General features: G+C 43.8%; 1 protein-coding gene across 1 annotated transcript; it reads left to right on the top strand.

The window, feature by feature from the left end:
- The first annotated feature begins 4,634 nt into the window (after positions 1-4,634).
- Positions 4,635-89,322, top strand: LOC143986454 (vomeronasal type-2 receptor 26-like). The gene is made up of 6 exons (XM_077484800.1): positions 4,635-4,950; positions 41,549-41,840; positions 50,888-51,670; positions 60,505-60,738; positions 77,869-77,992; positions 88,382-89,322. Exons 1-6 carry the CDS (start codon positions 4,640-4,642, stop codon positions 89,272-89,274), a joined length of 2,637 nt encoding a protein of 878 aa, XP_077340926.1. The 5' UTR covers positions 4,635-4,639; the 3' UTR covers positions 89,275-89,322.
- Positions 89,323-144,179: the final 54,857 nt, after the last annotated feature.

A 144,179-nucleotide genomic window follows, 5' to 3' on the forward strand; every position in this document is an offset into this window, starting at 1 on the left:
AGAAAAAATTTCTAATCTGCTAAATTTTCTAACAGAAACAAAGAAAAATTCGTTTTTTTACAGAATTTTCGGTATTTTTTCTTTTATAGCACAAAAAAAAAAAAACCCAGCGGTGATTAAATACCACCAAAAGAAAGCTCTATTTGTGTGAAAAAAAGGACAAAAATTTCATATAGGTCCAGTGTTGCATGACTGAGTAATTGTCATTCAAAATGCGAGAGCACCGAAAGCTGAAAATTGGTCTGGTTATTAAGGGTGTTTAAGTGCCCAGTGGTCAAGTGGTTAATGCTACGTTTCTGCTGTTTTGTGCTGTTTAAATTTCCGTTCTATCTTTTATCGTTTTTGCATTATTAATGATCTATTAAAGGTCACCAAAGGTCACTCAGCCCCCCTACAACACCCAAAAGACACACAACTGGTTGCATTGGTTAATGCTATGTTTGTGCTGGTTTGTGCTGTTTAAATTTCAGTTCTATCTTTTATTGTTTTGTGTTATTAATGATTTATTCATAAAAACTCAAGTGTGTTTCTTTAATGCTATGTTTGTGCTGGTTTGTGCTGTTTAAATTTCTGTTCTATCTTTTATCATTTTTGCATTATTAATGATCTATTAAAGGTCCCCAATAGTCACTCAGCCCCCCTACAACACCCAAATGACACAAAACTGGTCTCGTTGGTTAGTGCTATGTTTGTGCTGGTTTGTTCTGTTTAAATTTCCATTCTATCTTTTATAATTTTTACATTATTAATGATTTATCAAAGGTCACCAAAGGTCACTCAGCCCCCCTACAACAGCCAAAATACACAAAACTGATCTCGTTGGTTAGTGCTACATTTGTGCTGGTTTGTGCTGTTAAAATTTTTATTTGTGCTGTTATGGATTTTAAGTTAAAACATTTTTTTTTATCAAACCCCACCCACTTTGCCCCCCTACAAACAGCACAAATAAAAAATCAAGTGTGTTTCTTTAGTGCCGCATTTGTGCTGGTTTGTGCCGCTTAAATTCCCATTCTATTTGTTATTGTTTTTGCATTATTAATGATCTATTAAAGGTCAGCAAAGGTCACTCAGCCCCCCTACATCACCCAAAAAATGTGAAACCGGGCTCGTTGGTTAGTGATACGTTTGTGCTATTTAAATTTCTGTTCTATCTTTTATCATTTTTGTGTTATTAATGATTTATTCAAGGTCACTCAGCCCCTCTACAACAGCCAAAATACACAGAACTGGTCTTATTACTTAGTACTAAGTTTGTGCTGCTAAATTTTTTATTTGTGCTGTTATGGTTTTTAGTGGTTGTATCCAAAAAAAAAAAACCTGCAAGACAAAGGCATGATTAGCTAGTGTGGATCGCATACTAGCTCATTATGAAATACTTACCTTAGATCGAAGCTGTTGCAGCGGTCTCCTCACACCGTTGTGACCGGCGACATGTCTCCCGGAGTTATTTCCAGGTTTGCGGGCTCCGGCGTTGTGATTGGCACTGTAAATTTACGAATTTCCGAATTACGCTGTGATTGGACGAAGCCACAATGACGTCACTCCCGTGCATGTGCGTGGGAGCTGCCGTTCACTGCACAGCTTCTGAAGAAACAGCATGAGCGGGCCGTTTCCTCAGTGCGTATGTGCCGATGACGTCTGCACATGTGCATACAGTGAATATCTCCTAAACTGTGCCAGCTCACACGGATCACGTCGGCTGCTGGGCCTCCTAGGCACTCACTAAGCCATTGTCATTTCACAGCCTCTGAAACACTCCATCTTCTATAGCCTGTAAAGCTTAACTCATCCATGTTTCAAACTTGTCTTCCCCCACAGGTGTCGGTAGCTGCACCGAGAAAAATCAAAGTCTTCGATAACTCTGATTAGGCCCATTCAACACCAGCTATTGACCAGGCAACTCATGTCTGTGTAGACAGAGTGGAGGGGCGCTAGCCCCTTGGATGTTGTTCCCCATAGGCACATGACTTTTCTCTTGCACTCTTGTCGGAGGTGGCTTCTCAGTCCTTCCTCTCTAGATTTTGAGGGAGAATACCCTTGCAGTCAATTCCTCAGTTAAACTGACCTCTTTCTCCTGAAAGCACACTGGCACCTCTTCCTGCCATTCTATCAGTGCCCTGACTTGATCCATCTCTGCTGAGGCTTCAGTCTCCACTGGGTAGGCCCGGTGTCCCAGCACTAAAACTCTCAGCCACCTTCTGATCTCCCTCTCAGTATGTTCACTCCCCGAGATCTCCAGGACGCTGCTTCTGTCAGTTGGGGCTCCATAACTTCAACCCCCAAGTGACCACGACCAAGGTTGTGGCTTCCCTCGCAGACTGCAGCTCCGATGTAGATTTGCTGGGGCCTGAAGCAGATAGCATTCAAATGTAGCACTGCCCCCTTGAGGAGGAGTGCTGAGAATTACCTGCTCATCTGCATGGCTATGACCAATTGAACCTACCAACCCACCTGACACTCTGGGTTCAGACGTCCTTGTAACACTGTGCAGCAAGAATCAAACAACTCGGTAAGATTACGTTCTGAAATATTTCATAAGTTATTTCACAGAAAGAGGTAATAAATCTGCTGAGCAGGGATAACAGCACCAACTCCGCAAACAAATTCCTCCCAAAGACTTAAACAATGGTTCAACCACAAACAAGATTATATACATATATGTACACTACACTTAGATACAAAGTCACCTCCTAGCGGATGTTTCAGTTAACTACTTATGTGGTTACTTTGAGAAAGATGTAATCTAGCCAGCCTATGCTATCCTAAGGAAAGAACAGATCTACTGAAATAAAAAAAATATATATATTTGGTGGTAGATAAAGCAATAGGTTCCTAGTGGTGAAGATCTAATGCCACTAACACATGACTGGTCATCTGTGTGCTAGTCCGACGGACTAAAATCATGCTAGGGCAGCTATTGGCTACTGGCTATGAACTTCCTTATTCTACATCATCACGTTCGAATCCGTCGGACTTTCGGAGTGATCGTGTGTGGCCAAGTCCGTTCGTTTGAAAGTCCGCCAGACCTCAGCTGCAAAGTCTGTCAGATTGTCCGCCGAAAAGTCGGGGCGTGTGTACCTGAGCACAGTGTTGCAATGCAGTAAACAACCAAATCTATCAAAGATCTTCTGGATAGGAACACGTGTAGCACCTCTCGGGTAGCGGGTCCACTGTCTCGATCTTTGAAAGTGAAACTTGCCCCAGGCACCCACACTAGCCGGCAGGTGATCCAAGTGATGTTAGCGACAGGATGTCCAACAGCGGATAACAGAGGTAGGCCCCTTAGGCTTTAGGGTGGAAGTAAAGCTCTGCGTGGCAGGCCAGGACCTCTCTCTATCTGTTACACAGAGAGGTCCATCTTGCGTCAGGCCCAGGAGGAAGAGACTTCTACCCGGGATTCTCGCTCCTTTTATGGTCACTCCCAGCAACCTTCATGTCACCGCGAAGATCCCTGGGATGTGTAGACTTAGGGTACATGGTTGCATAGTAACAGTCTGAAGGAGAACTCTAGGTCCCGTAATTCACTTTGATGGGCGCATAGATATGTGGTCACTGATTGCACTAAGTACCAAAGGGACAGCCAGAAACACTGAAAGGTATGGTGCTTTCTGCTGACAGTCCATATCGCTACATATTGAAGGGAAAAATTCTGGTGGATCTACAGCCACAATTCCAGAGGGAGCCCAAGTAGAAAAATATCTGTAGGAAAATAAAAAATACAGTGTAAATGCAGAAGGCCGGTGTCTTGATGAATACTGTCCCCCGTCGGATAGTGTCCACCCTGTACTGCGCTTGCGCAGTACGGAGGACACGGAGACGCCGAAAGTCTCCAAAGATGGATGGCGTCCAGGTTCAAGCCCCAACATCCAAGTGGACATAGAGTCAGAATAAAAAATTGCCAAGCGCAGCGAGGCCATGCCCGAAGCTTAGGGAGCGAAGCGAGCCCACGAAGGGCCCTGTTACTAAGTGCATACCATATGTCCACTTTCGTGGTGGGGCTTGAACCTGGATTCAGGGCAGAAGGTACTATTAAGTGCGCAGGTGCCATTCATCTTCAGAAACTTTCATCATCTCCTTGTCCTCCGTACTGTGCAAGAGCTACGCCTGCGCAGTATGAGGAGGACACCATCCGATGGGGGGACAGTTCTCAGCAGAACACCAGAAGAAGCAGATATTCACACAACAGGATGCATTTGAAGGAAAGGGCCAACTGCAAATAAATTTAAGTAAAGATGTTCTTCTTCTACAGGCCATGCTTAGATTACAGGGTCACTTTAAGATAATAAAACAGCCATATAGAACATCGTTGTGCATTCTTATGGAAGAATCATTGTGATATTTTCTGGTCCTACCTGTGTATTTCCATTGTATGCTTTATTCAGCATACAGAATATTTTGCATAAATCCTTGTAGAATAAGTTTAATTTAAATCAATTCTGTGTCTTGGTTTAGAGTTGCTAAAATGAATGATACGAATATAATTAGAGGTCTATACTGTAAATAAAATTACCTGCAAAACAACTAAAAGTAGATAGAAGATGATGTCAGTGTGTTGAGAACAATGAGAGATGTATGGTACTGAACTGTATAAAAAGAGAGGGGAGAGGAGCCAGCTCCTTGTATTGTCATTGCGATCTCCATGCTGCAGAGGTCTGTAGAGGTCATTGTGATATCCATGCTGCAGAGGTCGGTGTTACGATGGAGAATTAAGAAGAATGCAGTGATCAAAGCTATGGTCATATTATATCTCTACGTCTTCCAGCTCTGTTTCATGCCGCAATGTATGAGTCTCTGGAGTTGGGGGATACAAAGTCCAGCCTGCTCCCTCAGTCTTACTGACGTCATTGATGAATTCCAATATTTTCAGGATGGAGATTTGATCATTGGAGGAGTGCTCACTCTCAGGTCAAAAAGCGAATATCTAGGACTGCCTGAAGAAAAGATATACAGGTATGTAACTTACTTGCATGGAAGAGGATGCAAAAAAAAGTGATCAGGGTTGCAAAGAATAGCCAATAGGATTTTACACAATGATTAGAAGAAATACATGTGATAGAAATATTTTAAGAATGTATATTATTTATAGAAAATGTCTTCTTATTTATTAGACATGTGCAGTCATTTTCATCTGAATACATTTTCGTCCGAATTTCAGGTATTTTTGTTATCGAAGATAACGAACGTGCAGAATCCGAAAACCGAAAGATCTGACATAAACAAATGTTTTATTTTCATTTTTGTTGCGACAACATTTCAATATAGATAGGAGATTTGACATGATTCTGAGGCCGCGTACACACGGGCGGACTGTTCGCCCAACTTTGTCCGTCTAAGGCCGCGTACACACGCGCGGACTGTTCGCCCAACTTTGTCCGTCCAACAGTTTCGGCAAACAGTCCGCTCAAACTTAGCATGGACGGACATGGCCACACACGACGGACGAACAGTTTGCTGAAACCGTGCGCGATGACGTGAACGGCACGTACGACGGGACGAAAAATACGACGTCCTATACACTGCATTATAGCTTTCGGCGTGAAAATCCTTTCTGAGCATGCGCGCAACTTTGTTTGACGAACAAGCCTACACACGAGTGGGCTGTTCGCTGAAACAAGGTTTCAGCGGACAGTTTTTCGGAAATTCCGAAAAACCTTGTCCGTCCAACTGTCCGCTGAAACTGTCCGCTGAAAGCCCACACACGAGCGGACTGTCCGCCCAAACACTGTTCAGCGGACAAAGTTGGGCGAACAGTCCGCCCGTGTGTACGCGGCCCAACAGTTTCGGCAAACAGTCCGCTCAAAATTAGCATGGACGGACATGGCCACACACGACGAACGAACAGTTTGCTGAAACCGTGCGCGATGACGTGAACGGCACGTACGACGGGACGCAAAATACGACGTCCTATACACTGCATTATAGCTTTCGGCGTGAAAATCCTTTCTGAGCATGCGCACAACTTTGTTTGACGAACAAGCCTACACACGAGCGGGCTGTTCGCTGAAACAAGGTTTCAGCGGACAGTTTTTCGGAAATTCCGAAAAACCTTGTCCGTCCAACTGTCCGCTGAAACTGTCCGCTGAAAGCCCACACACGAGCGGACTGTCCGCCCAAACACTGTTCAGCGGACAAAGTTGGGCGAACAGTCCGCCCGTGTGTACGCGGCCTAACAATAGCGATCTGTCCATCGAACCTGTGGTCTAATGTGCCTAACCTTAGCTCTATTAGTCCAAGATTATTCTATATAGAGAGAAAAGATTCTACATTATAGAGACAATAGCAAAACAGGTTGAATGTACCTAACCTAACTCTATTAGTCCAAGATTATTCGACATAGAGAGAAAAGATTCGGCATGAAGATTCGACGAAGCAGTCGCCGCGAGTGGACATTTATGGTCAAATGCTCCACACATTGGCTATAGAAGAATTCTAATGTTGGTTGACTAGTAATAATAATTAATAAATATAATTATTACTAGTATCATACAACATTAGAATTCTTCATCGTCGTACAGTTTAGCTGCTCCATCGAACCTTCTTAGAACCTTCGACAGACACCATAAGCCTTCAATGACAAATTCCACCTTAATTATTTGGGATTTTCGGATGAATGCATTTTTTAACGAAACAAAATAAATAAAAACGAATTTCGGGAGTAACTAAATAATTGTATTTGTAGGACGAAAACGAAATTCAGAAACAAAATATTTCAGTGTGCATATGTCTATTATTTACATGCAAACCAAGCTGGCCAGAAAGTGACAGACAAACGAGAAGACTGTCAGGGTGTTGGAGAAACTGCTGGAAGAGTATTTTCCTTATGGGGGGGGGGGGGGGATTTCTCCATCAGCTCTGTTTGTGTGGATGGAGCCATCTGTTACTTTTTTTTTTTGTTTCATATATTTTTATTGAGTGAACATAAGAAAATCATAGAACATTCCATTGTAACATTTGAATGCATTATGGTACAGTTGGTAAGAAAAACATTCTGTTTCTGCAAAATAGATTCTAGTAATAATTAAGAGTCAATTAATTCTTTACAAGGATATACATACTGTATTGTTGATCAATATACTGATTTTGTACTCTTATGCCGCATAAACACAATCAGACTTTTCTTTTTTTTTTAACCAAAGATTTTTATTAGATTTTGTATGAAACAAGTATGCATCATTTGACAAAGAAATATTTAGCATTATCATACACATTTAAGGCAGTGTTCCACATACTCACAGAGAAAAGAAAATATAAACAATAGTATCCTATTAGAACTATTATAGGTTGAAAACCTCAAATGGCCTACTAGTAGACCTAGCCTGTCACCCCATACGGGTACACACTGTGAGCAGGCTTAGCGCTGGAGTAGGATTACCTGAGTATTAGTATCCTTTGACCTTACCGAGGGTCAAGGGCGATAGCACATGTAAGTACGCAGCTCAGTTGTTTTAATACTTAGTACAGCAAAACTTGTTCATAAGGCATAGGGAAAACAGTAACCAAGAAACTTCAACACAAACATAGATATAGATTCCTCTTTGGGCACTACTCCTGGGCTAAAATGGGTGATATTACCTCTACTTACACTGTAGTTGGATGCAACGCATTTTGAGTTCAGGCAACTTAATTTCAAGATATAATTCAACATGAAAATCTATGAATTAGATCACAGATGTGGAGAGGCGTGTTTGGAGGAATCCCAGGTCCCCCAGTATTTATGGAAACCCGGGATTGCCCCTTCTTTGTATGCTAACATCTTTTCCATAAGGTATATGTTGTTTACTCTGGTAATAACCTCCTCTAGAGAAGGGGGTGTGGGGGTCTTCCAATGTCTTGTCAACGAAATTCTGGCAGCAAAGAGGACATTAATCACTATTTTTCGCATCACTGGGGGGAATTGCTCTATCGAGAGGCTAAGAAGAGCCAAACCTGGGTCAAGCTTACACTTAGACTTTGTGATGTCTCTGATCAGGGATTATACTTTCTTCCAATATGGGGTGATAATTTCACAACTCCATAATATATGAAGAAGATTCCCCATGTGCTGGCAGTTCCTCCAGCACAGAGGGGCTGTGTCTGTATGCATTTTTTGGATGCGTAGCGGAGTTAGGTACCATCAGTGTAGTATCTTCTGGGCATTATCCCAGTGATCTATACAAGCAGAGGATTTCCCACTATATTTTAGTGCCGTATGCCACTGCGAGAATGAGTATTCCTTCCTCAGTTCTCTTTCCCAGTGTAACATGCAGGGCAGTTTAGAGTTCAGATACAGAGGGTTTGCTAGTCTATAGAAAAGTGAGATCCCCTTTCTACAGTTAGAGCTTTTGTTTAGAAGGAAGTCCCATAGTGCTTGTGGAATTTCTACCGGATTAGAAGTATTGGACACATTGTGGTGCTGAATTTGGTATAGCCTATAACGGTCAGCTAAGTCTCTTTGTTCATCAAGGGGCGCAAAAAAGTGATTGCCTGATTGTTTCCATCTCTGTGTGGAGAAGTTGGGTATTAGGTATTGGTAGGTTGCTAATGGAATTTGTAGTCTGCTCATCGGTACGTCAGTAATTTTACTTTGAGTCAGGCCCGACCATGCCTTAATCGTGGCTTGTATAGTAGGGTAGTTGGGGATAGTTGGTTTGTGGTGAATGCTAGCCGCCATAGCTAGAGCAGGGAGGTCATGCCCAGGGGTGACAGTACGTTCTATGTTCGACCATTTATTGTCGGATTGACAGGAGAACCAGTATTTCATTTGGTCCAATATGGCTGCATGATAGTAAGCCTGGGCGTTAGGGAGACCCATTCCACCAAGGTACTTTGGCTTATAGAGTTTCGCTAAGGCTAGTCTAGGTTTTTTACCTGCCCATATGAATTTGTTTAGATGTTTGGATAGTTGAGCAAAGAACTTGCAGGGTATAGGGATTGGTAACGTCCTGAAATGGTACAGTAGTTTAGGCAGTACTTGCATTTGATAAGCCGCTATTCTTCCCACCCAGGAGAGATGTAATTTAGCTATGTGGTTCAGTTCTTCAGCCAGTTTATCCAACAGGGGAGGATAGTTATGCAAGTATGTGTCAGAAGCGGAGGGGGAAAGTTGTACTCCTAAGTATGTGATCGAGGGAGTATTCCAGTTACACTGGAAGACATTTTGTAGTGTGCTTAGGGTACCCGATGACAAGTGCAACCCCAGAGCATAGCATTTATTAGTATTAACCTTATAAAAGGATACCCTCCCAAAGCTACTAATCAGCTCTTGAATTTTAGCAAGGGATGTGACAGGGTCAGTAACTGTGAGAATGACGTCATCAGCAAATAGCCCTATTTTATGGGTTTCTGCACCTATCTGAATACCTTTCACAGCTGTCGCGTTCCTGATACTTTCTGCTAGTGGTTCTATGACAAGTGAGAAAATTATGGGAGACAGTGGGCACCCTTGTCTTGTGCCATTAGTTAGATTAAAGGGGTCGGAGAGAAGGCCTGAGTTATAGACTCTTGCTGATGGATGAGAGTACAAGGACATGATAGCTGTGTGAATTTGGCCCGACAGTCCGAATTTTTGAAGGGTCTTAGATAGGTATGGCCAGTGCACCCTATCAAAGGCCTTTTCTGCATCTAAGGCTAAAAATACGCTAGGAAGTTTGTTAATTTCAGAATATCGTAGAAGATTGATCATGCGTCTTGTTCCATCAGGTGCTTGCCTACCCTTAACAAAGCCTACTTGATCTAAACCTAGCAGGGTAGGGGTAACATTCATCAGTCTATTTGCTAGTACTTTAGCATATATTTTTAAATCGGAGTTCAAGAGTGAGATCGGCCTAAAGTTCTGGGGGAGGGAGTTGTCTTTTCCTGGTTTCGGGATCGTGACTATGATAGCTTGTAGCATTTCTTTGGGAAAGGAGCCTGTGGATATAGCAGAATTGAAGACAGTCGCAAGTTTGGGGGTCAGAATAGTCGTAAGTGCTTTATAGTATTCGGCCGAGAAGCCGTCCGCCCCTGGGGATTTATGCATGGGCAACGTCTTAATAACTGCGGCCACTTCCTCACAAGTGATGGGGGAGTTTAAAGCAGTCAGTGTAGGGATATCTATTTTGGGCAACTTCAAAGTGCCAAGGAAACGATCAATTTCCGTGTCAGAGGGCTGGTGAGTGTCAGGGTCCTGGTTAAGATTATACAAGGAGGGGGGCGTGGCCAACTTCCGAGCGGCATGGACGTCTTTCACTGAGGGCTGAGAGACACCCGGGATTAGCGACTTACCACAGCGCATTGAGACCCGTTTTCACACGAAAACTTCACAGGGGAACTCTTGGGATATCCCTGCAGCGTGGCAGTATGTCCTCTAAACGGAAAGGATACCGCCATCCACAAAAAATAACGGCCTATTTACACCAGCCGGCCGCCGGAAAAATCCAAGATGGCGCCGCGGCTGCAGCGTCTGCAGGTCTCCCCTCACAGCTTTCAGCGTTACAGAGCCATCAGACCAGTGAGCTAGAGGAGGGTCTCATGGAGCTCACTAGCACTGCACAGAGCCTCCCTGCCTCTTATCCAGGCACTCCATTGACCGGTAGCCCTGCAAAGGCTAGAATGAGGCTGGACTCAGAGGACCCAGTAGCACCTGAGGTGAGCCTGAACACTATACAGTCTATTAACCCCTGCAATGCCATTGATCCTTTTGCTAGCTTCCCTACCAACAACCAGCCTATTCTTGATACCACACTTAAGGATATGTTATCCACCCTCAGAAATTCTATGCAAACGGATATGGTATCAATTATGCAACGCCTGCATGCTGATATAGCCTCCGTATCTACTAGAGTATCACATATTGAAAACGGATTGGGGGGATTCGCATCGGCCGTGAATGATCTTGTTGACGCACATGAGGTTAACCTAGAAGATCACGCTTGGATTAAACGCAAATTGGCAGATCTCGAAGATAGATCTCGTCGCAACAATCTAAAAATTAGAGGAATAGCGGAAACGGTGCAACCCCAAGATCTATCAGCCTATGCTAAAGGGCTTTTCAAAACACTACTACCCAATTTGAAAAATATGGAAATGGTGATAGACCGTATCCACCGTTTGCCGAAACCGCCATCCCTACCTGACTCCGTTCCACGTGACGTGATCTTACGTATTCATTTTTACCATGTCAAGGAGCAGATAGTGCAAATTGCTAGAAACGAGAAATCTTTACCCGATCCGTATTCGCACCTACAAATATTTGCTGACCTGTCACAATATACGCTTCAGCTGCGTAGAGAGCTGAATACGGTTACAAAAGCTCTGAGGAACCATAATCTTCCTTACAAATGGATAAATCCTGCTAAGCTCTTGATAACCTACAATGGGGCTAAAGTTACAGCCTCCAACCTGACGGAAGGACTAAACTATCTGCGCTCATGGGGCATAATCCCTGATACCGCAACCACACCGATGGAAACTCACAGGCATTCTATCCCACACTCGGAGGCTCACCCAACTCAGCGCCCTCACCACCCATCCAGTCGCTGAACGAGGTCCAATCAATGCATCATTTATATCCCGGATTCTCACATGGCTCTATTCAGGCCACTTGAACTTTTTCCCCACGTTATTGCCAAGTAAGTGCAAGTCACTTTCCAACGAGGCCATCGGTTCGGCCACTTGGCACAAAGTTCCGTTACGCTTATTCTGGCGTTGATTGATTGACTCTTTTTTATATATTTTTTTTCTTTTTTTTTTTCTCTTGTTACCTAATTTTGGCACTGTTTTTAGTTTGTGTCATCACTGTCGCATATACTTATTGGTTTGATCTAGTGTACAACTTCCGCTGGATTAGTTCTCTGCTCTACAGCTTCTATAGAGGTTTTTACTGATCTCTATCTCGTCCAATAAAGTAACTAGCTGTCTCTGGGGCCTTCGCAGAATAGACAATCAAAATGTCTATCAAATTTCTATCCATCAACGCGAACGGTCTTAATTACCCGGTAAAACGGTCGTCTCTTTGGAAATTGGCTAAAGAATCTCACTGTGACATCTTATGCGTACAGGAGACGCACTTCTCCAAGGCTGCACCACCGAAATGCTCCAATAATCAATACCCGCATATCTTTACAGCAAGTACCAACTCGAAAAAAAGAGGGGTACTAACGGCAATTAATTCGTCCTTAACCTTTGAACTGCACCATCAAGTACTAGATGACAACGGTCGCTACATCATCTTAGTATGTTCTCTGAACAAGGCCTTGTTTACTATTGTGAACGTCTATGCACCCAACGTCCACCAAATCAAATTTCTGAGGAAGCTCAAAAGGAAAATAGACAACGTGCAAAAGGGCACTCTCCTCTGATGTGGCGATTTTAACTTAATTCCAGACTCAGATTTGGACTCTTCTGTCCCCTCTAGACGCCGTAATCTTTCCCTGGGCCCTCTCTTACAAGAATTTCAGTTACAAGACATCTGGAGATGCCAACATGCATCAGAGCGAGATTTCACTTACTTCTCACCGTGTCATAATTCATACTCCAGAATAGACCTATTCCTAACCGACCAATGGACTCTTCAAAAAATCTCTGCCTCAGATATCCATCCGATCACGTGGTCAGACCATTCACCAGTGAGTATCACCCTGACAAACTCACCACATCTATCTCCGACCTTCCTCTGGAGGATGAACACCAATGTGCTTCAGAAAGATCCCTACGGTACAATTATAAAGGACCATCTAGAACTATTCTTTGCAACTAACAAGGACTCTGTTTCTCACCCAGCGACGCTTTGGGAAGCCCACAAGGCTTATATGCGGGGGATTTTTATCCAACAAAGTTCTAGGGCTAAGAAGGAGAGATCGCACCGCATTGATAACCTCCTAAAAGAAATCAAAGAGCTGGATACTTTAAATAAACAAAAAGCATCCGACTGCTTTAAAACTAAATTGGGCCAACTCCGTTTAGAACTTCGTTCCATGTTATTGGAACAATTCGAAATCTCCCACAAACGTTTTCAATCTACCCTTTATGCCACTGGCAATAAAGCTGGGAAACTTCTTGCTAAACAAATTAAAGGGGCGCGTTCTAAAACGTCCATCCCTTTCCTGTACCACCCGGTCACTAAAGAAAAATTAATAAACCACCGTGAGATTGCTAATGCATTCAGTGAATACTACGGTTCTTTGTATAACCTAAAAAATGACCCACATACCAAGCATCCCTCGACCTCTGATATAACAACCTTCCTACAATCCATCAACCTCCCTACAATATCCTCTTCTCAACTTGACACTTTAAACTCCCCATTCACCGCCCAAGAAATTGCTAGAGCTATTAAATTGCTTCCCAACAACAAGGCTCCGGGTCCTGACGGTTTTGTTGCCGAATACTTCAAACAATTCAAAACCATTTTAACGGATCCTTTGACATCGGTGTTCAATGCGGCTGCACTCTCTTCTTCTTTCCCTGATGATATGTTGAAAGCCTTAATTATCACATTACCTAAACCAGGTAAAGAAGCCTCTTCACCCCAAAATTTCCGCCCCATATCTCTGCTAAATCATGATTTGAAACTTTATGCCAAAATAATAGCGAACAGAATTATTGATATACTTCCAACTTTAATTCACCCGGACCAATCAGGGTTCACAAAGGGGAGGCAAACAGCGGACGCCACCAGACGTTTAATTAATATCATTCACCACACTAACAAACATCGAGTGCCTTCTCTGCTTCTAGCGCTGGATGCAGAGAAGGCATTTGATAGAATTCATTGGTCATATGTCCATCTGACATTGCAAAAATTTGGTTTTCAAGGTCATATTCTCTCCGCTATAATGGCTCTCTACTCCAAACCCTCAGCCCAAGTCTATAGCTCTGCAATGCTCTCCTCCACTTTTCTTATAACTAATGGGACCCGACAAGGCTGCCCCCTTTCCCCGTTAATATTCAACCTCCTTATGGAACCGTTAGCCCAGAAGATTCGATCCCAATCCAACATAGTAGGAATAAAAATTGGCACAGACGAACATAAAATTAACCTGTTTGCGGATGACGTGATTCTCATGTTATCAGATCCACAAGCTTCTTTAACAGCGGTAAGCGATACCCTACAAGAGTTTAGTTCTATCTCATATTACAAAATGAACGAATCCAAGTCACACATCCTGGGTCTTCATATTCCCACAGCGACTCAAAAGGCCATCTCTGAACGTTTCCCTTTTCTATGGGCTGAGAAATCTATAAAATACCTTGGTATACAACTCACGGCTAACCCTAATTCTTTGTTTCAGGAAAATTTTGTTCCCTATCTCCAATCCCTTCCTCTAGAATTATCTCGATTTGCCAAACTAACACTCTCCTGGATGGGTAGGTTGGCATCTTTCAAGATGATGAAGCTACCACAGCTACTGTATCTTTTCCGCACTATTCCTATTCCCATACCCAATTATTATTTTCGAAAACTACAAAGGGTTGTAAACCACTTTGTTTGGCAGGGGAAGAAAGCGCGATGCTCCCACGACAAATTGATCAAACATAAAACAGCTGGAGGACTTGGCCTCCCCGACTTAAGAGATTATTACACAGCCACACTCCTCACACAGTTGAAAGCATGGTTTAAACCACATCCTCATAATATATGGAGTCGTTTAGAGAACCTACAAGTCCCCGGTGGGAATCTACATGGATGGATTCTCAGCACACTTCACCAACGCCAGGTAGATCCCTACCTATCACCTACCATTTTGGCCTCTAGGAAGGCCTTCCATCATTTGATCTTTAAAACATCGTGCCATGGCTCCTTGACCCCAATTCCCATCCCTATAACTGTGATTCCTCTACTGACCCCTGATATTAATATCTCAACATGGATACAACACGAGATAACTCTAATCTCTGATCTATATGCAGACGAAGCATTGAAACCTTTTCCTACGCTTCAAAAGGAGTTCAATCTCCCAAAAAAGGAATACTACCAATACCTTAGAATAACACATTGCCTACTTCACTCGCCTAATATCTTTCAAGTGGTGCCTTCCCATCTCTCAAAATTTTGGTTCAGTGACACCCTCCATGTTCATGGTATATCAATCTTTTACCAAGCGCTTCAAAATAAGACAATTTTTAATAAGACCCGTCCCCAGATTAAATGGGAAACGGAAATAGGGACTCAATTCTCAGAAGAGCAGTGGGTAGAGGCCTTAAATGCTACTTACAAGGTTACTAAAGCAGCCAACTTGTGGGAATTGTCCTTCAAGATTGCCTTTAGATGGTACGTGACCCCACATGTCCTACATATAATTGACTCCACTAAGTCCCCTTTATGTTGGAGGGATTGTGGAACCCATGGCTCACTCCTACACATCCTTTGGTCGTGTAGATTGCTAAATCAATTTTGGTCGGCAGTTTTCAACCTCATCCAAGAAGTAACTCATGTTAAGATTACTCCCTCTCCGGAACTTGCGTTATTGAATATAGGTATTGATAAATTCCCCTATCCGCTCAGAGGCATACTCACACATATCCTTCTAGCGGCTAAACTAACTCTAACACGCAGTTGGCGCTCCAAACAGAGCCCTTCCTGTTCAGAAGTCATAGCTACTACCCAATTACATAGCATATATGAATGTATATATGCATCCAGCATAGGCTATCTTAGATCAAAACAAAAATAGTGGTCTCTTTGGTCCATTTGGTATAATAAAGTCTTTAAAAAGTCTACCACATATTGATACAACTGTTTACACAATGCGCATGCAGTTATAACCACTTTTTTTCTTTCTTTTAGTACATTCTCCACACTATTGATAGGCATGACTTGACTAGTTCGGAGCTCACATTAATGTGAGAATAATACTGGCCCTTTACTTTTTGTCTAAAGGATTTCATTGGTTACCATAAAAGTTGACCTCAGCTGGCACTACATTCTCTTATGTTGAATCGCTTGACACAATCCTGTTCCTCCCCCCCCCCCCGGCTACAGCTTGTTCCCAGATGGGGTGGCCGCGGGGCAGAGGAATAGTTGACGTATATATCCAGGCTCTATTTTGTCCATCGATTCACCACTGGATAGTTTTCTAATTTACATGTATTGTTAATGATATGTTTGCTTCTATTACACAGTGTATGACACGGTAGTTTTGTCTGTATTGTTTTGTTTTATTCTATGTCTTGCTTTATGTAAGATTTCTTGGAAATTTTCAATAAAAATTTATTATACAAAAAAAAAAAAAAAAAAAGATTATACAAGGAGTGGTAGTAATCTTTAAAGGTGTTCGCTATGTCTTTAGGATTATGAAAAGTCTGATGTGAATGATGGTGCTTGATGAAAGGTAGGTTAGCTTTAGCCTGTCTTTTTTTAAGTTGGGATGCTAGCAGCTTACTAGCCTTATTGCTTTGTGAGTAGTATGATAGTTTCAGTCTTTTGAAGTACAGGTCATGGTCAGTTTTGATCTCCTGTCGTAGATCTTACCGACATTGAGTGAGCTGTTGGAGTATGGTGGGAGAAGCGAGGGTCGGGGTTTTATGCAGACCCTCCAATTCAATAATTTTATTTTGGAGTTGTGTTATGCGACGGGCTTTATTTTTGCGTTCCCTCGAAGCTATCTGTATGAGGACACCTCGAGTAAAGGCCTTGTGAACGCACCATACCATTTCAGGGGAGGACTCTCCATTATCATTTAATCGGAAAAATTCCTTGACCTTCACTTCTATCTCGTCCCTAACGGTGGGGCGAGACAGGAGGAAGGTATTGTTGCGCCAAAGTGGCCTACTATTAGCCTTGTTTAAGTCCACAACTTCCAGTGTTATAGGCGCATGATCTGACCAAGTGATACTGTGGACCTCCGATTTAATCACATTTTGTAGTACTTGCAAATCTGTGAGGAAATAATCAATCCTCGAGTAACTGTTATGCATTGCAGAGTAATATGTATAGTCCCTCTCCGTAGCCCTGGTGCAGCGCCAAGGGTCAAAAAGCCTTTCTTCATGGCAGAAGCTGTCTAGACAGGGGCGCTGCCTGAGGGCTACAGAGGAGGAATCAAGATCAGCATTCAGTACTATATTAAAATCACCACACAAGATTAGGCTACCCTTTTGCATAGATTTTGCTTTGTGTACAACTTTGCGGACAAAGCGTGCAGGTCTAACATTTGGGGCATATAAATTCACTAACGTATATATTGAGTGATTAATTTCAGCAATTAGTATAATATACCGACCACGAGGGTCAATGTAATCTTGCAACAAAGAAAAGGTGACAGTGTCTTTTACAGCTATTAATACCCCATTCTTTTTCTTCTTATCGTTGGCAGTAAATATATGGGGGAATTTTCCATGTGTGCATCTAGATGGATTAGCACTGGGGAAGTGAGTTTCTTGTATACACAGAATGTCACAGTGCATATCGATAGCAGACTTCCAGAGTGTTCTACGCTTGTAGGGGCTGTTAAGGCCTCTCACATTGTGAGACATAACTTTAATGTTCATTCTGAAACAGTACAGCTGTCCGTTGCCATCCAAATGTAAATGGTAGGAGTAGAGCCAGAGATGTGATCATAACGCTCAGGAGGGTGTTACGTGTCAATGACACCGATAGTCGTGGTTTGGAAGTCATAAACAGGGGAATGGGCCTCCAACGGCCAACATTGAACTTGGGGAGAATAGTCATAGGAAGGTCCAATGAACTGTGTGCAGGATTCATCCTGCAAAACTTTGTGGGGGAAAGAAACGTACAACAGTGGCCGTTCAGCGGGTGCTCAGTTGAACCGATGCCCGAGTAGTCAACTACATCAGCTAAGGCACTTGGGCGATGGCCAGTATGAGGGGTAATAGAATGGTGTAATCCGGAGACTCACACAATCAGACTTTTCAACGGACTTGGTCCGGCGGGCTATCCGACAGACTTTGCAGCTGAGGTCCGCCGGACTTTCAAATGAACAGACTTGGCCACACACGATCACTCCGATGGATTAGAACGTGATGACGTAGAATAAGGAAGTTCCTAGCCAGTAGCCAATAGCTGCCCTAGCGTCAGCTTTAGTCCGATTGGAAACATGTTTTATTTTTTAGGTCCGCCAGACTTTTGGGAAAGAAAAGTCTGCTGGAGCCCACACACGATCGAATTGTCCGATGGATTCCAGTCTGCCGAAAAGTCTGATCGTGTGTATGCAGCATAACTTGTAGATGTGAGATTTAAATTGTATTGACATTAGTAATATGACTTTAGAAAATGTCAGCTTATGACTGTCTTTAAATAATAATACAATAAAATAATAGAAAAGGAAAAAAAAAGGGGGGGGGACTTTTTTTATGTTGTAAAAGTGATCATTTTAAATCTGTCAATAGATTTGTTCTTTTTATTCAGCCAGGTAGATTGAGGAATCCTTCCCCCTGAGACGTTGTATTCTGACAGCGGGATTCTCCACTAGAGAATACACTTCTTTTTGTTCTGCTTTCAGAAAATTAAATGATTTTCTTGGGGAGGCATTAGGTAATTCTATAACCAATAGTGCAGATTTCATCATGTGTGCAAAAAATGCTATAGAGAGGGACTGTCTTTAAATAATAATAATACAATAAAATAATAGAAAAGAAAAAGAAAAAAAAAGGGGGAGGTAATTTTTTTTTTAATGTTGTAAAAATGATCATTTTAAATCTGTCAATGGATTACTTGTTCTTTTTATTCAGCCAGGTAGATTGAGGAATCCTTCCCACTGAGACATTGTATTCTGACAACGGGATTCTCCACTAGAGAATATACTTCTTTTTGTTCTGCTTTCAGAAAATTCAATGATTTTCTTGGGGGGGGGGGGGGGATGCATTAGGTAATTCTATAATCAATAGTGCAGATTTTATCATGATTGCAAAAAATGCTGTAGAGAGGGGCTGTCTTTAAATAATAATACAATACAATAATAGAAAAGAAAAAAAGGGGGGGGGGACTTTTTTTTTTTTGATGTTGTAAAGACAATCATTTTAAATAATGCAGATTTTTATCATGTGTGCAATAAAATGCTGTAGAGAGGGACTGTCTTTAAATAATAATACAATAAAATAATAGAAAAGGAAAAGAAAAAGAAAAAAAAAGGGGGGGGACTTTTTTGATGTTGTAAAGGCAATCATTTTAAATAGTGCAGATTTTATAATGTGTGCAAAAAAATGCTGTAGAGAGGGATTGTTTTTAAATAATAATACAATAAAATAATAGAAAAGGAAAAGAAAAAGAGAAAAAAAAAGGGGGGGAGATTTTTTTGATTTTGTAAAGGTAATCATTTTAAATAGTGCAGATTTTATCATGTGTGCAAACAAATGCTGTAGAGAGGGACTGTCTTTAAATAATAATACAATAAAATAATAGAAAAGAAAAGGAGGGGGGGGACTTTCAAAAAATTTAATGATTTTCTTGGGGGGGGGGGGGGGGGTGGTTGTGTTAGGTCATTCTATAACCAATAATGCAGATTTTATCATGTGTGCAAAAAAATGCTGTAGAGAGGGACTGTCTTTAAATAATAATACAATAAATAATAGAAAAGAGAAAGAAAAAAAAAGGGGGGGACTTTTTTTTTTTTGATGTTAAAAAAGTGATAATTTTATATCATTTTACATAGCAGGAGATATTTACCAAGCATGCTGAATTGAACATCGTAAACAACTAAGAACCTTAAAATGGAGTTCCACTCCTAAAATAATTTTAGCATTTTTCAGCTGCAATAAAAATGATGAATAAAATTTGGGGAAAAAAAATGTTTTACTCACCTCTTAATATCTGTTGTTAGGGGGTCCCTCGTAATCTGCCTCCTTATTCACCTCGGCTCCTTGCGTCACTTCATTCGGAGCCGGAAGGAATATCACCTCTCCCCCTCCCTCTAGGCAATCATCTGGGACATGTCACAGGTCCAAGATGATTGTGCTGGCAGTAACGCCGAGCCACAGCTGGGCGCCCACAGTTACAATGCCGCCAACTCTGAGCGGAGGGGGAGATGAGCGGGGCTTCAATCCCCCGCATTGCTGGACCCTGGGACAGGTAAGGGTCCAATTATTAAAAGTCAGCTGTGGCAGTATTTGTAGCTGCTGACTTTTATTTTATTTATTTTTTACGCGGAACTCCGCTTTATTGTTTAGGCTCCATGCATGCTGGACGTTAAAATAATGTTATAAAAACACCAGTAGCTTTGCAGTGAGTCTTTGAATGTTTTTTGACATTTTTGCAATAGGGTTTTTTAGTGTTTTTCCACATTAGTGTTTTTTAGCGTTTTTTTTAATTATTATTTTTTATTTTTATTTTTTTCAATGGATCAAAAACGTTAAAAAAAATGCTGGTGGGCCACGTTTTTGAACGTTTATCAACGCTTATCAGCGTTTATGAGCGTTTGGCATTTTTTGTGGTCAGAAAAATTACTCCTAAATGCGATTTTATGGTTTAATGTACACGGGACATTTTTACAACCTCTCCTGAACGATTTAACTTGACAGATAGTAGCCGTCATTTAAAACGTCAGTTTTGGCATGTTCACATGTTGCGTTCAGCAGTGTTTTGCTGCGTTTTTCCGCATTTGCGTTTAAAAAAACATATTTTTTTTTCAAAATAGGAAAAAATGAAAAACATCTCTAAACGAAACGCGGCTAAATGCAAGTTACAGCGCTGAGCCATGTTTAGCTCTTGAAATGCCTCTAAACTTGGCATATGAACTAATTTGTTTGGGTTCCAAAAAAGGCCTCTAAACTCAACTGCCTAGAAATGACTATAAACGAACCTGCGTACATGTACTGATAAGATAACATAGAGGAGAGTTCAGGAGCAGTTGAAAAAAATTCCCAACTGCTTCTAAACTTCGGTTTACAAGCAGCAGTGTGCATGAGGACTTGGGTGTTCAGAAAACGGCCCATAAACTCCACTGCTGATAAATGTCCAAAAACGTCCATGTGTGCATGGACACATAGGATAACATAGAGGGGAGTTTATGGGCTGTTAAAAAAAAAAATGCCCAAACTCCCAAAAACAGCTGTTTATGAGCTTCAGTGGGCATGGAGCCTTAAACTGGACTTCTTCAAGACAACTGATAAAGGGGCCACCTTGTGGTAGGGCCCATTGTGTTGTGAAGAAAGAAGCAATATCTAATTCCACGTACACATGATTGGACTTTGATGGACTTGGTCTGGCAACTTGCAGTTGAGGTTCACCGGACTTTCAAATAAACGGACTTGGCCACACGCGATCACTCCAAAAGTCAGACGGATTCGAACGTGATGACGTAGAATAAGGAAGTAGCCAGTAGCCAATAGCTGCCCTAGCGTCGGTTTTAGTCCATAAGACTAGCACACAGACGACAGGATTTTTCGACCGGACTCAAGTCCGTCGGAAAATTTTATTTCTAGGTCCGCTGGACTTTTGGGAAGAAAAATTCCGCTGGAGCCCACGCATGATCAAATTGTCCGCTGGATTCCAGACCGCCGAACCAAGTCCGTCAAAGTCCGGTCGTGTGTACGCGGCATTACTCATGCCGAAATGGATCATTCTGGGGTACTGGGTCTGTTTTATTCTAGGGTTGTTATATATAAGCTGGATCTCATATAGGAAGTCCAACCATATTACGAATGTCTCATTAGAAGCTAACCAGTAGCGGTATTTAGTTTAGTTATTGAGTTACAGGAAAAAAACAGTACAATACAAAACATTAGGAATTATTGAAGAGTTTGTAAATTCATACATTTGTAAATTTGCACATTCGTAAATTCATACATTCACACATTCGTAAATTCATACATACGCACAATCATAAATTCGTACATTAGTAAATTTGTAAATCAGAAATAATAATTAACTAATAATAACTTAACTATTACTAACTATTAAATTCTAGGTATTGTAATTTCCTTTCAAATTTGTCTGTAAGTGAATGTAACAAATACAAATTTTTTTTGTTTACAAAAGTTTTATTTGAAAAATCCAAAGTTACGAATTATCCGAAATAACGAATGCCGTATAGAAATGAATGGAACGTAATGAATAATAATAAATAACAATAATAAAAACTTTTTATTATTATTATTTATTATTAATTTGTTCAGTTCCATTTGTTTTGTATTTGTTACATTCACTAACAGCCGAATTTGAAAGGAAATTACAATATCTAGAATTTAATAGTTAGTTACTATTTCAGATTTTCGAATTTTCGGGTTTTTTGATTTTCGAATTTCCAAATTTCCGAAATTTCTAATTTATGAATGTACGAATATACACATTTTCGAATTTGCAAATGTACAAATTTCTGAATGTACGAATTTACGAATATACACATTTTCGAATTTCCGAATGTACAAATTTACGAATGTACGAATTTACAAAATTTTCTAATTTACGAATGTACAAATTTACAAATGTACGAATTTATGAATTTACAATTTTTTTAATTTTATGAATGTACGAATGTATGAATTTACGAATGTACGGATTTACAAATTGTGATCATAACAAATGACCCGAAAAACGAAAAAAAAACAAAAATGAATGTAACATAGTTACATAGTTACATAGTTAGTAACGTTAAATAAAGACACCAGTCCATCCAGTTCAACCTGAGTGAGTGTCTATAATTGTCCCTATCCCTGTACATTGTGTCGCATTATGATGCTCCTCTATTATATTATTATTTATTTAATGGACCCATATAGCGCCATCAGTTTATGCAGCGCTCCACACATACATCGCACACTCACATCAGTCCCTACCCTCAAGGAGCCCACAATCCAAGGTCCCCAATTCACATTCATATACTAGGGCCTATTTTGGGCAGAAGCCAATTAACCTACCAGCTTGTCTTTGGAGTGTGGGAGGGAACTGGAATGCCTGGAGGAAACCCACGCAGGCACAGGGAGAACATGCAAACTCCAGGCAGGCAGCATCGAGGTTGTGATTTGAACCAGCGACTAGACAAGTGCGATTAGTTTTGTACTAATCAAAAATTTGTATGAATTTCCGGAAATCCATACATTCCTGAGGATCCGAAATACAAATTTTTATTCATACAAATTTTGTACGAAATTTAATTTACGAACTTCGGATACAAATTCTGTTACAACAGAATTACAGACAAATTAAGAATGTTCGTTAATTACTATTATTCATTAAGATGAAGTTAAAAAAAAAACAGGAAGTAATCAGCACAGCACAGGGCTGGTGGGAGTCCCTCATAATGATAAATTCATCATAACAATCATTCGTAATTGTTACGAAAAGTTAACAAACCTAAAAGCTAATGAACCGAAAATTGTTAGGAAAAGTTAACGAACCTAAAAGTTAACAATCTTAAAATTGTTAGGAAAAGTTAACGAACCTAAAAGCTAATGAACCTAAAATTGTTACAAAAAGTTAATGAACCTAAAAGTTAACAAACTGAAATTTGTTACGAAAAGTTAAGGAACCTAAAAGTTAAAAACTCAGGAAGTCAGCACAGCACAGGGATGGTGGGAGCCCCTCATAATAATATATTAATCATAATAATCATTCGTAATTGTTACGAAAAGTTAACAAACCTAAAAGTTAATGAACGCAGACATCATGGCTCTTTCCTGAGTGGCTCTGTCACGAGTGATGCGCAGTTTCAGCGACGCAGTTTAACGAAAGCAGGATAACTAGAACTGGATGAAGACACAACAAGAACTCTGCAAGACAACAAGCAAACCAGCAATTCTCATTTATTTTGTATCAAGTCAGATTCCCACTCTATCTAGTACGATGCTCCTCATTCTCTTCCTTCTCACATCAGTGTCTTCTATCCTCAAATTCTCCTTACTCTATCCCTCCCCTCTACCCTGCAGCATGCACATATCACCCTCACTCCTACCCTCTCCCTACTACTGCACCCATCATCTCCTGCATTTGCTGCATCCATATGCTGGCATAAACTCCAAAGCCACGAGACACATGCACTCATGCTCATCTCACTCCCATCTTGTGTTCCTCACCCTCCTCCTTCTCCTAGTCTCAGGTGACATTTCTCCTAATCCTGGGCCGCCACTCTCAAACTGCAAGCCACATCTTCAAAACCCCTCCCCCTCTGGCAACCACCGCAATCCACTTAATTTAGTTTCTATCCCCCTGCTTCCTCAAAGCAGCCCCCCTATCTCATGCGCCCTTTGGAATGCCCACTCCATCTGTAACAAGCTAACATCTGTACATGACCTCTTCATCTCTCATGGCTTCAGCATACTTGCCATAACTGAAACCTGGCTCCAAAATTTGGACTCAGCTTCTCCTGCTGCCCTCTCCCATGGTGGTTTCCATTGGACTCACTCCCCCAGACCCAATGGACAGAAAGGAGGTGGAGTTGGATTGCTCCTATCCCCACAATACACCTTCGAAGTCCTTCCCATCCCTCCCTCTCTTTCCCTTTCTTCTTTCGAGATGCACTGTATTCGCCTGTTTTCTCCTATTTCTCTGAGAATTGCAGCAATTTATCGGCCTCCTGGACCGGTGTCACGCTTTCTTGATGACTTTGCTGCCTGGCTACCCTACTTTCTCTCCTCTGAAATACCCACCATCATTCTTGGTGACGTTAACATTCCTATCAACGTTAACAACCCAACTACAGCTAAACTTCTTGACTTAACCTCATCTTTTGACCTAACCCAATGGACACATACTTCCACTCACTTTAATGGTAATACCCTTGACCTTGTATTCTCTCATCTCTGCAACCCTAGCAATCTCACAAACACCCCTTTTCCTCTCTCTGATCACAACCTCATTAGTTTCACTGTATCTTTGTCTCCAACCACCCATTCTTCCAAGCAGCAAACTATCACTTGTAGAAACCTTCGCCACCTTAAGCCTTCTCTTCTCCATTCTGCTACTGACCACCTATATGATATAATCTCTCCCCTGTCCTGTCCTGACCTTGCCATCTCTGTCTACAACAGTTCACTCTCTTCATCACTAGATGCACTTGCTCCTCTAACCACACGCAGAATCAGGCCCCGACCATTACAACCCTGGCAAACTGACAACACTAGAAATCTCAAGAGACGTTGCCGTGCTCTTGAACGGCTGTGGTGTAAAACCAAATGCCTCCAAGACTTCACCATATATAAATCTGCCCTTCTAAAATACAATTCCTGCCTCCATGCTGCCAAACAAGCCTACTTTGTATCTCTTATTAATACTTTGTCATCCAATCCTCGTCGGCTCTTCTCAACTTTTAACTCTCTGCTTCGTCCCCCACCCCCTCTACCCACCAACTCACTCACTGCCCAAGAGATTGCCAATCACTTCAAAGACAAGATTGATGCAATTCGCGAGGACACCTCCGCTGTGCGTACATCTTCCCCACCCAACATACCTGGCCCAATAGCACATTCAACACTCTCCTCTTTTGAATTGACTACTACTGAAGAGGTTGCAAAACTTTTCTCAGATGCTCACCTAACCAATTGTCCCTTGGACCCTGTTCCCTCACAACTATTAAGGTTACCCTCTAATTCTATCCTATGCTCCCTCACTCACATCTACAATCTCTCCCTCTCAAGTGGCACCTTCCCCTCCCCTCTAAAACATGCGCAGATCACCCCCATACTTAAAAAACCCTCTCTGGACCCCACCAACCTGAACAACTTAAGACCTATCTCATTGCTCCCATTTACCTCTAAACTTCTAGAACGCTTAGTCTACAACTGCCTTAGCTCCTACCTCAGTGAAAATAACCTTCTTGACCCATTACAGTCTGGCTTTCGCTCTCAGCACTCCACAGAAACTGCCTTACTAAAACTCACTAACGATCTACTAACTGCTAAAACCAACAGCCAGTACTCCATACTCCTACTACTTGACCTCTTTGCTGCCTTTGATACTGTTGACCACCCACTCCTCCTCAATCAACTACATTCCCTTGGCCTCCGAGATTCTGCGCTTTCCTGGTTCTCTGCCTATCTATCACAGCGCTCCTTCAGTGTCACCTACAACTCTGTATCCTCCTCTCCATTGCCCCTTTCTGTGGGGGTCCCCCAAGGCTCTGTTCTTGGACCCCTTCTCTTCTCTATTTATACCTCCTCCCTTGGTCACCTGATAACCGCCCACGGCTTTCAATACCACTTATACGCCGATGACACCCAAATCTATCTGTCTACTTCTCACCTCACTCCTTCAGTCTCCTCTCGCATTACTAACCTGTTAACTGACATATCAGCGTGGATGTCACACCATTTCCTTAAACTAAACCTCTCTAAAACTGAGCTATTAATAATCCCCCCTGCACATGCCCCCCTCCATGACTTTTCCATCAAAATCAACAATGCAACCATCAGGCCCTCCCCTCACGCCAGGGTACTAGGTGTAACCCTAGACTCTGACTTGTCATTTCAGCCCCAAGTCCAATCGTTGTCAAAAGTTTGTAGATTTCACCTCCGTAACATCTCTAAAATTCGCCCCTTTTTAACAATTAAAACTACCAAGATCCTCATTCACTCCCTTGTTAACTCTCGCCTTGACTATTTCAACTCCCTTCTCATTGGCCTGCCTCTCCATAGGCTATCTCCTCTTCAGTCTATCATGAATGCTGCTGCCAGACTTATCCACCTTACCAACCGCTCAGTGTCTGCCAACCCTCTCCTCCAATCCCTACACTGGCTCCCAATCACCCAGCGAATTAAATTCAAAATACTAACCACCACATACAAAGCCATTCACAACTCTGCCCCGAGCTACATCACCAATCTTGTCTCCAAATATCACCCAAACCGTCCCCTCCGTTCTTCTCAAGACCTCCTACTCTCAAGCTCTCTTGTCTCCTCCTCCCACACTCGTCTCCAGGATTTCTCCAGAGCCTCTCCAATCCTCTGGAACTCGCTACCTCCACCGGTCCGGCTATCCCCTACTCTTGCTACCTTCAGACGATCCCTGAAAACTCATCTATTCAGGGAAGCCTATCACGTCTCAAACTAATCTCCTACCACTTCCATAAACTCATTCCCAACAATTATAACCTTCTGTACCACCTGCCCCACCCTTTTAGATTGTAAGCTCTTCTGAGCAGGGTCCTCTTAATCCTCTTGTATTTAATTGTATTGTAACTGTATTGTCTCCCTTTTATATTGTAAAGCGCTGCGTAAATTGCTGGCGCTATATAAATCCTGAATAATAATAATAATAATAATAATAATGAACCTAAAATTGTTACAAAAAGTTAACAAACCTAAAAGTTTCACGAACCTAAAATTGTTACGAAAAGTTAAAGAACCTAAAAGTTAATGAACTGAAAATTGTTACGAAAAGTTAACGAACCTAAAAGTTAAAAACCCAGGAAGTCAGCACAGCACAGGGATGGTGGGAGCCTCTCATAATGATACATTCATCATAACAAACATTCGTAATTATTATGAAAAGTTAACGAACCTAAAAGTTAACAAACCTAAAATTGTTGTGAAAAGTTAATGAACCTAAAATTGTTATGAAAAGTTAATGAACCTAAAAGCTAATGAACCTAAAATTGTTATGAAAAGTTAACAAACCTAAAAGTTAATGAACCGAAAATTGTTAGGAAAAGTTAGGAAAAGTTAACAAACCTAAAAGTTAACGAACCTAAAAGTTTACAAACCTAAAATTGTTACGAAAAGTTAATGAACCTAAAAGTTAAAAACCCAGGAAGTCAGCACAACACAGGGATGGTGGGGGCCCCTCATAATGATAAATTCATCATAACAAACACTCGCAATTGTTATGAAAAGTTTACAAACGTAATGAAAAGTTGTATTTCATGCAAATCCGATTTGAATTTCGGACACGTATTATGATATAAGAATTAATTTTAATATGAAACGGAAGGGAACGAAACAAAACAAATTTATTGATGGAGCACATGTCTACCAGCGACCCTTTTTACTACTAGGCGAGAGTGCTAAAGACTACACCACTGTGCTGTAACGAAAATTAAAAGATTTTTTGGCAGTGCACATGTTTACACTTTATATCAGAAAATTACAATCTACTGTGCTAAGGCCTCCCTCTACTCATACCTTGTTTGGGGGGGGGGGGGGGGGGGGTCCAAGTTAACAAACCTAAAATTGTTACAAAAAGTTAACAAACCTAAAAGTTAACAAACCTAAAATTGTTACGAAAAGTTAACAAACCTAAAAGTTAACGGACTTAATATTGTTACGAAAAGTTAACAAACCTAAAAGTTAAAAACCCAGGAAGTCAGCACAGCACAGGGATGGTGGGAGCCCCTCATAATGATAAATTCATCATAACCAACATTCGCAATTGTTACGAAAAGTTTGCGAACGTAGCGAAAAATTCATATTTTGTACGAATCCGAATTGAATTTTGGACACGAATTACGAAATACGAATTCATTTTAATATGGAACAGAATGAAACAAAACAAATTTATTGATGAAGCACATGTCTACCAGTGACCCTTTTTACTGCTATTCGAGAGAATTACAATCTACTGTAGGGCTGTCCCCTAGTCATCCCTTGTTTGAGGGGGGGGGAACCATTGTCACAGGTTGCAAGCAAAATGTGGATATACACTGAGAAGGGCCTGGGTTTAATTTGTATGGTTTATCTGGTTTAGTTCCAGCAGATTCATCTGTCTGTGGTTCTAAAATGGGTCCAGCACGTCCACACTCATGAGAATTTAGAAGGTGAATCTCATGCTATACAAACAAGTTCCTTCATTTCTGCAATTTTTTCAATGCATTTGAGCCATTCGGGAATGGACAGTATCTTAACTGAGCCCCGATGTATTGGGATGCACAGTTTGGCTGCATTTATCATGTGAATAACCAAGTATTTCCGGTAGGCTTGTGTAGACATGGAGGAGTGGTGGAGAATAAATTGTGCTGGTGTGTGCTCTAATGGATATATAGAAATTTGTGTCGTTATTTCATGTAAGTGAATCCAGAATGGTTGTATTAATGGGCATGACCACCATATATGCAACAGTGTACCCTGTTCTCCGCATTCTCGCTAACACATGGTTGGAAATTTCCAACGGAAAAAGTACGATCGGATTATGTTGTTGGAAAATCCGATCGTGTGTAGGCTCTATCGGACTTTTTCTGTTGGACTTTCCGGCGGAAAAATTTTGAGAGCTGGATTTAATATTTTCCGACAACAAAATCCGTTTGGACTTTTTCCATTTGTGTGTGTAGAGAATTCTGATACACAAAGTGCCACACATGCTCAGAAAAAAATTAGAGATGAAAGCTATTTACTACTGGCCTCTATGTAGTCCCGTCGTACGTATATAACATCACCTCGTTCAGAACGATCGGATTTTCAGACAACTTTGTGTGACTGTGTGTATGCAAGACTAGTTTCGGCCAAAATCCGTCGAAAAAAATCTGATGGATTTTGTGGTCAGAATGTTTGACTGTGTGTATGGGGCATAACAGTTACTAGAAATATCAGGGTTATATTTGTTGAGTAGGGAATGACATTCGATACCAACGAGTTAAAGTTTTATAATTGTTTTCTTGGGTCAAGACATTTATTGAGCCTTTATGGGCTATAGTAAAGATCCTTTCCCATTTTTTTTTTCTGTAGTTCTGTAGTTCCCTGTAATGCCCTGTAATTCCCTATAATGCCCCATACACACGGTCGGATTTTCCAATGGGAAATGTTGGATGTGAGCTTGCTGGTGGAAAGTCCGACCGTGTGTACACTCCATCGAACATTTGTTGTCGGACTTTCTGTCAACAAATGTTGGCTAGCATGTTCTCAAATTTTCCACCAACAAATGATTGTTGTCGGAAAGTCCGATCGTGTGTTGAAGTAGAATTGTAAAGTATCGAACCGGGCAGAACTTAACCACTTCCCGACCGGCGCACGCCGATGTACGTTGGCAGAATGGCATGGGCAGGCATATTGGCATACAGGTACGTCCAGTTTTAAATGCCGCCCTGCCATCGTGTGTGCGCGTGCCAGTAGGGACCCCCGTGAGTCCAGTTGCGGGTTCCGCGGACTTGATCGCCGCAGGCATACCCGCGATCATCTCACGGGGCGGCTGAATGAGGAGATGCCATCTCCCCGTTCTGCCTAGCAACAAGTGACGCTGATCTCTGCTCCATGTAATTGGAGCAAAGATCAGTGTTCACTAAAACAAAGCCCAGTCCCCCCCCCACAGTTAGTAACACACCCCTAGGAACACTTAACCCCTACACTGCCACCCAATGGTTAACCCCTTCACTGCCAGTGTCATTTACACAGGAATCACTGCATTTGTATAGCAGTGATTGCTGTATAAATGACAATGGTCTCAAAAATGTGTCAAAAATGTCCGATGTGTCCGCCATAATGTCGCAGTCACAATAAAAATCTCTGATCTCCGCCATTTCCAGTAAAAAAAAAAAAATATTAATTAAAATGCCATAAAACTATCCCCTATTTTGTAAACACTATAACTTTTGCGCAAACCAATCAATAATCACTTCTTGTGATTTTTTTTACAAAAAATATGTAGAAGAATATGTATCAGCCTAAACTGAGGGAAATTTTTTTTTATATATTTTTGGGGGATATTTATTATAACAAAAAGTAAAAAATAATGCATTTTTTTCAAAATTGTCACTCTATTTTTGTTTATAGTGCAAAAAATAAAAAAACGCAGGGGTGATCAAATACCACCAAAACAGAGCTCTATTTGTGGGAAAAAAAGGACGTCAATTTTGTTTGGGAGCCACGTCGCACGACCACGCAATTGTCAGTTAAAGCGACGCAGTGCTGAATCGTGGTGGTCTGGTCTTAAGCCAGCAAAATGGTCCGGGGCTGAAAGTGGTTAAGCAATGCAGGTTTATTAACAGCTGATAACATACAGGTTTATGTTCAAAGTATTACAAGATACAGGCCTAATTTATACAGTTTCTTACAATGCAAGCATATTAGATATAGGTATTCTTATTCCCTAACTTGGACTAAGCTTGGACCTCGAAGAAGGGGACATACCCCGAAAGCTTGTCCTGAAAAATTGTATGTTAGTGCAAATAAAAAAAGTATCACGGACAGTACTCAATTTTCTCTGTCACAATTGCACTAATACGGCTACAATCACATTAAGTATTTTATTCCCTAACCAAATTAAACCAATTGTGAATTGTTCTCAACTTGAAACAGAATGGGTCTTTTCTGCCAATTCTTGGGAACCCGTCACCTGAGAGGGACCAGTCCATCGACCAGTGGTCCAGTCTCCTCAGAGTTCTGGGTTCCAGCTCGAACAAGTTCATGAGGTAAATTCACCTGAAACCACACTCTGGAACAAGTTAAGAAGTCTTCTCTGACTTGTACAAGGAGACAAGTTTCAGACAGATATTTGCCCATTGGTTCTGACTTCTATGACCCTTGTAATAGGGCTGCATACACAGAGTGCAGCCTTATGAGCTCCTATCTGACTTGTCTGACTAACAATTGTAGAGCTTGCATTTATATACCAATTTAGAAGCCTTTTCAGCCATCTGTCCTAAATAGTATTGGTCGCTAAGATCTATGTCAATGTAAACAACCATAAATCTGACACCTGTTCTACAACCAGATAAACTTAATTATTCCCAGATGGACTATATGTTCATTAAAAATTATTTAAAACTACTTTTGTCCAATTAAAGACAATTAAAGGCACCCAGCTGTGTTAAATGCAACCATCCTCATCTTGATAAGGTTTAACTATATTCAAGAATAACAGATTTACGACTCTGGAAGAATGAACTTCCAATAACCCCACCAGATGTATCATGTTTTTCACTATACAATCCTGTGTGTATACATAAGGTACTGTATTACTTACTATATACTGTATATATATATATATATATATATATATATATATATATATATATATATACTTTTACACAAGCCAATTACTTATTCATATTCAATGTTATTATTAATATTATATATACATACACATGAGTGTACTTCATATTCAATGGCTTTTAACAGTTTTAATGAGGGCTCAAGCAGACCTTTGTTTGACCCTGTCAAACTTAATTTAATGTTCTGTACATAACTTTCCCATATTCCACCTAATTATTTTAACCACCTGTTTTCTTATCTTTGACAGTGCTTATCTTATCAGCTATATTTCACTTCTGTCAAAAGTTCTCTCTTCTTCTAATTAGTAACTAGTAACTAAACATGAACTTTCCTATCTCTGTGATTTATATGCATTTCAAGACTTTAAACAATTCTATATAACTTGAATGTGTTCTAATAAACTTTCACCCAGTAAACTATCTTATAAAAAATATCAGAAAGAAGCAGAGAGGTCATCTAAAGTTCAACATTTAAAAATGGGTGGGGGCGTGGCGAACGAGCTCCAAGATGGACGCTTGATTCCGGAGCTCCGTTCGTCCTCCAGAGAGACCTCGCCGCATCAGAGCGCACCGGCCGACAAAACACCTCCGAACCTACGGAACGATCGGCGGAACGGCGGAGATATGTCTAGGCGACGGAAGAACGTGATCCAACCGCAGAAGATGGCTCAGTTCTTCGTGGCGAAAGCCCGCGGATCTCCACAAAATGGCGGCGGACAGAGCCCTCACGACGCGGAGCCACAGGCCGCACACAGCAGCAACACGATCGGAGGAGGCTCCCTCCTGTCTAAAGGACACGCCGATATCCGAAGCGATCCATCTTCAGAAACGCCGAGTCCCACGACAAGGAGCCCGGCCAAATCTAAGCCTAGACTGCTCTCCCCTGACAGACAACAAGACATGGAGGTAAGCGCTACCTCAGGCATGCAGGCTACACAGGCCTCACACACGCAGGCCCCAGATCCCATAGCTAACTTTCCCACAACTGACCAGCCAATTTCTGACACAGTACTGAAAGAAATGTTGATTTCCCTTCGGTCAGCTCTTCACAGTGATTTGATACAAGGCATTAATCAATGTCACAGGGAAGTGCAAGCTATGGGAGTCAGGGTGGACAGAGCTGAGAGCAGGATGGAGGATTTCTCCACAACCTATAACGTAATGGTGGACACACATTCAGCACAGGGAGAGGACATAGCTTGGTTAAAGGATAAGGTCGCTGACCTTGAAGACCGCAGTAGACGCAACAATATTAAATTGCGTGGTATACCTGAATCGGTCCCTGCACAGCAACTTTTACAATACGCTCAAACGCTATTTTCCTCTCTACTGCCTAACCTGACTGCACAAGACTTAATAGTGGACCGCATACACAGGATCCCTAAACCCTCCTTTTTACCAGAAGGTACGCCTAGAGACACTCTCCTGCGGATTCACTTTTACCACGTTAAGGAACAGATCTTTCAAGCAGCTCGCAACCCTGACAATATACCTCCTCAGTATGCTGACTTGATAATCCTTCCGGATCTCTCAAGACACACTCTGCAGAGAAGGCGTAATCTAGCTACCATCACCAAAGCTTTAAGGAACCACAAAATTCCACATAAGTGGAAATATCCTGCTACACTGGTAATCACGTACAATGGGGTTACAAGATCCGTCAACACCTTGGAAGATGGCATAGCAACCCTGACACAATGGGGAATCCTGCATGACCCACACCCAGTCTCAATCCACCCACCACAACCTTCCCACCTCAGGGAGGAACGGCAGTTAGTCACACGCAGACGTCACAGCAAACATCAGGCCGGGAGCGGCTCCTGAACAATTTCTGACTTTCACGTTATGTCTCTCTGGCTGACGGAGTCTTTTATCAGTCTCCGATCACCCTAATGTTCAGTTCAGCAGACATGTCTGCACGCGGATCAGTTGTAAGATCCTTTTTTACTATGCTACAGTTACTTGTTTTTACCTCATGTGTTTGTTTTTTCTTTTCGTTTTCCCTATCTGGACACGGTGGACCACATGCCTGGAACTTGACTACACATAAGAATGAACTGCTGGCACCCTTTCTTGCTTTGACAAACGGAAGACGCAGTGAGTACCCTGCATCTGTTACATTACAAACTTTTCCCGCACCGCCCCAATGAACATTAAGTGTCTATCCCTTAACGTGCGCGGTCTGAACCACCCTGCCAAACGCTTTTCATTATGGCGGGAGGCTCAAACCCAGAAGGCAGATATTCTCCTCATTCAAGAGACTCATTTCCAACTAATGAAAACACCCACTTGTACGCATAAGGATTTCCGGCACATCTTTCTAGCATGTACTCCTAACAAAAAAACTGGCGGGGTCATGATAGCCATCAAAAACACTGTGTCTTTCCTTCCTAAAGAATCATTCATCGAGGCCAAAGGCAGATTTATCATTCTTACAGGTGACTTTGATTCCCAGCCCCTCACCTTAGTGACGTTATACGCTCCTAACCTCCACCAACTGAGATTTATTAAGAGGGTTCTCAAAAAGGCTGATTCCATGTTATATGGAAACCTCCTCATTGGAGGGGACTTTAACCTCATTGCGGATCACAATCTGGACACCACAGCAACTCACCAACGCGGGGCTTCACCTCTACCTAATCTTTTTCACACCAAAGACCTTTTCGATGTCTGGAGATGTCATCACGCTATGGAACGGGACTACACTTTTTTTTCTACAAGACATTGCTCATATTCACGTATTGATATGTTCCTGACTGACAAATGGCTTTTGCAGAGGGTTAGATCCACTCAGATACATGATATTTCATGGTCAGACCATGCTGCAATTTCCTTGTCCCTTGCCACCCATGGTGCCGCCTCCTCACCACCTATCTGGCGTTGCAATACTCGGCTCCTTCAGGAACCTAAGCTTGCACCACTTATCTCTCAGCATCTCAGGGATTTCTTCCAAACCAATTCTACCCCTGATATTGATCCATTTCTTCTTTGGAAAACTCACAAAGCTTTCATGCGAGGTATTCTTATACAATTAGGGGCCAGGGAAAAGAAAAAATACAATGCATTACTTCAGGGAGTCCTGAAAGAGATACACGAGTTAGAATTACGTAATAAAGCCTCCCCTTCACCCGCTACAACGACTATGCTCGCTGATCTTCGGAATACATTAAAAAATATACTAACTCAAAAATTTGACAGACACCTCCGTAAGTTACAACTTAATTCCTATGCAAACGCTAATCGTGCGGGAAAATACCTAGCACATAGAATCAAAGCGGCGCGCACCCGTTCCAAAATCGCTCACCTACTACATCCTCTCACCAGCTACAAAATAGTAAACCCCCAAGAGATAGCAGACCAATTTGCAGAATACTATGGGGCCCTCTACAACCTCCGCGATGACATGAACACTCCCCAACCGTCCATGCAGAGCATTCAATCCTTCTTACAGCATATTAATCTCCCTTCTCTATCCGCAGATCATATCACTTACTTAAATGCTCCATTTACGTGTCGGGAGATACAGAAAATAATCAGTTCAATGCCTTCTGGCAAATCCCCAGGTCCAGACGGCCTTGGGAATGAATATTATAAAATCTTCCAAAATTTGCTATCTCCATACCTTCTAGAAGTTTTCACAAAAGCTGAACAGACTTCCTCTTTCCCCCCTGAGATGCTGAGAGCCCACATAGTGACTCTACCAAAACCGGGCAAAGATCCTACCACTCCCTCCAATTTTCGGCCGATTTCTCTCCTAAACTCTCACACGAAAATTTATGCAAAAGTATTAGCCAATAGGCTGATGACTATCATACCACATCTCATTTCTAAAGACCAGATGGGCTTTGTGAGGGGGCGGCAAACTTCGGATGCCACCAGACGAATTGTTAATGTTATTCACCATGCGAGGTCCTCGCGAACGCCTTCTCTGCTCCTCTCTGTGGATGCGGAGAAGGCGTTCGATAGGATGCATTGGACATATATGAAGGCTGTGTTAGACAAGTTTGGTTTCCAGGGTCCAATCCTTAATGCCATCCTGGCACTTTATTCCTGCCCACCTGCACAGGTGTACACAGCAGGTCTATTGTCCAAATCATTTACCATTACCAACGGCACTCGCCAAGGGTGCCCTCTTTCCCCCACCATATTCAACCTTATTATAGAACCATTGGGAGAATCTATACGGGCAAACAACCTCATCAAGGGATTTACGTTTAACAAATCCAAACATGTTATAAACCTGTTTGCTGACGACATTATACTATTACTAACAGACCCCTTACACTCCCTCCCCCAAGCCCACAGAGTTTTATCAGATTTCGGGGACATATCCTATTATAAAGTCAACCACTCCAAATCATTGATCTTAGACCTGGGAGTTCACCCATCCACTAAACTAGTCCTGCAATCTACTCTTCCTTACTCCTGGTCTGCCAACGGCATCACCTACTTAGGCCTGACGTTGACGGACTCAACATCTACTCTTGTAGAGAAGAATTTTACACCGCTATTGACTAGCATAGACAGACAACTCGCGGACATTGGGAAAAAAGAAATCTCATGGCTGGGTAGAATAGCAGCTTATAAAATGTCAATACTACCACAAATACTCTACATCTTCCGCTCCTTACCACTCCCGATACCCGCTCAATACCTTAGAGCATTGTCCAAAAGTATGTGGAAATTCACATGGGGGGGCAGGAGAGCCAGATGTCCTCGTCGGGTTCTTCTGCCCCACAAAGCGTTCGGGGGGGCTGGATATGTAGATCTTACAGATTATATGTGGGCCACTAGACTTGATCAACTCAAATACTGGTTCCGTTCTGCAGAAAGTCCGCAATGGGTGGACATCGAATCTTCTTTGCTTCCTGTAGACAGGCCTGCGGACTTTCTGCTCAGCGATGCCTGGGACCCCTGGGTGACCAGTCATATGTCCCCGACTATACAAGTGTCATTACAAGCATGGCGATATCTCTTCAAATGTAAGAATGTGGTAGCGACTAAGTTACAATACCACTTACCTATAGAACTGCTGTCCGCCAAACTCCCCTCGATACAGATGTCGCGCCTTAAAGCGAAAAATATATGCTATGTCCAGGACTTGTTCCAGGGCACAGTGCCTATGTCGGTAGACCACATTATCTCAAAATTCGAACTATCGAAATCCCTGTGGTTCTCATGCGCTTGTGCGCATCACTTCTTGACTTCACGCCCAATACCCCTCATTTCAATACCCACAAAAGCCTGGGATTTCTACTCAAATTTGAAACCTAATGCCAAGGGTATCTCCCTGTTTTACAACATTTTCCAGGACAAAAGACAGTTTCACAAACACTCTACCTTTAGCAAATGGGAAAAGGACTTAGCAACTAACTTTACTGAAGACCAATGGCTTTTAGCTCTTAGAACCATCCAAAAATACTCCCATTGCGTAAGTCATTGGGAAATGACCCTGAAAATACTACATAGGTGGCATTACACTCCCTACAGACTGTCGGTCATGTTCCCGACCTCCTCACCTCAATGCTGGCGGCAATGCGGTCATGTAGGAAACTTAATACATGTTTTGTGGGAATGCAAATGTCTGAGAGGCCTATGGAACAAGACATTCCGAACGATATCTGATCTTACAGGTATCTTGACGCCTCCAAACCCCAACTTGGCTATCTTACACATCGGTATAGATAAGTTTCCATATGGTGATAGGGCCATGGTAACACATATTCTCCTGGCTACACGTAACCTAATTTTACGTAATTGGAAGAGCTCTCTAGCCCTTAACTTTTCTGAGGTGATTGCTATTGTGAATAGGAATTACTCCTTTGAAAGACTGCTGGCACTTAACTCCTTTTCTTGCAAAACCTTTGATAGTAATTGGAAATTGTGGACCACCAGGTTTAAGCCTTGTGAATGAAGTTATTTCATATTTCAATAATTGCATGGTATATGTTGCAGATACTTTGTGATTGTATGTACCTTGATATTTTCTTGTTTTACTGTGTCCGATAACATAACCTACCTTACCTTTCTGTATTCCTTTATCCTCTGTTTTGTTTTATCTGTATGTGATAAAATCCAATAAAAATCTATTGAAATAAAAAAAAAACACATTTAAAAATGAAGACATTTTCTATATTTTAGAATAACATAGTGTACATTAATGAAAATGTAGAACAATATGGTAACCGGGGTAATTGGCGCTACCTACAAATAAAACTCCTTACAAATAGAGTGAAGAAAAATCCTTCTACCGGGATTCCTCAAATCCTATAAGGTCCTAATTGTTTCTATTAGGATCAGGAAAAACGGCAACAGAAACAGTTCCTACTAGAATCTATTACAATCATAAAGATGGTCTAATGTGTATCAGCCACACCCTACAGAGTAAGGTTGGTATATATAAAATATATAATCCCGAATAGATCATGTGTTCATCCTAAAAAATATATATATAATAAAAAAGGGGTATATGCCAAAAAAATGCTGCTATTATGCGATTTTCCAAGTTACAAGCTACTCAAATGTCCCAAAAAGCAGCAATATTCCTACTGGAAATTAATTCCTGAGATTGACAGGTAGATCCAATAAATGAAGGAGAAAGGAGAGAACCAAAAACCAAACAACAACAAACAAAAGACAAAAAATTGTATATGTGTATCTGTTGCTAAGTGCAATATTGCCTAAAATCGCATTAACGCCAAGATATATTTAAATAGGCAAATTCCCAGTAAGAGGCGTATATAAATGTGCTTGTGAAATTATAGTTCAAATCTTAAATATACAAGCTATAAGTGCAACATGCTAGTATAAACATATATATAAAAAATATATTATATATATATAAAAAGTGCATCAAAAAAGTGCGGGTGAAAAAGCCAAAAAATCTATTAGCCAACAAATTAAATAAACAATCCATAATGAAAAAATATAAATAAAAGATAAAAATAAAAAATATATAAAAAGCAAACAAAAATAAAAATAAATATAAAAATAAAAATACAAATAAAAATAAAAATGCAAAAATAGTGTCCAATTATCCAAAAAAATCTTCAATAGTGCAAAAAAAAGTTCAAAAGTGACTTTAGTGCTTCTTGTGCAATCTTCAACGTGACTTCTGTGTTCCCCCACAAGGTACCCCACTCACCAGAAGAATGCACCCCTGCAGGGGTAATTCGCCTTGAGATCAAAGTCTGCCGATATCCAGCTCCTCAATCGCATCCAGAGAGAGATTTCTCAATCCCTGCCGATATCCAGCTCCTCAATCGCAACCAAGGGGAGATTTCATATGTCCTCATAAGAAAAAAATTGTAGCCTCCATAGTGTGATTTGTATAAAAAATCTATTTATTGCCACAAAAATATAAAACAATAAAAACATAAAAATAAAAATAAAAAATGGAAAAAACAAATCTCATATGTTGAGACAAGATATGGAAACACAGTCCACTAAAAAATCACTCAGCCCCCATATATAAATAAATGGTAACGCTCCAGGAAAACAGATAGTTAATCCTAGAACCAAGCTGAGAGAAAGATAATGAACCATACGCTAATGGCACTATATCCCAAAAAAACAAAGGACTAAGAGTGCAAAAAAACACTTAAAAACAATGTACCAGGATATACCCTGTTGCATATGGTCACTCCAGTTTATGTAAGTCCCCAAGGGATAGAGCCCTTCTAGCGTAAAAATCAATCCGAACGTGGAAGCCGCTCGGTAGATACGCAGCTGCGGCTTGCACTCCAACTGCGTTCCAACTAACGGAACTGACGTAATAGGTGTAACTCCGTCGAACGCGTTTCGTCATTGACGTCTTCAGCGATAGGCTCTTGTTCTGATCTGGACAGCCTATCCTTTTATGAAAATATCTGTAACTCAGACCCTCATGCCCCAGGTATTATATCACGCATATATAACCATTTTATTTCCCCACCAGCTGACCTTCCCCTTTATGCTGTACAGTGGTCCAAAGATCTGCAACTAACACTTGATACAGAGGACTGGTCTAATATCTGGGCCAACACAAATTTCTCCACCCAAAACGTAGTGGCGCTGGAGGCTAACTATAAGGTGCTCATGTGGTGGTACCTTGTCCCCGCAAGGATCTCAAAATTTCTACCAACCTATCCATCAGTATGTTTCCGAGGCTGTGGGGAGAGGGGTACCCATACCCACATTTGGTGGTCATGCCTGATTGCACAACAATTCTGGATGGCAGTATTCCAAATAGCTTCCACTTTACTTCATGATACTCTAATCCCTGCTCCTGCCCTGCCTCTTCTAAGTCATATACAAAGAGATTATACTAAAGACCAAACTCACCTTCTTCTCCAATTAACTACGGCTGCTAAGTAGACAATGGCCAGAGCCTGGAAAACCCCAAAACTTCACATAGCGGAAATGAAAAATAGAGTAACCCAAGCCATAATTCACAGCAAAATTGAGGCGACGATCCTAGATTGTACCCCCCAGCATTCTAAAATTTGGACACCCTGGGCAGATAACTTTCTTCCTGAAGACTTCGACACTAGTCTGCTTACGCCATGATTTTCAGTGATTTGGTGATCTTCTGGGGGACAGTGCGGTCCCACCGACACTGCTATACTCTTTCTTGTATTACTCTTTTACCTTCTATACACTTTTCTCCACCTCTTCTTCTTTTTACTTTTCCTCTTTCTTCTCTTTACCCTCTGACCAAAATCCTATATACATATCCCTTACAACAAGAACAAGACTGAAATAAATATCCTTTTTGACCGTTTTTCCCCTGACCTGATATTGATCGGTTTATGTTACATATGGTTACTGATTCAGAGTAACTCCCCAGTGACTCTTGATATTGTCTATACAGTCGTTAAAACTACTCTACCTTGCTTCGTAATAACGAGCACTGATAGCACCCGACAGGATGTTACACTGTTATTACTGTACAAGTTATAAGTTATTTGTACTGTGAGATGTCCACTGTATCTTTGAATCAGATTACTTCTTGTTGTATTCTGTGATTTTCTACCAATAATAATAAGTTTGAAACCAAAATATATGCAAATCAATATGAATAATGTGAACTACATTGGCTAATATGAGATTCTACAACAGTGTACACAAGTCTGTCGCACAAAAGTCCACGTATGCTCGGAATCAAGTACAAGCGCTCTGAAGCGATCGGTCTTGTAAAACTAACATTCATAATGGAGATATCATGTACATCTTGTACGTAACCACGTTTGTAATTGTTGGCCAGCATTTGTGTGACTGTGTGTATGCAAGGCAAGCTGGAGCCAACAACCTTCGAACAAAATTCCATGGTTTTGTTGTCGAAAAGTCCAGCCGTGTGTATGCTCCATTGAACATTTGTTGTCGGACTTTTTGCCAACAAATGTTGGCTAGCATGTTCTCAAATTTTCTGCCAACAAATCTTGTGTACACAAGTCCGTCGCACAAAAGTCCACGCATGCTCGGAATCAAGTACAAGCCGGAAGCGCTCGGTCTTGTAAAAATAGCGTTCATAAAAAAAAAGTGTGGATCAGAAAAGACAGGATCAAGCAGCCTTTTTACACACTGCAAAGGATTAACCCCTTAGGTTTCACAGTGTGTATAACAAGCATGCTTTACTGCATATACAGACTGATTTTACTGGTGTGGGTTTAGTAACACTTTAAGCTGATCACATGTATGAATATTTGAAAAATATTATATATATATATATATATATATATATATATATATATATATATATATATACACACAAATTGTTAACTCACTGTTTTGGGGCGATCTTTTTATAGCTCATCTTTTCGGTATTACGTGAACCTCCTAGCTTTCCTCTACGCAATTGATAACATCAACCAGGATCCAGACATCTTACCCAATATCACTCTCGGCTTCCATCTATATGACTCATGGCTGGAACCCAGGAAGGGTGTACAGAGTGTTCTGCAGATCTTATCTGGACCAAATGGGACCGTTCCTAATTATTCATGTAAAGGACATGGCAAGCTGGCCGGTGTTATTGGAGATCACTATTCATCCACTACAATCCCAATCGCCCAAATCCTCGGACTGTACAGATACACACAGGTGAGTGGAAATGGCTTGTATATTTGTAACACTATTCTGGGTCAACAGAGACAACAATATACATTTTACAAAAACATGGCAGTCTGTGAACGTTAAAGTGTGTGTAAATGCAAACGCCAGTCAAAGAAATGAAAACACACCTGGCACCATCACTAATGATTTTTCCCCATTTTATATCTAGAAAATCCATTGTAATTAACTATTTTTGGGCTTTTATCTATAGCCATGTGAATACTTGGCCCGCTCTTCTCCTGTTGCTTGGAGGACTGGGGGCAGAGACTGTAGAAGACTTCTGAGGGTGGCTCAAAAACATCAACAAAAATTGTTGACCATACTGGACTTTTTAGGCATTTATATATATATATATATATATATATATATATATATATATATATATATATATATATATATATATATATATATATATAAAAAAGGAGGGGAGGGAAAAAGAGTAATAATTTAAAACAATTTTTATTCTTCTAAAAAGAGAAAAAAAACTCACCAAATCTCAATATTTCTTATCCTGTCTAGTATGTTAGAGGTATATCATAATCTGTATATATTCCTACACATATTTAACCATAGGAACAATAAGGAAAATTGACACTTAGTACATAAAACAGTTTGTATAGACAGGATAGCAATTAAGGAACAGCTCAAAGATATTTTGATGCTCTACATGTTTCGCGTTCATCATAACGCTTCCTCAGGAGCTTAACATTTTTATTCCTTTGGATAGCCCAAAAGAGAAAAAAAGGAGGAAAAGGTGTCTCTACAGGGTTAGAGTGGTATATGGTATTATAGTCAAACTATTGTATATAGAGGAGCCCACAGGTGAGCAAGGAACTCCAGACATATACATACAAAGCGACAGAAGAAGGTGGTGTAAGCCGTAAACTTCTATTAGTCCAGTCAGAGATCCCAAAGTGCCTTTACACTAAGTCTAATCCAGACTTTAAGATATCATTGAGGGAGAGGGGGAACAGCAGGCCGAGCAGGCCGAGCAGCCCGACGGTCGAGGTGAGAAGGTGATTGAGGGGTCTTGCTGTTCCCCCTCTCCCTCAATGATACCTTAAAGTCTGGATTAGATTTAGTGGAAAGGCACTTTGGGATCTCTGACTGGACTAATAGAAGATTACGGCGTACACCACCTTCTTCTGTCGCTTTATATGTATATGTCTGCAGTTCCTTGGTCACCTGTGGGCTCCTCTATATACAATAGTTTGACTACAATACCATATACCACTCTACCCCTGTAGAGACACCTTTTCCTCCTTTTTTTCTCTTTTGGCTATCCAAAGGAATAAAAATGTTAAGCTCCTGAGGAAGCGTTATGATGAACGCGAAACATGTAGAGCATCAGAATATCTTTGAGCTGTTCCTCAATTGCTATCCTGTCTATACAAACTGTTTTCTGTACTAAGTGTCAATTTTTCCTTAATGTTCCTATGATTGAATATGTATAGGAATATATACAGATTATGACATACCTCTAACTAGACAGGATAAGAAATATTGCGATTTGGTGTGTTTTTTTTTTCTCTTTTTAGAAGAATACATTTTTTTTTAATTATTACTCTTTTTCCCTCCCCTCTTTTTTATTTATTTATATATATATCTATATATATATATATATATATATATATATATATATATATATATATATATATATATATATATATATATCTATATATATCTATATATATATATATATATATATATATATATATATATATATATATATATATATATATATATATATATATATATATATGTATGCCTAAAAAGTCCAGTATGGTCAACAATTTTTGTTGAGGTTTTGGTGTTTTTCTTTTCTTGTTTTTTTTTTAAAAAAAGAATAGTATCGGGACGTGGCATGTGGATTTTTCTGTAGTGTATCCCCAGGACCACCCTGTGGCAGATACACACCACATTTAATTTAATTCTGAGGGTGGCTGCCAATTTCAGTGGTGAGGGCTGGGTTATGGGATAGGAGGAGCCACTGTTAATACTACATATTTTCCCCAGGTTCGGTTCGCACCAGACCTAAACTTTGTGTGAACTTTAGAACCCTAATAAGGTCTATGGGACTCGAACGTTCAAAATCCAAAGTGCTAATTTTAAAGGCTAATATGCAAGTTACTGTCCTAAAAAGTGTTTGGGGACCCGGGTCCTACCCCAGGGGACATGGATCAATGCAAAAAAAAGTTTTAAAAGTTTTTTCAACAAAAGTGTAATATTCCTTTAAATTTCGTACCTGGGGGTGTGTATAGTATGCCTGTGAAGGGGCGCATGTTTCCCGTGCTTAGAACTGTCCCTGCACAAAGTGTCATTTCTGCAGAAAAAAAAGTCCTTTAAAATCACTCGCGGCTATAATGAATTGTCGGCTCCCCATAATACAGAGAAAACTCATTGAAAGTCAGTGATTAAAAAAAAAAAGCGTGGGGGTTCCCACAAAATTAATTACCAGGCCCGTCAGGTCTGGTATGGATATTAAGGGGAACCCCGCATCAAAAAAAATAAAAAATGACGTGGGCTTCCCCCTAAATACCCATACCAAGGGTCTGGCATGGATTTTAAGGAGACCTCCACTTCAAATAAAAAAAAAATGGCGTGGAGTTCCCCCTAAAAATCCATACCAGACCCTTTATCCGAGCACGCAACCTGGCAGGCTGCAGAAAAAGAGGGGGGGATGAGAGAGTGTGTCCCCCCTGAACCGTACCAGGCCACATGCCCTCAACATTGGGGGGATGCTTTGGGGGTCTGTGACCCCTCAAAGCACCTTGTTCCCATGTTGATGGGGACAATAGCCTCATCCCCACAACCGTGGCCGGTGGTTGTGAGGGTCTGCGGGCGGGTGGATTATCAGAATCAGTTCACTGAACAGGCAAACAGGCAATGTTCGAGTCGAACATGAGTTCGACTCGAACTTGAAGCTCATCCCTATTAGGCTCCAATTTTCCTACTTCACCAACAGCAGTGTTTGACAGGGTGGGCAGGGGTATTTGATTGACAGTGGCTCCTCCTATCATTACTATTCACAGCAGGGCAGTAGTCCTGTCATGCTCGCAAGTGGTAGACGCACTGCAGAGGGTAAAAAAGCCATCAGATCTTTGCCACTGGCACCAAGTAGGAAAAAGTGACTAGCGGGATCAAAGGATATTTTGTATTAAATGTATTAAATGAAATAGAAGGCCCTCAATGTCTTGATCCATACACCACTTAGCTAGTACTACCAGATTCCTGCCGGTCGGTCGCTTATTGTCCTCTCCCAATTTTCCTAGTTTAGTTTCTTCCCTTTTGAAGCATATCTTGGAGAGGTCAATGTGCCTCATTCGGACAAACCTCTTGGGTATTGGGCAGTCAATAAACTGCGATCTTCCACTCTTGGCCAAATGGCACAACGATATCTTTCAGCTCCTTGCAGTAGTGTGGAAAGTGAGAGATTGTTCAGTGCAGCGTCACACATTCTGACTGTCACCAGAAACCGACTTCTAACTGAACATGCAGAGATTTTTCGGTTTCTTAAAAAAAAAACTTGCCACTTGTGTTTGAATTGGAAAAGTAATCTACCGCCTGTTACTGTCCAACTGTAATGCCCCGTACACACGGTCAGATGGAAAATGTGCGATCGGATCGTGTTGTCGGAAAATCCGATCGTGCGTGGGCTCCAAGGGGAGTTTTTACGTTGGTATTTTCGTCACACAAAGTTTGAGAGCTGGATCAAAAATTTTCCGAGCACAAAATCCGATCGTTTAAATTCCGATCATGTGTAGACAATTCCGACGGACAAAGTGCCACGCACACTCAGCATAAATTAAGAGACCACAGCTATTGGCTACTGATCACTAGGAACAGATGATCTTTCTCTACCAGGGGCGGACTGACAACTTATGGGGCCCCCGGGCAATAGGAGATTATGGGCTCCCCAGGCAATAGGAGATTATGGGGCCACACAGTATACACACACAGTATACAATCACACAGTATACACATACATGTACAAACAGTATACACAGACATGTTTATATTGGCTGAGAAGGTACTGGAGAGGTGGGGCAGCTATAATCTCAGGATTTTTAGACCAAAAGAATGTCGGTAAGGGACATTTCAGAGACAGATGTAAAAAGAAAAAAAACACAGATTTTAACATACTGTCCCTGGTTTTACTGAGGCTGGCAACCCTGATGGGGCCCCCCAGTGGCCCGGGGCCTCGGGCAGTACACGAGTAGCCAAATGGTCAGTCCGCCCCTGCTCTCTACTCCCCTGTCAGAATGGGGGTTTGTTTATTTACATTGACAGATTCCCATTCTGGCTCTCTGTGGAGCGATCACGGGTCCGGTGCCGTGCCATGGCCACGCCCCCCCCCCGTGCAAAGCGTCTGCTATAGCCATAAAAGGCGGCGATTTGTGCAGTATAACTGCAGCGGCTGGTCGGCAAGCGGTTAATGGTTAAAGGGTAACTCCACTTTCCTAGGAGAAAAAAAATAGCAAATAAAGAAAAAATAATATAGCTGGTACAAGTGCGACATGAATCATATTGTAATTGAATGCTGTTAAAAATCACCTTTCCTTTTCAATCTGCAGCCACGGTAATTTCCTAAAAAAAGGAATGAAATATGGCTACCTGGAGATGTTCTGTACACAGAATGTGTACTGACCACTCCCCAGAAATATCATTTCCTGCTTGTGTGATTGGCTCCCCAATTTTCCCAGAAGTCTGCCTAAGATACAAGTCATATTTCAGGCATCCCCTGCAACAAAAATTTCATTTTTGGTGAGATATTTCTAATAGGAACACGTCTAAAGGTATGCAGGCCCCACAGATTTCCTCATTAGTGCCCTGCAGCTGCCACAGCTGACTGATAGTTATGAAAGCCCTCCCATTAGACCCACTGAGCACAGAGGCACAGACAAACACACAGGGTGTACTTCAGAATAACAGAAGGTAGGAATCTGTAACAAAGGTTGTTATAATCCTTGTAATGTACATCGATCACCCGGAGGGGAATGTTTTTTTCTCAGCAAAAGTTGAGTTACGCTTTAACCACTTGCCGACCACCGAACGCAATATACATCTTCACTTTGAGGACAGATATCGTTGTTATGGCAGCAACTAGCTGCCATAACCCCGGTATCCCAGTGTTCGGCTACAAGATAAAAGTGGTCTCTGGGTCAGATTCACCACAAGATCACTTTTATCGGCAGCAGAAGAGGGGCCCCTCCCTCCCACCGCTCTCGGGTGCCCTCCGCCGCTTACCGGAGCTATCGGCAGCGACTGAAGAGATCCGGTCCTGTCACTGGCTGTGCACGAAGACGAGTTATGGGAAGATGGCCCCCACCCATCTCCATGATACTGCATGGTGGAAGTGACGTCAAAACGTCACTTCCGCCCATAAATCATAAAGGGACATTTTTTTTAACAATTTTTTTTTAAATTACAATTTTTTTTTATTGCATTTGCAACTGCAGCATATGCAGTGTAAATATGAGACGTGAGGTCTTTTTGACCCCCAGAGTTCATATTTAAGAGGTCCTGTCATGCTTTTTTTTCTATTACAAGGGATGTTTACATTCTTTGTATCATGGAACCTCGCTTTACGAGCATAATCTGTTCCAGGTGAATGCTCGTAATCCAAAGTACTCAGTTATCAAATCGAGTTTCCCCATTGAAGTCAATGGAAATTAAAATAATTTGTTCCGCATTGACTTCAATAGCATGCAATACCGCATGCGACCATAGGTGGGGGGGCACCGGAGAGGCTCGGAAACGGGCGGAAAGGCCTGAGGACACTTCGGTTGACCTCGGCAAACCTCAGAAAGCCTAGGAAACTGAGTATTTCCTTGTCTTTCTGTGTATTGCTGAATAGCGCCGAACGGCTGTAATCTGCTTCATTCGGCTCGTCTTGGCTCTAGCGCCCCACACCTCAGGCCAAATGCGGTACTGCAGGCCCTATTAGCTTGAATCCTGCTCATCTTGTGAGACAACACTTGCAAACCGAGTCAGAATAAAAAATAAAAAGTTGCTCGTCTTTCAAAATGCTCGTTAACCACGTTACTCGTAAACCGAGGTTCCACTGTAATAGGAATAAAAGTGACACTTTTTTTTTAAAAGGTAAAATAAAAAAAATAAAAAATGTTTTAAACATGCCCCGTCCCGCCCAGCTCGCACGCAGAACTGAACGCATATGTGAGTAGCTCCCCCATATGAAAACTGTGTTCAAACCACCCATGTGAGGTATCACCACGATCGATAGAGTGAGAGGAATAATTCTAGCTCTAGAACTTCTCTGCAGCTTAAAACATGCAACCCATAGAATTTTTTAAATGTCGCCTATGGAGACTTTTAAGGGTAAACGTTTGTTGCCATTCCACGAGCGGGCGCAATTTTGAAGCGTGACATATTGGCTATCAATTTACTCGGCGTAACATTATCTTTCACAATATAAAAAAATTGGGCTAACTTTAATGTCTTATTTTTTAATTCAAAAAAGTGTATTTTTTCCAACAAAAAAAAGTGTGCTTGTAAGACCGCTGCACACATACGGTGTGACAGAAAGTATTGCAATGACCGCTATTATTTTTATTTTTATTTTTTTTATATTTATTATTCTTTATATTTTATTCTTCATTATTTTTTATTAAAAAAATCATATTGTTAGGGGGTTCTAAGTAATTTTCTAGCAAAAAACAAAACAAAACTGTTTTTAACTTGTAAACAACACATCTAAAAAAAGAGGCCTGGTCCTTAAAGCGGTGTTCCAGCCGCAATTTAAAAAAAAAAAAAGGCCGCAGCTACAAACACTGTAGCTGCTGACTTTAAATAAAGACACTTACCTGTCCAGGGAGCCTGCGATGTCGCCCAATCCCCCCCCCCCCCGAGGCTGATCCGTCCATCAGATCGGGTGCTGGTGCTGCCACCTTAATGAAGGAAAAAGGGCACTGGAGACTTGCGATTTCACTGCCCCATTTCCTACTGCGCATTCCTAGTCACGCGACACTTTGCGAATGGCCCTGTTGTTTTCTGGCACACACACATGTCCCAGAAGACAATGGGGCAGCTCGCCGAAGAGGAGGAAGCGCCGTGGAATAGGAGGAGGCAGATTAGGAACATTGCCTAGCAGCAGGGGTTTCTGGTAAGTACATTTTTTTTCTACAATGCTTTATTTATTTATTTTTAGATGGGAAGGAGTGGACAGTGTCAGTGTTTTTTTTTTTTTTTTTTACAATTTTACCTTTTTAAAGATGTATTACATTTTTTTATTATTATTATTTCTTTTATTTATTTTTTCAGCCCTGTTGGGGGAGGTCTTTTGTGAGTTATCAGGGGGTTAACAGACCCCTGACATCTCCCCCTTGAGACACAGAAAGGGATTGAGGGCACAGATTTGCCAGTCCCTTTCTCTGCAGTCTCTGCTGCACTGAAAATGAGACATCGTAAATACAGATTGCTCAGTTATTTGAATGGACAGTCAGTGATCACTGACTCAGTTCATTCAGAAAAAGAAGGAGCCGGTAACTTACAGATTTATTGGCACCTTCCTCCATTCTCCATCCTAACAAATCTGTGACCGGGGAGGACCGGAGGAGGACAGAGGGGGACCGGACAAGGTGCTTTGGAGGTGACCCCAAAGCACCCACCTATGTTGAGGGCATGTGGCCTGGTATGGTTTATGAGGGGGGGCTCTCTCTACTCCCCCTGTGGCCTGCCGTGTTCTGTGCTCAGATAAGGGTCTGGTATGGATTTTGGGGGCCCTACGGCATTTTTTTTAATTTGGCACAGGGTTCCACTTAATATCCATACTAGATCTGAAGGGCCTGGTATGGATTTTTGAGGGACCCACACGCAATTTTATTTTTAAATATTGGTTCGGGGCTCCCCTTAATATTTATACCAGACCCAAACGATCTGGTAATGGACTGGGGGGGGGACCCATGCCATTTTTTTCAATAATTTTTATCTATATTGCCGAGACCCGACAATTCATTACAGCCGCAATCTGTTTTAAATTACTTTTTTACCTTACTCTGTTCATTCAGAAAAAGAAGGAGCCAGTAAATTACAGATTTAATGGCTCCTTCTTCCGTTCTCCATCCTGACAGATCCAGGACAGGGGAGGACCGGAGGAGGACAGAGGGGGACCAGACAAGGTTCTTTGGGGTTGACTCCAAAGCACTCCCCTATGTTGAGGGCATGTGGCCTGGAATGGTTCAGGAGGGGGGGCTCTCTCTCCTCCCCCCTGCAGATGGCCATGTTGCGTGCTCGGATAAGGGTCTGGTATGGATTTGGGGGTGGGCCCTACACCTGTTTTTAAAATTTGGCACAGGGTTTCCCTTAATATCCATACCAGACCTGAAGGGCCTAGTATGGATTTTGGGGGGACCCCCACGCAATATTGGCTCTGGGTTCCCCTTAATATTTATACCAGACCCAAAGGATCTAGTAATGGACTGGGGGGGGGGGGCCCATGCCATTTTTTTTATTGATTTTTATCTATATTGCCGAGACCCGACAATTCATTACAGCCGCAAACTGTTTTAAATGACCTTTTTTCCTTTAGAAATGTAATTTTGCTGTGGTACTGTTCTAAACACAGGAAACATGCGCCACTTTACAGGCATACTATATACACACCCCAGGCATGAAATTTAAAGGAATATTACGCTTTTATTGTTTCACTTTAAGCATTATTAAAAATACTACTCCTGAAACGTCCGTTTTTAAAACTTTTTTTGCATTGATACAAAGGGCCTGGTAATGGACTGGGGGGGAACCCAGTCCATGACCAGGCCCTGGTAATCAATGCGAGTCACACGGCACTTTGTGAATGGCCCCGTTGTTCTCTGGGACACACACGTGTCCCAGAAGACAAGGGGGCAGCTCGCCGAAGAGGAGGAAAGCACCACGGAATAGGAATAAGCAGATTAGGAAGACTGCCTAGCAGCAGGGCTTTCTGGTAAGTAAAAAAACATTTTTGTGAATGTTAATGTAATTTTTTATTTTAGGGTGGACCTCCGCTTTAAGTGGTTAATATTCTTCTTTTTTAGATTAGCTATGGAGCCACGGATTACTCATTAAGTGCCAGACACTTTTACCCACATGTATTCAGAACCGTTCAGAACGACCACGTCTATTATTTGGGGATTGCCAAACTAGTGAAATATTTTGGCTGGAATTGGGTTGGAATGCTTTTATCAGACGATGATACGGGAGAGACGGAGGCCCAAATTCTGAAGAGGCATTTGGCTTCCCAGGAGATTTGTGTGGCTTTTGAAAATAGAATAACTGCGAATTCTGCTGCAATGGATCAGTGGGCAGACACCCTTCATAAAGTCAATTGTAAAGTTTTAATACTTTGCGGTTCCTTTACAAGCAATGCCCAAAACTACATAATTGAATACACTCGGATCAACCGAAACAATATGATTATCCTTCCTCCAGCCTGGGCTTCAGATAAAATCAAGACAATAGCTTTTTACCTAGGTTTTATAACATGTTTGAATTTCGAGTTTTTTGATCCGCCAATCCGTAGAAATACAAGTCTATTTGATGACAATCTATTGTCAGGAAGTTCACAAGTTAAGCTTTTGTTGGATGATTTGATCGTTACGTTATACAATATAACATCAGCTCAAAATGGAAAAAATATTTATTTACAAAATGTTACCATTTTCACTCACAGTAAATTAAGATTCATGCTTTCATACAATACAAATATAATGCTCTGCAAAGAATCTGTACGAGTGTATTTTGCGGTAGAAGCGATGGCTGAAGCTATAAATCTTTTCACCAAGTTCAATCGCAGTTTTAACATTAACAGATTTAAGCAGGTAAAACAGTAGAGCGCAACCGCCTGTCAATTATTTTTAGATGACTTTTTGTGTTTAAATGTAAGAAGGTTTTTTTAAGGAGTATTTTGACCAAAAAGTTGGGAGCTTTAATAAAATGTTACACAGGATTCATATAGCGCCAACTGTTTGCGCAGTACTTTACAAGCAAAAAAAAGGAAAATAGTACAGTTACAATTAGGGTTGCACCATTACCACTTTACAAGTACCGATACTTTTTTTCTATACTGATTTACCAATACAACTCAACAACTTAACATTACCTTGTGAGCACTATAATGGCATTTAATCATTAGCAAAATATGTGAGAATTATACAGTGGAACCTCGGATTGCGAGTAACGCAGTTAACGAGCGTTTCGCAATATGAGCACTGTATTTTTAAAAATCGTAACTCGGTTTGCAAGTGTTGTCGCACAAATCGAGCACGAATCAGGCTAAAGTGGTGTGTAGTACCTCTTTTGGCCTGAGTTGGGGGGGGCACCAGAGCTGAGCAGAGCCGAACGTCACGTTCAGAAATGCACGGAAAGGCCTGAGTACAGCACGGCTGACCTCGGCAAATCTCGGGTAGTAGTGATGGACGAACTTCCGACGGGACGTTTCGCGAAAGCGAAATGCGAACGGACCCAAACGTTCGCGAAACCGAACGTTCGCCGCGGGCCCCATTGACTTCAATGGGAGGCGAACTTTGCAAACCTTCATGTCGAATTTGCGGCCACGTGGTAATTATTAGGGGGTAAAACGTAGTCCCACCATCTGGACAATGACATAATACATGTATGAGGTGAATTTGGGATCGATAACTACAAGCATTTTTATTTTATTTGGGAAATTGTTCTAACAATTCAGGACTATGGAGCTAATGAAGGCAATGGAGGAGAGGGAAGGTCAGGGACCAGGGTAGGCAAAGAAGAGGGTGCAGGAGATGATCACCAGCAGCGTGACATACCGGAATGACACATGCACCGTGATAGAGGCATCTGACAGCAGCACCGTAATACAGAGCACTGACAGCAGCACCGTGACATACAGCGCTGACAGCAGCACCGTGACATACAGCGCTGACAGCAGCACCGTGACATACAGCGCTGACAGCAGCACCGTGACATACAGCGCTGACAGCAGCACCGTGACATACAGCGCTGACAGCAGCACCGTGACATACAGCGCTGACAGCAGCACCGTGACATACAGCGCTGACAGCAGCACCGTGACATACAGCACTGACAGCAGCACCGTAAGCAGCCCCAGGAGGAAGTCAGCACAGCACAGGGATGGTGTGATCCCCTCATAATAAGAACCCCCAGGAGGAAGTCAGCACAGCACAGGGATAGTGTGATCCCTTCATAATAAGAACCCCCAGGAGGAAGTCAGCACAGCACAGGGATATCATAAGCAGCCCCAGTAGAAATATGACACCGCTCAACCTCTTCAAAGAGGAGGGTAGGGGCATATAGTACGGTGTGCTTTTTTGGGTCAAGGAAGTGAGCAGACTGTACGTCAGTCCCTATACCGCTGAAGGACTGCTGCAGTATAGGGCAGCGGTCAGCAGTGGTGCACGTCAACCCTATCTATTGTGGACCTATAGCGGTCCTTACAGAACAGCAGACTGTACCGCACTCAAGCCTATGTACCGTAGCACCCTATACCAAGTTACCAGTCCTTATAAGAACTTTTGTGGACCAAGCAGGTTGTGTATTAGTGTTTAGCAGACTGTACGTCAGTCCCTATACCGCTGAAGGACTGCTGCAGTATAGGGCAGCGGTCAGCAGTGGTGCACGTCAACCCTATCTATTGTGGACCGATAGCGGTCCTTACAGAACAGCAGACTGTACCGCACTCAAGCCTATGTACCGTAGCACCCTATACCAAGTTACCAGTCCTTATAAGAACTTTTGTGGACCAAGCAGGTTGTGTATTAGTGTTTAGCAGACTGTACGTCAGTCCCTATACCGCTGAAGGACTGCTGCAGTATAGGGCAGCGGTCAGCAGTGGTGCACGTCAACCCTATCTATTGTGGACCGATAGCGGTCCTTACAGAACAGCAGACTGTACCGCACTCAAGCCTATGTACCGTAGCACCCTATACCAAGTTACCAGTCCTTATAAGAACTTTTGTGGACCAAGCAGGTTGTGTATTAGTGTTTAGCAGACTGTACGTCAGTCCCTATACCGCTGAAGGACTGCTGCAGTATAGGGCAGCGGTCAGCAGTGGTGCACGTCAACCCTATCTATTGTGGACCGATAGCGGTCCTTACAGAACAGCAGACTGTACCGCACTCAAGCCTATGTACCGTAGCACCCTATACCAAGTTACCAGTCCTTATAAGAACTTTTGTGGACCAAGCAGGTTGTGTATTAGTGTTTAGCAGACTGTACGTCAGTCCCTATACCGCTGAAGGACTGCTGCAGTATAGGGCAGCGGTCAGCAGTGGTGCACGTCAACCCTATCTATTGTGGACCGATAGCGGTCCTTACAGAACAGCAGACTGTACCGCACTCAAGCCTATGTACCGTAGCACCCTATACCAAGTTACCAGTCCTTATAAGAACTTTTGTGGACCAAGCAGGTTGTGTATTAGTGTTTAGCAGACTGTACGTCAGTCCCTATACCGCTGAAGGACTGCTGCAGTATAGGGCAGCGGTCAGCAGTGGTGCACGTCAACCCTATCTATTGTGGACCGATAGCGGTCCTTACAGAACAGCAGACTGTACCGCACTCAAGCCTATGTACCGTAGCACCCTATACCAAGTTACCAGTCCTTATAAGAACTTTTGTGGACCAAGCAGGTTGTGTATTAGTGTTTAGCAGACTGTACGTCAGTCCCTATACCGCTGAAGGACTGCTGCAGTATAGGGCAGCGGTCAGCAGTGGTGCACGTCAACCCTATCTATTGTGGACCGATAGCGGTCCTTACAGAACAGCAGACTGTACCGCACTCAAGCCTATGTACCGTAGCACCCTATACCAAGTTACCAGTCCTTATAAGAACTTTTGTGGAACAAGCAGGTTGTGTGTTAGTGATTAGCAGACTGTACGTCAGTCCCTATACCGCTGAAGGACTGCTGCAGTATAGGGCAGCGGTCAGCAGTGGTGCACGTCAACCCTATCTATTGTGGACCGATAGCGGTCCTTACAGAACAGCAGACTGTACCGCACTCAAGCCTATGTACCGTAGCACCCTATACCAAGTTACCAGTCCTTATAAGAACTTTTGTGGAACAAGCAGGTTGTGTGTTAGTGATTAGCAGACTGTACGTCAGTCCCTATACCGCTGAAGGACTGCTGCAGTATAGGGCAGCGGTCAGCAGTGGTGCACGTCAACCCTATCTATTGTGGACCGATAGCGGTCCTTACAGAACAGCAGACTGTACCGCACTCAAGCCTATGTACCGTAGCACCCTATACCAAGTTACCAGTCCTTATAAGAACTTTTGTGGAACAAGTGAGTTGTGAATGTTTAGCAGACTGCAGCAGAAGGGCAGCAGTCAAGTATAATATCCTTTCTATATTTGGAAGAAAGAATATTATACATGTACAAGCCTATTACTGTACCACTGATACCAGTCCTGAAAAGAACCTTTGTGGAACTAATAATAACAGCAAGTCTTTAAAATTACCCTCACTGCCTGACAACACTGCTTCCTTCCTGTCCCTATACAAATTGGCAAAAAAAGAGAACGATTAGTGGTTACTGGAACAGCTCTTTTGTGGACCTTGATAGTAACAGCTAATGATGATGATGATGATGATGATGATGATGATGAAAGACTAATCTGGCTGTCCCTGTAGCATACACCGTCCTTTCCCTTTCTCTAAACTAACAAAAGACACTCAGGCTGCTGCAAGAATCAGCAGCACAGCAAACCTATCAACACCTAACACCTATACCAGTCCTGAAAAGAACTTTTGTGTACCAAATAGCTAGTGGTTTATCTCTCCCTACTCCACACAGGAACCTGTCCCTATCGTAACAGAAGAAAGAATGTAAAATGGCCACCGGATCGGGTGTATTTATAGGTTAGGGGGAATGTCCAAGTGTCCATGTGCTGTCATGTCTCAATTGGCTGTCCTGTATCACATGATAAACGTGTCACCAAAGGTTAAAGTTCTTGTATACATTAAACACGTAAGTCCGCCGCGGCGAACGACGGAAAAAGGCGTTCGAACGTGCGGACCGCGAATGTCGGAAATTCGCCGCGAAACGACCGCCGGGCGAAACGTTCGTCCATCACTATCGGGTAGTCTTTCCGAGGTTTGCTGAGGTCAGCCATAGTGTCCCTGGGCCTTTTCGGACGTTTCCGAGGCTCTCAGGCACCCCCCACCTCTGGCCGCATGCGGTATTGCATCCCATTGAAGTCAATACGGAACAAATTATTTTCATTTCCATTGACTTCAATGGGAAAACTCGCTTTGATATGCGAGTGCTTTGGATTACGAGCATTCTCCTGGAGCGGATTATGCTCGTAATCCGAGGTTCCAGTGTACTTCTTTTTCAGAACTTTTGAGGTACATTTGTAGAATAATCTGCTCATATATTCACACATATCAGATGTTTATGTCTATATTTTAATATTTTACATAGAAATCAATGTTTAAGAATCATTTACCAAGTAGTCAATAAATCACATATTCTTACTATTCATATTGCACAGGGTTACCAGAGTAAGCAGGGTAACTGTGCTTCAATGCCATGCATAATTTGTGTAGAAATCAGGGTAATATGGCTAATACTTGGCCAATTCTATTTAACTATTAAAACCCACCAAGCTGGCATCATATGAAACATGGCAATCCAGACCAATGTCAGAAACCATGAAACAGACTGAGGCAGAAGTACAATCAAATCACACTTGTTTATTAATAAAAATAAAAGGTAAATAGAAAAAAGCGTAGTCAAGCATAGCCAGAGTCCTGTAGCCAGATCGGGTAGTCAGCCAGTCCAAAGTTCATTAACCAGATCTGGTAATCAGCCAGGCCAGAAGTCAGGGATCCAAGGATAGCTACCGCAAGCAGGATAAGAAGCCAGGAGGGATGTCAGTAAGCTAGTCTTTGAAACAAACAGCAGGAGATTGTTCCTTGTGATGTGACCAACGCGAAGGCAAAGGGAAAAGTGAACTGGAAAGCTTTAAATAGGCAGGTCAGACGAGCATCATCGGGAACAGCTGGTAAATGCGGAAAGAGAAGAGAGATGGCAATTAGCCGACAGCTGAGCGGCCAGCCCAGATGAGGAAGGGCTAAGCCAGCCCTGACAACCAACTTCTGTCCAATATGATGCACTAATATTTATTTACAATATTTTTTTTAAATAAAAATATTCATTTAAATAGAAATCAGAGTATTAAAATCACCTCAAAGAGGAGTACAAAACACAGCGAACAGGATCATTTAAACACACTATAAATGGTGAAGAAGAAAGGTAACGACGCTCTCTGTTGGGACAACTCAATCCATACACCGGGTCCACTCACAGGTGCCGAGGCTCGATATTCCACAACACACTCCAATGCAACCGTAATAAGAAGAGCCGGCAAAACTGTAATCCTTGAAGTGTTGTTTATTGGAACATTAGAGTGACAATAACTCCAATGGAGCTTCTCACGGTCATTGAAGTAAAAGTCCCGGCACGCAATCCATTCTGTGACTCCGATGGCCGGGTGTGGAATATTTTGGACAAATTACACCTTAGTTGCGAGTGAGGGGTTCTTGTTGGGTGGAATCAGACAATATTTCCCATGGTTAGCATAAAGAACAGCTAAGGGCTAAAGAAAATCCCAAGGTCAGCAGAGCTCCTTGATCAAGTGGCCATCTTGTTTTCACACCAAACCACATCCCTTGTTTACCTTTTTAGCAACTGACATGGAAGACATTGAGCACATGTTCACAATAATAAGATATGTGTAGACCTCTTTTGTATTGGGTGGGTTATGACAAATGACCCCCTCCCCCATAACAGAATATTGCATTAAACTTGTAGGTAAGAGCGGCAGAACCTTTGCTAGGTGGAAGAGTGGGTTTGATAGTAAAGTTGGCAATGCCTCCACCTAGAACAGGACCTCTGTAAACAGAGGGGATTCCCTTCCTGGAAGATCAGGTAGTAATCTAAACATGGTAAGTGGGAGCAGAAATACTACTGCAACCAGCTAATAACATTAACCATAAATTTATAGATGCACACCAGTCTAAAACAATGCAAGCCTTATATAAGAAAAGAATAGTACATACATCCAATGTAAAAACAGGTCTTATCAGCAAAGGGTCCAACAAGAGTCCTGGGGGAATTGCGTACATATACCCAGGCATATATAGTTATTAATAGAGATACCTCCAGATGAATGTTGCAGCAAAGTCCAGTTTAAGGGGCCTCTGAGGATGAGGCAGCGATGCAGCGTCCATCTTTGTGTCTGAGACCTAAAGACAAGATTTGTGGTTAGATTAAATAAAACAACCACGGCTGTATATAAACTATATTGCAATAAACAGGTTCATCTAATAACATACGGCAAGGTGACCACTACACACCCGCACAGTATACACACACACACACACACATACACACACACACACACACACACACACACACACACACACACACACACACACACACACACACACACAGTATACAGTATATACTGTAAGCTAAGGTGTATAGATTAATAGTACATTATTAGACATAGGAGCACTTGCCTATCAATTCCTTTTGGTCTGGATTTAGCAGCATGGACAGGACATGTGGCTGAGACTTTCTCTCCCTCTCTCTCTCATCATCTCCTCCTTCTGGGTTTTTTCAAAGCCAATCTTTCATAGACAGGAATACATAGTTATATATATAACACTGACATTAGCAGCTAACAGTGGAAGGCAGCAAATCCCTGCATATGTATGAAATACCTATGATCATTTGCAAATGTTAAAGCAGTATTAGGTTGGGTTCACACTTATGCGAATTGGATGCAGGTTTCCCTGCATTCCAATTTGCATGGCAGCAGAGTATGCCCAGCTGTCTAGGGCCTCCACCCTGTATTAGAGTGCCTTCACCCTGGAGGAATGAGCACAGGAGACACAGCAGACCGCAGCATTGTCAGTCTGGGGAAGGGGAGTGTAAGATGTGCTAGCAGATTTAGATACACAAACAACGGAAAACCAAACTCCAGCTCATACTTTAAAACCAGTTACAGCAGAATGTTTTTCTTTTTTTGTTTTTTTTTTGGACTGCCTAGAAGTGTTCAGTCCTCCAGACTGACATCCAATCATCAGGGCATTCTGATATTTGCATGTCTTGCAATCGTGACTAGTGTATAACATATGTGCATCTGCTACCAACCTATACTCCAACCCCCCCATTTATATAATTAATAAGACCATACCACTTTTGGAGTAAAATAGGCCGTAGCAGCCATTAATTTATTAATCAAACTGTATAAATATCCAAAAATATATAACTCTTTAAATAGCGTAAACAATAATAAAACAACAACAAAACAATAACAACAAAAGTTATGACAAACATCAGCTCCCCCTAGTGTTTGTCTTTGCTGGTCCACCAATAACACTCAGCTATAGCCACAAATTATGACACTGCGGTCCCTCTGACGTGGGTTATTAGGCCTCAAGCCGACAGGCTGACTCGGAGACACCCACCTACAGCAATGCCCCCATAACCAATTACCAGATAACTTCCGTTAACTGGAGTACCACCCACAGGACCCGTACCACCGACAGATCCTGACTCTTCATTCAGAACTCTCTTCCTCCACCCGCAAAGACCAAACACCAGCCACTGCCACGGCAGTCCATGTTCTCATCCTGGAAAGAAAAAACACAAACACACAACAGAAAAAACACCACTCGACATATACAACCCAATATTAGGGAGGGTGGGTGGGAAACTTTCCTCCAGACTGCTGCCTCGTGGAGGGCGCGGGATCACCTTCCCTACACAGAAGGACCCACCCCCTACACTCCCGGCCAATCCCGCGCCCCCTATCATGCAGGGCTGACATGCACTGTTCCCGCAATTATGCCAGCCCTCTGCCTACGGGATTTTATTAACCCCTGCGGCGCCGGGCTTTACTTGTTTTGCAACCATTGCTTGCATTGGGACTGAAGATTCTTGAAAAGAGACCTGAGGCAGGTGCTGTGATGTTTTCAGGAAGCTATCTACAGCACCCTGCCAGTCCCTCCCACCAGCCATTATTTGCCCGCATTACATAGGAAGGCACATGGACCCAGTGATGACATCAAAATTATGCCTTGTACACACGGTCAGACTATCCACCGACAAAATCCGTCTGATTTTTTCCGACGGATTTTGGCCCAAACTTGTCTAGAATACACACGGTCGCACAAAGTTGTCGGAAAATCCGATCGTTCTGAACGCGGTAACATAGAACGCGTACAACGGGACTATAAATGGACCGTCATCTCTTAATTCATTCTGAGTGTACATGGCACTTTGTCCGTTGGAATTGTCTATACGCGATCGGAATCTAAATGATCGGATTTTGTTGTCGTAAAATTTTAGACCCGGCTCTCAAACGTTGTGTGTCGGAAATTCCGACGGAAAAAGTCAGATGGAGCCCACACATGATCGGATTTTCCGGCAACAAGATCCGATCGCACATTTTCCGTCGGAAAGTCCGACTGTGTGTACAGGGCATAAGTCTAAAATAGGGTATATAATAGAAAAAGAAAGGTTATTAAATAAAAATAAATAACATATTGATGAAGGGGGGTGGAGAAACAAGGGAAACAAAAAAACACATAAACAGTTTGAACTTCAGCTTTAACTTGTTTGAGGTTTTTCTGTCTTCCAGTTATATAAATATATGAAACAAGTACAAAATCCATTTAAGACGGCAGACAGAATGACCTTCTTTGATGACAATGGCGAATTTCCTTTCCACTGCCAAATAGCTAATTGGAGGTCTTCTTTCGACTCCCTGACCAAAGGATCTACTGACGTTGGTTTGTACACACCATGGGCTAAAGAGGAAGACCAAATTCACATTGACCCCAAAAATATAACATGGAGCCAAGGCAAAAATACGGTGAGGAAGAGCACATGGGGCTCTCACTTTTCATTGCATTGGCAACCCATTGTACAATTTTTACAACAGATGCAGTCTGCGGCCTGTCCATTAGGGGCACCTGGGTGCCACCCCCTCTATCCATGCCACCCCCTATATGAATAATGGATGGATGAATCTATCCATGACTGCCGTGGCCAACCCCTATACATGTGTCCGGCCCCTTTCAGGACGCTGGGTGCCTTAATTACCACAGCGGGGGTGTTTTTTTTTTTTGTTTTCAAAGGAGTTTATTGGAAGATAACAAACAAAATATAGCATACACTGTGGTGAAGCATAAATAGTTATACAAAGCAAAAGATGCAAATTATATAGCACATATCGTATATGTTCAACAATGAATGAACATCGCGGATAGGTAAAATAGTGATACGACTAAAACAACATGGATAACCTGAGAAGCAACTTTTGAGACAAGTAATACCACATGAATCCAAGGGAGAAGAATATTGGTGAAAAATCAGAAAAGACAAAAGAAAGGAATATAAGGAAAAGAAGAGAGGGTGACAGAATAGCAGAGCAAAACGAAGGAGAGACTAGCACAGTTAATAGAGAAGTCTAAAGGTAGACCAGGGTTTCCATTTAGCATCATATAAAGGGATAGAGTCATACAAAGTGTGGTGAATTTTTTCAACATGCATCATGAGGTCTATACGGGAGATAATCTGGGAAAATGACAAAGAGGGAGATTTCCAATTAAGTGCTATAGACCATAACATGGCCAGGCAGATCGAGTGGATCAAACATCTTAAATGTTTAGGGGCGTCTGGTGGAGCAACAAACAATAAGGCATGAGATACATCCAAGTCTATAGTATAACCAGCTACCTTATTGATCATATCAAAAAGCAAACCCCAGAACGGTTGAATACGGGCACAGTCCCAAAAAATGTGTTTAAATGAACCCGGACAGGGGCAACCCCTAAAACAGGTGGGGGAGGCCTGGGGAAACATGCGATGTAACCTTTGGGGCGTATAATACCATCTGGTGAGCAACTTAATAGCAGTTTCTCTAAGGGAGAGAGATTTAGAGCATTGGCGCATGTTCCTCCAGGCTCGGTCCCAATCCAGGGTGTCCCGATCCAATACAAGTTCACTTTCCCATTTGGCTCGGTATGGCAACTCTACAGTCTCAACCATAGAGGACAGGGACACGTAGAGGTCAGAGATAAGGCCCTTCTGTCTAGGAGCCGTAAGGCAAATATTCTCAAAGGAAAACCCTTGGGGACGGGAGTAGGGGCCAGGGTAATGTTGTGAGAAAAAATGGCGTATCTGCAGATAATGAAAGAATTCTGAATTCGGGATGGGATGAAGGGATTGTATTTCCTGAAATGAGGCAAAACGGGCACCCACCAGGAAATCCTTCAATGTGAGCAGGCCAAATTCAATCCAGATACGGAATGCGTCACTAGAATTATGAGCCGATATGAATCTAGGGTCACCTAAAAAAGAGACCCCAACCGGAGACCGGGGTGCTAAGCCGTATTTACTACCATACAAATGCCAGAGGCGCGTGGCATCCAAAACGCATAAATTTTTATGGATGTAAGGGCAATGCGGTATATATGGGGACCACATGACATTCGATAGAAGCAAGGGACGTATGGATTCCTGCTCAAACTGTACCCACGGTACCCTGGAGTTCCTGATTGACCATTGGGCCTGCTGGGAGAATCTGCTCGCCAAGTAATAAAGCCAAATTTGTGGGACACCCAGTCCGCCTCTGGAGGCAGAACGGTAAAGGACCGTTCTCACAAATCTGGGGGGTTTATCCTGCCAAATAAATCTATTAAGAATTGATTGAATGCGGTCTATATAGGATTTTGAGATCCTAATTGGAAGGGAACGAAAAGCATATAGTAAACGGGGGAGTATAACCATCTTAACAGCTGTTATGCGCCCTAGGAAGGAGATGTGAAGGCTAGACCAAGACTTCAAGGTAGACCTAATTTTAGTGAGCAACTGAGGGTAATTAGAGGAGAAGAGGAGTTTATAATCACTAGAGAGGGCTATACCTAAGTAAGAGAGGTGGGAGGGGGGCCAACGAAAGGAAAATGTCTGTTTGAGGTGAGACAGTTCCCGTGGGGGAATACCTATGGGAAGGGCTTCAGATTTGGATATATTGATGGACAATCCCGAAACAGTAGCAAATTTCGACAAGGACTCAAACAGATTGGGAAGGGATACTAAGGGGTTAGTCAGAAACATCAGGACGTCATCTGCATACATACAGAATTTGCTAGTCATGGCTCCTGTCGAATATCCCGAGATATCTGGGTTGTTCAAAATGGCTATAGCTAGGGGTTCGAGAGCCAGGGCGAACAAAAGGGGGGATAAAGGGCACCCCTGCCTAGATCCCCTACCCACCTCAAAGAAGGCTGAGCAGCAGCCCGGAATTTTTATCCTAGTTTTGGGGTCTTTGTACAGGGAGTGGAAAGAGTGCAAAAACCCGCCGTGGAAGCCTAACCTCTGCAACACCCTAGTAAGGTAAGACCAAGAGACACTATCGAAGGCCTTCTGGATATCCAAACTGAGAAGCAGAAGGCTACGAGAGTGTATATTAGCATCCTGAATTATGTTAGTGGCCAATCTAATATTATCTGTGATTAACCTGTGGGGGATAAAACCAGATTGGAATGGGGAGATAAGGCGGGGAATTTGAAGGGCCAGTCTATCTGCAAGGATCCTACTAAATATTTTTAAATCATTATTCATGACCGAAATTGGTCTATAATTTTGGGGGAGCGTATGATTTTTGTGTGGTTTGGGGATCATGGACATCGTGGCAAGTAACATTTCCTCCGGGAAGCTACCACCCTTCATTACCCAGTTAAAAAAGTAGGCAAGCCTGGGGGCCAGAACCGTGCAAATTTCTTATAGTAGACAGATGCAAAGCCGTCCGGGCCCGGAGCAGAACCCCTTTTTAGAGATTTGATTACATTCAAGACCTCCACCGTCGTGATAGGGGCGTTTAGACTTGACAATTGTGACTCAGACAGGGACGGCAGAGGCACTTCATCTAGCCATGAATCAATCTCCGAAGTCCTAACCGTCGGGTCCGGTGCCAACAGGGTGGCGTAAAATTTTTCAAAGATCGCTAAAACCTCCTTTGGGTGTGACGTGAGATGACCGTCCCTGGATGTCAGTTTGTAAACGTGTGTAGGTCTTTGGGAATGTTGCAGCTTACGTGCGAATCTTGAGGAAGCCGCACTCTCAGATAGGATATGATTCGCTTTCGCAAATCTAAGAGCTTTTTCAGTATTGTTAGTCAAAAGAGAGTCCAATTCTAAACGCTTACGGTCAATCTCTTGTCTAGTGGAATCTAAGTGTAGGGTGGAGGAGTTCTTATATAGGCGATCCAGTTCCTGTGTCAAGGTTAGAATTCTACCATTTAACAATTTTTTGCGGGCCGCTGAAATCGCAATCAGCTTACCCCTCATAACAGCCTTATGCGCTACCCAAACCGTGGAGGGGGACATCTCTGGTAAGTCATTAAGTGAAAAGTAATCCTCAATCGCCTCCGTCACAGTTGAAACTATATCAGATTCTGTCAAAAGGGACTCATTAAGTCGCCAAGTGTGAGATGTGGGGGATAATCTAATGAAAGTCGTGGTGAAGGCAGTAGCGTGGTGATCCGACCAGGCACAGGGATAGATGCGGCTCCGAGTAGAGTTGGCCAGAATAACAGGGGAGGCAAAAATATAATCCAACCGGGCTGAGCTATTATGTGGGTGGGAGTAGAATGTAAACTCCCGAACCCCCACATTATGCGCACGCCATGTATCAACCAGTTGATATTCTAACAAACCATGGGTAAGTGACTTGGGGAAGGCCCTAGAGAGGGGAGTGTGAGAGGAGCGGTCCAAGTTTGGATTAGCAACCAGGTTAAGATCCCCTCCAACAATCAGGTGTGATGAGTGAAACGAGGCTAGCTTAACAAAAAAGGATTTAAAAAAGGCAGCCGGGGCATCATTGGGGGCATAAACACTTGCGATAGTCAGTTCCCTGTTGTGTATCAAACCTTTGATAATAACATATCTACTATCAGCATCCTTGTAGATACGTTTCACCTCCATAGGAAAGGAGGAATGCAGGAAGATGGCTGCGCCCCTAGACTTAGAATGGTGCAAAGAGTAGAACGCCTGCGGGAAGCCCCTATGAAAGAATTTAGGGTGGGAGTTATGGGAGAAATGGGTTTCCTGAAGGAGGAGGACTTTAACATTTACTCCCTTGTAAAAATCAAACGCCTTGCGTCTCTTGATGGGGGAATTAAACCCCTTAACATTATGTGACATACACGTAATTGCCATGACTAAAAATGTGGGGGATAGGCACATGAAAAGCCCCAACCATCCTCAAATAGTCGGGAAAAGCAGAGTAGGGGGGACCAATCTGAGGGGGGTCAGATAAGGGCACAGCCATCAACCCGAAACTGAATACATATTCATACATTAAAGCCATATTAAGCACAAAAAAAATTACAGCGATAAATATAACACAATATGGATAGAGCATGTAGAAAAAGTGCTAAGCCAAACGGAGTAGAAGAGGAAGATGAGGGAAAAAAGAGGGAAAAAAGAAGATATAGAGAAGGCATAAAGAGCAGGGGGAAAAATTTCCCCAGGAAACCAGTACTCCGGAGCATCAACCAAGTCCAGAGCACATAGAGTCCAAGTACAGGAACATTTAACCAGGGGGTCAGGTTGGCAGGGGGACCGATGACCTTCAAAAAAACGAGCATCGGGGCCCAAGTCCCACTGGGAGACTTACAACCGGAGAAACAAAAGAAAACCCAAAGGTAACCACGAGACACCAAGGTCTCAGTCCCAGCGTGAGTCTTCAAAATGAAGTAGGTAAAACAAAAATGTATAAGAAAACTGCTGGGGGGGAGAAGCATGTCACTGCACCAAACGACAGTAGCAACCTGCCGCTGTTCCGGGAGAACAAGAAGAAAAAAAAAAAAAAAAAAAAATTAGGAGGGCATGTCTGCAACCGTTGCCAGCAAAAAAGTGTAGACAAGAGGGTGTGTAGAAGATAAGTGGGTCTCAACGAGGGCTTCTGCCGCCCAGTTCTCCAGCTCCATAACGAATCCGCCGTCCACCCCTCCGTGATGGTGGTGTTTGCCAGATGGGGGCCGGTCTAGGTGTCAGCGGGGGTCTACGAACCTCTATGGCTTCCAGAAGTCCCAGTTTGACTAGGAGGTCTTGTCCTTCATGAAGCGTAGACACCGAATAAGTGCTGCCATTATGTGGAACGATCAGCCTGAACGGGAAGCCCCACCTGTATCGAATCCGCGCGGATTGTAAGGCAGAAGTGACCTCTCTCAGTGAACGACGCCTTTCCAGGGTGGCGGGAGAGACATCTGGGAAGATTTGGATTTGGACATCATCCAAAAGAATGCGCGGTTGGTTCCTTGCTGCACGAAGAATTTCCTCCTTTACTAGGAAATCTTTGAGGCATAGAATGATATCCCTTGGTGGTTTGTCGGCCGGTGGCTTCGGACGAAGGGCTCGGTGAATACGATCGCATTTAAAAGCGACGGCTTCGTGTTCGGGTAGAAGCGATTTAAACAAGCGGATAACCGTCGGGATCAAGTCCACTTCTGTTTCCGGGATTCCCCGCAGACGAAGGTTGTTACGTCTGTTTCTATTGTCTAAGTCCTCGAGTTGCATTTGAATGGTAGTGAATGCAGAGGACAGATTGTCATGTTCCCTGCTCAATTCGTTGTGGGCTAAAGCAAGTTCGTCGTGCTTACTTTCAAGTTTCTCGGTTCTGGAGCCCAAAGCGGCAATCTCCTGCGATAGCACGTGGGACGTCTTGTGCAGCTCCGACTGAAATTTAGCCGCCATTTTATCGTACATGGCCTCGAGGCTGGCATCCAGATAGGCTTTAGAGAGGGAATTAGACTCACGGAGTCCGGTCAGCGGAGGGAAAGGGTCCGGGGAAGCCCGAGGCGTGGAGGACGGAGAGGTGGAGAGGCCGCCCTGGCCGGCGCCATCTTGAGACATCGCACCACTGTCCCTTGTCCGGAGAAGATAGTGGGTTAAAGTATGTTGGCTCGATTTACGGGCTTTCTTCTTTCGGGCAGACATGCACCGGGTTGAGGGGACCTGGGGGGTAGCAAAATCAAAGCCAGAAGGATGATATAAAGCCCCCAGGGCGCTGATAAACTCCCGGTCCGTGCGGAGCTCTCACACTAGGCTGCCATCTCGCTCAGCGCCGCGCATGCGCCCCCCGGGGGTGTTTTTTTTTAAGCACCTGATTAGAGCCAAAGGCTATAATAGGCTTTCAAAATAGGGATGGCTCATGGCGCAGAGCATTGCACCATGAGCCCACCCAGTTGAGTGATAATAGCATATAAATATTCACTATTGTCACACTGATCCTCAATCTGGCCAATCAGAAGCAGGTCTGAGACCCGCTTTCCGATTGGCCGCCAATGAGGAGGGAGGAAACGGAAGCTACCACAATGCCCATGGAGTACAGGAGAAGGGAAAGCCGCCGTTGCTGCCAAGGAGCAAGGGAAGCCACCGGTGCCCACCATAGATGGGTACATTCTTCAGACCCGGCTGATCGGGGGGGTGGCACTGTTTTCAGTGACACCACTGAACAGATGTGTAACAATTATAGTCAAGCAATGACATTAATTATTGTTACCCATGAACTTTTTGGCTTCAAATATTTTATTAGTCTTATCTGCCCTTCACATATTGGTATAAATAACACAGAAATTAAACAGGAAAGTGAAATATTTTTAGGGATCATTTCTTATGACGCGTACATGCGTCCGGTTTCGCCGTCGGAATAAACTCCGAAGGTTTCTCCGACGGAATTCTGCTCAAGCGGTCTTGCCTACACACGGTCACACCAAAGTCCGACCGTCAAGGACAGGGTGACGTACAACACGTACGACGGGACTAGAAAAAGGAAGTTCAATAGCCAGTAGTCAATAGCTTCCATCTCATACTTCGGGAATAGCATACAGACGAGCGCTTTTCCCGATAGGAATTGGTTCCATCGGAAATATTTAGAACATGTTCCATTTCTAGGTCCGTCAGAATTTTCGAAAAAAAAAAAAAAGTCAGATGAGGCATACAATTGGAATAGACGATGAAAAGCTTCCATCTAACTTTTTCTGCCAGAAACTCCAACCGTGTGTACGCGGCATTACTCATACTTCTGGACTTTGGGCTTCTCTATGGGCAATGACTAAGGATGAGCCAAACACCCCCCAGTTCGGTTCGCACCAGAACCTGCAAACAGACCTAAACTTTGTTTGAACTTTAGAACCCTATTAAAGTCTATGGGACTCGAACATTCAAAATCTAAAGTGCTAATTTTAAAGGCTAATATGCAAGTTATTGTCCTAAAAAGGGTTTGGGGACCCGGGTCCTGCCCCAGGGGATATGTATCAATGCAATAAAAGTTTTAAAAATTTAAGTTTTTTCGGGAGCAGTGATTTTAATAATGCTTAAAGTGAAACAATAAAAGTGTAATATTCCTTTAAATTTCGTACCTGGGGGGTGTCTATGTAACATTCCGCATTGTCACTTGCCACGTCGCCTGCCACACATTGCGGATTGTCACTTGTCACAATTTTTTTACACTTTCTTTGTGAAAGGGTAGGGGTACTTTTGGACCCCTTTATCATTTCAAACAGGGGGGGCCGGGATCAGGGGTCCCCTTGTTAAAGGGGGCTTCCAGATTCTGATAAGCCCCCCGCCCGCAGACCTTGTCCCCATCAACATGGGGATATGGTGATTTGAGGGGTCACAGATCTCCAAAGCATCCTCCCAATGTTGTGGCCTGGTACAGTTTAGGAGGGCTGCCAGGTTGTGTGCTCGGATAAAGGATCTGGTATGGATTTTTGGTGGGAACTCCACACCATTTTTTTTAATTTGATGCGGGGTTATCCATACCAGACCTGAAGGGCCTGGTAATTGAATTTGGGGGGAACCCCCACCCCACCCCAAACACTTTTTATGACAATAACTTGCATACAAGCCTTTAAAATGAGTACTTTATATTTCTCCCATAGACTTTTACAGGGTGTCCCATGGCTTTTCAAATTTGCCGCGAACACTCCAAATTGTTCGCTATTCAGCGAACAGACGAACAGGCAATGTTTGAGTCGAAACATGAGTTTGACTCGAACTTGAAGCTCATCCATAGCAATGACTTCTGTCCCTCAGGTTAAAATGATTTCAAGTGTATGTAAATCTCTCTTATGTCCTCCTGTTTGCTCTGTTAAGAATACCATCAAAATAATTTTATTATACCTGTTCAAAAAAAATAAAAAAAAATAATAAATTGGGCAAGGCTGATGGCTGACGCCATTTAGTCTGCAAAAATATTTAGCGCATATAAACCCCAAATCTTTTTTTTTTGTTTTCAGTATGTTAGGCATCATGTCTTGCTGTATTCAGTTTTCTTAAGAAATTCATTTTTTTGCAAATCCTTTGGAGTTTCTTACCCGGAGATTACCCCTTCCTGTAGCAGGCTGACAATGCTAAACAACTGCCCCAATATTAGCAGTAGCATTATCAGCCTGCCATAAGTCCTCCTCCAATGCCAGGCAGCAGCTTAGCGTTGTCAACCTGCCATGAGTCCTCCTCCAATGTCAGGCAGTGGCTTAGCGTTGTCAGCCTACCATCAGTCCTCCTCCAATGCCAGGCAGTGGCTTAGCATTGTCAGCCTGCCATGAATCCTCCTCCAATGTAACACAGTGGCTTAGCGTTGTCAACCTGACATGAGTCCTCCTACAATGCCAGGCAGTGTCTTAGCGTTGTCAACCTGCCATGAGTCCTCCTCAAATGTCAGGCAGTGGCTTAGAGTTGTCAGCCTGTCATGAGTTTTCCTCCAATGTAACACAGTGGCTTAGCGTTGTCAGCCTGCCATGAGTCCTCCTCCAATGTCAGGCAGTGGCGTAGTGTTGTCAGCCTGCCATGAGTCCTCCTCCAATGTCAGGCAGTGGCTAATCGTTGTCAGCCTGCCATGAGTCCTCCTTTAATGTCAGGCAGTGGCTTAGCGTTGTCAGCCTACCATAAGTCCTCCTCCAATGCCAGGCAGTGGCTTAGCATTGTCAGCCTTCCATGAGTCATCCTCCAATGACAGGCAGTGGTTTAGCGTTGTCAGCCTGCCATAAGTCCTCCTCCAATGCCAGGCAGTGGCTTAGCATTGTCAGCCTGCCATAAATCTTCCTCCAATGCCAGGTAGTGGCTTAGCATTGTCAACCTGCCAAGAGTCCTCCTCAAATGTCAGGCAGTGGCTTAGAGTTGTCAGCTGCCATGAGTTTTTCTCCAATGTAAGGCAGTGGCTTAGCGTTGTCAACCTGCCATGAGTCCTCCTCCAATGTCAGGCAGTGGCTTAGCGTTGTCAGCCTACCATCAGTCCTCCTCCAATGCCAGGCAGTGGCTTAGCATTGTCAGCCTGCCATGAATCCTCCTCCAATGACAGGCAGTGGCTTAGCGTTGTCAACCTGACATGAGTCCTCCTACAATGCCAGGCAGTGTCTTAGCGTTGTCAACCTGCCATGAGTCCTCCTCAAATGTCAGGCAGTGGCTTAGAGTTGTCAGCCTGTCATGAGTTTTCCTCCAATGTAACACAGTGGCTTAGCGTTGTCAGCCTGCCATGAGTCCTCCTCCAATGTCAGGCAGTGGCGTAGTGTTGTCAGCCTGCCATGAGTCCTCCTCCAATGTCAGGCAGTGGCTAATCGTTGTCAGCCTGCCATGAGTCCTCCTTTAATGTCAGGCAGTGGCTTAGCGTTGTCAGCCTACCATAAGTCCTCCTCCAATGCCAGGCAGTGGCTTAGCATTGTCAGCCTTCCATGAGTCATCCTCCAATGACAGGCAGTGGTTTAGCGTTGTCAGCCTGCCATAAGTCCTCCTCCAATGCCAGGCAGTGGCTTAGCATTGTCAGCCTGCCATAAATCTTCCTCCAATGCCAGGTAGTGGCTTAGCATTGTCAACCTGCCAAGAGTCCTCCTCAAATGTCAGGCAGTGGCTTAGAGTTGTCAGCTGCCATGAGTTTTTCTCCAATGTAAGGCAGTGGCTTAGCGTTGTCAGCCTGCCATGAGTCCTCCTCCAATGTCAGGCAGTGGCTTAGCATTGTCAGCCTGCGATGAGTCCTCCTCCAATGCCAGGCAGTGTCTTAGCATTGTCAACCTGCCATGAGTCCTCCTCCGATGTTAGGCAGTGGCTTAGCATTGTCAGCCTGCCATGAGTCCTCCTCCAATGTCAGGCAGTGGCTTAGAGTTGTCAGCCTGCCATGAGTTTTCCTCCAATGTAACACAGTGGCTTAGCATTGTCAGCCTGCCATGAGTCCTCCTCCAATGTCAGGCAGTTGCGTAGTGTTGTCAGGCTGCCATGAGTCCTCCTCCAATGTCAGGCAGTGGCTAATCGTTGTCAGCCTGCCATGAGTCCTCCTTTAATGTCAGGCAGTGGCTTAGCGTTGTCAGCCTACCATAAGTCCTCCTCCAATGCCAGGCAGTGGCTTAGCATTGTCAGCCTGCCATGAGTCATCCTCCAATGACAGGCAGTGGTTTAGCGTTGTCAGCCTGCCATAAGTCCTCCTCCAATGCCAGGCAGTGGCTTAGCATTGTCAGCCTGCCATACATCTTCCTCCAATGCCAGGCAGTGGCTTAGCATTGTCAACCTTCCATGAGTCCTCCTCAAATGTCAGGCAGTGGCTTAGAGATGTCAGCCTGCCATGAGTTTTTTTCCAATGTAAGGCAGTGGCTTAGCGTTGTCAGCCTGCCATGAGTCCTCCTCCAATGTCAGGCAGTGGCTTAGCGTTGTCAGCCTGCCACAAATCCTCCTCCAATGCCAGGCAGTGGCTTAGTATTGTCAGCCTGCCATGAGTCCTCCTCCAATGTCAGGCAGTGGCTTAGCATTGTCAGCCTGCCATGAGTCCTCCTCCAATGTCAGGCAGTGGCTTAGCATTGTCAGTCTGTCATGAGTCCTCCTCCAATGTCAGGCAGTCGCGTAGTGTTGTCAGCCTGCAATGAGTCCACCTCCAATGTCAGGCAGCGGCTAACCGTTGTCAGCCAGGCATGAGTCCTCCTCCAATGTCAGGCAGTGGCTTAGCGTTGTCAGCCTACCATAAGTCCTCCTCCAATGCCAGGCAGTGGCTTAGCATTGTCAGCCTGCCATGAGTCATCCTCCAATGACAGGCAGTGGTTTAGCGTGGTCAGCCTGCCATAAGTCCTCCTCCAATGCCAGGCAGTGTCTTAGCATTGTCAGCCTGCTATGAGTCCTTCTCCAATGTCAGGCAGTGGCTTAGCGTTGTCAACCTGCCATGAGTCCTCCTCAAATGTCAGGCAGTGGCTTAGAGTTGTCAGCCTGTCATGAGTTTTTCTCCAATGTAAGGCAGTGGCTTAGCGTTGTCAGCCTGCCATGAGTCCTTCTTCAATGTCAGGCAGTGGCTTTAGCGTTGTCAGCCTGCCATAATCCTCCTCCAATGCCAGGCAGTGGTTTAGTATTGTCAGCCTGCCATGAGTCATCCTCCAATGTCAGGCAGTGGCTTAGCGTTGTCAGCCTGCCATGAGTCCTCCTCCAATGTCAGGCAGTGGCTTAGCGTTGTCAGCCTGCCATGAGTCCTCCTCCAATGTCAGGCAGTGGCTTTAGCGTTGTCAGCCTGCCATAAATACTCCTCCAATGCCAGGCAGTGGCTTAGCGTTGTCAGCCTGCCATGAGTCCTCCTCCAATGTCAGGCAGTGGCTTAGCATTGTCAGCCTGCCATAAGTCCTCCTCCAATGCCAGGCAGTGGCTTAGTGTGTCAGCCTGCCATGAGTCCTCCTCCAATGTCAGGCAGTGGTTTAGCATTGTCAACCTGCCATGAGTTCTCCTCAAATGTCAGGCAGTAGCTTAGCCCTTGTACACACGGTCGGAGAATCCGTCGGAATGTGTCCTATCGGACCGTGTTGTCGAATAATCCGACTGTGTGTGGTATGCATCGGACTGATTCCGTCGGAATATCCGTCAGACCCAAATTTCCAACATGTTGGAAATATTTTCTGACCAACTGGTTCGATCGAACATACTCCAATCATGTGTAGAGAATTCCGATCGGACCAAGTGCCACGCATGCTCAGATCAAATTCCTAGACCAAAGCTATTGGCTACTAACCTGAACGTAGTCCCATCGTAACGAAATAAAGTCATCACGTTCTGAATGATCGGATTTTCCGACAACTTGGTCCGACTGTGTGTATGCAACAGTTTCGGACACAATCCGTCAGACACAATCCGTCGGACAAAATCAGACGGATTTGGTTGGCAGAATGTCCGACCGTGTGTACAGGGGCTTAGAGTTGTCAGCCTGCCATGAGTCTTTCTCCAATGTAAGACAGTGGCTTAGCATTGTCAGCCTGCCATGAGTCCTCCTCCAATGTCAGGCAGTGGCTTAGTATTGTCAGCCTGCCATGAGTCCTCCTCCAATGTCAGGCAGTGGCTTAGCGTTGTCAGCCTGCCATGAGTCCTCCTCCGATGACAGGCAGTGGCTTAGCGTTGTCAACCTGAAATAAGAAGTTTTGTTCCTGGCCTGATCTCCAGACTGTACACAGTGAGGCATGTTGGCACCAAAAAATAGAATTTGGGTTTGCATGCACTTTTACTCACTTCCACCCCGAGAAGGATTTACCCCCTAAATAACCAGGCCATTTTTTACGATACAGCTCTGCGTCGTTTTAACTGTCAATTGCGCGGTCAGGCAATGCTGTACAAAAAAAACAACATTGACATTCTTTTTTTTCCCACAAACAGAGCTTTCTTTTGGTGATATGTGATCACCTCTGCATTTTTTTGTTTAGTTTTTTTGCGCTATAAAAACTAATTTTTTTTTACTTTTTGCTATAATAAATATCCCAAAAAATCAGTTTAGGCTGATATGTATTCTGCTACATATTTTTCGTAAAAAAAAACAAAAAACAAAGGCAATAAGCGAATATTGATTGGTTTGCGTTAAAGTTATAGCGTCTACAAAATAGGGGGTATATTTATGGCATTTTTATTAGAAATTTTTGTTTTTACTAGTGATGGCGGTGATCAGCAATTTTTTGCGGGGACTGCGACTTTGCAGTGGACAGTTTGGAACACTTTTGACACTTTTTTGGGACCATTGACATTTATACAGCAATTTATACAGGGAAGGGGTTAACACTAGGGGGCGAGAAAAGGGATAAGTGTGTCCTAGGGAGTGATTCTAACTGTGGGGGGGGGGTGGGACTGACTGGGAGTACAGAGAGATCGCTGTTCCTGATCGCTAGGAACAGACAATCTCTCTCTACTCCCCTGTCAGAACGGGGATCTGTTTTTTACACTGACAGATCCCCGTTCTGCCTCTGGGGAGCAATCATGGGTCGCCGGTGGACATCGCGTGCCGTCAGCCACATGCATCGGCTCTGGCAATGCGTCACGGGTGCACCTCCTATAGCTCTTAGAGCGACCGACTTAAACCGACAGTGACTGGACAGCCGTGCCAACCTGCCACCATATAATGACGGCGTCTGGTTAACAATCGGGTAATGTCCAATGGAAGCAATGGTTAAGAAAATACAGTAATATTTTGAGACACACCACTTGCCGACCACCTACAGCATATATACTGCGGCAGGTCGGCTCTATTGCGCAAAATCACGTAACTGTACGTGATTTTGTTGAATAGCCACTGGGGGGGCCCGTGTGCGCAGACGGAGCTGCGATCATGCTCTGATTGGCCACAGGGGGAGCCAGTCATCGGGCCCGGCAGAAGCAATGTCCGCTGGCCACCTACGATCACTCCCGACAGAGATATAACATTTTATTTGTGTACAGCGTCGCACGGCCGCGCAACCGCCAGTTAAAGTAACGCAGTGCCATATCACAAAAAATGGCCTGGTCAGGAAGGGTGTAAAATCTTCCGGGGCTGAAGTAGTTTTTAATCTCTAATGTTATTTCTAGACATGTGCATTCGTTTTCGTCCGAATGCATTTTCTTCCGAATTTCAGCTATTTTCGTTTTCGTTTTGACAAACGATAACGAAAGCACAAAATCCGAAAAACGAAAGATCCGACATAAATAAATGCTTTATTTTCGTTTTCATTGTTACAACAGTTCGATATAGAATAGGAGATTCGACATGACTCTGAGAACAATCTGTGTCTATAGAACCTGTGGTCGAATGTGCTTAACCTTACCTCTATTAGTCCAAGATTATATAGAGAAAATATTCGACAGAGAAAAAAGATTTGACAGAGAGAAAAGATTCTGCAAGTTACTGTCCTAAAAAGTGTTTGGGGACCCGGGTCCTGCCCCAGGGGACATGTATCAATGCAAAAAAAAGTTTTAAAAACGGCCGGTTTTTCGGGAGCAGTGATTTTAATAATGATTAAAGTGAAACAATAAAAGTGTAATATTCCTTTAAATTTCGTAGGGGGGTGTTGTCTATAGTGTGCCTGTGAAGGGGCGCATGTTTCCCGTGCTTAGAACTGTCCCTGCACAAAGTGTCATTTATGCAGGAAAAAAAGTCCTTTAAAATCACTCGCAGCTATAATGAATTGTCGGCTCCCGTAATACAGAGAACACTCATTGAAAGTCATTGATAAATAAATAAATAAATAAATAAATAAATAAATAAAAAAAGCGTGGGGGTCCCCCAAATTAAATTACCAGGCCCTTCAGGTCTGGTATGGATATTAAGGGGAACCCTGCCTCAAATTTAAGAAAAAATTTGACGTGGGGTTCACCCTAAATATCCATAACCAGACCCTTCAGCTCTGGTATGGATATTAAGGGGAACCCCACATCAAATTTAAAAAAAATTTGACGTGGGGTTCCCCCTAAAAATCCATACCAGACCCTTTATCCGAGCACGCAACCTGGCAGGCCGCAGGAAAAGAGGGGGGGACGAGAGAGCGGCCCCCCCTCCCTCCTGAACCGTACCAGGCCACATGCCCTCAACATTGGGAGGATGCTTTTGGGGTCCGTGACCCCTCAAAGCACCTTGTCCCCATGTTGATGAGGACAAGGGCCTCATCCCCACAACCCTGGCCGGTGGTTGTGGAGGTCTGCGGGCGGGGGGCTTATCAGAATCTGGAAGCCCCCTTTAACAAGGGGACCCCCAGATCCCGCCCCCCCCCTGTTTGAAATGGTAAGGGGGTACAAAAGTACCCCTACCATTTCACAAAGAAAGTGTAAAAAATGGTTAAATAAAACAAACACACTTTTGAAAAATTCCTTTATTAAAAATAAAAAATAAAAAAAAGATTCCAGCGGCGGTAATCCACTCTTGCTATCCAGCGATGGACGGTCATCTCTCCAGCGATGTCTCATGTCATCCAGCGCAGCGAATCCTCCGTCCTTCTTCTGTCTCCGTGGAGGAGACACTGCAGGCATTCCGGCGGCTGACGTTTCTTATATACGGAGGGGGGGGCCACCCGTCACCTGACCCCGCCCCCCTCTGACGCAAGGGGAAACCCGGGGTTCCCTGTGACGTAGGGGTGACCCGCACCCCTCTGATGTAACACAGGCAGGTTTCGTTACATCAGAGGGGGGCGGAGTCACCCATACGTCACGGGGAACCCCGGGTTTCCCCTTGCGTCAGAGGGGGGCGGGGTCAGGTGACGGGTGGCCCGCCCTCCGTATATAAGAAACGTCAGCCGCCGGAATGCCTGCAGTGTCTCCGTGGAGGAGACAGAAGAAGGATGCTGCGCTGCGCTGGATGACATTAGACATCGCTGGAGAGATGACCGTCCGTCGCTGGATAGCAAGAGTGGATTACCGCCACTGGAATCTTTTTTTTATTTTTAATAAAGGAATTTTTCAAAAGTGTGTTTGTTTTATTTAACCATTTTTTACACTTTCTTTGTGAAATGGTAGGGGTACTTTTGTACCCCCTTACCATTTCAAACAGGGGGGGGGCGGGATCTGGGGGTCCCCTTGTTAAAGGGGGCTTCCAGATTCTGATAAGCCCCCCGTCCGCAGACCTCCACAACCACCGGCCAGGGTTGTGGGGATGAGGCCCTTGTCCTCATCAACATGGGGACAAGGTGCTTTGAGGGGTCACAGACCCCCAAAGCATCCTCGCAATGTTGAGGGCATGTAGCCTGGTACGGTTCAGGAGGGAGGGGGGGCCGCTCTCTCGTCCTCCCCTCTTTTCCTGCGGCCTGCCAGGTTGCGTGCTCGGATAAAGGGTCTGGTATGGATTTTTAGGGGGAACCCCACGTCAATTTTTTTTTTAATTTGACACGGGGTTCCCCTTAATATCCATACCAGACCTGAAGGGTCTGGTTATGGATATTTAGGGGGAACCTCACGTCAAATGTTTTCTTAAATTTGAGGCAGAGTTCCCCTTAATATCCATACTAGACCTGAAGGGCCTGGTAATTGAATTTGGGGGACCCCCACGCTTTTTTTTTGTTTATTTATTTATTTATTTATCAATGACTTTCAATGAGTGTTCTCTGTATTACGGAGCCGGCAATTCATAATAGCTGCGAGTGATTTTAAAGGACTTTTTTTCCTGCATAAATGACACTTTGTGCAGGGACAATTCTAAGCACGGGAAACATGCGCCCCTTCACAGGCACACTATAGACAACCCCCCCTACGAAATTTAAAGGAATATTACACTTTTATTGTTTCACTTTAATCATTATTAAAATCACTGCTCCCGAAAAACCGGCCGTTTTTAAAACTTTTTTTTGCATTGATACATGTCCCCTGGGGCAGGACCCGGGTCCCCAAACACTTTTTAGGACAGTAACTTGCAAATTAGCCTTTAAAATGAGCACTTTAGATTTTGAACGTTGGAGTCCCATAGACTTTAATAGGGTTCTAAAGTATGCTATATACTAGCTCCGTCGAATCTTCTTTATACATTCGACAGACACCATAAGCCTTCCAAGACAGATTCGACCGTAATTCATGTGGATTTTCGGACGAATGCAATTTTTGAACGAAAAAGAAATAAATAAAAACGAATTTCGGGAGTAACTAAATAAATTAAGTTTTCAGACGAAAACGAAATTCCGAAACGAAATGTTTTACTCTGCACATGTCTAGTTATTTCACACAAGTAGACTTCATTTTTTATTTATTTTTTCACTTCCTTTTAGAAGCTGGAATCTCGATGTGTGAATGTTTGTTCGCCCGGATACAGAAAAAAGCCAGGATCTTCAATTCACTCTTGCTGCTATGGCTGTGTCCAATGTTCAGAAGGACAGATATCTAATAAGACAGGTATACCTTATTTATTTATATACAGTTTTATTTATTAATGTTTTCTAATTTTACACTGAAATTCACAGATGTACAAAAGCAGAGTATACAATACTCTAGTGGTGCAAGAAATAACCATAATTTATGAGGGAGTAATAATACATGTAGCCTACAAGTTTTCGGACTGATGATGAATATAAGTCTGCCTGGAAGTCGGCATTGTGTAGTGTGTTCCGACGTGATGATAGAGAGAGAGAGATAGACAGTGTCACTTCATTTCATTTGAGTTAGATAGAGCAGGCAGGAGACTAGTCGGTTTGCTGCAGTCAGTGTATTGTGTATATATATATATATGCATCCTAGGTGTTTTGTGTATATATATATATATATATATATATATATATATATATATATATATATATATACACTGTATTCAGTTTAGCTAGATTTGTTCCTGTGTACTGTGTCCTTTGCACAGTGTGCACTTAAAGCTACCCCACTTGCTGGTGTTCTGCTGATCCTATCCCCAGGCAGCTGTAGCAATTACAGTTGATGTATTGCGTCATCTGCACAGTGTGCACCTAAAGCTAACCCAATTGCCGGTGTTCTGCTGATCCTATTCGCAGGCAGCTGTTGCAAATACAGTTGGTGTATTGTGTCATCTGCACAGTGTGCACCTTAAGCTACCCCAATTGCTGGTGTTCTGCTGATCCTATCCACAGGCAGCTGTAGTAATTACAGTCGGTGTATTATGTCATCTGCACAGTGTGCACCTAAAGCTACCCCAATTTCTGGTGTTCTCATACTAATAATACTACAGGAAGGCAGTTGTTTCTGCTAGCTGCAGTATAATCAGTATATACGTCCCAGCTTTTTGCAGCTACATCTCCCTGCAGGCCATTAGTATGTCTGTAAGTCCAACAAGGAGAGGCAGACAATCACAAGCCAATAAAAGAGGGCAAGCAGGCTCTGTGTCTAGAGGCAACAGTGCTGGTCGTGGACACAGTGCATCCTCATCAGCACGTGGCCATGGGACACGCTTGTCCTTTTTTTCAGCAGCTGGCCGTGTTGAGCCACAACATGCTGAAGACTTGGTAGAGTGGATGACCAAGCTGTCCTCATGCTCCCCATCCTCCTCATCCTCTCTCACCCAGGCTCAGAGTACTTTGTCTGGCAAAGCAGGCGGCAATGCGGCCTCTTCCCTTGGCTCAATGGCATCAGTCACTCCTTCCCTAGCCCCAGCATGTCCTCCTGAGGAGTTCCCCAAACTGTTTGAGCACAGTGTTGGGTACATGCTCCAGGAGGATGCCCAGAGATTTGAAGGCTCTGATGATGATACTAGAGGAAGGCAGTAACTTGAGCCCAGAGAGAGGGGATGCCCAAGAAGGACAGTAATCTAATCTGGCAGTCATGTTCCCCCAGCTGCAGCATACTGCCAGGTTTTCTCCAGTGATGAGGAGGGAGGGGATGATGAGGTCACTGACTCCACATGGGTGCCTGATAGGAGAGAGGAGGAGGAGGCACATCTCCAATGAGGCAGGATGCCCTCCAGGGGCCAGCTTAAGGGCACACCCTCTGCCTGTTGATGCCATGCCAGCTTAAGCCAGGAATGGCGGTTTGTGACAATGGCACCAACCTCCTCTCCGCCCTCCGACAGGGACAACTGACCCATGTGCCCTGTTTGGCTCACATCCTTAACTTGGTGGTGCAGTGGTTCTTGGGCAGGTACAGGGGCTTACAGGATGTCCTGAGGCAGTCCAGGAAAGTCGGTGTGCATTTCTGCTGGTCATATAATGCCAGTGCTCAGCTGGCTGACCTCCAAAAGGAATTTAACCTGCCCAAGAACCGCCTAATCTGTGACATGTCCACCAGGTGGAATTCAACGCTGGCCATGCTGCAGCGGCTGCACATGCAGCAGAGGGCCATCAATGAGTATCTGTGCGACTACGGCACCAGGACAGGGTCAGGGGAGCATGGTTTTTTCCCCACATCAGTGGTGCATGATCAGGGAAGCATGCACTGTCCTGTCACCATTTGAGGAGGCCACGAGGATGGTGAGCAGTGACAGTGCATGCATCAGTGACACTGTCCCTCCTGTCCACCTGTTGAAGCACACTCTGCGTGAAAGAATGGACAGGGCACTTGAGGCAGAACAGACGCAGGAAGAGGAGGACTTCCTTACCTCTCAAGGCCCCCTTTATCCAGACAGTGTTCCTCACACAGGTAGAGGAGGAGGAGGAGGATTGTGTCAGCATGGAGGTGGAGCCTGGCACTCAGCATCAGCAGCAGTCTTTTAGGGATCATTTACAGTCCCAAGAAACCTGTGGACTTGAACGTGGCTGGGAGGAGGTGGCTGCGGATCATGTCCTCCTTAGTGACCCAGAGCACTCCGGACCGTATGCCTCAGCTAACCTACACTGCATGGCCTCCCTGATCCTGCAAAGCCTGTGGAAGGATCCTCGTATTCGTCGGATCAAGGAGCGGGATCATTACTGGCTGGCCACCCTCCTTGATCTACGTTACAAGGGCAAGGTTGCGGACCTTATCTTGCTGTTTCAGAGGGAGCAGAGGATGAAACATCTTTGGGAGGCCTTGCATAAAGGTCTGTGCAATGCATTCCCAGAGACTGGGAGGTTACAAATTCCTGGTCCTGGACAACATGTTGCTGAGGCTTCGGTCAGTCACAGAAGGAACGGTGGAGAAGGTGGCTGTCTGACCGATGTGTTCAGACAATATTTTAGTCCGCAGCCCCAAGGTATGATTGGTTCCAGCAACCATCGCCAGCATCTGATTTACATGGTGCAGGAATACCTAGGGGCAAGGTCAGACTTGGACACCTTTCCCACAGAAAATCCTCTGCGTTGCTGGGTCTTGAGGATGGATCCCTGGCCAGAGCTTGCACAGTATGGAATTGAACTACTGGCCTGTCCTGCATCCAGCGTTCTTTCGGAACGAACATTCAGTGCTGTTGGAGACTTTGTAACCAATCACAGGGTGTGCCTGTCCACCAACTCGGTTGATCGACTAACCTTCATAAAAATGAATCAGTCTTGGATCACCACCAGCTACCAAGCACCTGATGCTGATGTAACTGAATATTTTTTTTGAAATGTCAGATGCCTTCAAGACTGCCTATGCTTATGCTGAGTGGCTATCCTGTTATGCTGACTGACTATCCTCTTCCTCCTCAATGATCATGCTGATAGCTTGTAAGAACATTTTTGGTTCCAGGCACCGCCACCAGTGGCTAAGGCCCAATTTTTCAGCCCCTGTTTAACCGGGGCATGTAATTACAATTTTTGATGAAATACTTTGCAGCAGGGCTCATTCCTGCACTCCAACTAAAGTTTCTTTGAGGTGTTGCAGTGTTGTGGCATCAGTTTTTCTTCCCCTGTTCAACAGGGACATGTAATTACAATACTTGATCAATATTTCACAGCAGGGCCCATTCCTGCATCCACCAAGAGTAACTATGAGGGCTTATGCCGCGTACACACGGGCGGACTGTATGGCTTACTTAGTCCGCCGAAACACATTTCAGCGGACAGTCCGCTCATGTGTGGGCTTCAGCGGACTTTTTCAGCGTGCAGTCCGGCGTACTAAGTATTTCGGATTTTTCGAAATTCTGTCCGTCGTACTCGCATTTTGGCGGACAACCCGCCCGTGTGTATGGCAGTCCGCCGTACTTTTGAAATGAGCGGACTTTTCCCGCCCGGAGAAAAGTCCGCTCATTTCGAGCGGTTATCCAGGTAGGCGGGGCCCGCGAAGGAGACGTCGCTGGCCCCGCCGCCTGGTATGGACTTAAAGGGGAACCCCAACGCCGGAAAAAATCGGCGTGGGGGTCCCCCCAAGTCCACAACAGACCCTTGTCCGAGCACGCTACCCGGCCGGCCAGGAAAGGGGGGCGAGCGAGTGCCCCCCTCCTGAGCCGTACCAGGCCGCGTGCCCTCAACATGGGGGTGCCTTGGGGAAGAGGGGGCCGCGCGGCCCCCCCACCCCAAAGCACCTTGTCCCCATGTTGATGAGGACAAGGGCCTCTTCCCGACAACCCTGGCCGTTGGTTGTCGGGGTCTGCGGGCGGGGGGCTTATCGGATTCTGGGAGCCCCCTTTAATAAGGGGGCCCCCGGATACCGCCCCCCACCCTATGTGAATGAGTATGGGGTACAATGTACCCCTACCCATTCACCTGTAAAATAAAAGTACAAAAAAAAAAACACAACACACGAGATAAAATACTTTATTGCACAGCTCCGGGGGTCTTCCGTCTTCGGGGGTCTTCTCGCCGGACTCCTCCGCTATCTTCTTGTAGCTCTTTTGCTAGCGGAGGAGTCCGACTTTCTTCCTCGCCACTGGCCTCTTCTCCCGACTTCGGGGGTCTTGTCCCCCTCTTCGGTTCTTCTGCCGGGCCACCGCGCCTTCTTATAACTCTTTTACAGGCGGTGGCCCGGTCTTCTGTCGCTGCCGCCGCCTTCCGTTTTTCTTCTTCTTCTTCTTCTCCTTCTTCTCCAGGAGATGTTGACTCGACGATCTCTCCGGCCACAATGCCAGGGCCGTGCTGCGCGGCCACTTATATAGGGACAAGGGGCGGTGTCACATGGCTTTATGTCACATGGGTTGGTCACATGGGTTGATGTCACATGGGGACTATGACATCGTAAGGGGGCGGGGTCACCATGTGACACCAACCCATGTGACATAAAGCCATGTGACACCGCCCCTAATACCTCGATGAGATTTTTTGCATGAGTTTCCATAATGCTGCGCATTTTGTATATTTGTAGGTTATATTGATAGCCGATTGCCACTGGGCATCTGTGTACGAGTGAGCAAAGTCTGTCTCCCATTTATGATGGAGGGCCAGCTTAAGGAAGGTGTTTTTATGTTGTAGTAAGTTATAAAAGTGGGTTATGCCTTTAATATTGGAAGTTGTTTTGGTGAAAAACTTCCAAGTTTTGGGGGGAATTGTATACAACGGGGAGGGTACATTAGATAAGCAGTGGCTGATGCGTAGATAGGTAAAGTACTCTGAGTTGGGAGATTATATTCGGCTTGTAATCGGGAGAAGGGTTTGAGTTGATGGTCTTGGTACAATTAGTGAAGATTATGAATACCTTTGAGGGACCAGAGGGAAGTTGGTAGATCAGGGGTTAGATGAGAAAGTGTCTCTAAAGGGATACTAAAGTTAGACGAAGGTACTTCGGGTAGACGGTCAAATAGTCTACGCCAGGCAAGAGCCGACGCCTTTAGTGTTGGGGATATGAAAGTCGGGATGGAAGTGCCCAGAGGCACACTGAGAAGCCAGGATTTTAAATCAGATTTGGTAAACGTTTGTCGGTCTATCTGGGCCCAAGGAGTTAATGAGGGTGGGCAGAACCAGTGAGGAAGTTGGGCTAGAATGGCTGCTGAATGGTAGTCTTTGAAATATATGGAGCCTATTCCGCCCACTGTTTTGTGCTTAATGAGATTCGAGTGTGCACATCGGGGTTTTTTCCCCTTCCAGAGGTATTTATTGTACATGGTTTGAAAGGAACAGAAGAACGTAGTAGGGAGAGGAATAGGAAGTGTTCGGAAATAATAGAGGATTTGGGGAAGGCAAATCATTTTAAAGGCGGCGAGTTTTCCGGTCCAGGAAAGTTCATGTTTTGCTAACTTCTGCGATGTTTGTTGGATATTGTGTAACAGTTGAGGGAAATTGACCGCATATAAATGTTTTAGGGATCTTGGTAGTTGAATGCCAAGATACGGGTTGTGGGTAGTTGTCCATTTAAATGGATATTGCATTTGGAGGAGATTCTTTGTGGTGGCATCAATATGAATATCCAGTATAAGGGATTTGGACTTGTTTACTTTGTAGAAGGAGACCAAACTAAACCATTTAAGTAATCTTTGTACCTCAGCCAGGGAAGAAGTCGGATTTGTAAGACTCAAGATGACATCATCTGCAAACAGACACATTTTATGGGAGGTTGTGCCAATCGTTATTCCGGAGATAGTAGGGAGAGATCGAATATGTTCAGCCAGGGTTTCCATAACTAAGTATAAAATAAGGGGTGACAGGGGGCATCCCTGGCGGGTACCATTAATGATGGGAAATGGGCGGGATAGCATTCCTTCCGTAAAGACTTGTGCTGTACAATACCATGATGGCATTCAATATATGCCCTGTAAAACCAAATTTTTTCAAAACTGAGGTAAGATAGGGCCAGTGAACTCTATCAAACGCCTTCTCTGCATCTAAAGAGAGAATCAGAGAAGGCATTTTGGTTGATTCTGCTTGGTGGATTAAGTTGAGCATTCTTCTGGAGGCATCAGGGGCTTGTCTCCCCTTGGTGAATCCCGTCTGATCTTGGTGTATGAGTGTGGGCATGATGTGAATTAATCTGTGGGCTATGGTTTTGGCATACATTTTCAGATCTTGATTTAGTAATGAGATTGGGCGGAAGTTTTGGGGGACATTTGGTTCTTTCCCTGGCTTAGGTATTGTTATCACAAATGCTTTTAAGTATTCCTTATTAAAAGAAGAAGAGGAGGCAATGTTGTTAAAGAGTTCAGTCAGGTGGGGGACTAGAATTGAAGCAAATTGTTTAAAGTATTCGCCAGTTAGTCCGTCTGGGCCTGGAGATTTGCCATTTGGTAGTGTGTTAATAGTATCCAAAATTTCTTTTTCAGTGAATGGGGCGTTGAGAACAGTCAATTGTTCGGCAGTCAATGTGGGGAGGTTCAGGTTTTGAAGGAAATTGTCAATATCGGTTTGCGAGGGTTGTGGGGTAAAGGGGTCTTGTGCAAGGTTATACAGGTCGCTATAGTAGGAACTAAAGGCGTCAGCAATGTCTTGGGGGTCGCTAAGGGTAGTTTTGGTGTGAGGGTGGGTCAGTTGGGAAATTTTGGTCTTAAGACGTCTTCCCTTTATGTGTTGCGCTCATTTCTTGCCTGCCTTATTAGAAGTAGAGTACGTGGTTGCTTTCACTTTCCTCTGGAGGTATTCATAAGAGTATTCATAAGAGCTGAAAGGTTCTAAGTTGCTGTCTTAGGGTCAATAATTGGTCCGTCAATATGTAGCTAGCGTTGGACTTATGTTTCAGTTCCAATGCAGTAATTTGGGCTGTTAAGTCGTCAAAACGTTGCGTCCTCTTTTTTTTGTGGTGAGAGCCCAATTTTATAAGTACCCCTCTCATGTATGCTTTATGGGCACTCCACACCACACCTGGGTCAGACACAGTGCCCTTGTTGAACTGGAAGTAATCAGTGATATGGGTCGAAATTTCTGATGCATATTGATCGTTTTGGAGGAGGTAGTTGTTTGCTCTCCAAAGGTGAGCAGTGGGGATGGAGTGAGAAGTCTCGATAGAGATAGAGATAGGGGCGTGGTCTGACCAAGTCGTGGTGTGGATTACGAAATTAACAATTTTTTGTAAGGTCCACTTATCAGAGATCTATTCTCGAGTAAGAGCGGTGTCTGGCAGAGAAGAATGTAAAGTCCCGTTCAGAGCCATGATGGCAGCGCCAGATATCATAAAGGTCTTGAGAGGAAATGAAGTGTTTTAGAGGTGATCCAAGCCTAGTAGCAGTAGATGTGGAGTCCATCAGTGGATCTGGAGTCAAGTTAAAGTCCCCACACATTAGGAATTGGTGATTCTGAGCAGGTTTTGCGATTCGGAGTACGTTGTGTAAGAATCGCAACTGATGGGAGTTAGGGGCGTAAACATTAAGGAGCGTATAGGTCGTTCGGTTGATGTTACAGGTAAGGATGAGGTATCTGCCATCTGGGTCTGATGTGGCTTTCAGAAGTTGGAAGTCAACTGTGTGTTTGACAGCAATCATAACTCCTCTAGATTTGGTGGCATGAGTGGCATGAAAGACATGAGGGAATAAGTGTTTTTTACAGAGTGGGGTATCCACTGTCAGTAGGTGGGTTTCTTGTACGCAGATAATGTCACTACGGACGTCAGAGGTAGTTCTCCACAGGGAGTGGCGTTTGGCCGGATGGTTTAAACCATTGGCGTTAAGCGACACAATGGTGAGAGGCATCGTGGGTATGAGATGGTGGGCGGGTATTGGAATAGGATAGTGGAATAACTCACGTTTAGGTGGGTTCTTCAAAGATCGAGTGCTGTGAGGGTCCAGGCAGAGTAGTTGACTGTCCAAGGAGACAGAAGTGTGAGTGATCTCTAAGCTGTGGATAGAGCAATACTGTGCATGTTATATACAAAAGGAACAGAAAAAAAAGGCAGAGAGTAAGATGTGGCGATACTAGTAGGAATTAATGATACAATTATTTCTTTGTCCTCTAGACGTCTCGGGATTGGGAGAGTTGTATAACCATGTGATGGAACTGGTAAGAAAGAAAAAAATAAAAAATAAAAAGAGGAAAAGGCAACCGGTTGGAGGGGTGCAAGTAGCACTAAACAAAGCCTCCAGACAGGGGTAAAACAGTTCGGATATCTAGGAATGAATGGTGAAGTGTCGGCGGATCAAAGCTCTCGGGAGCTATCCGGCCATCGTAAAATGGCCGGATAGTAGTAGGTGAGGCGGCATTTAGGATTTGTTGAAATCGAGGTTTCTATTGGACACAGGTGGAGCCCTGTGGTGGTTGGTCGAGGCGGGGGGTTCAGTCATGACACCCCAGGAGTGGAGGAGATTTAGGCCCTTGTCCAGCGCACCGATCACATGTGTGTGACCATTTTTAGCAATGAGGAGCGTAGCTGGATAGCGCCATTTGTAGGGGATTTTGTGGTTTTGTAGCGACTTGGTGATTGGGTTGAGGTGTCTTCTCATTTGTAAGGTATATTTGGAAAGATCCGGAAACAATTGGATTCCTGTATACGGAGATGGTAGAGGAGATTTTTCTTTCATACCTAATAGTACCTAAATGGATCCGCATCAGCACGTCTCTAGGGACTGAGGCTGCTAAGTGGGGTGGCTTGGCTATTTTGTGGATGCGGTCAATGATCAAATCGCGTGGGGGTATGTCTGGTAATATAACATGGATAAGCTCTTTGGCGTAGCGTGGTAAGTCAGTAGGGGGGACATTTTCAGGGACTCCTCGCAGCTTGAGGTTGTTCCTGCGAGATCTGTCCTCGAGGTCGTCCAGCTTGGCTTTCATCCAGGAGTGTTCTTCTTTAAGGTCCTCACAGGTATCAATTATGTCATTGACTGTAGTGGTACAGTCAGCTAATCCTAATTCTGTGTTGGTCACTCTGTCAGATAAGGAATGTAGATCAGATGTTATTCTAGAGAACATGGAGGAGAGATCAGTCATTAAGGAAGACTGGAGGGATAGGAGCATCTCCTTTAGGGTCGTGTCAAGCACTGGCTGGCCCGCTGTGGGGAAGGCAGCCATGGAGGATTGCAGGGCCTGGTCAGAGAACAAGGGATCTGAAGCCTGGGTCTCGATTTGGGGGTGGAGATGCCGCTGTGGTGGCATGTCTAGCCGCATTTTGGCTTTAGCTGGGCTGTCCAGTAAGGGATCGGATGCCTGGTCAAAGGAAGATGAGGAGAGGGTACCTGCGTCCACGATGTCCACCGCTGGAGCGTCCGGTAGATCTGTATATGCCGCGCTTCGTGCGGCCAGGTCAGCGCCATTTTGACTAGTCGCCGGACGCTCCACCGGCTTGTATGAAAACTCGGTGAGTTTCTGAGGTTTACGATCAGTGAGTCTCTTCCGAGATGAGCTGATCGTTTCCTCCGTTCGTTACCGAGTGGGATAGCCGCGGATGGGTCAACGATGTCAGCCTGTGTCGTGAGGTGATAGCTCCCGGCTGACGAGCTGAGGAATTAGGCGTCCATCTTCGTTCCCGGCTAGCCACGCCCCCCCCCCCCAATTTCTAGAGGCATTTGAAACACCAAATGACTGTAACAGCTTGTAAACGTGTGTAAACACGGTAACTCGCATTTAGCCGCATTTTGTTAAATGTAAATGCGGCTAAATGCGGCATGTGAACGTGCCAAAAACGGACGTTTTTAAATGTCGGTTAAATCGTTCGGGAGAGTTTTTTAAAATGTCCCATGTACATTGATCCTTAGAGGCTGCCATTTTCTGGGTGGACATTTTATGGTCACACAACCTGGTCACATTGCTATAATCTGTTTACATGGACTATAGACTGAAGGACTTATGAATAAATAGTTGTGGAACGAATCATCTGAGTTTCCATTATTTCTTAGGGGGTAAATTTGCTTTAATATGCAAGTGCTTTGGATTACAAGCACGTTTCCAGAACGAATTATGCTCACAGTCCAAGGTTTTACTGTATAATTATATTTATTATCTATTATACAGTATGTTCTTTGACTTTCCCACAAAACCTTAATGGAAATCCCATTGCTAGCTGTGAGACAACACAAGGCAATTGATTTTCTCCGAAGCTCTGACCCCGATGCTCATTGTGTTTGTATTGTTCTTCCTGCAGACAGTGAAAACTGCATGAAATGTCCTGATGATGAATGGCCAAATCAGAAGAAGGATCGGTGTGTTCCAAAGTTGATGGAATTTCTCTCCTACACTGATGATCCCATTGTTGCAGTATTTTCAGCTGTCTCCATCCTCTGTTGTCTTCTGACTGGTTTAATATTGGGGATATTTATACTTCATCAGGACACCCCCATTGTTAAAGCTAATAACCGGGACCTGAGCTATCTTCTCCTGGTCTCCATCATGCTGAGCTTCCTCTGTGTCTTCTTGTTCCTCGGCCATCCAGTAGATGTGACCTGCATGTTGCGTGTCACCTCTTTTGGTGTCATCTTCTCAGTTGCCGTCTCTTCTCTACTTGCCAAAAGTATCATGGTGTGTATTGCTTTTCAAGCCACCAAACCTGGGAGTCTCTGGAGGAAATGGATGGGAACCAAACTGCCCAATTGTATCATTTGTGTCTTCTCACTGGTTCAAGTCATAATCTGTGTCACTTGGTTGTCTATTTCTCCTCCCTTCCAGGATCGGGACACTCACTCTTATCAGGGGAAGATCATCATTCAGTGTAATGAGGGTTCAGTTATTGGCTTCTACTCTGTCCTGGGATATATGGGGCTTCTGGCCGCTGTGAGTTTCATTATCGCTTTTTTAGCCAGGACATTACCGGACAGTTTTAATGAGGCCAAGTACATCACCTTCAGCATGCTGGTGTTCTGCAGTGTCTGGATTGCCATGATCCCGGCCTATCTGAGCACCAGAGGGAAATACATGGCGGCTGTGGAGGTTTTTGCTATAATAGCATCAAATTCTGGACTTCTTGGCTGTATATTTTTTCCAAAAAGTTATATAATTCTGTTCAGACCCGACCTGAATACAAAAACAGTTATCCGCTAATATGTATGGAGCAACACTGGGTTACCAGTAGTTATAGCATTATCTCTATCGCTGTTAATATTAGTATTTTGCTGGTGTATTGAGAATGAACACTGCTTAATATAAACATTTAATACTTACCTCTATGTTGTAAGGTGTGTTTTAATTTTTGCTCTGGACACCATTGGTATTGCACACTTTGGGTTTGTTGGAAACCTTGTCCCCTGCTGGGTGTAGTGGTTTCTCCCACCAGCCATTACATCAATACAGAACAAATGTAGTCACTTAGTGAGGAGGAACCACAGTGATCAGAGGACAAAGTATCCAAATCATCCTAAAGTGTCCGATATCAGAGACACCCATCACTCTTCATGAGAGGGAAGATTTTCCTCAGCACCTTCCCGAAAGATTAATATATAAAATATGTTCTTTTATAAGCTGCTTGTAATGTATTTTTAGTGCCTGGGTCACTTTAATCACATATATGGCGGCAGGGCGGCTCTATTGTGTGAAACGACCTACCTGTACGTCGTTTCATGCAATTGATAGTATGGACTCAATTTCCGCCGGCCACCGGCGATCACTGAACAGAGAGACAGAACGGAATTTTGTCTATGTAAACAAGGAGGATCCCTGTTTTGACAGGGGACAGCATGAAGATCTGCTGTTCCTAGTGATCAGGAATAGGGAAGAGCCGAATAACCCCCAATTTGGTTTGCATCAGTACATGCGAACAGACAATACATTTGTTCGAACATCCGAACACCATTAAAGTCTATGGGACTCGACCATTAAAAGCCTAAAGTGCTAATTTTAAAGTCTTATATGCAAGTTATTACCATAAAAAGTGTTTTGGGGCCTGGGTCCTGCCCCAGGGGACATGTATCAATGCAAATTTTTTTTTTTAAAACGGCCCTTTTTTTCGGGAGCAGTGATTTTAATAATGCTTAAAGTGAAACAATAAAAGTGAAATATTCCTTTAAATTTCGTACCTGGGGCTGTCTATAGTATGCCTGTAAAGTAGCGCTTGTTTCCCAGTGCTTAGAACTGTCCCTGCACAAAGTGTAATTTCTGAAGGGAAAAAAGTAATTTAAAAGTACTGAAATGAATGAATTGTCGGCCCCCCGTAATACAGAGAACAGTCATTGAAAGTCATTGAGAAAAAAAGAATGCGTGTGGGTCCCCCCCAAATTCAATTACCAGGCCCTTCAGGTCTAGTATGGATTTTAAGGGGAACTCCATGCCAAATAAAAAAATGGCCTGGAGTTCCCCCCAAAAATCCATACCAGACCCTTTATCTGAGCATGCAACCTGGCAGGCCTCAGGAAAAGAGGGGGGATGGGAGAGCCCCCCTCCTGAACCGTACCAGGCCACATGCCCTCAACATTGGGAGGGTGCTTTGGGGGAACCATGATGGGGACAAGGGCCTCATCCCCGCAACTCTTGCCCGGTGATTGTGGGAGTCTGCAGGCGGAGGGCTTATCGGAATCTGGAAGCCCCCTTTAACAAGGGGACCCCCAGACCCTGGCCCCCCCATTTGAAATGGTAACAGGTACATTTTAAAGTAGGTTTCCATTACATCAGAGGGGGGCGGGTCACCTGCACGTCACTGGGGAAGCCTGGGTTTCCCCTTGCGTCAGAGGGGGATGGGGTCACGTGACGGGTGGCCCCATCCTCAGCTAAGAGACCTGTCAGGCTGCTGGGATTCCCACAGTGTCTCCGGTGGAGACAGGTTGCACTGCGCTGGACATCATCGTTGGACCCTGGACCTGGAGAGGAGAGATCATCCTTCGCTGTACCCTGGAGAGATGATCAGCCATCGCTGGATACCCAGAGTGGATTACCACCGCTGGAATCTTTTTAACTTTTTTATTTTTAATAAAGGACTTATCCCAATAGTGTCTTTGTGTTTTTTTTTTTACAATTTTTTACACTTTCTTTGTGAAATGGTAGGGGTACAATGTACCATTACCATTTCAAACAGGGGGTGGGTTGGGATCTGGGGGTCCCCTTGTTAAAGGGGGCTTCCAGATTCCGATAAGCCCCCTGCCCGCAGACCCCCACAACCACCGGGCAAGGGTTGTGTGGATGAGGCCCTTGTCCCCATCAACATGGGGACAAGGTGCTTTGGGGGGCTACCCCAAAGTACCCTCCCAATGTTGAGGGCTTGTGGCCTGGTATGGATCAGGAGGTGGGGGCTGCTCTCTCGCCCCCCCTCTTTTCCTGTGGCCTGCCAGGTTGTGTGCTCAGATAAAGGGTCTGGTATGGATTTTTTGGGGGAACTCCACGTCATTTTTTTTTAAATTTGCCATGGAGTTCCCCTTAAAATCCATACTAGACCTGAAGGGTCTGGTATGGATATTTGAGGGGAACCCCACGTAATTCTTTTTTAAATTTGACGCAGGGCTCCTCTTAATATCCATACCAGAACTGAAGGGCCTGGTAGTTGAATTTAGGGGATCACCACCATTTTTTTTTTATCAATGACTTTCAATGACTGTTCCCTGTATTACGGGGAGCCGACAATTCATTATAGCCACGAGTGCTTTTAAATTACTTTTTTTCCTGCAGAAATGACATTTTGTGCAGGGACAGTTCTAAGCACGGGAAACATACGCCCCTTTACAAGCATACTATACACAGCCCCAGGTACGAAATTTAAAGGAATATTACACTTTTATTGTTTCACTTTAAGCATTATTAAAATCACTGCTCCCAAAAAAACGGCCGCTTTTAAAAAAAATTGCATTGATACATGTCCCCTGGGGCAGGACCCGGGTCCCCAAACACTTTTTATGACAATACCATGCATATAAGCCTTTAAAATTAGCAGTTTAGATTCCTCCCATAGACTTTTACAGGGTGTTCCGCGGCTTTTCGAATTTGCTGCGAACACCCCAAACTGTTCGCGGGTGAACAGCCAACGTTCACGTCGAACGTGACTTTGACTCGAACTCGAAGCTCATCCCTAATCAGGAACTTGCAAAAAAAATAAAAAATTGCAGAGGTGATAAAATACCACCAAAAGAAAACTCTGTTTGTGGAAAAAAAAAAAGGACATCAATTTTTGTTTGGGTATAATATCGCACGACCACGCAATTTTCAGTTAAAATGATGCAGTGCTGTATCGCAAAAAAATGGCATGGTCATTAAGGGGGTAAATTTCTCCAGGACTGAAGTGGTTAATTATATTGTATGTAGATGTATCCGGCTATATTAATAAATACATTTTTTTGGTGTATTCAGATATCATTTTTTATATTAGTTAAGTTGATGAGAGCATGTTCACATTGTGATCAGTTGTGTTTTAAAGGATATTTTTTTTATAGGAGCTAATCAAATAATCTTCCTTGTTGTGTGTATTTCTTTGTAAATTGAATGGGTGGTAACAGGCTACATGCCCTCAACATGGGGAGGGTCCCCCCCCAGAGTACCCTGTCCCAATGTTGATGGGGACAAGGGCCTCATCCCCACAACCCTTGCCAGCTGGTTGTGGGGGGCTTATTGGAATTTGGAAGCCCCCTTTAACAAGGGGACCCCCAGATCCCGGGCCCCCCTATGTGAATGAGTAGGGGTATATTGTACCCCTACCCATTCACCAAAAAAGCATCAAAAAGGTAAAAAACTACAGTAGACAGTTTTTGACAATTCCTTTATTAAAAAAAAAAAAAAAAAGTGTTCCGCAATGTAAATCCATCTTCACTCGTGGCGCAGACGGTCCAGAGAAAAAACAAACTGCCTGCCTAATCTAGCACAGTATACACGGCCGCCATGTAAGCAGCCTTATATAGTGTGGGGCGTGGACTTAGTCCCCCTGAGCCATGATTGGCCAAAGGCACCCTGCCTTTGGCAATTGATGGCTCTCTCAGCAGAGCACTCTGGGACTGGCCAAAGCATGCAGGTCAGGTGCATGCTTTGGCCAATCATCAAACGGCAATGCGCTGCGATCTCGCAGTGCATTATGGGACGATCCGCGGGTGCTTAAATTTCCCACGAACACCCCATAATATTCGCTGTTTATCGAACGGGCGAACACCCAATGTTCAAGCCGAACTTACGTTAGACTCGAACATCAAACTCATCCCTATATTACATACCCCCTGGAGACAGCTACCTACCTACCAACTACCTACCCATACTGAACACACAACACTCTTTCAACACTCACAACATTCTGTTGTTCCTAGGCTGTATTTCTTCTTTAACCGCTTTCTGGCCACTCTATAGCCGAAAGATGACTACAGCACGGGCTTACTTTGCCAGGAGGGTGTCCATGGATGTCCTCCCGTGATCGCTCCACCTATGCCCCCCTGCAGCACTCTGGCAGCAAGCGCTGTGATCGCCGAGTCCTTTGGAGCTGAAAACAAACTATGAATTTTTTTCAAAATTCTAGCAACAAAAAAAAACAACGCATTGGTGATTAAATACCACCAAAAAAATCTCTATTCGTGTGAAAAAAAAGATAATAATTTTGACAACCAAAGGGAATTTAACCACTTACCGACCCCCCGCCGGTGTTATACGTCGGCACTTTGAAGAGGAATATCGTTGTTATGGCAGCAGCTAGCTGCTTCTTCAGCGGGCGGTCCGCTTTCAGATAAAAGTGGTCTTGGCGGCGGATTCACCGCAAAATCACTTTTATCGGTGGCAGGAAAGGAGACGATCGCGTCTGCTCCCATCGTAGCCTGGATGACGAATAAGGGGAAGGTGGTCTGCTCCATAGCGTTGACTGGCGGAAACTACGTCAAACGTCACTTCCACCCATTGCTCTTAAAGGAGAATTGTTTTACTTATTTTTTTTCAAATTACATTTAAAAAGAAATAAAATAAATTATTGTATTTTAGTGTAAATATGAGATGTGAGGGCTTTTTGACCCCCAGATCTCATATTTAAGAGGAGCTGTCATAATTTTTTTCTATTACAAGGGATGTTTACATTCCTTGTAATAGGAATAAAAGTGACCCATTTTTTTTTAAAAGGACAGTTTAAAAAAAAAAGTTAACTAAATAATAATAAAAAAAAAAGTAAAGTACCCTGTCCCGTCGAGCTCGCGTGCAGAAGCGAGCGCATACGTGAGTCGCGCCCACACATGAAAACGGTGTTCAAACCACACACGTGAGGTATCACCGCAATCATTAGAGCGAGAGCAATAATTCCAACCCTAGAACTCCTCTGTAACTCAAAACTGGTAACCCGTAGAAATTTTTAAACGTGGTCTATGGAGATTTTTAAAGGTAAAAGTTTGTTGCCATTCCACGAACGGGCACAATTTTGAAGCGTGACATGTTGGGTATCAATTTACCCGGCCTAACATCATCTTTCACAATATCAAAAAAAAATTGGGCTAATTTTACTGAAGTCTTATTTCATAATTCAAAAAATTTATTTTTTCCAAGAAAGTGCGCTTCTAAGACCACTGCGCAAATACAGTGTGACACAAAGTATTGCAACGGCCGCCATTTTATTCTCTAGGGTGTAAGAAAAAGAAAAATATAATGTTTGTGAGTTCTAAGTAATTTTCTAGCAAAAAAAAATGATTTTAACTTGTGAACACCAACTCTAAAAAAATAGGGCTGGTGTTTAAGTGATAAAAAGTATCCAACACATTTCAGACACTCAAGACCACCTCATAATCTTCTCAACACACAGTAAATATACGCAATTCCTACAATATGCCCAGATGATTAAATATTTTCTTTCCCTTAAGATTTTACATCAATTGTGTCTCACTCTGAATTAAATGTGAAACGCGGCCTCGGCCTCAGCTCCTCCCAATTGACCACACCCTGCTATGACTAACCCCCAGGGCGAAACATGTCAGTGTTGTGGCCATTGGGAGGAGCTGGGGCTGAGGCCGCTCTTCACATTTAATACACTCAGAGCTGTCAGTGTGCGGAGATCCTTCTATGGATGGTCTGTACTTTATTGGTTGCAGTGGGGGCAGGGAAGACATTAGGGGTCTAAAAGTCCCCGGATGTCTGTATAAAGTATAGAGCATGTCACCTGTTCATACTATCACATAGAGGACTTGTTACATAGTTACATAGTAGATGAGGTTGAAAAAAGACACATCAAGTCCAACCTATGTGTGATTATATGTCAGTATTTCATTGTATATCCCTGTACGTTGCGGTCGTTCAGGTGCTTATCTAATAGTTTCTTGAAATTATTGATGCTCCCCGCTGAGACCACCGCCTGTGGAAGTGAATTCCACATCCTTGCCGCTCTTACAGTAAAGAACCCTCTACGTAGTTTAAAGTTAAACCTCTTTCCTTCTAATTTTAAGTGGCCACGTGTCTTGTTAAACTCCCTTTTGCAAAGAAGTTTTATCCCTATTGTGGGGTCACCAGTCCGGTATTTATATATTGTGGGGTCACCAGTCCGGTATTTATAAATTGAAATCATATCCCCTCTCAAGCGTCTCTTCTCCAGAGAGAATACGTTCACAGCTCGCAACCTTACCTCAAAACTAATATCCTCCAGACCCTTTATTAGCTTTGTTGCCCTTCTTTGTTCTCGCTCCATTTCCAGTACATCCTTCCTGAGGGCTGGAGGCCAGAACTGGACAACATACTCCAGGTGCGGCCGGACCAGAGTCTTGTAGAGTGGGAGAATTATCGTTTTATCTCTGGAGTTGATCCCCTTTTAAATGCATGTCAATATTCTGTTTGCTTTGTTAGCAGCAGCTTGGCATTGTATGCCATTGCTGAGACTATCATCTACCAGGACCCCCAGGTCCTTTTCCATCCTAGATCTCCCCAGAGGTTCTCCCCCTAGTGAGTAGATTGCATTCATATTTTTTCCACTCAAATGCATTATTTTAAATTTTTCTACATTAGCCACTTACCCACTGGGCGCTTAAACCCCCTTCCTAACCAGACCAATTTTCAGCTTTCGGTGCTCTCATATTTTGAATGACAATTACTCAGTCATGCAAAACTGTACCCATATGAAATTGTCCTTTTTTCACACAAATAGAGCTTTCTTTTGGTGGTATTTAATCACCGTTTTTTTTTTTTTTTTGCGCTATAAAAGAAAAAAAGACTGACAATTCTGTAAAAAAAATGAATTTTTCTTTGTTTTCTGTTATAAAATTTTGCAATTTACCGTATATACTCGAGTATAAGCCGAGATTTTCAGCCTCTTTTTTGAGGCTGAAAGTGCCCCCCTCGGCTTATACTCGAGTCATCGCTGTCTGCCCGCTCGATCAGCGTGTCGAGCAGACAGACAGCGGCCATTCTATTCAAAAGCCGCGCCTCCGGCTCCGCCTTCGCCTGTGATAGGCGGAACACTGAATTTCCCAGCAGCCTGTGTTCCGCCTATCACGGACGTCGTATCATCCTCGTACTACGGACGAGGATGATACGACGTCTGTGATAGGCGGAACACAGGCTGCTGGGAAATTCAGTGTTCCGCCTATCACAGGCGAAGGCGGCGGCGCAGCTTTTGAACTTTACAATGGTCGCCGACGAAGAGGGCACGGGACGGCACGGCACGGGACGGGACGGGACGGGGGCAAGGCAAGGCACGACACGGGACGGATGCAAGGAGGCAAGGCACGGCACGGGACGGAGGCAAGGAGGCAAGGCACGGGACGGAGGCTCGGGACAAAGGTAGGCTGGACACACACACACACACACACACACACACACACACACACACACACACACACACACACACACACACACACACACATGGATGGAGACACACACAGGGATGGATGGATGGATGGATGGAGACACACACACACAGGGATGGATGGATGGATGGATGGATGGAGACACACACACACAGGGATGGATGGATGGATGGATGGAGACACACACACACAGGGATGGATGGATGGATGGACACACACACACACAGGGATGGATGGACGGACACACAGGGATGGACGGACACACAGGGATGGACGGACACACAGGGATGGACGGACACACAGGGATGGACGGACACACAGGGATGGACGGACACACACACAGGGATGGACAGGCATGTCTCACCCTCGGCTTATACACGAGTCAATAAGTTTGCCAGTTTTTTTGGGGGTAAATTGGGGGCCTCGGCTTATATTCGGGTCGGCCTATACTCGAGTATATACGGTAGTAATTTTTCTTCATAAATTTTGGCCACAAATTATACTGCTACATACTGTATCTTTGGTAAAAATAACAAAAATCGGTGTATATTATTTGGTCTTTGTGAAAGGACCACAAGCTGTGGTGCCAATCTCTGAAAATTGATCACACCTGATGTACTGACAGCCTATTTCATTTCTCGAGACCCTATCAAGCCAAGAAAGTACAAAAAAACAAAACAACCCCTTTTTGGAAAGTATACATTCCAAGGTATTTAGTAAGAGGCACAGTGAGTTTTTCAAAGTTGTAATTTTTTCCCACAATTCTTTGAAAAATCAAGATTTGTTTTTCTTTTTTTCACAAAATTGTCATATTATCCAGTTATTTCTCACACACAGCAAATGTATAGCACCCCAAAACACATTCTACTACTTCTGAGGATGACGATACCATATGTGTGAGACTTTTCAACAACGTGGCCACATAGTATTGCAACGGCCGCCATTTTATTCTCTAGGGTGTAAGAAAAAGAAAAATATAATGTTTGTGAGTTCTAAGTAATTTTCTAGCAAAAAAAAAATGATTTTAACTTGTGAACACCAACTCTAAAAAAATAGGGCTGGTGTTTAAGTGATAAAAAGTATCCAACACATTTCAGACACTCAAGACCACCTCATAATCTTCTCAACACACAGTAAATATACGCAATTCCTACAATATGCCCAGATGATTAAATATTTTCTTTCCCTTAAGATTTTACATCAATTGTGTCTCACTCTGAATTAAATGTGAAACGCGGCCTCGGCCTCAGCTCCTCCCAATTGACCACACCCTGCTATGACTAACCCCCAGGGCGAAACATGTCAGTGTTGTGGCCATTGGGAGGAGCTGGGGCTGAGGCCGCTCTTCACATTTAATACACTCAGAGCTGTCAGTGTGCGGAGATCCTTCTATGGATGGTCTGTACTTTATTGGTTGCAGTGGGGGCAGGGAAGACATTAGGGGTCTAAAAGTCCCCGGATGTCTGTATAAAGTATAGAGCATGTCACCTGTTCATACTATCACATAGAGGACTTGTTACATAGTTACATAGTAGATGAGGTTGAAAAAAGACACATCAAGTCCAACCTATGTGTGATTATATGTCAGTATTTCATTGTATATCCCTGTACGTTGCGGTCGTTCAGGTGCTTATCTAATAGTTTCTTGAAATTATTGATGCTCCCCGCTGAGACCACCGCCTGTGGAAGTGAATTCCACATCCTTGCCGCTCTTACAGTAAAGAACCCTCTACGTAGTTTAAAGTTAAACCTCTTTCCTTCTAATTTTAAGTGGCCACGTGTCTTGTTAAACTCCCTTTTGCAAAGAAGTTTTATCCCTATTGTGGGGTCACCAGTCCGGTATTTATATATTGTGGGGTCACCAGTCCGGTATTTATAAATTGAAATCATATCCCCTCTCAAGCGTCTCTTCTCCAGAGAGAATACGTTCACAGCTCGCAACCTTACCTCAAAACTAATATCCTCCAGACCCTTTATTAGCTTTGTTGCCCTTCTTTGTTCTCGCTCCATTTCCAGTACATCCTTCCTGAGGGCTGGAGGCCAGAACTGGACAACATACTCCAGGTGCGGCCGGACCAGAGTCTTGTAGAGTGGGAGAATTATCGTTTTATCTCTGGAGTTGATCCCCTTTTAAATGCATGTCAATATTCTGTTTGCTTTGTTAGCAGCAGCTTGGCATTGTATGCCATTGCTGAGACTATCATCTACCAGGACCCCCAGGTCCTTTTCCATCCTAGATCTCCCCAGAGGTTCTCCCCCTAGTGAGTAGATTGCATTCATATTTTTTCCACTCAAATGCATTATTTTAAATTTTTCTACATTAGCCACTTACCCACTGGGCGCTTAAACCCCCTTCCTAACCAGACCAATTTTCAGCTTTCGGTGCTCTCATATTTTGAATGACAATTACTCAGTCATGCAAAACTGTACCCATATGAAATTGTCCTTTTTTCACACAAATAGAGCTTTCTTTTGGTGGTATTTAATCACCGTTTTTTTTTTTTTTTTGCGCTATAAAAGAAAAAAAGACTGACAATTCTGTAAAAAAAATGAATTTTTCTTTGTTTTCTGTTATAAAATTTTGCAATTTACCGTATATACTCGAGTATAAGCCGAGATTTTCAGCCTCTTTTTTGAGGCTGAAAGTGCCCCCCTCGGCTTATACTCGAGTCATCGCTGTCTGCCCGCTCGATCAGCGTGTCGAGCAGACAGACAGCGGCCATTCTATTCAAAAGCCGCGCCTCCGGCTCCGCCTTCGCCTGTGATAGGCGGAACACTGAATTTCCCAGCAGCCTGTGTTCCGCCTATCACGGACGTCGTATCATCCTCGTACTACGGACGAGGATGATACGACGTCTGTGATAGGCGGAACACAGGCTGCTGGGAAATTCAGTGTTCCGCCTATCACAGGCGAAGGCGGCGGCGCAGCTTTTGAACTTTACAATGGCCGCCGACGAAGAGGGCACGGGACGGCACGGCACGGGACGGGACGGGACGGGGGCAAGGCAAGGCACGACACGGGACGGATGCAAGGAGGCAAGGCACGGCACGGGACGGAGGCAAGGAGGCAAGGCACGGGACGGAGGCTCGGGACAAAGGTAGGCTGGACACACACACACACACACACACACACACACACACACACACACACACACACACACACACACACACACATGGATGGAGACACACACAGGGATGGATGGATGGATGGATGGAGACACACACACACAGGGATGGATGGATGGATGGATGGATGGAGACACACACACACAGGGATGGATGGATGGATGGATGGAGACACACACACACAGGGATGGATGGATGGATGGACACACACACACACAGGGATGGATGGACGGACACACAGGGATGGACGGACACACAGGGATGGACGGACACACAGGGATGGACGGACACACAGGGATGGACGGACACACACACAGGGATGGACAGGCATGTCTCACCCTCGGCTTATACACGAGTCAATAAGTTTGCCAGTTTTTTTGGGGGTAAATTGGGGGCCTCGGCTTATATTCGGGTCGGCCTATACTCGAGTATATACGGTAGTAATTTTTCTTCATAAATTTTGGCCACAAATTATACTGCTACATACTGTATCTTTGGTAAAAATAACAAAAATCGGTGTATATTATTTGGTCTTTGTGAAAGGACCACAAGCTGTGGTGCCAATCTCTGAAAATTGATCACACCTGATGTACTGACAGCCTATTTCATTTCTCGAGACCCTATCAAGCCAAGAAAGTACAAAAAAACAAAACAACCCCTTTTTGGAAAGTATACATTCCAAGGTATTTAGTAAGAGGCACAGTGAGTTTTTCAAAGTTGTAATTTTTTCCCACAATTCTTTGAAAAATCAAGATTTGTTTTTCTTTTTTTCACAAAATTGTCATATTATCCAGTTATTTCTCACACACAGCAAATGTATAGCACCCCAAAACACATTCTACTACTTCTGAGGATGACGATACCATATGTGTGAGACTTTTCAACAACGTGGCCACATACAGAGGACCAACATGCAGCGAACACCATCAGGCGTTCTAGGAGCATAAATTAAACATATCATTTCTTAACTACCTCTTACAATTTTGAAGACCCTGGAGTACCAGGACCATGGAAACCCCTCAAAAATTACCCCATTTTGGAAAGAAAACACCCCAACGTATAATCTATGATGCATAATGAGTCTTTTGAACATGTCATTTTTTTCTACAACTTTTTGGAAAATGTGGAAAGAAAATGAAAACATTTTTTTTACACGGTTGTCCATTTATACAACATTTCTAACACAGCATGTACATAGCATGTACATACCAAAAATTACACCCCAAAATAGATTCTCCTACTCTAGGGATGGGCACACTTTCCCTGTTTGGGCGTTCGGTAAATAGCCAAACAAGTGGGTCTCTCGACCGTTTGTTCCCCCCCCGAACCGACCACAATGCATTGCGGTGCTAAGCAGTGCATTGCAAGCCCTGATTGGCTGAAGCAGTGAAAGCTTCAGCCAATCAGGGCACAGAGCACTGTCAGAATCATGATTGGACACTGTCATCATGACTTTATCCAATAAAGGCTCATTCCTGCCCCATAGTATAAAATTATTCTTTCAATGGCAGCCATTTTCAGTGTGATTTTGGCGTGGAGAGAGATAGAACAGGGCTCTGTTCAGTGCTATCAGTTAGTGTGCTATACTGTGCTATTTTGCTTCAATTGTCCGAGTAGAATATTAGTTTAGTGTCAGTCTAAGGATAGTGTGAGTGTAGTGAGGAGGACCATCATTCAGCTTTGCATAGTGTGCAGCTAGAGTAGGGACAGCTCAGATAATTTCAGTGTAGTGTAGTGAGACCGTGTCAGTAATCTCAACATTAGTGTATAGCTAGAGTAGGGACAGTTCAGATAGCATCAGTGTAGCGATGGTTGAACACTGTATATTTGATTGTGTTACTGCCAGTTTAACACCATATCGTATAGCGTGTGTTACTGCCAGTTTAACTCCATATGGTATTGAGTGCGTTACTGCCAGTTTAACGCCATATCATATTGCGTGTGTTACTGCCAGTTTAACTCCATATTGTATTACGTGCATTACTGTCAGTTTAACACCATATTGTATTGTGTGCGTTACTGCAAGTTTAACGCCATCACGTATTGCGTGCATTACTGCCAGTTTAACGCCATAGAGTTTTGCGTGTGTTACTGCCAGTTTAACGCCATATAACTTTGCGTGCATTACTGTCAATTTAACGCTATATTTTTGCATGCATTACTGCAAGTTTAACACTATAGTTTTGGTTGCGTTACTGCCAGTTTAACGCCATATCGTTTTGGGTGCGTTACTGCCAGTTTAACACCATATCGTATTGTGTGCGTTACTGTCAGTTTAACGCCATATCGTTTTGTGCGTTATAGTCAGTTTAACACCATTTACTTCTGTACGCGTTACTGCCAGTTCATATAGTTCTGTGCCTCACTGTACGTTTGACGCATCATATTGCAGTATATTATATTGTATCCATGGAGTGTGTCTGTGTAGTGTGAGTACTCAAATTAAAGTGCACCAAATACCTCTTTACATTGATTAAAGTGCATCTACATACAGATTTCAACTTCTCCTTTACATTTGCTTATAAGCACTGCCCCCTCCCTCCCAATAATGTCTGAGAGGACAACAAGGAGAGGTACTGTAAGGGGGTCAGCAGCAAATGTGTCCACAGGCAAAGGTGGACGTGGTGGTCAGTCCTCAGGCAGGGCATCATTTCCTCTGTTTAGTGATTTTGCCCATGCTATCCAGCCACAGCATGCAGAGAAGGTGGTGGACTGGCTTACTAAACCTTCCTCATCCTCCTCATCCTCTGTTACACAAACAGAGACAAGTGTGCAGGCCCCTGCAGTTGCCAGTCTGGATAAACCTGCCTCCTTGTCCACATCTATTAATGCCATAGCCCTAACATCAGCCATTGAGGAGTCAGCTGAGTTATTTGAACACAGTGTCAGCCACTTGCTCCTTGATGATGCCCAGCTATTATTGGATTCAGATGCCGAGGATGGTTGAGGATGACAGGAACATGAGCCTAGAGAGAGGGAGGAACACTGGATAAATTGGCATTCATGTTCCCCAAGCCGCAGTGTATTGCCAAGTTGTCTCCAGTGGTAATGATGAAGATGGAGGAGATGGAGATGATTATGATGATGAGGTCACTGATGCATCTTGGGTGCCAGATAGAGCAGAGGAGGAAACTGAAGGTGAGACGGCACAACCCCAAGGAGGTTAGTATCAAGAAAGAGTAGAGAGCAGCCACCCTATTCCAACACATTCTGTAGCTGTTATCTCCCGGCCCACTCCCCACAGCTCAGCTGTCTGGGCCTTTTTCAGCACATCTGCAGCAGATCGTACTGTTGCTATCTGCAAACTGTGTTACAGGCACATCAAATGTGGCAAAAACACCAACATTTAGGTACCACATGCCTAACAAGGCATTTAACGTCCAACCACTCAGCCCATTGGCAAGAGCACCAAAAAGCCACACACAAGGGGCACAAATCTGTCCCTCCACCTCCTCCTTACCCACTTCAGTCTGCCCCTGTGATACCGAGTCATTACCTTTCAGCAGCATCCACTGACAGGGATGATGGTATAGCACAGGGTGTCCAAGGTCCTAGCAGATCATCTACCAGCAGCACACCACCAGCTGAAGACTGTAGCCAGCAATTTCTCTGCTCTCCAACTTCTGCCTTTTAGCCTGGTGGATTCTGCCCCCTTCTGTGAATTCGCACAATGTGCTATACCACAATGGCAGGTTCCCAGTTGATACTATTTTTCATGTAAGGCCGTTCTCTACCATCAAGTGAAAGGGAATGTTCTGGCATCATTGGGCAAGGGAGCCAGCTGTAAAATCCATCTTACTGCTGACACGTGGTCCAGCAAGCATGGGCAAGGATGATATATTTTGTTCAGAGCACACTGGGTAACGCTGCTTGCAACTCGAAAGGATGCAGGACAGGGCTCAGTGTTGCAGCTTGTTGTGCCCCTATGTCTCCATACAGCTGGTGGTGATGATGCCAGATCTGTGAGCTCTACCCCCTCCTCCTCCTCCTCCTCCTCCTCCATCTCCATGCCCTCCTCTGTAGAATTGTCATATGAACATCAGGTACCCCCTAAGTGTTCAAAGGGCTTTTCCCAGAGTCAGGCTAAATGCAGTGCTTCAGCTGGTGTGTTTAGGGGACAGGAACCACTCCGGAGCAGAGATTCTTGCAGCTCTGCAAGGACAGGCCCAGAGGTGGTTCACACCATGCCAGCTGGAGCCAGGAATGGTGGTGTCCAATAATGGCTCAAACCTCCTGTCCACCCTTAAAGAGGGAAAGTTGATATATGTGCCATCCCTGGTACATGTCCTCAATTTGGTGGTGCAGCGTTTCCTAAGTACGTACCCAGGGTTACAAGATGTACTAAAGCAGGCCAGAAGAGTCTGTAGCCATTTCAGGTAGTCATACACAGCCAGTGCTCGGTTGGCTGAAACTCAGCGGTAATTCCACCTGCCTGTAAATCACCTGATTTGTGACATGCCCACCAGGTGGAACTCAACTTTGGGAATGCTGCAGTGGCCATACATCCAGCAGAGGGCTTGTGTCAGTACGGCACAACGATAGGTTCAGGCCGCCTCTGCTTTTTTTCCCCATGCCAATGGCTAATCGTTAAGGATGCATGCACTGTATTGTCACCATTTGAGGAGGCCACAAGGATGGTGAGCAGTGACAATGCATGCATCAGTGGCACAATCCCTGTTGTGTTCCTGCTGGAGGAGATTCTGCTTTCGCATTATGGACAGGGCACTGGAGGCAGAGCAGCAGGAGGAAGAGGAGGACTTCCTTTCCTCTCAAGGCCCATTTTATCCAGACACCGTCATTCCTATGTCACAGAACACACAGGAGGAGAGAGGGGAGGAGGAGGAGGATTCTGGCACTTTCATAGGCTTTGAAGAAGAGGTAGACATCCACCAATCTCTAAGCGATGGCTTTCCAACCCCAGGACCCTTGGGAGTAGTACGTAGCTGGGAGGAGGAAGTTTCAGATGCTGTCATCCTGAGTGACCCTGAGGAGTCTGCTTCTCAAGCCTCTGCAAATTTGAGGAGCATGGGCAACTTCATGCTTCAAAGCCTGCGAAAGGACCCAATAATACGTGGCATAAAATAGAAGGATCATTACTGGTTGGCAACCCTCTTAGACCACCGTTATAAGGGGAAGGTCTCAGAACTCATCCCGTCCCCACAGAGAGTGCAGAGGATAAAATCTCTTGAGGAAACATTAAAGGGGATTTTATTGAACGTTTTTGCTGACACTAGTAGGTTACAAAGTGGTGGAAAATGTTGTTTTGGGTCTTCCGTTGGTCAAGAAAGGAGCTCTGGAGTAGGCATCCGCCTAAGTGAGGCATTTTTTAATTGTTTTAGTCCTTGCCGCCCAGGGCTGTCAGCTTCCAGCGCCTAGAGGCGATTCAGTTCGCATTGTGCGCTATATAAGTATTTCATTCATTCATTCATTCATTCCACATCCAATCGGCAGCATCTGCATCACATGGTGGATGATTACCTCGGGGCCAAAACAGAGATGGAGAGCTTTCTAGCTGACGATCCACTGGCTTACTGGGTCATGAGAATAGACCAGTGGCCAGAACTTGCCCAGTATGCTATTAAGTTGTTGGGCTGCCCTTTCCAGTGTGCTTTCAGAACAGGCATTCAGTGCTGCAGGAGGTTTTGTTACAGATCATAGAACGCATCTGTCCACAGACTCTGTGGACCGTTCGACTTTGACTTGACCGTTTATAAAACCATTTATAAAAATGAATCAGTCCTGGATTACCAGCTATGAAGCATCTGATGCCGATGTCACTGATTACCGTATATACTCGAGTATAGGCCGACCCGAATATAAGCCGAGGCCCCCAATTTACCCCCAAAAAAACTGGCAAACTTATTGACTCGTGTATAAGCCGAGGGTGAGACATGCCTGTCCATCCCTGTGTGTGTGTCCGTCCATCCCTGTGTGTCCGTCCATCCCTGTGTGTCCGTCCATCCCTGTGTGTCCGTCCATCCCTGTGTGTCCGTCCATCCATCCCTGTGTGTGTGTGTGTCCATCCATCCATCCATCCCTGTGTGTGTGTGTCTCCATCCATCCATCCATCCATCCCTGTGTGTGTGTGTCTCCATCCATCCATCCATCCATCCCTGTGTGTGTGTGTCTCCATCCATCCATCCATCCATCCCTGTGTGTGTCTCCATCCATGTGTGTGTGTGTGTGTGTGTGTGTGTGTGTGTGTGTGTGTGTGTGTGTGTGTGTGTCCAGCCTACCTTTGTCCCGAGCCTCCGTCCCGTGCCTTGCCTCCTTGCCTCCGTCCCGTGCCGTGCCTTGCCTCCTTGCATCCGTCCCGTGTCGTGCCTTGCCTTGCCCCCGTCCCGTCCCGTCCCGTGCCGTGCCGTCCCGTGCCCTCTTCGTCGGCGGCCATTGTAAAGTTCAAAAGCTGCGCCGCCGCCTTCGCCTGTGATAGGCGGAACACTGAATTTCCCAGCAGCCTGTGTTCCGCCTATCACAGACGTCGTATCATCCTCGTCCGTAGTACGAGGATGATACGATGTCCGTGATAGGCGGAACACAGGCTGCTGGGAAATTCAGTGTTCCGCCTATCACAGGCGAAGGCGGAGCCGGAGGCGCGGCTTTTGAATAGAATGGCCGCTGTCTGTCTGCTCGACACGCTGATCGAGCGGGCAGACAGCGATGACTCGAGTATAAGCCGAGGGGGGCACTTTCAGCCTCAAAAAAGAGGCTGAAAATCTCGGCTTATACTCGAGTATATACGGTAAGTCTTTTTTGGATGTGGAATCTCTGCAGGACTTTGAGGCTGCCTAGCTTTGAGAGTGTCCAATCATTTCATCTGGAAGAATGTTTTTGGTATAGGTTTCATGGGCACAATTAACACCCAAAGATCACAAAGATCAATTTTTGTGCACCTGTCTGACAGGTGCATATCATTGCAATTTTTTACAGCAAGGCAAATTTTTGCTTTCATCAAGAGTACCTCTATAGGGTGACGATGGTAAGGCCAAAGGATAAATTTTAACGTGCCCGTTACTTCTTTCCAAAGGCAAAATGACACCAGAATGTATCCAAAAAATCTCTAATCGTGTTCCCAGTGCACTACATTGTGACCTCAGCCGAGCAAAATAAAGGCAGCTTGCAGGAAAAATTTAATTCTTTTTGGCTTTATAAATTCAATGATTGCTGCAGCAGATTCTAGACATGGTACAGATCTGCCACTTTACAGTTATACTAAGCCCTTGTACAGGGGCGGACTGACCATTGGGCCACTCGGGCACTGCCCGAGGGCCCCGAGCCACTAGGGGGGCCCCATCAGGGTTTCCAGCCTCAGTAAAACCAGGGACAGTATGTAAAAATCGGTGTTTTTTTTACATCTGACTCTGAATTGTCCCTTACCGACATCCTTTTGGTCTAAAAATCCCGAGATTATAGCTGCCCCACCTCTCCAGTACCTTCTCAGTCAATAGAAACATGTCTGTGTATACTGTGTGTACATGTATGTGTATACTGTGTGATTGTATACTGTGTGTGTATGTGTGTAAACTGTGTGGCCCCATAACCTCGGATTGCCCGGGGGCCCCATAATCTCCTATTGTCCGGGGCCCCATGAGTTGTCAGTCCGCCCCTGCCCTTGTACACACGGTCGGAGATTTAGACAACCAAATCTGTTGGATTTTGTCCGTCGGATCTTGTCCGAAACTGTTGCATTCACACGGTCGGACTAAGTTGTCGAAAAATCCGATCATTCAGAACGTGATAACGTAATTTCGTTACGATGGGACTACGTTCAGGCTAGTAGCCAATAGCTTTGATGTAGGAATTTGATCTGAGCATGCGTGGCACTTGGTCCGATCAAAATTCTCTACACATGATCGGAGTATGTCCGATCAAACCAGTTGGTCGGAAATATTTCCAACAAGTTGGAAAATTGGGTCCGACGGATATTCCGACGGAATCAGTCCGATGCATACCACACACAATCGGATTATCCGACAACACGGTCCGATAGGACACATTCCAACGGATTCTCCGACCGTGTGTACAAGGGCTAAGAGGACCCCCCAGGCACTATATTGGAAGAAATTTTTCATTTTTAGGCTTTCACTTTAAAAATCAAAAAAAATCACTGCTCGTTTAAAAATGACTTTTTAACAGACTTTTTTTTTATTGATACATGTCCCTCAGGGCAGGACCCGGACCCCTATAACCATTGTATGCCTAATTACTTGCATTTAAGCCTTCAAAATGGGCACTTTTGATATTTGACATTTGAGTCCCATCGACTTTCATGAGGTTTGGTGTTCGGGTCCAAACTTTTGTGGTGTTCAGAGATTCTGGTCCAAAACAAACATGGGATCCGTTCGGCTCATCCCTACCCCTGAGTACGGCGATACCACATGTGTGAGACTTTTCCCCAGCCTGGCAACATAGAGAGGCACACCATGCAGGAAGCACCTTCAGGTGTTCTAGGGACATAAATTTCAAATCTAATTTGACTAACTATTACACTTTTGTGAGGCACTGTAGTGGCATGGATGAGAACTGATGTGGCATGGCTGAGCATGAATGGGGATGGATGAGCTGTGGATGGGGATGACTGAGTATGGCTGGGCACGGCTGTGTACGACTGAGTAAGGCTGGATACGGCTGGGTTCGACTGGGTACAACTGGGTACGGCTGAGTATGGCTGGGTACTGCTGGGTACTGGCTGGGTATGGCTGGGTATGGCTGAGTATGGTTGGGTATGGCTAAGTATGGTTGGGTATTGCTGGGTATGGGTGGGCATGGTTGCGTATGGCTGAGTATGGCTGGGTATGGCTGAGTATGGCTGAGTATGGCTGAGTAGGGCTGGGTATTGCTGAGTATTTGTGGATGGCTGAGCATGGATGGATGGATGAATATTGCTAAGTTTGGATGGATGGCTGAGCATGGATGGATAGATGAGTATTGCTGAGTATGGGTGGATGGCTGAGCATGGATGAGTATTGCAGATTAGGGATGGATGGCTGTGGATGGATGGATGGATGGATGAGGCTGTAATTTTCACAGTTCAACAATGTGGGCACTACAGATCCAGCCCACAGTGCTGCTGCAACCGATATCTCCCCTCTCAGCTCACACTGTACCGATCGGTACAGAGAGGGGAGAGAGGAACCCGACAAGATGCTGGTTTGTTTACAAGTAATCGCTCCGTCATTTTACAGAGTGATCACGTGGTAAACAGCCGCTGTCTGGACCCAGCAGTCACGGATACTCTCGTGTGTGTGCCCCAAGGGGTGCGCAGGAGCACAATTCTAGGAGGAAGTCATAGTACACCCTCCCAGAATTATTGAGCCACGCTGTAGCCGTCATTTGGCTATGGTGCAGTCATTAAGTGGTTAAACCTCATTTGCCACTTAGTTGCCCATCCCAGGTCATTAATGCCCCATCCTCCAGGAGGGGAACCCCACTAGACCATTCTGAGTACTTCTCATTTATCACGATCCTCTGAACTCGCCCTTGTAGCTAGTTTTCAATACATGTACTCACCCTATGGTCCATGCCGTCACACCTTAGTTTTTAGAGTAAACATTTATGGGGAACTGTGTCAAATGCTTTTGCAAAATCCATATACACCATTTCTACGGGCCTTCCTATCTAGATGGCAGCTCACCTCCTCATAGAAGGTTAATAGATTGGTTTGGCAAGAATGATTCTTCATGAATCCTTGCTGATTACTGCTAATGATACCGTTCTCATTACTAAAATCTTTTATAGCATATGATTGATGTTAGGCTTACTGGTCTGTAATTCTCAGGGATGTATCTTGGCCCTTTTTTAAATATTGGTGCTACATTGGCTTTTCTCCAATCAGCTGGTACCATTCCAGTTAGTAGACTGTTTGTAAAAATTAGGAACAATGGTCTGGCAATTACTTGACTGAGTTCCTTAAGAACCCTCAGGTGCAAGCCATCTGGTCCCGGTGACTTATTAATGTTACGTTTTTCAAGTCTATTTCTAATTATATCCTCTGTTAGTCATGAGGGTGCTTCCTGTGACATGTCATGAGGATAAACACTGCAGTTTTGGCTACTGAAGCCCCCCGATTCCTTTGTGAAGACTGAGGAGAAAAATTAATTCAATAATTTCGCCATCTCCCCATCTTTTGTAACCAGATGTCCACCCTCATTCTTTATGAGGTCAATATGGTCTGTCATCCCTTTTTGACTGTTTATTAGGGATGAGCCGAACACCCCCTGGTTCGGTTCGCAGCACAATATGTGAACAGGCAAAAAGTTTGTTTGAACATGCAAACACTGTTAAAGTCTCAGGGCACGAATGTGAAAAAACAAAAGTTTTAAAACGGCTCTTTTGTCGGGAGCAGTGTTTTTAACCGCTTGCCGACTAGCCGTCATCATTATACTGCGGCAGGTCAGCACAATCCCCTGAACTGTCATAGCTATACGTCGGTTCGCGGGATCGTTATAGCAGGTGCTCGCATGCCGCCGGAGATGCGCACATACGCCCGCTGCACAGCAGGGCGCTGATGCTCGTGGTCGATGATCGCTAGGACCGCCGGCCATGAGCCATCGCAAGCACGAGGGACAAAACACGAAAGTGTGTGTGTAAACACACAAATCCGTGTTTTGTTCTGAGAGGAATGACAGAGGAAACAACTGAGGAAAAAAATGTTTTTTTGTATTTACTGCTGCCTTTTCAGCTGGTAGACTCTGCCCCCTTTTTGTCAATTTGTGGAATGTGCTGCACCTCAGTGGCAGGTTCCAAAAGGCCATTTCTTTTCACGGAAGGCCATTCTGGCTCTCTACTGCCATGTGGAAGGCAATGTTTTGGCCTCGTTGGACAGGGCGGTCAACAGTAAGGTGCATATTACCGCAGACTCATGGTCCAGCAGGCATGGACAAAGACGTTACCTTTCATTCACAGCACACTGGGTAACTCTGCTGGCAGCTGGGAAGGATGCAGGACAGGGTTCAGTATTGTTGGAGCTTGTTCTGCCACCATGCCTTCAAAATGCTAGTAGTGATTCTGCCACAGTTCTCTCCTCAACCCCCTCCTCTTCTTCTTCCTCCATGGCCTCTTCCGTAGATTTGTCCTCTGAACCAGCAGTGCTCCATAGGCGTTCAAGGGGCTACGCAAGCAGTCAGGCAAAAAGATGCCATGTGGTGCTTGAGTTGGTCTGCTTAGGGGACAGGAGCCACACTGGGGCCAAGATTATGTCAGCTTTGCAGGAACAGGCTCAGAGGTGATTGACGCCACACCAGCTTCAGCCAGGAATGGTTGTATATGACAATGGCGCCATCCTTCTCTTCGCCCTCTGACAGGGATACTTGTTTGGCACACATTTTAAATTTGGTGGTGCAGCGATTCTTGAGCAGGTACCCAGGCTTTACAGGATCTCCTGAGACAGCCCATAAAAGTCTGTGGTCATTTCATACAATGCCAGTGCTCTGCTGGCTGACACTCAAAGGGAATGCAACCTGCCCACCAATTGCCTCATTTGTGACATGACCACCATGAGGGCTATACAAGGAGTACCTGTGTGAGTATGGCACCAGGACAGGGTCAGGGGAGCTTGTCTTCTTTTTGCCATGCCAGTGGCTACTGATCAAGGATGCATGCACTGTCCTATCACCATTTGAGGAGGCCACAAGGATGGTGAGCAGTAAGAATGCATGCATCAGTGATACTGTCCCTCTTGTCTTCCTGTTGGAGCACACGCTTCATGGAATAATGGACAGAGCACTTGAGGCAGAACAGCGGGAGGAAAAGGAGGACTTCTTTACCTCTCAAGGCCCCCTTTATCAAGATAGCATTCCTTCAGGCCCGCCAAACACACAGGAACAAGAGGAGAAGGAGGAGGAGGAGGATTGTGTCAGCATGGACATGGAGGATAACACTCAGCAGCAGACTTCAAGGGATGGTTTTCAGTCCCCAGAAACCCAAGGAAATGTACGTAGCTGGGAGAAGGTTTTTACAGGATCATGTGATCCTTAATGATCCAGAGGACTCTGAATTGAATGCCTCTGAAAAATTACGCTGCATGGGCTCCCTGATTCTGCAAAGCCTGCAAAAGGACCCTGTGGTATCAAGGAGATGGATCATTACTGGCTGGCAACCCTTCTTGATCCACGTTACAAGGGTAAGGTTGCAGAACTCATCCTGCCTTCGCAGAGGGAGCAGAGGATGAAACATCTTCAGGAGGCCTTGAAGAAAGGTTTGTGCAATGCATTTCCAGACCCTGGGAGGTTACAAATTCCTAGTGCTGGACAACGTGTTGCTGAGGCTTTGTTCAGTCAGAGGAAGAGCATTGGAGAAGGTGGCCAGCTGACCGATGCCTTTAGACAATTTTTCAGTCCTCAGTGCCAAGGTCTGATTGGTTCAAGCAGCCATCGCCAGCTTCTGCATTACATGGTGCAGGAATATCTAGGGGCAAGAGCCGACTTGGAGACCTTTCCAACAGACCATACACTGGGTTACTGGGCCTTGAGGATGGACCACTGGCCAGAACTTGCTCAATATGCAATTGAGCTACTGGCCTGTACTTCATCCAGCGTTCTTTCTGAATGCATTCAGTGCTGCTGGAGGGTTTGTAACAGATCATAGAGTGTGCTTTTCCACAAACTCTGTTGATAGGCTCACATTCATAAAAATAAAACAGTCTTGGATCAGCAGCTCTCAAGCTGATGTAACTGATTGATTTTTCTATGGATATGGGATCCTTTGAAGACTGCCTATGCTGAATGACTATCCTATTGTCAGAAACCATGAATCGGACTGAGACAGAAGTACAATTAAATCACACTTGTTTATTAATAAAAATAAAAAGGTAAATAGAAAAAGCATAGTCAAGCATAGCCAGAGTCCAGTAACCAGATAGAGTAGTCAGCCAGGCCAGAGTTCAAAAACCAGATCGGGTAGTCAGCCAGGCCAGAAGTCAGGGATCCAAGTAGAGCAACAGCAAGTAGGATAAGGAGCAAGAAGGGATGTCAGCAAGCCAGTATTTAAACAAACTGAAGGAGATGGTTTCTTGTGATGTGACCAAGGCTAAGACAGAGGGGAAGTGAGCTAGATGGCTTTAAGTAGGCAGATCAGATGAGCATAATCAGGAACAGCTGGTAACTGTGGAGAGAGAAGAAAGCTGGCAATTAGCCGACAGCTGAACAACCAGCCCAGAGAAGGAAGGGCTAAGCCAGCCCTGACACCTATTCCTCCTCAATCTTGATGATGCTAGCTTCCAACAATATTTTTGGTTTAGGGCACCACCGTCTAAGGCCCAATTTTTCTGCCCCTGTTTAATAGGGGCAAGTAATTAAAATTTTTGATCTAATATTTCACAGCAGGGCCCACTCCTGTGCCCACCAAGCTTAACTGTGAGGGTTTACAGTGTTGTGGCACCACCACCACCAAAGGACATTTTTTTTTAAACAGGGGTATGCAATTACAATTTTTGATCTAATATTTCACAGCAGGGACCTCCCCGGCTGATGTCAGAGGGAACGTAACCAGCCTGAATATAGCTGAAAAAAAATTATTTAGAAGATTTGTTTAAAAAAAACACTTAGGCCCCATGCACACAGGGCATGCACAGTTTGGTCTAGTATGGATTTTAAGGGGAAACCCCATGCCAAAAAAATGGTGTGGGATTCCCCCCAAAATTCATACCAGACCCTTATCTGAGCATGCAGCCCTGCAGGTCAGAAAAGCAGGGAATGAGCGAGCGCCCCCACTCCTGGACCATACCAGGCCACATGACCTCAACATGTGGGTTGGTACTTTGGGGCAGGGGGACTCTAAGCCCCCCACCCCAAAGCACCTTGTCCCCATGTCCCCAATAATCTGACTGCCTGCAGACCCCCACAACCACCAGCCAGGGTTGTGGGAAAGAGGCTCTTGTCCCCATAAATATGGGGTCAATGTGCTTTGGGGTGAGGTGCAGAGCCCCCCACCTCAAACATCCACCCCCCATGTTGAGGCCGTGTTGCCTGGTATGTTCCAGGAAGGGGGGGTGCTCAGATAAGGGTCTGATGTGGACTTTAGGGGGGACTCCACACCATTTTTTTAGTGTGGGGGTTCCCCTCAAAATCCATACCAGACTGAAGGGTCTGATATGGTTCTTGGGGGGAGGGGGGCGAGCCGTTTTTTTATTTTTTTTCATTTTGACAAGGGGTTCTCCTTCAAGATCCTCAGAACACAAATTGCACCACCAGTCGAATCCTCACAAAACCATTGATTTTGACATAAAATTGATCAGCTTTTAACAGCGTCAGATGTTTTTACAGCCATAAACGCCGGTCCTCAGAATGCACTGGCCCTGTTTTTTTTTTTTTCAGCTTGAAAACACCTATGCCACTTATAGTTCCTAAAAGCCTGTGTGTACATGAGGCCATTGAATAACATTGAGAGGTGTTTTTAAGCTGCAAAAAAAAAGAAAACGTCTGACGCTGGTAAAAGCAGCTGTAAAAACGTCCCCTGTGGTTGAGTCCTCACATAGAGCATTATGTCTGGATTAAATAGAGGGGCTGCCAGTGAATCTTTTTGAAAGTTTGCAACCACTTTAACTGCTTGCTGGCGGCGCAGCTCTTGTGGCGGGAGGACGTCATATGACGTCCTCCCCTTTAAACAGGGAATGCGCGCGATCGCGCGCGCGCATCCCCGTTCCCTCGGTGGCGACGTGTCACGGAGACACCGCTCACCACCGAGGGTGGTAAACAGCCATTGGTCATGGCTGTTTACCACGTGATCGGCCGTGATGAAGTCACGGCCGATCACAGCTAGTGCTCGCCTCGTCAGAACGGCGCATGCGCGGGATCGGGAGCGCGCTGCTCGTTCACATCGGTGGCGGCGTGTTCCCCGGGAACACTGCTCGTCACCGATGCCGGTAAACAGCCATTGGCTGGCTGTTTACCCATGTGATCGGCTGTGAACCTTTCACAGCCGATCACTAAATGTAAACACAGAGCGGTAACTAGTACTAGTATCACTGGAATGTGCACACAAAATATTGAAAGTGACAAACAATGATCCCAGCGCCCTATGCAGTAAGTCAAAACTCACCCTAACAAGCTGCTATCATACAAAAGGACAAATCACAAAAATATATAGTATACCGTATCCGTACCCTAATTACCCCGCATATACTATATTGACAGCGCTAAAACAAAAAAGGGAAAATAATCAAAAAATAAAATATAATAAATATATAGAGGATAAAATATAATAAATATATGGAGGATAATAATTCAGTGTCTAAAAAAAGTCACTAGCAAGTGTCCATAATATCTCCAAACATATATGACTCAATATTCAATTGAGCTATCACACTTTGGAAAAAAGTTCAGAAAAGAAGATCCATCTCCGAAGAAGAAAACACCAGTGTGCGAAGGGTCTGACGGCCGGTGACACCCCTTATGGTAATTCACTCACCAGAACCCAAAGGGTTAACAGGCACTTCACTACGGCTGTAGAAGTAGTCCCACTAGTGTCCCTCCGGAAAAACGTCTTATCAGTACACCATAGGTTCCTCTCTCTCGGGCTCCCTGCTCTCTCACCGATAAGAGTTCACTTAATTCTCATTCACAGCCCCAGATCCACATATAGAAAACAATAAAATATAGATTCCATAGTGCAACACAGCTTTATTCATTAAAAACACTCATGCGCTTAAAATCATACGTACACAATGTGCACAGCAAAATGTCACATTTAAAATGTCACTTGCAGTGATAACGAGGTGGTCTCACCGCAGTCCTGAGCGCGTTTGGTCGAATACTGCCTCAGCTTCCACGGCGGGTCCCGGGTAACCACTCCGAATAGCCTGCTCTGGTGACGTATAGCTGCCTGGTCACGCCCATACGCGTTTCGTCATCACGTCTTCGTCCGTGGGCGTGGCCAGGCAACGCAGCTAGTCCATTTAAATACCTTGCGGGGCGGGAAGCCAGATCAAAATAACGCCCACGTCCGGCCCCCTCTCCTCGCATTCGATGTGACAATGTAATGACATCGCCGTATAAGCGATCGTCATAACAACGGCCTGCTAAAAATCACTATCTAGCTTAAGGGGAAGGAAATGAAGAAAACCTTCTGCTTTGTTCATTGTTACATGATTAGGTCCCGCCGTGCAAGCCATCAGCATACCGACCAGGATACTGATAACAGAACCTTATCCTTATTGCCTATCTAAAATACCTGTATGCCTACCCCATCACCTATATTAGTTTAAACAGGGCATATCATTACTATGATATAACAAATCCGGGGCATACTGCTGTAGATATTATGAGTCTACACTAAACCATATTACAATATGTCAAAGTCACCTATGTGCAAACTATAAGTGATCAAAATTATCACTCACTGATCGACCACTAAGCACAAAATCCCAATTATCCAGTCTAGATGACAGAGGTGAGAAAAAATGAAAATGAAAATAAAATGATATGATGGAAAAAAAAAATTAAAAATATATAAAACAAATAAATAAAATTAAAAATAAAAATAAAAAATAAATAAAGATGAAAATAAAAATAAAAATAAAAATAAAAATAAAAATAAAAATAAAACTAAATATAAAAATAAAAATAAAATTGAAATAAATAAAATAAAAAATGAATAAACGTCAAAATAAAATAAAGAAAATAAATAAACAGAACTGTGAAAATGAAATAAAAATAATGATGATACAAATGGGAATGAAAAATAATAAAAGAGAATAAAAATAAATAAAAATGAAAATAAACAAAATTGCTGAATATTAGAACCCATGCATTGGATGACAACAATACGCTCAAACTCAAATCCCAACTTTTCTATAATAAATAAAATCAATAATCACTAATAAAGCAGTTAATATCTAACTCTATGTTCAAACCAAAAGGACTCAAAGTATTTGTACGGAAAATCCATTCCGTTTCTCGCTTGGATATCTCCCGGACTAGGTTGCTGCCCTTCCAATCAGGAAAGATCCTATCCACTCCCCAAAACTTGAGTCCAATTGGGTCCCTACCATGTTCACGTCTAAAATGTAGGGAAACACTATGTTCTTTATAACCGATGGAGATGTTATAAATATGTTCTGCTATCCTGGTGCATAGCTTTCTTTTAGTACGTCCTACATACATAAGCCCACACGGGCACTGAAGGACATATACTACATGCGTGGTAACACATGTAATGAATTGATCGATTTTGAAATTTTGTCCATTACCAGTAGAGGTGAACTGGACCAACCCTCTTAGATGATTACAAACTGATTTGCAAGCCCGGCAGTTGCGACAGGCATAAAAGCCAGCTCTATCCCAAAACATAAGTGGTTTAGAGGGAGGATCCAGAACCTTTTTAACTAATTTATCCCCAAAGGAGGAGTTCCGCCTATATATAAACCTAGGTCTATCCGGAATGACATCCCTGAGAGTCTTATCCAATTTAAGAATATTCCAATATTTATGGATAATACCCTCCACCTCTTTATATTGAGTATGTAGAGTACTAATAAAACTCCATTCCTGTGTGTTTCCAGTTTTATTTTCTTTGGGTCGTAAACATTGTTCCTGAGGAACCCGAAGAACCCGTTGTAACTCTTGGTCCAAAATCTCAGCTGGGTAACCCTTTTCAACAAATTTGTCTCTAACTAGGGACACTTGTGTCAGGTAATCAACATCAGAAGTACAGTTTCTCCTCACACGGAGAAACTGTCCCTTTGGAATCCCCCTTAACCAAAGGGGGTGATGACCACTATGAATGGGGATAAAACTGTTTCTGTCCGTGGGTTTGAAAAACACCTTTGTGGATAGGTTAGTCCTCTCTCTCATTACTGTTACATCGAGAAAATTAATAGTTTGTTTACTCCAACTAAACTCTAATTTAATATTGTTGTTATTATTATTTAAACTATCGGAGAAGCTCATCAAGGAATCCTCAGTGCCCTGCCAAATGAAAAACAAATCATCAATATACCTTTGATAAAATAATAGTTCACTTCTTCGATTTGCAAAGATGCGAAAATCCTCCCATTGGCTCATAAATAAATTAGCCAAACTTGGTGCGAACTTTGAACCCATCGCCACCCCTTTCTTTTGGTTATAGAATTTGTCATTATACCAAAAGTAGTTGTGAGAGAGGCAAAACTCAAGAGACATACTCAAAAATTTCTTCTGGATAAAAGGCAAATCATCTCTCTGGGAGAAAGCCCAGTTGAGAGCCAACAGAGCGTCCTCATGTTGTATAATAGTGTAGAGCGAGGCTACATCCGCCGTTACCAGATAAATCTCAGCTTCTGCAGGGAACTCAACCTCCCGTAGTAATTTTAGAAATTTTAGAAAACTAGTGGTATCTTTCAAATAGGAACGTGTAGTGACTACACTCATCTGCAAGAAGTGGTCTAGATATTGTCCAATCCTTGCAGTCACTGAGTTAATTCCATTGACAATTGGTCTGGCCGGGGGGTCACTCTGATCTTTATGAATTTTGGGTAGTGTATAGATGTTAGGAATTCTGTTATAACTCGGTACCAGAAACAATTGTTCTTTCTTCGTTAAAACACGCATACAATACCCATAATTCACCAGATTCGTCAAATCCTTACGGTAAGACTTTGTGGGATCTTTAACTAATGGTGTATACGTTGTTTGATCTGACAGCATATTAATCAGCTGAGTATGATAAAACTGCTTGTCAAGAAGTACCACACCTCCCCCTTTATCAGCTGGTCGGACTATTATATCCTTCCTCTCCTCTAGGGCTTTAATCCCTTCTTTAATGTGTTTGGGACAGAGATTTTTCTTCAAAGGCAGGATATTCAAGTCTCTGAGCACTGATTGCTTAAAAACCTCCACCTGATGATTAGAAGGTAATGAAGGATTAAACAATGACTTGTTCCTGAGTCCACTATTAATGCCTATTGTCTCACTGTTCCTATTATTCATTATCATGCTATTGTTTGAAAGCATGTATTTCTTAATATTAATCTTACGTACATATTTGTGTACGTCAATATAGACATTAAATTTGTTCATAGTCTGCCGAACAGAGCATTTTAAACCAGCGTTCAAAATGTTCTTCTCCTTCTGGGATAAAATTGCTTGGGTCAGATTGTAAATCCCTGTCATTCCGTCTCCCTGCGTCTTTTTTTGCTTGAGGCGCTTACCGGCTCTGCAGCCTCTTTTGTGATGGTTTTTAATTGCCTGATTGGGCTGTACGGCATTCCCCAATCTTGGGGTTGCCTCCATTCCTGAGTGTTCTGAGTGGTTGGAGGGTACGGCGGTCGGCCCCTCCATGGACGTCCCCCTCTTGATCTCCCTCTCCATTGACCTCTCCCTCCTCTCCCTAAAAAAGGGGGCCTCTGAGTATTATGAGGTGAGGATGATCTCAATAATGGTGTAAATCGGTTGTATGTGTCAACCTGGTAAGGCCCTTGTTGATTATATACCGGGCGAGGGTCCCTATATCCCTTATTTGGTTGGTGATATCCCTGATTTTTCTGGGATTTTTTACTTACTAAGTTTAATTTTTTTTGGCAGGACTTCATCAGTCATCCTTGGGATATTCCCAGAATTCTTTGATGTTCCTGATGATGATTGAATCCCTACTCTACCCTCATTAATCACTTCTTGTGTTGGTGGCCTATTACCTTCTTGCCAGCTATAAATAGTATGGTTTCTGAAGTCATTGTAATCTCTCCTAAATTTTTTTATTTTCTTTTTCTGTGTTTCTCTATCTACCTTTTCTAACTTCTTCTGAATATCATTATTAAAAGAAACCCATTGTGGACTGCCCCTTATTGGTTCGAGTGATGCTTGTAAATCTGCAATCCTTTTTTCCAGGATCACCATTTTTTTCTTTTTACGTGTTAAGACTAATTGCTGCAATTTGTAGCCAACACCATTAAAAAAATCAAGCCACTCTGACATAGAGCAAATATCATCAAGGCCGTCTTGAGGTGCCACATCCCACCTCAGACTTCTCATTATTAATTTGTCCTTGAGATATTGTTCAAACGTACAGATATCCCACCATGTACGGACTTGTTTCTCCAGGGTGTTGGCCAGAGCTGTCAAAGTTTCGGTGTAATCATTATCCTCAAGTTCCCCCCCTTCAAAGGAAAAAACTGTTTCTAAATCGATCTGTCGATCCCTCAAAAAATTGACTGCCTCCATGTTCGCTCAGGGTAAATAAAACAATGTAACAAGTACTAGTATCACTGGAATGTGCACACAAAATATTGAAAGTGACAAACAATGATCCCAGCGCCCTATGCAGTAAGTCAAAACTCACCCTAACAAGCTGCTATCATACAAAAGGACAAATCACAAAAATATATAGTATACCGTATCCGTACCCTAATTACCCCGCATATACTATATTGACAGCGCTAAAACAAAAAAGGGAAAATAATCAAAAAATAAAATATAATAAATATATAGAGGATAAAATATAATAAATATATGGAGGATAATAATTCAGTGTCTAAAAAAAGTCACTAGCAAGTGTCCATAATATCTCCAAACATATATGACTCAATATTCAATTGAGCTATCACACTTTGGAAAAAAGTTCAGAAAAGAAGATCCATCTCCGAAGAAGAAAACACCAGTGTGCGAAGGGTCTGACGGCCGGTGACACCCCTTATGGTAATTCACTCACCAGAACCCAAAGGGTTAACAGGCACTTCACTACGGCTGTAGAAGTAGTCCCACTAGTGTCCCTCCGGAAAAACGTCTTATCAGTACACCATAGGTTCCTCTCTCTCGGGCTCCCTGCTCTCTCACCGATAAGAGTTCACTTAATTCTCATTCACAGCCCCAGATCCACATATAGAAAACAATAAAATATAGATTCCATAGTGCAACACAGCTTTATTCATTAAAAACACTCATGCGCTTAAAATCATACGTACACAATGTGCACAGCAAAATGTCACATTTAAAATGTCACTTGCAGTGATAACGAGGTGGTCTCACCGCAGTCCTGAGCGCGTTTGGTCGAATACTGCCTCAGCTTCCACGGCGGGTCCCGGGTAACCACTCCGAATAGCCTGCTCTGGTGACGTATAGCTGCCTGGTCACGCCCATACGCGTTTCGTCATCACGTCTTCGTCCGTGGGCGTGGCCAGGCAACGCAGCTAGTCCATTTAAATACCTTGCGGGGCGGGAAGCCAGATCAAAATAACGCCCACGTCCGGCCCCCTCTCCTCGCATTCGATGTGACAATGTAATGACATCGCCGTATAAGCGATCGTCATAACAACGGCCTGCTAAAAATCACTATCTAGCTTAAGGGGAAGGAAATGAAGAAAACCTTCTGCTTTGTTCATTGTTACATGATTAGGTCCCGCCGTGCAAGCCATCAGCATACCGACCAGGATACTGATAACAGAACCTTATCCTTATTGCCTATCTAAAATACCTGTATGCCTACCCCATCACCTATATTAGTTTAAACAGGGCATATCATTACTATGATATAACAAATCCGGGGCATACTGCTGTAGATATTATGAGTCTACACTAAACCATATTACAATATGTCAAAGTCACCTATGTGCAAACTATAAGTGATCAAAATTATCACTCACTGATCGACCACTAAGCACAAAATCCCAATTATCCAGTCTAGATGACAGAGGTGAGAAAAAATGAAAATGAAAATAAAATGATATGATGGAAAAAAAAAATTAAAAATATATAAAACAAATAAATAAAATTAAAAATAAAAATAAAAAATAAATAAAGATGAAAATAAAAATAAAAATAAATAAAAAAAACATACTTCTGATGTTGATTACCTGACACAAGTGTCCCTAGTTAGAGACAAATTTGTTGAAAAGGGTTACCCAGCTGAGATTTTGGACCAAGAGTTACAACGGGTTCTTCGGGTTCCTCAGGAACAATGTTTACGACCCAAAGAAAATAAAACTGGAAACACACAGGAATGGAGTTTTATTAGTACTCTACATACTCAATATAAAGAGGTGGAGGGTATTATCCATAAATATTGGAATATTCTTAAATTGGATAAGACTCTCAGGGATGTCATTCCGGATAGACCTAGGTTTATATATAGGCGGAACTCCTCCTTTGGGGATAAATTAGTTAAAAAGGTTCTGGATCCTCCCTCTAAACCACTTATGTTTTGGGATAGAGCTGGCTTTTATGCCTGTCGCAACTGCCGGGCTTGCAAATCAGTTTGTAATCATCTAAGAGGGTTGGTCCAGTTCACCTCTACTGGTAATGGACAAAATTTCAAAATCGATCAATTCATTACATGTGTTACCACGCATGTAGTATATGTCCTTCAGTGCCCGTGTGGGCTTATGTATGTAGGACGTACTAAAAGAAAGCTATGCACCAGGATAGCAGAACATATTTATAACATCTCCATCGGTTATAAAGAACATAGTGTTTCCCTACATTTTAGACGTGAACATGGTAGGGACCCAACTGGACTCAAGTTTTGGGGAGTGGATAGGATCTTTCCTGATTGGAAGGGCAGCAACCTAGTCCGGGAGATATCCAAGCGAGAAACGGAATGGATTTTCCGTACAAATACTTTGAGTCCTTTTGGTTTGAACATAGAGTTAGATATTAACTGCTTTATTAGTGATTATTGATTTTATTTATTATAGAAAAGTTGGGATTTGAGTTTGAGCGTATTGTTGTCATCCAATGCATGGGTTCTAATATTCAGCAATTTTGTTTATTTTCATTTTTATTTATTTTTATTCTCTTTTATTATTTTTCATTCCCATTTGTATCATCATTATTTTTATTTCATTTTCACAGTTCTGTTTATTTATTTTCTTTATTTTATTTTGACGTTTATTCATTTTTTATTTTATTTATTTCAATTTTATTTTTATTTTTATATTTATTTTTATTTTTATTTTTATTTTTATTTTTATTTTTATTTTCATCTTTATTTATTTTTTATTTTTATTTTTAATTTTATTTATTTGTTTTATATATTTTTAATTTTTTTTTCCATCATATCATTTTATTTTCATTTTCATTTTTTCTCACCTCTGTCATCTAGACTGGATAATTGGGATTTTGTGCTTAGTGGTCGATCAGTGAGTGATAATTTTGATCACTTATAGTTTGCACATAGGTGACTTTGACATATTGTAATATGGTTTAGTGTAGACTCATAATATCTACAGCAGTATGCCCCGGATTTGTTATATCATAGTAATGATATGCCCTGTTTAAACTAATATAGGTGATGGGGTAGGCATACAGGTATTTTAGATAGGCAATAAGGATAAGGTTCTGTTATCAGTATCCTGGTCGGTATGCTGATGGCTTGCACGGCGGGACCTAATCATGTAACAATGAACAAAGCAGAAGGTTTTCTTCATTTCCTTCCCCTTAAGCTAGATAGTGATTTTTAGCAGGCCGTTGTTATGACGATCGCTTATACGGCGATGTCATTACATTGTCACATCGAATGCGAGGAGAGGGGGCCGGACGTGGGCGTTATTTTGATCTGGCTTCCCGCCCCGCAAGGTATTTAAATGGACTAGCTGCGTTGCCTGGCCACGCCCACGGACGAAGACGTGATGACGAAACGCGTATGGGCGTGACCAGGCAGCTATACGTCACCAGAGCAGGCTATTCGGAGTGGTTACCCGGGACCCGCCGTGGAAGCTGAGGCAGTATTCGACCAAACGCGCTCAGGACTGCGGTGAGACCACCTCGTTATCACTGTAAGTGACATTTTAAATGTGACATTTTGCTGTGCACATTGTGTACGTATGATTTTAAGCGCATGAGTGTTTTTAATGAATAAAGCTGTGTTGCACTATGGAATCTATATTTTATTGTTTTCTATATGTGGATCTGGGGCTGTGAATGAGAATTAAGTGAACTCTTATCGGTGAGAGAGCAGGGAGCCCGAGAGAGAGGAACCTATGGTGTACTGATAAGACGTTTTTCCGGAGGGACACTAGTGGGACTACTTCTACAGCCGTAGTGAAGTGCCTGTTAACCCTTTGGGTTCTGGTGAGTGAATTACCATAAGGGGTGTCACCGGCCGTCAGACCCTTCGCACACTGGTGTTTTCTTCTTCGGAGATGGATCTTCTTTTCTGAACTTTTTTCCAAAGTGTGATAGCTCAATTGAATATTGAGTCATATATGTTTGGAGATATTATGGACACTTGCTAGTGACTTTTTTTAGACACTGAATTATTATCCTCCATATATTTATTATATTTTATCCTCTATATATTTATTATATTTTATTTTTTGATTATTTTCCCTTTTTTGTTTTAGCGCTGTCAATATAGTATATGCGGGGTAATTAGGGTACGGATACGGTATACTATATATTTTTGTGATTTGTCCTTTTGTATGATAGCAGCTTGTTAGGGTGAGTTTTGACTTACTGCATAGGGCGCTGGGATCATTGTTTGTCACTTTCAATATTTTGTGTGCACATTCCAGTGATACTAGTACTTGTTACATTGTTTTATTTACCCTGAGCGAACATGGAGGCAGTCAATTTTTTGAGGGATCGACAGATCGATTTAGAAACAGTTTTTTCCTTTGAAGGGGGGGAACTTGAGGATAATGATTACACCGAAACTTTGACAGCTCTGGCCAACACCCTGGAGAAACAAGTCCGTACATGGTGGGATATCTGTACGTTTGAACAATATCTCAAGGACAAATTAATAATGAGAAGTCTGAGGTGGGATGTGGCACCTCAAGACGGCCTTGATGATATTTGCTCTATGTCAGAGTGGCTTGATTTTTTTAATGGTGTTGGCTACAAATTGCAGCAATTAGTCTTAACACGTAAAAAGAAAAAAATGGTGATCCTGGAAAAAAGGATTGCAGATTTACAAGCATCACTCGAACCAATAAGGGGCAGTCCACAATGGGTTTCTTTTAATAATGATATTCAGAAGAAGTTAGAAAAGGTAGATAGAGAAACACAGAAAAAGAAAATAAAAAAATTTAGGAGAGATTACAATGACTTCAGAAACCATACTATTTATAGCTGGCAAGAAGGTAATAGGCCACCAACACAAGAAGTGATTAATGAGGGTAGAGTAGGGATTCAATCATCATCAGGAACATCAAAGAATTCTGGGAATATCCCAAGGATGACTGATGAAGTCCTGCCAAAAAAATTAAACTTAGTAAGTAAAAAATCCCAGAAAAATCAGGGATATCACCAACCAAATAAGGGATATAGGGACCCTCGCCCGGTATATAATCAACAAGGGCCTTACCAGGTTGACACATACAACCGATTTACACCATTATTGAGATCATCCTCACCTCATAATACTCAGAGGCCCCCTTTTTTAGGGAGAGGAGGGAGAGGTCAATGGAGAGGGAGATCAAGAGGGGGACGTCCATGGAGGGGCCGACCGCCGTACCCTCCAACCACTCAGAACACTCAGGAATGGAGGCAACCCCAAGATTGGGGAATGCCGTACAGCCCAATCAGGCAATTAAAAACCATCACAAAAGAGGCTGCAGAGCCGGTAAGCGCCTCAAGCAAAAAAAGACGCAGGGAGACGGAATGACAGGGATTTACAATCTGACCCAAGCAATTTTATCCCAGAAGGAGAAGAACATTTTGAACGCTGGTTTAAAATGCTCTGTTCGGCAGACTATGAACAAATTTAATGTCTATATTGACGTACACAAATATGTACGTAAGATTAATATTAAGAAATACATGCTTTCAAACAATAGCATGATAATGAATAATAGGAACAGTGAGACAATAGGCATTAATAGTGGACTCAGGAACAAGTCATTGTTTAATCCTTCATTACCTTCTAATCATCAGGTGGAGGTTTTTAAGCAATCAGTGCTCAGAGACTTGAATATCCTGCCTTTGAAGAAAAATCTCTGTCCCAAACACATTAAAGAAGGGATTAAAGCCCTAGAGGAGAGGAAGGATATAATAGTCCGACCAGCTGATAAAGGGGGAGGTGTGGTACTTCTTGACAAGCAGTTTTATCATACTCAGCTGATTAATATGCTGTCAGATCAAACAACGTATACACCATTAGTTAAAGATCCCACAAAGTCTTACCGTAAGGATTTGACGAATCTGGTGAATTATGGGTATTGTATGCGTGTTTTAACGAAGAAAGAACAATTGTTTCTGGTACCGAGTTATAACAGAATTCCTAACATCTATACACTACCCAAAATTCATAAAGATCAGAGTGACCCCCCGGCCAGACCAATTGTCAATGGAATTAACTCAGTGACTGCAAGGATTGGACAATATCTAGACCACTTCTTGCAGATGAGTGTAGTCACTACACGTTCCTATTTGAAAGATACCACTAGTTTTCTAAAATTACTACGGGAGGTTGAGTTCCCTGCAGAAGCTGAGATTTATCTGGTAACGGCGGATGTAGCCTCGCTCTACACTATTATACAACATGAGGACGCTCTGTTGGCTCTCAACTGGGCTTTCTCCCAGAGAGATGATTTGCCTTTTATCCAGAAGAAATTTTTGAGTATGTCTCTTGAGTTTTGCCTCTCTCACAACTACTTTTGGTATAATGACAAATTCTATAACCAAAAGAAAGGGGTGGCGATGGGTTCAAAGTTCGCACCAAGTTTGGCTAATTTATTTATGAGCCAATGGGAGGATTTTCGCATCTTTGCAAATCGAAGAAGTGAACTATTATTTTATCAAAGGTATATTGATGATTTGTTTTTCATTTGGCAGGGCACTGAGGATTCCTTGATGAGCTTCTCCGATAGTTTAAATAATAATAACAACAATATTAAATTAGAGTTTAGTTGGAGTAAACAAACTATTAATTTTCTCGATGTAACAGTAATGAGAGAGAGGACTAACCTATCCACAAAGGTGTTTTTCAAACCCACGGACAGAAACAGTTTTATCCCCATTCATAGTGGTCATCACCCCCTTTGGTTAAGGGGGATTCCAAAGGGACAGTTTCTCCGTGTGAGGAGAAACTGTACTTCTGATGTTGATTACCTGACACAAGTGTCCCTAGTTAGAGACAAATTTGTTGAAAAGGGTTACCCAGCTGAGATTTTGGACCAAGAGTTACAACGGGTTCTTCGGGTTCCTCAGGAACAATGTTTACGACCCAAAGAAAATAAAACTGGAAACACACAGGAATGGAGTTTTATTAGTACTCTACATACTCAATATAAAGAGGTGGAGGGTATTATCCATAAATATTGGAATATTCTTAAATTGGATAAGACTCTCAGGGATGTCATTCCGGATAGACCTAGGTTTATATATAGGCGGAACTCCTCCTTTGGGGATAAATTAGTTAAAAAGGTTCTGGATCCTCCCTCTAAACCACTTATGTTTTGGGATAGAGCTGGCTTTTATGCCTGTCGCAACTGCCGGGCTTGCAAATCAGTTTGTAATCATCTAAGAGGGTTGGTCCAGTTCACCTCTACTGGTAATGGACAAAATTTCAAAATCGATCAATTCATTACATGTGTTACCACGCATGTAGTATATGTCCTTCAGTGCCCGTGTGGGCTTATGTATGTAGGACGTACTAAAAGAAAGCTATGCACCAGGATAGCAGAACATATTTATAACATCTCCATCGGTTATAAAGAACATAGTGTTTCCCTACATTTTAGACGTGAACATGGTAGGGACCCAACTGGACTCAAGTTTTGGGGAGTGGATAGGATCTTTCCTGATTGGAAGGGCAGCAACCTAGTCCGGGAGATATCCAAGCGAGAAACGGAATGGATTTTCCGTACAAATACTTTGAGTCCTTTTGGTTTGAACATAGAGTTAGATATTAACTGCTTTATTAGTGATTATTGATTTTATTTATTATAGAAAAGTTGGGATTTGAGTTTGAGCGTATTGTTGTCATCCAATGCATGGGTTCTAATATTCAGCAATTTTGTTTATTTTCATTTTTATTTATTTTTATTCTCTTTTATTATTTTTCATTCCCATTTGTATCATCATTATTTTTATTTCATTTTCACAGTTCTGTTTATTTATTTTCTTTATTTTATTTTGACGTTTATTCATTTTTTATTTTATTTATTTCAATTTTATTTTTATTTTTATATTTATTTTTATTTTTATTTTTATTTTTATTTTTATTTTTATTTTTATTTTCATCTTTATTTATTTTTTATTTTTATTTTTAATTTTATTTATTTGTTTTATATATTTTTAATTTTTTTTTTCCATCATATCATTTTATTTTCATTTTCATTTTTTCTCACCTCTGTCATCTAGACTGGATAATTGGGATTTTGTGCTTAGTGGTCGATCAGTGAGTGATAATTTTGATCACTTATAGTTTGCACATAGGTGACTTTGACATATTGTAATATGGTTTAGTGTAGACTCATAATATCTACAGCAGTATGCCCCGGATTTGTTATATCATAGTAATGATATGCCCTGTTTAAACTAATATAGGTGATGGGGTAGGCATACAGGTATTTTAGATAGGCAATAAGGATAAGGTTCTGTTATCAGTATCCTGGTCGGTATGCTGATGGCTTGCACGGCGGGACCTAATCATGTAACAATGAACAAAGCAGAAGGTTTTCTTCATTTCCTTCCCCTTAAGCTAGATAGTGATTTTTAGCAGGCCGTTGTTATGACGATCGCTTATACGGCGATGTCATTACATTGTCACATCGAATGCGAGGAGAGGGGGCCGGACGTGGGCGTTATTTTGATCTGGCTTCCCGCCCCGCAAGGTATTTAAATGGACTAGCTGCGTTGCCTGGCCACGCCCACGGACGAAGACGTGATGACGAAACGCGTATGGGCGTGACCAGGCAGCTATACGTCACCAGAGCAGGCTATTCGGAGTGGTTACCCGGGACCCGCCGTGGAAGCTGAGGCAGTATTCGACCAAACGCGCTCAGGACTGCGGTGAGACCACCTCGTTATCACTGCAAGTGACATTTTAAATGTGACATTTTGCTGTGCACATTGTGTACGTATGATTTTAAGCGCATGAGTGTTTTTAATGAATAAAGCTGTGTTGCACTATGGAATCTATATTTTATTGTTTTCTATATGTGGATCTGGGGCTGTGAATGAGAATTAAGTGAACTCTTATCGGTGAGAGAGCAGGGAGCCCGAGAGAGAGGAACCTATGGTGTACTGATAAGACGTTTTTCCGGAGGGACACTAGTGGGACTACTTCTACAGCCGTAGTGAAGTGCCTGTTAACCCTTTGGGTTCTGGTGAGTGAATTACCATAAGGGGTGTCACCGGCCGTCAGACCCTTCGCACACTGGTGTTTTCTTCTTCGGAGATGGATCTTCTTTTCTGAACTTTTTTCCAAAGTGTGATAGCTCAATTGAATATTGAGTCATATATGTTTGGAGATATTATGGACACTTGCTAGTGACTTTTTTTAGACACTGAATTATTATCCTCCATATATTTATTATATTTTATCCTCTATATATTTATTATATTTTATTTTTTGATTATTTTCCCTTTTTTGTTTTAGCGCTGTCAATATAGTATATGCGGGGTAATTAGGGTACGGATACGGTATACTATATATTTTTGTGACAGAGCGGTAACTGCCTGTTACCAGCTCTTCTCTCCTCACACACCGTTTCCAGTGTGAGGAGAGAAGAGCCTGGAGCAGTGAGTTATCGATCTGTGTTCTGTAGTGTCTGCACAAACACCACACTGATCAGATCGCCCCCCCCCCTCCCCACTGTCATCTGTCACCCAACAGTCACCACAGTCACCCAATAAAGTGAACCTGTCACATAGGAGACTGCCATCAGTGACCGCCAGCTGTCACCCACCAGTGACCGCCAGCAGTCACCCGTCACCCATCAGTGACCGTCAACTGTCACCCGTCACCCATCAGCCACCGCCAGCCGTCACCCGTCACCCGTCACCCATCAGCCACCGCCAGCCGTCACCCGTCACCCATCAGCCACCGCCAGCCGTCACCCATCAGTGACCGCCAGACATCACCCGTCACCCATCAGTGACCGCCAGACATCACCCGTCACCCATCAGTGACCGCCAGACATCACCCGTCACCCATCAGTGACCGCCAGACGTCACCCATCAGTGACCACCAGACGTCACCCGTCACCCATCAGCCACCGCCAGGCGTCACCCATCAGTGACCGCCAGACATCAACCGTCACCCATCAGTGACCGCCAGACTTCACCCGCCATCCATCAGTCACCGCTAGCCGTCACACATCAGCCATCGCCTGTCACCCATCAGTGACCGCCAGCCATTGCCTGTCACCCATCAGTGACCGCCAGCCATCGCCTGTCACCCATCAGTGACCGCCAGCCATTGCCCGTCACCCATCAGTGACCGCCAACCATCGCCCGTCACCCATCAGTGACCGCCAACCATCACCCGTCACCCATCAGTCACCGCCAACCATCACCCGTCACCCATCAGTCACCGCCAGCCATCAGTGACTGCTAGCCGTCACCCATCACCTGTCACCCATCAGTGACCGCCAGCCATCACTCGTCACCTGTCACCCATCAGTGACTGCCAGCCATCAACCGCCACCCATTGTGACCGCCAGCCATCAGTGACCATCACCCATAAGTGACCGCCAGCCATCAGTGACCATCACCCGTCACAGTCTGTGGCCTGTCACACCGTCATCACCTGCCACCCATCGCACAGCCCATCAGTGAACGTCACCTGTCACACAGCCATCAGCGTCATGGCCAAAAGATTATACACCAGTGAGGAGGCGTTCCAGATCCTCTCCATGACCGATGAGAGCAACGGGGAATTCTCATCAGATTCCAATTCCGATTCTGATTCTGATTCCAAATCAAATTCGGCATTTAACCCGAATAGTGAATCGGAAAATGATTCGGAGGAAGAATGGGTCCCTCCTAAAAGGGCAAGGCCCTCTGAAAACCAGGATTATATTCCCAGGCCCGGTATCAGAGCTCCTGCCAGCAATAGGCCCCAAGAACAAATTCCCAGGCCCAGTACCAGCGCTGCTGTCAGCGCTAGGCCCCGGGAACAAATGCCTAGTACCAGCTTTGCCGCCGGCGATGGGCCCCACCAACAATTGCCCAGACCCAGTACCCGTGCTGGCACATCACGCCTGAGCAGCACAGGAAATTCTAATCCAACTACTAGAGTGTCACATCCCCCAAGAGCCAGGGCCTCTACATTTATGCCAGATGGTCTTGCCAACCCAACATGGCTGCCTTCCGACTCGGCATCACCAGTTATTCCCCCTTTCACAGCACAGCCAGGTGTGCAGACCAACACCCAAAATTTTTCAGAGATCGATTTTGTTCATCTGTTTTTGCCCAACACATTTCTGCAATTAATTGTGGACCAGACAAATTTATATGCCCAGCAGTATATTGCCAATAACCCCCACTTATCATATGCCCGTCCCTTTGAGTGGCGAGATCTCAATTTGGAGGAGTTCAAAATTTTTATGGGCCTCACCCTGAACATGGGTATTACAAAAAAAAATGAAGGACATGCCTATTGGTCCACCCAACCCATCCACCACATGGCTATTTATTCTGCCGAAATGTCCAGGTCCAGATACAAGAAGATAATGCGCTTTCTTCACTTTAGCGACAACACCGAGTGCCTTCCCCACAATCCAAATTATGACAAATTATGTAAACTTCGCCCACTGATAAATTTCTTTTCCCAACAATTTGCAGAACTCTATGTCCCCGATCAAAATATATGTGTCGATGAGTCCCTGGTACCCTTTGCAGGCCGGCTAGGAATAAAGCAATATATACCTAGCAAAAGGGCCAGATATGGAATAAAATTATACAAGCTGTGTGAGAGAGCCACGGGATATCTGTATGCGTTCCGCATATATGAAGGAAGAGATTCCCAGCTCCAGCCCCCTGAGTGCCCGGCCTACATGGGCACAACTGGAAAGATTGTATGGGACCTGGCATACCCACTTCTGAACAAAGGATATCACATATACCTTGATAACTTTTACACCAGCCTGCCCCTTTTCAGACACTTAAACCTTGCAAAAACCCTGGCCTGCGGAACCTGCTGAAAAAATAGAAAGGGCTTCCCACAATCACTGGCAAACAAAAAGCTGCGAAGGGGGGAAAGAGCATCACTGAGATGCAACGAAGTGCTGGCCTTGAGGTGGAAGGATAAAAGGGACGTGTACATGATGTCCACCATCCTTGAGGACACTACAATTGAGGTTCAAAGACGACAAGGTCCCATTGAAAAGCCTACATGTGTCCAAGATTATAATCTCTACATGGGGGGAGTGGATTTCAACGATCAAATGATTCAGCCCTATTTGTCAATAAGGAGGTCTCGATTTTGGTACAAGAAAGTAGCAATCTATCTAATCCATTTGGCCATTTATAATTCCTACATAGTCTACACCAAATCCATGGAAAGCCCCGCCCCCTTCCTAAAATTCATCGAAGAAGTTGTCATGTCCCTCATCTATCACCAAAGACCCCCCCCCAGAAGACCTTCGCTCTGAGGCTGTTTGCCGACTTCGTGAGCGCCACTTCCCCTTCATTATTTCACCATCTGAAACAGGCCGAAGACGGCAAAAAAAAATGTCGCGTGTGCACCAAAAAAGGGTTTCGAAAAGATACCAGCTACCATTGTCCCGATTGTCCCTCCCAACCTGGCCTTTGCATTGGTGAATGCTTCAAACTTTATCATACATCCCTAAAATATTAGCCCATATTTTTAACCATTTCCCAATTTTCATTATCTGTGCTGACCATTTTTCATGCTTCCCCAAATAACCATGCCACTGCCTTCCACGTGAACTGACCCTGGCCTGTTTTTTGACTATGCCTCTGCCTACTGTTTGGACTGCTTCTACGTGAACTGACCCTGGCCTGTTTTTTGACTATGCCTCTGCCTACTGTTTGGACTGCTTCTACGTGAACTGACCCTGGCCTGTTTTGTGACTATGCCTTTGCCTACCGTTTTAGATTGCTTCCACGTGAACTGACCCTGGACTGTTTTACCAACTACGCTTATGCCTACCGCTTGGACTGCTTTCACGTCATCTGACCCTGGCCTGTTTTATGGACTATGCGTTTGCCTACCGCTTGGACTGATCTATTGCCCTGCTACTCTAGGACACAGGGGTCTCACATGTGAGGGGCTCCAGAAATGTTTTTCCGGATGGAGGAAACAATTTTTATTGTTTTTTCTGGTTTTCGGAATAGGGTCTGGAGTCCGGAGGCTTCATAGAGATTTGGGAGGGTCGAAGCCTCTACCCCTGTGCCCATGTGCACAGGTCTTACGTGATTGCGGCCCTCAGCCTGCCACTGACTTACTGCCACCATGCCTGCCGCATGAACGGACCACACCGCTACCTGGACTATGAAAATAATTAGCTGTAGCAAGAGGCAGTATGTTTATGAAGGGCTGGAGAGCGGTGCGATAATGAGTGTCTGCAGGTAACAGTGTACCAGGACCAATATTATGGCTGTGCTGGCTGTCTGTGCCTGGACAATTTCTATGGACTGCCGTGCGGACAATATCCTTGTGCTGACTATAGACAATATTCCTGCCGGCTGCCTTGATAATTACCATTGCCGCCGCTAAGCACATCCCTGCCTGCTGCCTGGACCAGCGCTCTGGTGGATACTACACAGGTAATGCTTTTTTTTAACCCTTTCCACAATAGAATCTATTTTGGATTGTAATTCTTGGTATGTACATGCTATGTGTTAGAAATATGAAGGGCCTTCAAAAATGATAGGTTGCCAGGAAACTATATGTCATTTATGCTCCTAAAACGTCTGATGGTGTTACTTGGATGTTGGGCCTTTGTATGTGGCCAGGCTGGGTAAAAGTCTCACACATGTGGTATCGCCATACTCAGGAGGAGTAGCAGAATGTATTTTGGGGTGTCATCTTTGCTATGTACATGCTATGTGTTGGAAATATCTGATAAATGGACAACTTTGTGTAAAAAAAAATGCGTTTTCATTTTTTTCCACATTTTCCAAAAACTTCTGGAAAAAAATGAACCATTCTAAAGACTCATTATGCGGGTGTCTGCTTTTCAAAATGGGGTCATTTTGGGGGCAATTCCATTGTCCTGGTGCTCCAGGGCCTTCAAAAGTGTAATAGGTGGTTGAGAAATGAGATGTGTCATTTATGCTCGTAGAATGCCTGAAGATGCTATTTCAGTGTTGGGCCTTTGTATGTGGCCAGGCTGTGTAAAAGTCTCACACATGTGGTATCGCCATACTCAGGAGGAGTAGCAGAATGTATTTTGGGGTGTCATCTTTGCTATGTACATGCTATGTGTTGGAAATATCTGATAAATGGACAACTTTGTGTAAAAAAAAATGCATTTTCATTTTTTTCCACATTTTCCAAAAACTTCTGGAAAAAAATGAACCATTCTAAAGACCCATTATGCCTCATAGATTATACGTTGGGGTGTCTGCTTTTCAAAATGGGGTCATTTTGGGGGCAATTCCATTGTCCTGGTTCTCCAGGGCCTTCAAAATGTAATATGTGGTTGAGAAATGAGATGTGTCATATATGCTCGTAAAACGTCTGAAGGTGCTTCTTCAATGTTGGACCTTTGTATGTTGCCAGGCTGTGTAAAAGTCCCACACATGTGGTATCACCATACTCGGGAAGAGTAGCAGAATGTATTTTGGGGTGTCATCTTTGCTATGTACATGCTATGTGTTGGAAATATCTGATAAATGGACAACTTTGTGTAAAAAAAAATGCATTTTCATTTTTTTCCACATTTTCCAAAAACTTCTGGAAAAAAATGAACCATTCTAAAGACCCATTATGCCTCATAGATTATACGTTGGGGTGTCTGCTTTTCAAAATGGGGTCATTTTGGGGGCAATTCCATTGTCCTGGTTCTCCAGGGCCTTCAAAATGTAATATGTGGTTGAGAAATGAGATGTGTCATATATGCTCGTAAAACGTCTGAAGGTGCTTCTTCAATGTTGGACCTTTGTATGTTGCCAGGCTGTGTAAAAGTCCCACACATGTGGTATCACCATACTCGGGAAGAGTAGCAGAATGTATTTTGGGATGTAATTTGTTGTATGCATATGCTCTGTGAGAGAAATAACCTGTTAATATGACAATTTTGTAAAAAAAAAAAAAAATCTTCATTTTGCAAAGAATTGTGGGAAAAAATTACAACAAAAAAAAAATAATCATGCTACTTACTTAATACCTTGGAATGTCTACTTTCTAAAAAGGGGTAATTTGGGGGGTATTTGTACTTTCCTGACTTGTTAGTGTCTGAAGAAATGAGATACACCTGATGTACTGAAGGCCTGATCAGATGTGATCAATTTTCAGTGATTGGTACCATAGTTTGTAGACTCTATAACTTTAAAAAAGACCAAATAATTTACACTAATTTAGGTTATTTTTACCAAAGATATGTAGCACTATAAATTTTGGCCAAAATTTATGAAGAAAAATTACTAATTTGCAAAAAAATTTGATGGAAAAAAAGAAAAAGGCATTTTTTTCACAAAATTTACGGCATTTTTTATTTATAGTACAAAAAAAAAAAACCCCACTAGTGATTAAATACCACCAAAAGAAAGCCCTATTTGTGTGAAAAAAAGGACGCAAGTTTCATATGGCTACAGTGTTCCATGACTGAGTAATTGTCATTCAAAGTGTGAGAGCGCTGAAAGTTGAAAATTGGTCTGGTCAGGAAGGGGGTGTAACTGCACTGTATTGAGGTGGTTAAGCTTCCTTTACTAATCAAAAGTCCATTATTTATAGTATTTATTGTAATCATTAGTATTATTGATATTTTATTGAATAGTACATTTTATCTTGAATTATTATATAGCTTTCTTAACTTTTTATATGCTAATAACAATTACATTATTTTGTATACTTGCATCTGAATGTTAAGGATAATGCTGTATATACTGAATATCTAGCAAGAGAAACTACTAAACATTATACATTTTATTCCTCGGCATTGCTGATGCTGGAAAGTAGTTCTTTAGTAAAGTATTATTAGACGTCTTCTTCAGGGAACAGCCGGAGTTTGTTCTATTGGATGAAAGTTTGGAGTCACATTTAGAATGGTGTGACAATATCTCACACATGGCAGCAGATTGTAGAGAATAGTAAAGCCGGTGACATCATTCTTCATTATTAGAGCGATTGTAAACCTTCTGTGTGCCGTTCTCCCGGGACTACTGATACCAGAGCTGAGCGCCCCCTAGAGACGCCACAAGACCGGCACATGATTACAGTGGTGGGACCGCTCCATTCATAATAGAACAAAAAGAACAATTAAGTCACCAAAGAACAACAAACCTGAGATTTTATTGGATGAAAGTTTCTGCCGGATTCCCCCAGGAAACAGACGCTGAATTTACCGATCACCATCTGCTTTCCAATACAGACCGTCATCATACAAGTCTTACTATGTCTCTTCACTTTAACTATTCATTGATCCATCTAGTTTAGACTAATAGTAAAATGACATTAATAAATATATAAAATAATTGTAAAAGTATTAGACGATGCAGTACATAATGATGATCAACACTTTACTTAAGATGAATGAATTGAAAAAAAAAAGTGGATTTCTGTGTAGTAAATTGTACATGTGCTAAGCTAAATGACCTGTCAGAAAAAAAAATCCTGTACACTATGATGTCATAGAAAAAAATACAACAAATGTATTTGTGCTGATAGTATAGCATAAATATTCATGCATGAGCGGTTTAACCACTTCAGCTCTCCCCTTCATGACCAGGCCATTTTTTGCAATACGGCACTCCGTTACTTGAACTGACAATTGCACGGTCGTGCGACGCTGTACCCAAATAAAATGGAAGTCCTTTTTTCCCATAAATAGAGCTTTCTTTTGGAGGTATTTGATCTCCTATGCGTTTTTTATTTTTTGCCCTATAAACAAAAAGAGACCAACAATTTTGAAAAAAAAAAGAAAAATACCATAATGTGTATATTAATTGGTTTGCGCAAAAGTTATATAGCGTCTACAAATGATTGGATATATTTGTGGAATTGTTATTTTTTTTTTACTAGTAATGGCAGCAATCAGCGACTTATAGAGGGAACTGTGGTATTGTGACGGACAAATCGGACACTGACAATTTTGACGCTTTTTTGGGGACCAGTGACACCAGTACAGTGATCAGTGCTAAAAATATGCACTGCCACTGTACTAATGACACTGGCTGGAAAGGGGTGATCAAAGGATTAAATGTGTTCCTTCAGGTCTGGTATGGATTTTAAGGGGAACTCCACGGCAAATAAAAAAAAAATTGGCGTCGAGTTCCCCCCAAAAATCCATACCAGACCCTTTATCCGAGCACGCAACCTGGCAGGCCGCAGGAAAAGAGGGGGGTGACAGAGCGCCCCCCCTCCTGAACCATACCAGGCCACATGCCCTCAACATTGGGAGGATGCTTTGGGGGTCTGTGACCCCTCAAAGCACCATGTCCCCATGTTGATGGGGACCAGGGCCTCATCCCCACAACCTTGGGGGGGTCTGCGGGCGGGGGGCTTATCAGAATCTGGAAGCACCCTTTAACAAGGGGACCCCAGATCCCACCCGCTCCTGTTTGAAATGGTAGGGGGGTACAAAAGTACGCCTACCATTTCACAAAGAAAGTCTAAAAAATAGTTAAATAAGACCAAACACACTTTTGAAAAAGTCCTTTATTAAAAATAAAAAAAAATAAAAAAAGATTCCAGTGATGGTAATCCACTCTTGCTATCCAGCGATGGATGATCATCTCTCTGGGGTCCAGCGATGGGTGATCTGATCCAGCGATGGGTGATCCCACCCTCCAGCGCAGCGCATCCATTCTGTCTCCACCGGAGACACTGCTGGAATCACGTCAGCCTGACACTTTTCAGTGGAGGAGGGCGGGGCCACCCGTTACCTGACCCTGCCCCCTCTGACGCAAGGGGAAAGCCAGGCTTCCCCAGTAGCGTACGGGTGACCCCGCCCCTCTCTGATGACACACAGGGCAGACTGTTGATGTCAATGGGCTGCGTTCCACCTGGCAAAGTAGCTCATGGGACATTTTTGCACTTTTTTTTTTTTTACTGCATTTGTCACCTGTTTTTTTCATGTGGTAAATGTGTGTTTTCCTCTGTGTTTTTTGTGTGTCATTAACAATTAAGGACACTAAAAAAGCAATTAGGTAATTCTAGGTGTATAAATGTGGCCATGCACTATACCAGTGATGGTGAACCTTGGCACCCCAGATGTTTTGGAACTACATTTCCCATGTTGCTCAACTACACTGCAGAGTGCCAGAGCATCATTGGAAATGTAGTTCCAAAACATCTGGGGTGCCAAGGTTCGCCATCACTGCACTGTACAATCTGATTGTACAATCCCTGTACAATTTCCATTAGATTTACCAAAACTATGTAATAGGAGGACACACCATCAATCCAATCACTGTATCCAATCAGGCAGGCCCTTGCACTACATTAGGGATGTCTCATAGGCTGCATGCAGCCCAGGGAGTTTAGCATGCACCCTGAGCCCATCTGAAGGGATGCTGGGGAAGCTTGGCAAATGCACACATGGAGGAATGCCGGGGGTGCAGTGAAAACTTAGTTGATGGGTGAAGGTGCCCTAATGAGGTCAGCTAGTAAACTCCTTCCTGTGTCTTACTGTCTAGCCTGTCTGTGTCTGTAAACCAGGGAGTTTCTGAAGTGATCTGCAAAATATAGCCATGGCTTAGGTAAGGCCTTGTTTTCAAAATGAAAGAAAACTTGTATTTTTTTGCAAGCAAAATCCAATAATGGTATACTGGTGTATAGGGGAGCTGGATTTTAGAAAAAAAACTTAGCCTTTAATATGCTCCACATATGTTTTTTTTTTTAGTTTTTTAAATTTTGTTTTTTTACAGTCTTTTTTTTAATAATAAATAGGCTTTGTTTTGAAAATATTATCTTGCACAGATTCTGCTCAAGTTTGGTTTGCGGGAGGTTTGCAAACTCCAACATTAGTGACGTCTATGGGAGGTGAATAGATAAAAAGTTCAACTTTGACAAAGTGAAGGAAATATCAGACATGAGTATGTCCAAACTGTGTTGATATTGCCTTCATCAGATGGGGTGATGTCACCCCTGTAAAAGCCAAATTTTGAAGATGCACACAAATTGGGATTCAAACTGGGGATTTCCCTCCTGATCCCATGCCTAATGCCACGCCTTTGGGTGGCACTGTGGTGTAGTGGTTAGCACTCTCACCTAGCATTAAAAAGGGTCGATGAGTGTGCATGCGCGAGGCTTCCAAGATGGCCGCGATCATCTAAAGCTCCGCTGCCTCGCGGAACGACGGAACCCCTACCGCACGACACGGCTACCCTTCCGCTTCCCGAGCTATAGGGGCGGACTCCCGAAGTGTTGGGGCACATTTCTGAATGACCGGTGGACTGGCTAAACGCAATCTGGGCCCGCTGTTCGCTTCATTGGACGTGAGGGAGGAATCCAAGATGGCCACCGCAGCACAGCTCCTGTCTCAGGATCACAGATCCGCAGGCACAGTGGATTTCAGGTCAGATACAGACTTTCCTCCTCTCCACGCCACCCCAGGCAACCCCAGGGGTCTCCCCAAGGAAGCCACACCGTCCCCGGCCTCCACGGTCTCTCTGCTGGAACGCACCATCCGGGAGTTCTCCCCCTCCCCAGCGGGGACCTACAGGGTTACCCAGGCCGCCATGGCCCCCCACGAGGCTGCTCATGCAGACCCAGTCTCCCACATGGATGCCCTGTTTGGCAAATTCTCTGAACTATTAGAGAGGGGCCTCTCCCAAACTGCCTTGCAAATCACGGGGGAATTGAAAGCTGATTTTATTAACCTAGGCTCCCGGATCGAAACGATCGAACATAAAATGGAGGATACCATAGCCAGATCCATCCAAAACTCCAGGCACATTTACTCAGTACAGGAGCAATTGGACATAGCCATGGCCCGTATAGATGACCTCGAAAATAGGTCCCGCAGATATAACGTCAGAATTCGCGGGCTTCCAGAATCAATAACTGATGTGTCCAGGGCGGTGCAAGACCTCATTCAACAGCTAATCCCTGACATCCCAGCTACTAAGCTTGAACTTGACCGGGTCCATAGAACCCTCGGCCCCCCTAGGAAGGATGGCACCCCGCGAGATGTTCTGGCCAAGCCACATCACTTCTCAGTGAAAGAAGAAGTTATGAAGAGAGCCAGATCCCTGCAACACGTCAATTACCAGGGCCACCAGGTTCAGATCTTTGCGGACCTCTCCCCCTCCACTATACAGAGACGGAGAGCTCTAAAACCCCTCTTGCTTGCAATGTCACAAAAAGACATAAAATACAAATGGGCATTCCCATTTGCGGTCAGGTTCACGGACAAAGGGAAGTCTTTTGCCTTCTCCACTTTCCCCGAGGGGGAAAAGCTCCTCACCAGGCTGAAAATCATTTCTCAAGAAGCTGACATGGACACTTCTAACCCTAGCCAAGGATCCAACAAACGACCCACTCCTAACAGCCCACAATCCCCGTTGTGGACCTCCGGAAGAGCCAAGAAGGTCAAGGATAATGCACCCACCTGAGCAACTTCCAGTCCCATTTTCAGACTCTCCATTCTGTGACTGACCGTCCGAGGTCCTGGAGAGGGCCGGAGGACTGCTCCCCAAACATTGAAAGTTTGGCCCTCCAACCCTTTTTGCCCTCCCCTTGCCTAGGACTTGTGCTACCCTTGTGCTACCCTTCTCCCCATTGCCTCCAATATTCCGGGACGCTATGCAGTACTTCGTCCATCTACTGGACTGCCCGTAACCCCTCATATTTTTTTACATCCCCTCGAAATGGGCCCTAAGGTTGCTTTGAGGATTTCCCAGGGGGCTGCATTCCACAGCACCCCCCCTGGATATACCATCCTACCTTATGCCTAAAGAACAGCATTCATTGTTTAGCCCCAGTGTCTTCTAGACATTATGTTTAGCCGTGCCTCAAGAAAAATTCCTTTTTTTGTATATTGCTGCTTATATGTTATTGCTATTTAAAGTTGATTTCACAGCTCGGGTAGTTACCCGACTAGGGGTCCCCAGTTCCGCGAGGGACCACATGTGTAACTCTCCCTCCCTCGGCCTATCCCAGGCGTCTGAGGGTCGGGACTTCTGACCTTATGGGTCGGTTGTCTTCATTGTTTGTTCTTGGGATTTCGGGGGGTGTCTCCTGCCCTGATCTCCTCTTTCTCTTCTCAGGAACCCTTTCTTTCCTTGCCCTTTCTCCCCCTCTCTCCCCCCTTGATGGTAAGCTACCCCCGTTAAATGTTTACATGACACTATTTTTTTTCTCCTCAGGTTGGGCTGAGCCAACCCAGTCGACATGGTATCCTGGGAGACAACCTCGGGCCACCGATCCCAATGCCCTGACCAAGAACCCCGCTATGGATTGGGTAAGTGAGGTCGCTTTCAGATGCTGGGCTCCCCCTCTGCTCCATGGCTGATCCACAGGCTGCTAGGCTTAAGATAGCCTCCCATAACATTCAGGGTCTTAATTCCCCCATCAAACGGAGAAAAGCCCTTGATTACTACAAATCCCTGAAACTAGATATAATTCTACTTCAGGAAACCCACCTTCCTATCCGGTATAGTCCCAAGTTCCTACATGCCCACTTCCCTCAGTTCTTCTTAGCCAACGCGGAATCCAAGACCAGGGGGGTAGCCATTTTGATTGCCAAAACATGCAAATTCAATAAAAGTTTTGAAAAAGCGGATCCGGAGGGCAGGTATTTACTTGTAAAGGGCACTGTGGGGGACCAACTTTACTCCTTGGTCTCCTACTACGCCCAGAACACGGGTCAGGCCAAATTCTTCGAATCCCTGCTGCGCACCTTAGCACCTCTTTTAGAGGGAACGGTTATTGTCGGAGGGGACTCTAACGTCGCCTTTGATCAAGGACTTGATAAATCCTCCCCCTCACGTTCCCGCTTAACCAGGCCCACGAAGGCAAGCTTACGGATTGCCAAATTGCTGCACGCTCATGGGTTATCCGATGTCTGGCGGGAATTAAACCCCACAAAGAGAGACTACACTCACTTCTCAGCGCCTCACCAATCATATGCACGCATAGACCACATACTTGTCCCCTCCTCGCTCCTTCCCAGGATGCTCAAAGCCTCCATCACTGACACAGTGATCTCGGATCACTCACTGGTAATTGTGACGGCCCTGGGGGGTTCGAGTGGGAGACACCCTAGGCATTGGAGGTTAAATGAATCCCTCCTTTCGGAGCCATCACGAGTTATGGATCTCGACAAAGCATTGCAGGAATATTTCTCTATTAATGCGACTCCTGATGTCTCCCCCGAAACCCTGTGGGCGGCGCACAAAGCATATATTAGGGGAAAATTCATGCAATTAGGTTCTCAAATAAAACGGGAAAGGCAATCAACCATCCTGAAGCTAGAAGAGGAATACTCTAAACTCAGAGCTCTTCACAAAAAGGACCCCCTCCGCACCCCCACCTCCATACTAGACAAGACTCGCTTAGAACTCAATCTCGCCCTCACCACGAAAGCTGAAAAATCGGTTAGGTGGTCTGGCCACAAATTTTACTCACAGGCGGACAAAATAGGCACACTCCTGGCTAATAGACTCTCCCCTAGAACCAAGCTGAGCACCCTCCCTCGGATCAGAAGCGCAGGACTCCCGCCCACGTCTAATCCGGTCACAGTTCTGAATGCCTTTCAGAACTTTTACACCTCTCTCTACAGTAGCTCCCCACCTCCCAAAGATAACCTCCTTCCAAAGTTTTTGGAGGGACTTCCCATCCCGGCCTTATCGGACGTTCACAAACAAGTTATGGAAGCCCCCTTCCAGGCAGAGGAGATTCTGGAAGTCATAAAGGCTCTTAAAAAAAGCTCCGCCCCTGGACCCGACGGTCTTTCGATCCCTTACTATAAAGCCTTTGCCAACACGCTAGCCCCTCACCTGGCCAATCTCGGTAATTATAAAGCTAATGGAGACCCCCTGGATCCCCACCTTAACACGGCGTATATCACGGTTATCCCCAAACCTGGCAAGAACTTGGAAGATGTCAGCAACTACAGACCGATTTCCCTTATTAATAATGATCTCAAAATTCTCACGAAAGTTATGGCCAATAGGTTAGCCTCCTTTATCGGACGCTACGTCCACAAGGACCAAGTTGGTTTTATCCCCGGCAGACAGGGACCTGATCAAATTCGGAGGGCGATTGATATTATCTCCATTTTGCAGTCTAATTGGGAAGGGGGACCCGGACAATCTGGCTTCCTCCTTTCCTTAGATATTCAGAAGGCTTTCGACTCGGTCTCATGGCAGTACATCTTCCAGCTCTTTGACAGGTGGGGATTTGGGGCTCGCTTCCTGGGCTTATTACGGGCCTTATACTCCCAGCCGAGGGCCCAAATTCGAATGCAGGGATACCTCTCTGAGCCAATTCCCATCACCAGGGAGACCAGACAGGGGTGCCCCCTGTCCCCCCTCATATTTGCAATAGCCATTGAAACACTGGCGATCGCAGTCCGCCACAATATGGACATTGGAGGTGTCCAATGCGGTAGTCAAACGCACAAATGTGGACTCTTCGCGGACGACATACTGTTGTTCCTCACTTCCCCCCTCACAACCCTGCCCAACTTATCCCGGGTATTGGACGACTTTGCCAAGGTCTCAGGCTTGAGGGTTAATTACTCCAAGTCTGTGGCGTTGAATATTTCTCTCCCCACCCACCAAGTCCTCTCACTCAAACAATCCTTTCCGTTCCAATGGAGTGACACTGCCATCCAATACTTGGGTATCTCCCTTACACCTAAAATAGAGATGTTGTATGCCCACAATTACCCCAAATTATACAGACAGCTGGAAACTGATCTCTCCTCATGGTCTAAACACGAACTATCCTGGCTCGGCCGGATTAACTCCATAAAAATGACCCTTCTCCCCAAAATCCTCTACTATTTTCGAGCCCTGCCAATACCAGTTCGGAAGGACCACCTTTGCTCTCTGCAAAGCAAAATACTGAAATATATCTGGGGTAATAAGGGTTACCGTCTACCGCAAAACACGCTCTTCCTGCACAGACGCAGGGGGGGGTTGGGTCTGCCTAACCTCCACAAATACTACCTTGCAGCTCGCCTAGCCCAACTCTCCTCGATCTACTCCAAATATGAGAAACCGGATT

Source organism: Lithobates pipiens, unplaced genomic scaffold (assembly GCF_037356315.1).
Source record: "Lithobates pipiens isolate NorthernLeopardFrog02 unplaced genomic scaffold, aLitPip1_a1.2 Scaffold_160, whole genome shotgun sequence".
In the NCBI taxonomy this organism is placed as follows: domain Eukaryota; kingdom Metazoa; phylum Chordata; class Amphibia; order Anura; family Ranidae; genus Lithobates; species Lithobates pipiens.

Coding starts and splice junctions, on each gene's coding strand:
- LOC143986454 (XM_077484800.1), top strand. CDS start 4,640: ATGCTGCAGAGGTCTGTAGAGGTCATTGTGATATCCATGCTGCAGAGG. Junction 51,671..60,504: donor ACATTAACAGATTTAAGCAG/GTAAAACAGTAG, acceptor TCTGTCTTCCAG/TTATATAAATATATGAAACA. Junction 60,739..77,868: donor GGAGCCAAGGCAAAAATACG/GTGAGGAAGAGC, acceptor ACTTCCTTTTAG/AAGCTGGAATCTCGATGTGT.